The 135,319-nt window shown below is 38.0% G+C and overlaps 4 protein-coding genes and 1 long non-coding RNA gene across 42 annotated transcripts; 3 read left to right on the forward strand and 2 right to left on the reverse strand.

The window, feature by feature from the left end:
• Positions 1-596: 596 nt before the first annotated feature.
• Positions 597-56,128, reverse strand: LOC110482905 (uncharacterized). Of its 16 annotated transcripts, none has more exons than XR_014956567.1 (8): positions 55,974-56,123; positions 48,395-48,574; positions 43,178-47,303; positions 33,604-39,505; positions 27,277-27,732; positions 24,274-24,402; positions 23,656-23,727; positions 597-7,141 (listed from the first exon to the last, which is right to left on the reverse strand). It is a non-coding gene; the product is annotated as an uncharacterized LOC110482905 (long non-coding RNA). The 16 variants fall into 16 exon arrangements; XR_014956561.1 differs by lacking the exon at positions 597-7,141 and adding an exon at positions 12,885-19,198 and having other exon boundaries at positions 19,948-23,727; positions 55,974-56,128; XR_014956573.1 differs by lacking the exon at positions 597-7,141 and having other exon boundaries at positions 12,885-23,727; positions 43,178-43,341; positions 46,932-47,303; positions 55,974-56,127.
• On the forward strand, positions 5,825-49,315 carry ITGA6 (integrin subunit alpha 6). Of its 5 annotated transcripts, XM_077785049.2 has the most exons (26): positions 7,712-7,947; positions 25,316-25,443; positions 25,972-26,051; positions 27,782-28,037; positions 29,493-29,624; positions 30,858-30,974; positions 31,966-32,176; positions 32,602-32,795; positions 32,928-33,016; positions 33,824-33,951; positions 34,893-34,988; positions 35,448-35,509; positions 36,752-36,909; positions 37,808-37,957; positions 38,674-38,789; positions 39,670-39,859; positions 39,945-40,028; positions 40,231-40,310; positions 40,466-40,543; positions 40,644-40,746; positions 41,713-41,886; positions 42,878-42,976; positions 43,354-43,464; positions 43,546-43,644; positions 43,967-44,092; positions 47,252-49,315. In XM_077785049.2, exons 1-26 carry the CDS (start codon positions 7,787-7,789, stop codon positions 47,408-47,410), a joined length of 3,381 nt encoding a protein of 1,126 aa, XP_077641175.2. In that variant the 5' UTR covers positions 7,712-7,786; the 3' UTR covers positions 47,411-49,315. The 5 variants fall into 5 exon arrangements, with proteins under 5 accessions (XP_085440551.1, XP_077641175.2, XP_021408155.2 ...); XM_085584425.1 differs by lacking the exons at positions 7,712-7,947; positions 30,858-30,974 and adding an exon at positions 5,825-5,856; XM_021552480.4 differs by lacking the exon at positions 30,858-30,974.
• Positions 56,129-56,208: 80 nt separating the features above from the next.
• On the forward strand, positions 56,209-69,157 carry PDK1 (pyruvate dehydrogenase kinase 1). 6 transcript variants are annotated; one of them, XM_085584441.1, is made up of 13 exons: positions 56,209-56,389; positions 56,514-56,720; positions 59,298-59,435; positions 59,520-59,661; positions 61,104-61,175; positions 61,702-61,886; positions 62,173-62,262; positions 62,547-62,624; positions 63,224-63,300; positions 63,977-64,075; positions 64,995-65,105; positions 66,312-66,425; positions 66,553-69,157. In XM_085584441.1, the coding sequence occupies exons 2-13, from the start codon at positions 56,672-56,674 to the stop codon at positions 66,691-66,693; spliced, it is 1,296 nt and encodes a 431-aa protein (XP_085440567.1). In that variant the 5' UTR covers positions 56,209-56,389; positions 56,514-56,671; the 3' UTR covers positions 66,694-69,157. The 6 variants fall into 6 exon arrangements, with proteins under 6 accessions (XP_085440567.1, XP_085440570.1, XP_085440568.1 ...); XM_085584444.1 differs by having other exon boundaries at positions 59,318-59,435; XM_085584442.1 differs by lacking the exon at positions 59,298-59,435.
• Positions 69,158-69,803: 646 nt separating this feature from the next.
• LOC110482898 (neurabin-1) lies at positions 69,804-106,888 on the reverse strand. Of its 14 annotated transcripts, none has more exons than XM_085584415.1 (19): positions 106,748-106,888; positions 103,927-105,786; positions 95,536-95,668; positions 95,023-95,143; positions 94,418-94,522; positions 94,120-94,240; positions 93,553-93,699; positions 91,771-91,824; positions 89,741-89,970; positions 87,984-88,080; positions 87,717-87,903; positions 86,754-86,905; positions 85,619-85,952; positions 83,709-83,793; positions 83,056-83,127; positions 82,388-82,604; positions 77,950-78,066; positions 72,440-72,628; positions 69,804-71,201 (listed from the first exon to the last, which is right to left on the reverse strand). In XM_085584415.1, the coding sequence occupies exons 2-19, from the start codon at positions 105,535-105,537 to the stop codon at positions 71,034-71,036; spliced, it is 4,140 nt and encodes a 1,379-aa protein (XP_085440541.1). In that variant the 5' UTR covers positions 105,538-105,786; positions 106,748-106,888; the 3' UTR covers positions 69,804-71,033. The 14 variants fall into 14 exon arrangements, with proteins under 14 accessions (XP_085440541.1, XP_021408141.3, XP_085440542.1 ...); XM_021552466.4 differs by lacking the exon at positions 106,748-106,888 and adding an exon at positions 106,532-106,576 and having other exon boundaries at positions 82,388-82,583; XM_085584416.1 differs by lacking the exon at positions 106,748-106,888 and adding an exon at positions 106,532-106,576.
• LOC146766902 (uncharacterized) lies at positions 105,685-111,920 on the forward strand. Its single transcript, XM_085584011.1, has 3 exons — positions 105,685-105,770; positions 105,870-107,084; positions 108,927-111,920. The coding sequence occupies exons 1-2, from the start codon at positions 105,685-105,687 to the stop codon at positions 107,002-107,004; spliced, it is 1,221 nt and encodes a 406-aa protein (XP_085440137.1). The 3' UTR covers positions 107,005-107,084; positions 108,927-111,920.
• Positions 111,921-135,319: the final 23,399 nt, after the last annotated feature.

Genomic DNA, 135,319 nt, shown 5'->3' on the forward strand with positions numbered 1-135,319 from the left:
GAATAAGATGACTACAAAGTGTTAATTCACATCTGATCATATAACAGTAGTGGAGCAGGGGAGTTTGAAGTAGAAAGTCCCTTTTCACACAGTGTACAATTTATTTGCATATCTTGTTTCCACTTTGCTGTAGAGGCCAATAATATAATTACAAATACAAATTGGGTTATATAAATTAGAAACTGTTGATAAACACAGTGGTCTGGATGAACCCATGTCCAAACAAGGTCTGTAATCTGCAGAGCACCAGCAGTAAACAGCAAGAGAAGATGCACTGTATTACACATTGTGCAGAAGTGACCTTGCAAATTTTCAGGTTTAGATGGGCTATTTTTCTAATAAGGCACAGGAGGAAGGAGAATTCAGAAACCAGCTCTGGCTGTGGGTTCTGCTGCAGCTTCCCTCAATGATACTGGGGCACTCTGTTGCCCTTAAATAGACCACCAATCTTTTCCACTTGGAGATTGCAGTAATGCTATATGTCACAGGGGAAGAACGAAAGTGCTTTGGATAGTACTTCATGCTCGGTGTGGAACACACATCATTACTGTAGAATATCTGCATTTTATTTTATTAAGAACAGTTCCACAGTAAAATGGGCTAGTGTACCTTTATTTGCAATCAATGAGCAAATTACAATGCCTTTATCTACCTGCTAATTAGGTTGCTCAATTGCTTAAAAGTGGACTTTGATCCTTGGAGATGCTGATTGACTTTAGAAGAAGCTGGGTAACAGGAACTGATGCATGTACTTTACTCTGTGTGATCAGAAATTCACAGCAGTTTACTTGCTTGTATGCTAGAAAACATAGTATTTGTCTGGTGTGTCCTAAAAACACACACCCACAAGTAAAGAAAGCAATACATATGTGTCATGCAGAAAATGATAGGAAAGGTACAGCCCTGGTGAAAACTGAGAACATCTCTCCTGGACTGTATCATTTTAACTTCCTCACTTGTTTGTGTTCCCAGGTGTGTGGAATGAGCTTGGATAGGTTTGGGGTGTTGTCTTTGAGATTTCTGGTGTGAAAGACATGTAAACAAAAAAAGCAGAGCACTCGCAACATACCCACACAGGGACTGATGATTGCAGTTAAAAAAATATAGTTGTTATAATGCATATTTTAGAATAATTCCTCTTATCACATAAAATAAGACTGGGTTTATTTAAATATGATTACTATATGAAAGTTCAAAACCTTTTAGAACTCCCCCCCCAAAAAATTACCCCTGACAGAATTAATTTAGAGAGTATGACCAATGAAGTGATGCTCTGAAAAAAAACCATTAGAGCAGTTACAGTGTACAGAAATGTACAGTGTTTGTGCCATAAATATTTTACCAATTCATAATGTTACTGAAATAATTGTTTAAAACTCAATGCATTAAATTTTGATTGCCTACAAGGCACAATTTATTTTACCTTTTCATATGAAGGTGCTCGAAATTTAGATATATAGAAGGATGGGGAAAAATAGTGAAAAAACAGAATACACAAGGAATAGAGAATTCAAAACTTCTTTTGAAACCTTTCCAATACTGTATAAAAATTTGCACTTTCATAATTAATGAATGACCTTTCCTTCTTTGACCTAGATTTCAGTTGTTTGCAACAAATGAACAAAGGAAAAAAAAATCATTTGAAGTCAGCGAAGCCAGCACAGCAGCTTCCATAAAAACCTTTGCCAAACTGATTAGATTTGCAGTTCACTCACTAAGCCTGCCTGGTCATGGTAGCATCATGCAATGAATATTTTCATTGAATAAATCTGGAATTGAAGATGAACTAATTTTTTTTGTCTGAATACTTCCGTAGTGCTTGCTTAAACATGAAATTGTTTCTGATTAACTCACGTGTGAACAGTCTTATTCTGAAAAAAAAATTCTTCCTGTTGATCTTAATGTAGTTGTTTAATAATTAAACAGAAGCAGTTAATTGGAAAATACTGCATATGTGGACATCCTCAATCTTTTTCCTGTGATAGCTGTAAATGGTTCAAGGTTGGATAAAATATAGTATTAAAAAAAATTCTTCCTTGGATAACAGATTGTCTTATTTTGTTGATTTTAATTTCTTAATTTGTTTGACTAAATGAGAAAGTTAAAGCATCTGATAGTTTTTTAATATAAAATGGTACAGGTAGATGGGCATCAGGGTAGAAGAATATTTTGTTTCTATAGAAAACTTACGAAACTCCAGAAATTAAAGGTTGCATTGTTCAGCAGGGAGCTTATGAGAACTGCAGTGTGTCTCAGCCTCCACATAATTGCTGTTCATATACAGGCAAAGCAGGGAGAACAACTTGCTTTTCCTTCAGTTAGTAGCTCAGATCCTGAGTGGACTGGACCTTTAAAGACTTGCCTTTGTATAATTAACATTTTCATCATTGTTAGTATGTTAGCAAGTGAGACTTAATATAACAAAATATTGAATTTACTCATTATGGACTGATTTAAAAGACTATGATTAATTAAAACAATAAATTTTCCAGAAAATAAATAGTTTTAACTGGTGGTAATCCAGAAGAACTAGAAAGAGATTTCTGTAGTGCTCTAGTCTGTCTTGTCCAATTTGCTTTTCAGAAAGCAGGATGTTAATCTAAAGAGAAAAGTGAATATGTTTGTTAGATTTATTTTTGTTAAAAAAAAAAAAAAAGGAAGACACGTTTTCTATTAGCAAAGAAAAAGTAAAGGAAGTAGAGGAAGCATCTTTCTGAGACTGCTAGCTTTAGACCTTAACCAGAGAAGCAGCCCTAGCTGGCTTTGTCTGCAGCTGTCTGAAAACCATGTTTAAACATGTCTTGACCACAGGTCCTGTTGAATCAGTGGCAGACACAGTTTGGTTAGCACATGCAAATGAGCTGGCTGTAGTACCAAAATAGTAGAATTTCTAAAGACAGTGGATACAGAAAAATTTAAATCTGTTAGAAAAAAAAGAAGTTGGATTTCTTTGCATGAATCACTAGAAGCCTCTGTGCAATCGGAGGGAGCTTTACCTCCCCCATGGAAGCCAACAGCCAGCTGGCTGGCCTCACAGCTGGGTCTGCTCCAGGCCTGATGGGAGGACAGGTGTAACAAGTGTGGAAATGACCAAGCAGCTGTTTCCACTAGTTTGCTGCCAGAGGCACTCGGGCTCTCAGCTGTGCTGTTACAGTAAGCTAGATCATGACCTAGAGACCAGAGTCCTTGAGTGACTGGAGCTCCTGATCTTGTGCCTTGCAGGTTCTGTCCCAGGGCCATGTCCTGTCCAGCATCAGCACCCAGTGCAGTCCTTGGAGGTAAGTGCTATCAAAGTTGTGTGGAATTGTGTTCTGGGTGATGGCCAAAGGCTCTTTAGTCAGGTCTCTGTGAGCTAGGAGAGTGAAAGTGTCCTGAACAATAACCCTTTCTGTCTCTTGATGGGGTTAAAATATGTCCTGTGAAGGTTTGTCTTGCTTTCAAAATTCCTGGGGAAAATCTCCAGGGAGGGCCTGTGAATAACTTGCTTGTAAACCTTCTCTCTTCCCTCCCTGCCAACACCTACCCAAGAAATACCTTGTTTATCTTTCAGATCTCCTCTGCTTCCTTATACGCCATTGTTGGCTGCTTTGGTGCAAATTAACTAATTTAAGATGCACATTGAGGGAGAGTTGGCTAGAACTACACAAAAGTTTGCATCTGGTATCAGGTTATGTCTCTCTACACTGGTGAAAAGTTCTCCAAGAGAGGCAAGGTTTCATGTGCAGGACATATGGCAGATCAAGAAAAGCATGAATGGTACGAATGGGTCTGAGATGCAGTCAGTGATACAAATTTCAGCTGTGGTAATGTAAGAGCTTTGGGGATATAAATGTCTCTGAGAGAACCACAGAATGGGGCTGCAAAGGTGCCTGTGATGTGTATAATGATGTTTCAGCTTCATCTTGCCTTATGGTGGGGCAAATCTTACACAGTGGTGTATGTTACTAGTGAATTAAAACACAGGCATACATTCAAAATCGCTGCAACTTTATGCTTTAGTTTTAAGTAATTTTGAAGGTGTATCTTTAATTCCTTCCATAGAAATACAAACTATGGCTGCTTGATTCCCATTTGTCACCAATGTTCCTCTGATCTCTGCACAGCTACGCTCATTAAGTGCCTCCTTGTATGTTTACATAGATGTTTACTCTCCAAACAGTTCTCATCATTCTAAAACTACTTAAGGAATGTACCTGACAACTTGGGTGGAAAAACATTCTCTAGATGTAAAAGACTGAAAGAAGTGCTTCGGTGTTCTTTGGTGAACACTGGTCTCAGTGTTCACCAAAATTCCATGTCTGGACTGAAATATTTCTTTTGACTCATATTTTTATTTGTGTAATACTACATCTAACAACGTAAAATATTTTAACATTACAAGCAAGTAAAGGATGGCAGAATGTCATCTTGTTGTTTTAGACATCAAAGAGAAAAAACCAAAGTTATAGGAAAGTAGTAACATCTTCATTTGGAACTGTTGCTTAAATAGAGCAATTAGTAAAAAAACTGCATTTTGGTTACCTTTCTGAAAAAATAGTAAAGAGAGAGAGGCGGAGACATTCCTCATCCAGTTATAAATGACATAAATACAATCAGTGTTATGTCTGTGTAAGTGAGAATACCAAGTGTGTAAATATAACTATGTTCATGCTCTGGATTTAGATTGTTTAAAGCAAAACATTTTGCTTACATGGTATTGAGCAGTTTATTTCAATCACCATTTGAAGCCCCTTTATCTCCCATGCTGCTGTTTGCGATTTCTAATGATTGTTAGGGAACTAAGAACAGCTATGAGGATATACTGGCAAAGATAGTCTGATAACCTGGCTGCATAAAAATGCAGGTGTTTCTTGTAGCTGTTAAGAGGGGTCTGTTGAATAAATGTATATAATTTTTCTAGAATGTGCAGTTCTAGAAATGGTATGGATATTGTGTTCAAGAGAAAACATCCAACCATTCAGGCTACTAACACTTAAACCTAGTTTATATTTCTGAATTGAAACAATGCTGTATCTTTGGAACTTTTATAGTAAACCAAACCTTTTTGGTGATATAATTTTTTTTCATCCGGAATTACATAAATTAAGAAATCAAGCAGTTTTTAAAAGGAAATGGGATGGGGATGTTTACATATTTTGTCTTTCAGGACCATTTGATGTGCTGCATTAAAGCTGCACAGCTGAACATCCACAAACTGTGTATTTCTTTGTGCAGTATATTGTTGATACAAAGGATAGAATTTCAGAAATGTAAAACATTGTGCCTTGCCTTCCTTCTAGGGAAACCCTTCAAATGTCTTGCCAAGCTCTAGCTTCTGCATTCCACCTCTTTTATTTTCCAGAAATGATTTTTTTTTTTTTTACTTTGTAATTAGCTACGCAGTTGTACAGAGGAGGAAAGTATTGCTGGCAGTAATACATGTGTCTACACATTGAGGCTTGCTCATTGTGTAGACACAACATGCAAACATCTTGTAGCCCTTCGGCCGACTATCAACACACCATTAATAAGCAGACAGCTTGAAAACTCAGCAATAGCACAGTGTTTGTTACAAAAAAGAGAAACTGCTTTGATCTGGCCACTGCATTTGTTAGAATAGCTGTGTTATTATGCATAACAGAGTGCTCATGTTTAATTGGTCATCATACCTAATCTTCGTATGGTCCCCCTTTATACCAGGATTGTAGAGAAGAGGAATTCCTGAAGTATGTGTTAGCTACAGATAACTCACAGTATGTTTATTTTGGAGGAAGAGCAAAGGAAGGAAACTGACATATTTGTAAAACCTTTTTTCCCCCCCCCTCTCCTCATCTAGAGCAAATGAAAATAGTACGGAATTATGAGAGACCATCCAAGGTAATTCTAAGCTGTTCATGTGCAGTTTTGCTCCACCCTGTATACACTCTATTTTTGTTGTTCTTGCTGTGGTCCCTTGAGACAGGTGTTAATGTTACTGTGTCTTGGAATGCTTGTTACTGCATCTGGAGATGAGAAAATTCTGTCTCCCCTCAGCAATCTTTGTGGATATGAACAAACAAGTACAACATGCTCAGGCAGTGCTGGTTAGAGGGAGGGGGAGAAGTAAAATAAAACTAATGTGCCAGTATCATTCAGGAAGCTCTGGATGAAAGTACTTCTGTGACTTCTTGCAAGTTACTGAGTACAAGCATTACTTAAAAATTAACTATAGTTACTATAAGAGTATTAGAAGCACACAAGTTTTGATTGTCCCAAAACAGCTAAAATTTTGGTACAGATATCAACACTGTTTTAAAGGACTTGTTTTCAAATCTTTACTAATTACTGTGAAATACGTAGATTATAGTAAAACAGCCTGTAATTAGTCTGGGACCCTGCCCTCTTACAGGTCCTTAAGTGAAACTAAGGCAGTATTTATGCCAGTACAATTTTCTGCTGTGGCAGTGATTGAACACTGGATTAAGACTTTGAAGGAGTTGGGCATGGAGGAGCAAGCAGGGAAGGACTCTATTAGTAATAAATATCTGGGAGCTTAATTTAACAAAATGTTTTGTTTCCACATTAGAAACACAATTCTGGTGCATTTTCTTCCCCTCTTTTGATCAAGGGTGTTTTGGACTTGAGCCAGACTTGTCTATACATGGAGGTATCCTAGAATAATTACTCTGGAAAAAGTACTTTGGATTAACTCTGTGGGAGTATTGTTTCAGAAGGAGTTATTTGGAGTATCAACAGATTTGAGTGCTCTGTCTCTATTGCCCTTTTCTCAGTTTCTCTGGAATCTTAGCTTCTTCTCTCTTTGTACTCTAGATACCAGTAGAAAAGAACAATTGAGTATTGTCATGCTGCTAAGAATTTGTGAGGTTTTAAAAACTTGCATCTGCTTTCCTAAACCAGAGCACTAAACCAAGATTCTGTTCAAAAACTAAAACCTCTCTGTTTCTCTGGAGTGGGTTAAGTTGATAAGGTATGCTGGCAAATAAGCTTTTGGAGTTATGGGTGAAAGCATGAGAAAATGACCTGGGATCCAAACCAACATACTGTTTTTGAACAATTAAAAGGTAGGAATAAAAAATTTTCAGATATGTTCAGAGACAGGAAATGCTGGAGGAGGAGATTCAGGTAGTCTTCAGTTTCTGTTTTCATGTGGTCTGTGAATAGTCTGGTAAAAGAGAGATTTTATTTTTTTCCCAGTCCTTTTTTTTTTTTAGTTCTTCTCTTGCACGTATGAAGGAATTTGGGGAATACAGACTCAATACTGGGATCATACTGTCCATAGTTCTGTACCAACCTTAGCACACTAGGGCAATGTTATGCCCATGGTCGGTACCCGGACCGACCTGACGGCGCTGAGCAGCAGCCAGACCGGTATCAGCCCCCCAGGGGGGCATGGTTTGATGGCTCAAACACATCTCCCCCCGCCGTGGGAGCTCTCTGCCCTTTTCCCCAGCGGTGCACGGGGGCTACGGCCCGGTCCTCACCTGCGGCCGTGACTCGCCCCTCGGTAAGGCTTTATTTCGTGTCGCGAAGCGCAAAGCCATCCCAGCCCGCGGCCGCGGCAGACGGTGAGCCCCCTGGGGGCCCCGGGAGGTGATGGGCGAGTCACGGGCGGGGCGACGCCCTCGGCTGCCCCTCCCAGGGGAAGGGGCCCGGCCCCGGGGACATTTTGTGCTGTGCCGGGGGCCGGGCACCCGCGGAGGGCGGGGCGGGGCGGGCCCCGCGCGGAGCCGGCGGGGCACAACGGGCGCGCTCGGCGCGGGGAGCGGCGACGGCGCTGGCGGCAGGTTCCCGTGCCGGGCAAGAGCAGATGGCGGCCCTGCTTCTCCTCTACCTGCCCCTCCTGCCGGGGCTGGCCGGCGCCTTCAACCTGGACACGGACAACGTGATCAGCTGGAGCGGGGAGACGGGCAGCCTCTTCGGCTTCTCCCTGGCCATGCACCGGCAGCTGCAGCCGCAGGAGAAACGGCTGTAAGTGCACCTCGCCCCGCCCGGCCCCGTCCCGGGCCGCCTGCGGGGACCCTCCTACCTTCCACCGCCGGGAAACTTCCCCTGGCGGCGGGCCGGGGTCGCCAGCCCCCGCGAGGTGTCCGGCCGGCGGCGGGAGCGGGGCCGGGCCGGCGGCGGCCCTCCGAGGGATGGGCAGCACCTGCCGCGGGGCGCTGCGGAGCCGGGGCAGCGCCGAGCGGCGGGGACGTGCGGCGGGGCGAGGGGCCGGCCCCGCGCCCGGGGACCTGCGCGGAGCCGAGGCTGGAAAGGGGAAGCGAGCGCAGCCGCCGCTGGGAGCCCTTCCCGCCGCGGCGCTCTCCTGCGCGGGCCGCGCCGGTCCGCGCCGCCGGAGCCTCCCCAGCGCTCGGGTCTGTGCTCCGTGGCATACCCGGCCTCAGGTAACTCCGGGTCTGCTGTTCGACACAGACCCTGCCCGGGAATGCAGATGAGAGGTGATACAAAGAAGTTAGGAAAAATAAGTCGGGGCTAGTGATGTATGCATGAAACTTCTTTTGGGAAATTATGAAGGCAAAATAAGGCTCCTGTGTACATCGTCAGCATCCTTGCTGCTTTGTGTCCATAGCGGAGCAGTGGTGGACCCCACCCTATCCAGTAGTGCTGGATAGTGTGTGAGTGTAAAGCATTATTGTTAAATAAATGCCTCCTCCTCAAATATTTAGTTTTACTTCAAGGCCAGATACATTCATTATCCATATAGAGTTTACGGAATGAGGAAGCTGGAAAGATATAATATTCTTCATAAAGTTAGGTGGTAAATTGAAAAATCCTGTGGGCTCATTTTGCTCACACTTGCGCTCCTGTGTGATTTCATAAAAATTACAGTGTGTAGAGGAGTATAAGTCACATACACGCATGTTTCATCTTCCACCTAGCAGATAAAATGACCCATAGTATCTTGAGGAATGAAATGCAAATCTATGAGCTCCTTTCCAGAGGCCTTTATCTTAATTCTTGACAGGATTACGCTTGCATAAGTCTACTTTTAGAGTAGACTCTTTTAGTACGACCAAGAAAGCAATGCCTGAAGCTTGTTAGTCTCCTGTTGTATTGTCGGTCCTGGCAGAATGAGTGTGTAGGAATATGCAGACAGCCAATTACTGAGAAGAAAAAAGCAGCAGAAACACAAGGACAGTCACAGTATTCAAGTTGGTATGTACTATTTGGCTGAAATGCTTCAGAGATTATTGGCATGAAAGTTCTGTATTGTATGTCTAGTAAGTGCTTCCTCAGGCAGTCAAAGAGCAGAGCCAGATGCTATCTGCCTTGACATGGCTTTCTGAATCCAGGCTTTCATGAGAAGCAAGGGTCTCTATTAGAGACAAAACTAGGCTAGACAAACTGCGTTTTATGGTGACATGTGCTTCTGAGTATGAGGTGTCTTGGCCATTTTTCAAATCCATGAGTTTTAGCATAAATAATTGGAAAGCTACCCTGGGTAGCTGCTGGGTAGTATGCTTGGAATGAAACCTTTTATGTCAAACAGGCATGTTGTAGTCACTTTGAACATAATTTTTATGTCTGTAAGAGTTGTAGTATGTGGCTTTATGAGAACAAGACATTAAATATGCTGAACTGTAGCTGTCTTAGGGACTGAGCTGTGTTTAGCTCACTTTGAGTTCTGCCTTCTGAAGAAGGAGGTTTGGTGGGGAGTGTTAAAGAGAAGCCTTCCATGTTAGGCTGCATTTTTATATCAGATAAAAATGAACTAGGATGAGCTAATACCAAAGGATTTGTGTGGTCTTTTCCATGGATTGATGGATTCTTCATAGATGGAACAAATGGTATCTGCTGTCTGGATACTTGGGGAAGGTAGAAAGTTATGGGAACAGGAGGTCATACTGAGGTCTACTGCTGAGAAACAGTTATTTCTAATGCCTTCATGCTGCCTGTTACTTAACAGCAGGACTCAGGGGTGCAATACCTCTGCATTCCCAGGTGTGTTTGGGTCTGTCTTACCTATGCTGCAAAAGTGAATTTATATACAGCTATCTCTTAGTCGGATAGAAGTATCTGTTTTACCCTTTCTTCTTGAATAGATGCTAATTTCAAAATACAGTTACATTTAGAGTGTGAATACTGTTAAGTAGTTGCCAAAAATACAAAAACTCCCAATTCATACTGAAGCATAATTAAGAGTGATACTTGGAATCTCATCTGGCAGGGACCCTTATTTCAAAGAAACCTGTCAGTTTGAGCACCTTTCTGTCCCTCAAGTTTTACAAAATTAGGTTGTCATTAAGCATGTGCAGGATTAGTCCATCTTTGGAAAAACAAGAAAATGAGAGAAGGTAAAATACACTGATTGTATTCAGGGGCTAATGGCTTGGTAAAACAAATTAAATTATGTGTAATTTTCCTCTTACCTCACTTACGCATTTGTTAAGTGAAATGGTTCCCTCTTCCTCACACAGGAGTGTTCAGTGTGATTTAATCATTGCAATAATCCTCTGTAAAGATGCGGGTGGAGAATGTCTGGGAGGTGTGACAAAGGTACAGCTGAAATAGCCTTTGATTAAACATGGTATTTGCTTTTGACCATCTTTTTTGCTTAGTCACAGAATGTTATGGATTTCATATTAGCTTTGAATGGCAAATTAGTTTATTAGTGTTAGCTACAAATGCCATGTTTTCTAATTACTTAACTTTCACCATTATGAAGAGATGACTGTTCAATTGCTTTGACATTAGTTGTAAACGGTGCTGAGTATAAAGCTATGGACTAATAACAAGATTTTGATTTTAAGTATCTTCAAATTAGAAGAGTTAGAAAGTTTGTCAGATGGAGAGGAGAAAATCTTTTATGGTAACTGAAAGTGGATTGCTAATGGTATGTGGGTGTGAAAGACAGCTGAATGCAAACTTTATGTGCATTGCGGAACATTAATGTTGGGGGTACCAAGGCAGTCTCCCTGGATTTTTGTGTTTGGTTCTGGCTCATTGTCAAGCACAGTGAATCAAGCAGCAGAAAAGGCTGATGGAGCTCTAAAGGATCTGGGTTTGTTGCCCTGTGTAAGTTTTTTCTGTTTTTAATCTATAAATATGATGAAAGGTAGTTCTGGTTCTGCAGGGGAATGGTGGCACAACAGCAGCACATTTCATCTGCAGACTGGAAGAAGGTTTGTAGCTTAGAGGGGTCAGTGACTGGGGGCAGAGCTATAGGAGAAACATGTAAAATGTATGTGGTTCTGTGATGAAAATGTGAGTGTATCCAGCATCTCTAGATGGGGACTACACTGATCATGCATTTATTTGCTACTCTATGTTATATTACTGTTAGAATAAAAATACAATTACTAGCTACTCACTATATATATAATTTTATAGAATATATAGAGATACGGTCTGTATGTATGCATATTCTATATGTTGAGCAAGTCCATTCCAGTTTGGCTGTAATTCACAATGATTTAAGCATCTTGAATTAAAACACAAGCATCAAGAATATCTAAATTTGTATATTATTTTCATTGAGTCCTAGAATCACTTGGGTTGGAAAAGATCCTTAAGGTCAGTCCAAGTGTAAATCTTAACACCTGTTAGCCAGTTTTTTTTTTTTTTTTGTTTAGAATGATAGAATCACAAATTGTCCTGACTTGCAAGGGACCCACAAAGATCTACTAGCAAGTAATTTTTATATTATTTTCAGTAGAAGTAGGGAGCTGAATTCAGGTAAGTTTCTTGTTATTGTGTGAGGCAAAAAGGGTACTGTAGTTACTAACATTTGGGATTCTTCCATCAGCTGAAAAGCTGTAGTGAAAGCTGTGGATAGGCACTTTATGTCAAGACTGCACTGTCCATTACCAGCCATAAAATCCTAAAAATTGCAGTGTCTTACTGAAAATTTTACTTGGTACTGGTTTTGCTGATGCTGCACGTCTCTACTGTGAGCTTTTATATCAATACATAACAAAGTTGCCTTAGGTCAGCAGATCTGCTGGCATTGCTGTACTGCTGCAGTGCAGCCCCAGTGGCATTTAGCCAGTACTTTTGGGTTCTCTGGGGGCTTGGGCTCAGAGATGCTTTGCTTCAGCAACAAAGAGCTGGATTATGCTGGTCTGCAGTGGAAGATGGCAATTTCTACTTGCAGAGGTGGTGTAGTGTAATTCAGACTTTGGGTGAACTGAATTAATGCATGTTTACACCTTCAGGTTTAAAAGCTGTAATAGTGATGGTCCTTAGTTAGTGCTTCTGTCAATTAAAACATTGACAAATATTTTTTCTTAGGCTGTGATTTTACTGTGTCACTGATCCTTGTATTTTCTTCTCTTGAGTGTCTTTGCGATTTTGTCTATGCAAACTATTCTTAGATAACCTGCTTAGTATACTTACTTGCTTTCTTAGTGATAGGAGGCAGTTTGTAGAGGAGTTTGTGTTTAAGATAAATGGCCTGTGGCAAAGGTCAGGATCAAATGAAGTTGGAAAGGAGGAGTAGTTGAAGAGTTTTCTTGTAGTGGTAAGGGACAGATATTCAAGGAAGATCCATTGTGCTAATACCATGGGTGAAAAAAGTGAGGTGAATTTATGTTGTATAAGGGATGTGTAGTTGTTACAGGAGGAGCAAACTGCAGAAGTCTAGCTTTTTTCCCAGTACTGATTTTTAGTTATGTTCTTGGTTATCGGTGGCAGAAGCCAGACAGGTAGGTTGGCTTCTCATAAATGCTTTCATAAGGCCTAACAAGCAAAGAAGAATGATTACTGATCTAATTTACTGCTGTATGATTTCTCCACCAAATAAATGAAATTAGCATATTGGGTTGCCTGGCATCTTACAGCAGTAAATTGTTCATCAGTCAGCATGGGCCATTCTTTTTTCCTCTGTTAAATTCCACCTGCATGTGCCAGAGCAATTCTTAAGTTTTGTAAGGAATGCATTCTGGTAAATTCTCATTGGAGATAGCACATTCATTTTAAAAGAACTTCATTTAAAATCAGCTATTGTTTAAATGTTTCAGAACTAGCCTGGGTCTAGATGAGTCATTCTGGCCATAACTGTAAAAATGCCATGTTCTGAGGACATAATCTGTGGAAAGGACAAGACTGAGGTAAGGCTATTGGGCAAATGCCATTTTAAGAGCAAGTAAGTAAAAATCCATATTATTGTATGAGCAGATGGTGGTCTGTACTGTGAAACATTAGCTGGAAAATGAGCACCTTATCGTGGTATTTAGTAAGGGTAGGTAACAGCACATGAATATTTGAGGAACTATGCAGAATAGTCTGGAAAACATGGAATAATTGCTTTATTAGCACTAAATATTTTTGATTGCAATATACATAAGCAAGTTATTGCTTTGGAAGTAATGGGAGAAGAATGTAGCTTAGAAAACAGACATAGACGTGGAAAAAAGGTTTAACTTCAATTTTTAAAGGAATCATTCTGTATGTTAAAAATAAATGAATTATACCATAGGTTAATAAAGCTCCTTTTGCAGCTGTAGTGTCAAACATACTGTATTCTTCTTAAAATGTACTTCCGTTGGGTTTAATGTATTTTGAGTATCACATTTTCTAAGATTATTTTGAGAATTCCACAGCAGTTTCTTTAGAAAAGTGCAGTTGTTTTGGTTTAGCTTAAAGAACAGGCTGTGTGTATTCTGCTGTGAAGTACCTGAGACAGATTTTTGTACCAAAATACCAGTGAAAGGCAAAAGGTACCGCTTCTTGCATTGTGATTTTTGGAACATTTACTAGTATGCATTGATAATTTTTAGATCTGCTGGAGCAGTGGCTGTTTTTCTTTTTTTCTCTTACAGAACTGCATCTAAAAATATGTAATTTCCTAATGTAGATTTCCTTCAAGTAGTTGAACTAATGTGTGTGAGGATGATTAGACTGTGTTAGGAAGGGAGAAGGTCTGCTGAATCAAGGGAAAAAAGGAGGGATTTATGGGATGGGCCCTGTCAAGATGCCATCTGCAGCATAAAAATGTACTCTAGTCCCTCCAGGGTAACATGGAGAGATCATGCACTGGATTTCACTGCCAGCTAGTGAGTTTCTAGGCTACTCTTAAGCTGTATTCCTTGCATTTGTTTTCTATTTTCAAGATGTTTGGAGATCATCTAAGAAATAGAGAACAGCAGATAGGAATTATGAGTATTGTTGAGTTTGGTGATAGCTAGTGTCGATAGGAACGGCAGAATTTTCTTAGACTGAATGTTGCTTCCTTTTTAGTGAAGATGACAGTTTTTTGGAAATGGAGCTGTATGTTTAGTCTCTGCATGTTGCATCTGTCATTGTCACCTTCCTCAAAAGTAGGTCTATAAAATATATCTTTAAAAAAAAAGAATTTCAAATATGCTGGAGACAACTTCACTCCTGTATTGCCCGGGGTTGTTTGCTCAGCAGCACATGCATGGGTCAAAGGTCTGAAGGAAATGCATGTTTATCCTGGAAGTGGTCAAAAGTGGCAACCAGCTGTTGTAGATAGCAAGGACACCATCATGTAAGGCTGAATTTTTTGTGTCCTTAACTTAATGCTCTTTTCACAGTACTCTGCTAAGGGAATTATAAAGATTTGTTAGCCTTGCACTTTGTCGTCAGTGCAGCTGAAGCTGCATAATGGTTTAGCCTGCTGGCTCTTAGATGTTAGTGATGTCTAGCAGAGTGTATGAAAAGCTGTTTTAATTATCCATGTTTGCGTAGTGTGAAAAACCTTCAAGTGAAAACCATGTTTTCTTGGCCAAAGATGCAAAAATAAATTTAGCATATTTTTTTTCTTACACAGCCAACTCTTGTAACTGCTACTACAAATATGGTGTCATTTTGCAAGTCCCTGTAATCTTTTTATCCACTCACTTTATTTTTCTGCTAGATAAATGTGTGATAATTATGTGGTGTGGTCCCTGAATATTGCTGAAGATGTAAGTTTATTCTCTTGCCAGCCAAGCTGTGTTCCTGCGTATAGTGGAAGAAAACTGTTGTCAGATGAGATGTAGTCCTAGAAATAGCTACAATACTGTTTGCACAACTTGCAGCTTACAGGAACATAGGGTGTTAAAAATACATGAAAAAAATGAATTCTATATTCTGCTCAAGTGAGAATGTAGAGAGTGGCAAAAAAAAATGTATGTATGAGGGGATGTGTGTAAAATTAGGTATGTGTGCATGTGGAGGAGTAGCAATACATAGAGTAAGAGGATGCAGTGCGTTTCTTGGCATAGTCTCAAACATAAGTTTTTTTGCAAAAAATCTTGTTCTTAAGTTTTTAAAGCTGGTTGAAGTTCTCAGTTTGAACATTTCTATTCACAGTAGAATATAATGGTTTCTTCTTCCACAGATGTGTATAAAGAGCAGTTTCTTGTTAATGTATCATTTAGTTCTGTTGATCTGTTTGATCAGTGTTTGAATATTTGCATGGACTATAAAAAAGGGCTCTTTGAGCATCCCAGCTGCACAGGCATTTCTAGGACCTGTTTCTCGTTTCTCCTAGGAAAATACCTTATTGGAGTGATGTTCTTTCAAGTGACTTGAGTGCCTGTGTTTTCAGCTAATTTCAAGGCGTGGGGCTACAGTGCGTCATGTACCCAGATACATCTGCTTTTGTCATTAATTTCATGTCTTGAAGAAAAGTCTTACACAAACTGTGGATCCGATTATAAGCATTTAGCCCAGGGCTATGATGGCTTTAAGACTGAAGGAATACTTAGAACTGTGCTTTAAGCATGCACGTGCCTTTGGGCTGTTGAAGGCTGTTCATGTACTCATTCTCTGAAGCTCTTATTAGGGATTATGTATCAGGTAGGTCCACGCTTTTTCTGCACGTGCAGAGTTCTTTCTAGCCCATTCCCACAGGGTACTCTGCTGCAGTCCACAGGCTTAGGTTGGCAGCTGGGCAGGGCACAGTTCAGCTCAGAGGTTCCAGTGTTGGTCTGGTGTGGGTGAGCTTCCTTCCCCCTGGGATACTGCTTGGTTTATTTTAACTAAATGTGATGAACTTCTGTTCAGGCCTTGAATCAGGCAGAATTTATGTGGTTGTGTATCTAGTGTAGGAGGTTTCTACCTGTCTTGGTATTCCCCCTGCAATTCAGAGGGCGATGGTGGTAAGTCTGGAAAAGAAGGAGCAGGGGGAGGGTCTCAATATTGGATGTATGAGTGAAGGAGCAGTGGCTTGGGTTAGCATGGGGAGCAGTTGCTCTTCAAATTCTGCAGAACTGTATTAGTTGCTGTAGTGTGTTATATTGCCCATTGATTCTACAGTAAAATGTCCATCCCTCTTCCTGTACTTCTTTCATGCCTTTAAATAGTTTAATTATGGTGATAAATGAAACTGATGTACTTCATTCTGAGCAGGAAATAGAGGAATGACATTTCAACCCAAATATTTGTTTTGTTCTGAGTTAGATCTGCTATAATTTTTTAAATGGTTTTCAGCACATTGAATGAACAGTATATGCCTGTTAAGGTTGTTACCTCTCAAACAAGTAGTGCCTTCAAGTACTGACTGGGTGCACTGCTGTCAGATTTCTTCCCCCACCCTCCAAAAAAAGTAAGTAAGCAACTGTTTCAGTGTTTTTATTGCTTTCTTGTTCGTTTCCTAATGTACCTAATATAGTGGTACTACTTTAATTTTTCATAAACTTTTTATAGAGATGCCACGTGTCATGGGGATACAAGGGCAAGTCCTGCAAATGTGAAGAGCTTTAAGTGAATTCTGGGGTTTCCTATGGCATGAATGGCCAGCAGCCCAAGTGCGGGAGACAGGAATTCCTAATTTGTTATGCACTTGTTTACTGAAGCCTGTCGAGTGAGCCATGTCCACAAGACACTGATGACAGCACAGGCTTGGTACAGCAGCTGCTGCTGCAGAGCCGGGGTGGCACTGGGCAAGGCCATGGCCACAGAGGGCCCTGCCATAGGGGCTCTTGGCAGCAGAGCAGGACTGCAGCGGTGGGACAGCAGGGATGGGCACTTCACTCTCTCTGTGCTTGTAGGTACGTGGGGACTGCTGGGTCACCCTGGCTGCTTTGCTGCAGCTGGCCTTGCTTGCTTGTGCTGCAGTTGGCACATGCAGTTCAGTGCATCTGCAGTGGAGAGTAGCTGGGTTGTGCCCAGCTGGCTGTGGTGGGACTATTGTAGTTCAGTCCTTCCAGAGCAAAGTGACTGTGGGCAGGGGCTGAGCCAGAAACAGCTCCCAAGTTAGTTCTTTGATATGTTGCACTTGCCACTTTTGAGTTAAACTTCATGTTGTTTTAAGAGGATTTCATGCAATACCAGGCACTGCCATGTTAGAAAACCTGCGTGAAAATCCCTTTAACATTACTTCTCCTGTAGGTTTATCATAAATTAATTATAAAGCTGTCTGATATGTATTTTACAGTACCAGTTCATAGTCAGGTCTGTTCCTGGCACGGGTGTTCTTCCTTTTAGATCTGAAAAATGTATAGATTGTAAGCGAGAAATTAAACCTGTAAGTAGTATACAGGTTGCATTTGCTGTTTGACAGTATGAAAACTATGAGGTATCTGCTGATTAAAGCCAGAGAGTGGTGTCTGAAATGGAAAGCTGGACTTTGAAACACAAACTTGGAGCAGACTGTACCATTTCTTCTAAGAAAAATGCTTTGTACCAATGGAAATGAGATCTGCGAAACCCGTTTCAAATCCAGACAGGCTGGGCTCTGGACTGTGATGGGAAAGTGTTTATTTTTCCATGTGACTTTCAGAAAGTCAATAATAAGTGGCCTTTCCAGAACAGCAGGTATCTTTGTAGTAGCTTGCCCTAATCCTTGTGCAGCTTTTGGCTTCTTTTTCTAGCTTCCATCCTAATCTGTTTCCTAAAAAAGGCTGAAGAAATAAAATGAAAATTGCAATCTTTCAAGTGCCGAGCCTCCAGGCAAAAGAGATTAATGATGTGCTTGGCCACAGCTTTGCACTGTTAGTTCCAAAATGTAGCTGTGGAGTAGCAGATCAGGAGAATGTTCAGTCACTTAAAATAGCTGTTAATGACATACTGACCATGATGGGTGTCTCTGTGAAAAGCATCACAGACAAGCTCCCTGCTGACGCAGTTACTGATTGTATTTTGCTGGGGAAGGTTTTTTGGAGGCACGCATGGTTCAGCTCCAGTTCCCATTAGCAGCCCAAGTGTGTGAAGGGATAATTTCTCTGTGCTAATTAGTCCGTGTTGCTCTTGTCCTGTGACTTGTTTCTGTTGTGGAATGGCACATCCAAGCATGAAGCAGGAGTGGTGCCACCAGTATTCACACACACAGTGTCTGTCCCACTGACCAACTTCAGTTATGTTGAAATATTATGATGGTTAAATGCATCCATCTTCTGTGTTTGTTAGTTTAAATAACAGACACCAAATCAGTGCGGAGGAGTGAAAATACAGCTCAGGTCGAGGGCTGTAGATGGCCCACATTGTGATCTGGAGTCTGCCTGGAGAGACGTTTGAAAGATGACTTGTGACTGGTGATTTTGTAGTAAAATTTAAACTGTTAGAGCTGGTGGCTCTGTTTTCTTAATTTTGCTTAATCTAATTAAACTATTTCCCAAGAGGGCTCTGGAACTGGGAGAGATAAAGGATGTAGGAGTCTTAACTGTCCAGTCAAGGGTGAGCCATTTCATGGCATTTGGCTTTGTCACTTGCCGAATTTACCCCCCTTGTGGAGTCTTTCTGAAAGCATAATGAAGTGCTAAGTCTGCAGTGGCAGCATTGTTGCCTGAGAACAGCATTATTCAGTTTGAAACTTGTGCTCAATGGAGCCTGCAAAACTGGAAATTAGTTAGACCAGTGACTACTTTATTTCACCTATGTGTGGAAGTGGTTAATGGTTTCTTACCCAGGAAACACTTTTGTGTTTTCTGCTCCAGTCTATTAAGGCTCAGAGCAGGCACTAGAGATGTGTTTGCTTTCACTTTTAAAGAAAGACTGGCAAAAGTTGCGGTGCCTTGTTTGGGTAGAAGGATACCACGGAAAAGGAAAGAATTTAAGGAATTAAGAAAACTTTGGGAGATAGCAGAGTATCTGAGTTTGGTGCAAACTGTGGTATTTTTTGAATTTGTTTAAATCAAAATGTAATTTACTCACTGGAAGCCTCTTACTTTGATGAACAGGATAGTTGCTCTAAAAAACACTGAAGATCTTCTCCCTCCTTTTGCTTGATTTCTTTTGAGAGTTTTTTCCATATAGAACTGTAATGAACTGGTGATAATTTTTCTCCTCTGAAGCATGTTGCGAAAATCATCTGTTACCCTTGGACAGTTCCAGGCTGTAAGTGAAGAAAAGAATTTCGCTGTGGAGAGAGGGAATACTTCCAGGAGCTTGGAGGATTTCTGGATTTCTTTTGATATGGTTTTTGTGTCTTAACTTTGACTTTCCTTTTGGAAGCAATCAAGATTGTTTCATGAACAGTATTGGAGGGCCTTCAGATAGTTGTGAGTAGAGACCACTCCTAGTTCTCACTGTTGTTTTCATTAGCTGAGTAGGAGCCACAACTACCTACTAAACATTTCAAGAATTGCCAATTAAAGGAGGGAGGGTTTTAAAATCTGCACTCTACTGCTTAATATTCTGTAGTATGTGTTGAAATGGAAAGCTCGTGTATCTTACTTTGGATTTTAATTACTCTTTTGGGCCATATCTGATAAAATAAAGTTACACCCTTTCTTCTCAGTGTTCACCAAACTGCTCTTGCTGAATACTGGTTGTTACAAGCATAAAGTAGTGAAGAAAATGCAAAGCTCAGTATGCCGTGGCGCCTGTAGGGGCAAGTGTGGAAATCGGCTGGAGTCTTGTGGTTTGTGTTGCTGTGGCATTGGGGGTGGGAATGGCAGGTGAGGCGTAGGCCACCTGCTCTTGTTCTTCTGCCTGATAACCAGAAATGTTTTGTGTTAACCAAGTGCACTTCCTACTAAGGTATATTCTGCAAATATGCCCACAAAGAACGGAAGATTTGACTGCAGTCCCACCCACAGCACTTAGCACAGTGACAGTGAATAAGATATAAAAGTACCCCACTTCTGCATCCAGCAGGGGATGAGAATTTGAGTGAAATTGCAGAGACAGACAGGTTTGTCCTCCCCCGCCAGTAGGGACAGTCTTTGGTAAGCCTTGAGTCTTCAGTTGTGCCAAGTGTTGACCTGGAACATAAAGCTTGTGATTGCAATGGCACTGTTGGTGCTGTATGTAGCTACTCTGCATTCTCACCCTCAGTCCAGAGGAATGTTTTACTTTGCATTTAGTAAATCATGCTATTCCAGAATCTGACTGGCTCTTCTAAATGCAGCTAGACCTACAGTTCATAGGCTGTTTGTGCATGTGGAGTCAGACCTGTAGTTACATTTTGCAATGCTGGTCAACAGCAGTTGACAAACCACCACAGCCTGGTGCCTACCTAAATGTGGGCAGTGAGTTCTCACCTTCTTCTGCTTCTTGGAGATATGTGTGTTTATGAAGCATGTTTTCTACACATACTTATCCAAAAGTCTGCTCCAGATGTAGATAAAGTCGGTAAGATGTCTTGATACCTTCTCTGAGACTTGATAGTGCTTGTCATAAATGGTGAAATGGAGCTTTTCTTGCCTCAGCTGTTGTGTTCGGGTGTCACACCACAGTGAGGCAGGGCGGGTGTAGCTGTGCCATAGGGGGTTCCTGGGAGGGATGTGGTGCTCTGCTGGTCCCTGCCCTGAGAGCACGGGCTGGCTCTCGCTGTTGTGCTCCAGCTGCACCTCGCACACAGGGACAGCGGGGTCACTGCTGTCTGTGCGGGCAGGCAGCACCCCCTGAGCCTGTGTCTCAGGAAGGTCAGTTAAAACAACATTTCACACCAATCCTGGAGCTCTAATCTTAGGGGATTATTTTACATTTGGCTATGAATCTGGGACTGTCAGGGAGTAAATCTGTTCCTGTAAGTCATCAGATGCTCGTAATTGACAGTGGGACTTCAGTTATTATCACATCTCCTCAAGAAGTAATTAAGAGAAATCAATAATTAAAATAATTCTAATCAATAGAGCAACCAGGCTGATTAATTTGGTTAAAAATCAGAATTTCACTTGGAAATTGGAAACCACATGTTCTAATTGTACCTAGAGCTAAAAAATGTAGTTTTATGCCAAGGTATGAGAGAATTCAGATGTTTTTTCCCCAACACTGTCACTTGATAGATGCTTATTTTAAATTAAATTACATGAATGGTTTATTATGTTAAATTTCTGTAGTTTAACACCTGTACAGTGTGATTGGCTCAGGGAAAACCCAGTTAGGTTATAGTATGTATTGAAGCAAGATGTGTGGGGAAGATCAGGATTCAAATTAACAGAATAATCTGTTTCTGTAATTTACATGAGGAATAACAATTGTCTGCTTTTCTCTGATGTTGGACTAATGGTAAACATTAGATACTAATTCATCATAAGGCAAATAAATAATAAAGCTAAGTCTCTGATAGGAGCTGATGCACAGAGATGTTTATGATCAGTATACGGTATGGCTCAGCTTCTGTTTTCTGCAGAGTAACAAGGCAAACCTACCATGGGGATAGGAAAATCAGTAAAATTGTGTGTTGGAGTGTCTTGGGTTTTCATCTCCCACTTTGCATTCCTGACGTTGGGGTGTTGTTATCTGAATATGCATTTTGGAACATGATTTTGGACATTCAAACCTAATTGAAAGTAATTACAGTAGACCATGTCCACAGACCTTCAGGGAGAAGTCCCAGTGAATAAAATTAATAACACTGTGGGTGTGGGTGAAGAGAAATTAAGAATTTATTTTTGTCACTCTTCATTTACAGAGGAGTTCCTAGGTTTTAAGTGTCTGTGTTTTATCTACAATATAAGGAAATGGTGATGGCTGGAAGAGCATTCTCTCACTCTGCCCCTACCTCTGACCTGCAGAAATAGGTTTTGCTTGCCAATGAGAAAGCTACAATGGAACATGCCTAGCTGCAGAAAATGCTAACCTCATTTTGGCACAATGAGCTCAAACTTGATTAAATTTCTTTTATTAAATCACAGCTGAGTAAGTAGCCACAGAGTAATGACTGGAATATGTCCTCTGTCTGGAAGGACTCTGTTGAGTATGTAGCACAGCTCAGTATATGAGCTGATTCATTTGTATTACTGCAGTCATGCTGAAATTCACACTGATGCATGGTTCATGTCATACTTTGTAGTTCTGTACACACTTTTTATTTTTAAATTAAGTAATATGGCTTTTATAATAGAACTTTGATTTTTCAAATGTACCTTTTAAATGGTAGGCAAGCTGAACAGCAGGTCTGCTGATCAGAAGTGACAGTGTGTTTGCAAGGAATTTTTTGTTTTGCTTGATATATTCAGTCAAAGATTTAGATGCATGTGACTTTCCTACATAGATTCCTTTTCATGTTGATAATCTTCATAACTATTATAATCATCACCTTCAGTAACCTCTTGCAGAACCCAGAGGTGTAGGTTTAGTCGTCTCTGCTCTATTCTTTAGGCTAGAAAAGTAGTGAATAAGTATAAAGGAGTTGTGCCACTTTTTAATGGATCTTTGGTTGCTACTTGAAAATGCATTTCAGGATTTACTGTAGTGTTGTACTTGAACTGATCTAATCCTTTGTGAGCACTTACTCATGGTCTGTGCTTCTCTTGGTCTCTGGTGTTGGACTTACAGTGAAGTACCTAAGAAAATTCAAGTTTTTGTATTTGAAGAGCTTTGAAGATTAGTGACAGGATTCCTGATAACAGTTCTTTGAAATCTGGAAGGTTTTAAATAAGTCTGTTTTGAAATTCTTTGTTTACCCTGGAAAATAACGTAGGCAATATTTTGGGCGAGGGGGAGGGGTATGGGCATTGGGAAGAATCGAAGGTTGCCTGTTTCCTGTGAGATCGCATTGGATAGAAGCCTTCCATTTTTTAAGAAGGCTGAGCAATTTTATTTTTCATCTGTTGGCCTCAGTGGTGTCTAAGATGCTGTGGAATGTTTGCAGCATTTTATGGCAGGTGGCACATCTTCTCTGTATTCTCTTGGCTATGCTGTTTATTCCCCCAGTGCTTCAGGATGTCCTTTCCTGCCATCAGCATCATGGTGTGCTGTAAAACCTCATTCAGCTAGAGAGAGGGACATAGTCTCACTATCCTATAGAAGGAACAGAGTTCATTTTCTTGACCCAGCACTGCCACTGTCAGTACTATGAAGGTGGAAGAATTTAAACAAATTAGGTATTTAAATTTGAAAAGCTTTTAGTTTTGTTCACAATGTTGAAACAGAAAGTTTTTAATTTCTGTAAGGGAAGTTCAGTACATAATTTCTACCCCCACCAAGATTTGAGTGAGAAAGTAGAAGTAATAAAAATTTCTTTATGTTAGGAAATAAGAACCTCTGCTTTATTAAAGTTATGGTTGTTAATGTTAAAAAAAGTCATCTCTTTCCCTGGGCAATAACAGAACTGAGGATTCCTATTCTGCCATAAGGAATATCTCAGAAACAGACGCTTTGCAGAAGAATTACTCTTCAGAGATTACAGGTAAATGTACCATTGCCAAAATTAGAAAATTCAGTTACTGATGGTCTTTCTAAAATCATAGTAGTTTACAACTCTTGTGATGACTGCTATGTTTCTGAAAAGATGTTTGAAAAAGATGACAGATGTACATACATAGAAAAGCAGAAAACCTTCTAAACCAAACCTCACCCACATGGTATGTCCTGCACATGGTCCAAAGGCAAATACTTTACCTGAAGGTTTCAGCATTCAGGGGACTTGCCTTCATGAAGCGGATAAATTATGGATTGTGGGAGAATTTAGTCCTGTAGAAGTAGTGAAAATTTGGTTGTTTCACAATACAGATAAAATTTTGTGTTTTAAAAAAGCATGTTTTCTGATAACACATTGATTTAATTTTGTTTCATTTATTACTTTAGGGACACCGAATAAACATTTTCTTAATAAGAAAAGTTATACATTCTCTTAACTGATTCAATCTTTACTGTTAGACATGAAGAAAAGTGAGTCTTGTTTTTAGTAAAAATAGCATTCTGAGGGACAGCAGTGTGCTTTGACCCACTGTCACAACAAAGCAAAACTAGTGTTGGATATTAAGGAAGGTTTGAGTCCTCTTTGAGCCTTATGGATCCAGCTGTAGTCCCAGTTTTGGGATCTTGCTGTCCTCGGTGCCGTAATATCAGGGATATATTTTTGTGTTTTATGCCCCTAGGGTCAGGAAGCACAGTCTGGTTCAGCATTCACCCACCCACCCACCCATCCATCCATCCATCCATCCATCCATCCATCCATCCATCCATCCATCCATCCATCCATCCATCCATCCATCACACCTGCTGTGTTGCACTTACCCACACGCTGTTCTCTAGTTCTCAGTGTTCCAGCTGAGCGTGATGTTTCTGCCATGAACTGCTGCACACTGGTTGTTACTAATTTCAGTCAGCTGCCTGAGAGGCGGCTGTGCTTCTGTGTGTGAGACACTACAAAGAGACGGACAACGTAAGATTTTTTTTTTTCACCTTATTTTGCAAGTAAATATGTGGTTTTGAGATAATACTCATGATGTGCAGTCTATACAGAAGGAAGTTTGCTTTACTCAGTGCTTAAAATAAGAACCTTTGTATTTGGCTACCAGAACAGTGTTTAAGGAGAGCTTGTTAGGATAGCTGTTTGATAGGATAAATATATCCTTTGTGGGAATGGCCTGTTCTTGATGACTGCTTTGTTGGAGAAAACCATTTTCAGCTTAAAAATGAAGTACCTGCCGAAGGAGTGGAGAGGGGGAGTTCATGTTTGCTCAGAGCTTGGAGCAGTTCAGTGAACACTTCCTTGGTCCTGGATCTTCGAGCAAGATCTAGGACCTTGCTTTGGTCAGAGATACTAAAGTGCCTTTAAATTCAGGCAAACAGTGGCATAGGACTGATGTAAAACTAGAAGACAGCCTGAGAACAATTGTATTTACTGTTGTGGGGGTTTCTGGTCATCTTAGTGACTTTTTCCACCTTTATCAATGATTTCTAGTTAGGCAAAAAATACCCTACTTGATGCCCTGATAAAAGGATGATTTTCCCAATACTGCCAGACATCTACTTTTTATCAACCACTTTCAGTGAATATTTCAACAACAATAACAGGAATAACAATGCAGGTACTGGCTTGCAGGTCTAATAATTGTAAATCTGCATTACTGCTATGCAGCTTCTCTCATTCCCCTCCCCCCCATTTCTCTTTTAAATAAAAGAGCAGTGCTGTGGTGTAGCTTTTCATCCATCTTCAAATGTTGGCATATTAAAGCTCTATCAACATGGTGAAAATACTTCCTGATTCTGTTGCCTTTCTCTTTTCTAATATTCCTTCTCCATATTCCTTTAAATTATTTTGCTTTTCCTGCAGATTGCTGGTTGGAGCTCCTCGGGAAAAGGCCTTTCCAGCCCAACAAGCCAATAGAACAGGAGGGCTGTACAGCTGTGACATTGCATCTCCAAATACAAATTGCCTGCGTGTCAAATTTGATGAGGAGAGTAAGTTCTCCAGTGCTTTTGTTTTGAATTGAGACTGTTGCCTGATTCTTCTTGTTTGATGTCCTTTCCTGAGGCAGTGTGTCAGACAGTTTCTTCTAGGGGTTTATATATAACTACTTTTTGCATCATACTAAGTTGTAGCTTAATTTCTACGTTGCTACAAGATGATTAAATCTTGGTAGATTCTTACTGTTTTGTAAATTGATGTAACATGAAGTAATAGGCAGAAATTTAATAAAATGGATGCTGTTAGTGATAAAATGTACAGACACTGCCACCTGCAGACTGTCTGGTGTTCTGTATGAAGAGTCTTCCCTGACATGGGCTTCAAGAGAAAACAAACAAACAAAAAAAAAAAACGACAAAGGAAAAAAAAACCTAAACAAAAACCCAAACAAAACACAAAAAAACCCCACACCCAAAAAACCAACCAACCAACCAAAAAACCCACAAAACCCACAAAAATCCCAGAAAAAAGAAAATGTAGTAAACTGCTAATATTTGAAGCTGTTTTATGATACTTTGCAGCTGACCCAAAGATGGAGAGTAAAGAAGACCAATGGATGGGTGTAACTGTCCAGAGTCAGGGGCCAGGAGGAAATGTAGTGGTAAGTGCTGAAGGACTAACTTACAAAAACGTCTGAGGTCTGCAGTACATGTTCTGAATGGTGTGTGTTTCTGTGCAGCTTGCCAAAAGGTAACTTGCCTAAGTTTACTCCTTTGATTTCTTGTAGGTAAGGCCTTAAATGTCTCCTTAGCAAAATAAGGCATTTGAGGTTGTAAGAGCTTTAAATTATTTTTCTATGAGTTAGCCTCTCTTTATAACCTTTTTAACAATCTGGATGTTTGTTGGATGGACACTTTTTTTGGTCATATACACATTTTTTATTTTAAATACCACTAGCTGCAGAATTAGGGAAGAATAGTGTATAAGGCTGTAAACGTAGCAGGTATCACCAGCCTGTTTTCCAAGATGATAAGCCTCACTTTAGCTTTTATCAGGGACTTCCACTGAGTACGTCCTGTGAATTAATGTGATTAGTGCACTACAGTAAGACTACTTGTTATTCTTAATTTTATACGGTACATTAATACTCTTTATTTTATATTAAACAGAAAAAGTTTTTGGGAGTTATGAGAGAAAGAGTTTAAAAAGTAACAGTCTCAGTTAAATAAAAACCTCTCATGGTGCTGCAGGATACCAGATACATCATAAAACAGGTGTGCAGTGAAACTTCCTCATCTAATTGGAGCTTAATGTCACTGCTTCCAAACCTGGGGGAAGATGATTTCAGGATGTGAATCTGGTTATTTAAGCATTTAGAGGCAGTAATAACTAGCTTTGGTCTACCTCAGAACCCAGAGTGGGAAGGAGCACATGGAAACAGTCCTGTTCACTGAATAATCAGTCATCAACTAATGTTATCTTGTCTTTTTGTGGTAAGTGGGGAATGTACTTAATAGATGAAGTGTGAGTAGCCTGGAGGTCACTGCATCAGGACAGTACTGCAGTGCTCTAATGTGGAGCAGATGGGTGTTTGCATAACATTTAGGCCTTGATAGGAACCATAGAAAAGGTTTGTCAGCTGAGACAAACTTTGCTTGTGCTTTTCATGCAACCTGCTACATCTGAGTCTTCCAGAAACACTGCTGGCAAAGGCATTTGATAGTTGACATTTTTTTTACAATGGTTTGGTGGTTACACTGCTTAGCCAGTGGCTGTTCATCCCTTTGTGTTAAATATTTGATGAGAATTCTTTTCACAGGGGATAATCTAAAAGGATAAGGAACAGGATGTGTTTAGTGCTTCAGCTCTGCCCCAGTAACATTTACCCTGTAAGTGGAACATCCAAAAGAGGAAGTAGGAGCAACTTCTCCCCTCCACTGGAAAAGCTTTCAGCCTCTGCTTAGTGGCACTTTTCTGTAAGGGGTGGGTTCTGAATAGTCTTGGGTAGATGGTAGTTGAACCGTCTTCTTGTGTCCTGCGTGGGTGTGTCAGTCCTTTGAGAGCTGTTGGGAAACAGCCACTTCTTTCTTTGAGAGAGAGAGGGTGGTTTTCTCCTTCTTTCTTGAAAGAGATGGATTTAGTATCAGGAAAGGCCTTAGGGATTTAACCCTGTGGCCTTCCTTGACCATGACACGCTGCTCTGACTTACATCTGTAGGTGCCCAGTCTTTCCCCTGGGTTGCCTGTAGGAAACGTTGGATTCTGCACTTAGGCATGTCTGCAGTGACTTACAGCGTTGGTAGCAGGAGGGGCTGCTAGATGAGCCCTGCCTTCTGTGGTGACCTGCGTACGACACACACAAACATCACACATTATTTCTTCTATCTTGCAGACGTGTGCACATCGCTATGAGAAAAGGCAGTATGTAAACACAGTGCAGGAGACCCGGGATATCATTGGAAGGTGCTATGTGCTGAGCCAGGACCTCACTATTAAGGATGATATGGATAATGGAGTATGGAGTTTCTGTGATGGTCGTTTAAGAGGCCATGAGAAGTTTGGTTCCTGTCAGCAAGGTGTTGCTGCTACTTTTACTAGAGACTATCATTATATTGTGTTTGGTGCCCCAGGCACTTACAACTGGAAAGGTATGACTTGGCTTCCTTCCTGCCTACCCTTCCCATTTCCTCTGAGATTGCTCTCAAAGGTTGCATCCAGGGTGTAATTTTTTTTTTTTAAGGGGAGAGGAGATAATAGGGATGTAATGATTTTACTCAGTTTTTACAAAATGCTATGCTCCTGTATCAACATTTACTGAAGTTTCTTTACATATCTTTGTATGTATTTATGAATAGATAATGGAACTTTGCACATACGTACAGCAAATTTTCCCCTTATTAGTTTAATCTTACGGTGGGACTGAGGGCTTACTTGGACACTTCCATACAGGAACAAACTGCTAAATTTGTATGAGTTACTTGACCAGCCCTTTTTTTGCATTTGAGCAAATGTTAGATAGCTGCTGAACTCTTTGTTTATTCTGCAATATTCTCCCCTATATTCTTTGTGAAGTTTGTGGAATCCAGTAGTTTCCAAAATAAATACTGAAGGGTAGTAGGAAGATAACAGCAATACTACACATATTCATATCTAAATCCATACATGTCCATGTAAAATTTCATGGATAATCTAAGAGCCAAGCACTCTATGTCATTTAGGAGATTCTCTGAAACATAAGGGGAAAAAAACCTAAATGTTTTTTGTTAGTTTATATTCAGAAGCATCTAAATGGCTAGTTCAGTCTCTAGAAGTGATTTTTCCCATCACACTTCATTACATCAACAGCTGTAAATATTTTCCTCTTGAGAACATCTGATCCTCTAAGCATTGCATTTTTCCACCTCGTACACCTGTGCCTGGTGTATGAACCGTGCAAAATCAGTGTGTTAAGCTCTGGCACAAGGTGTACTTTAGTGAAAACTTAATCTTCCAACATATCTGTCAAGAAAATCTGACTGACCTGAAACAGCATATTGACTGCAGACACCATTTTACTTTAATTGCAGAGAAGTGCTAGTACAGTCCTAAGAGTACTCTTCTGTGTAATGGAAAAACATGTTTGTGCTTGCCAAAACCTTAATTATACCATTTGATAAAAGGGAAGCACACCTTTTTTTGAACAATAGTTTTTTTTCTTCTTAAATACTGTTTCTAAGTCTAATGCTGGTGTTTGTCATAATGAAATGTAGGGTTTTTTTTTTTAATTCCTGTGTACTTACCTCCTTTTTAAGAGAAGCTTTATAAGGCTAAGAAATACAGGATGAGGGTGGTTTATGACCAAACCAGTTCAATAGCTTTTTTTTTTTGAGAATTTCCTTAGTATCCCATGTTTTCCAGATCATTGTATGGCTTCTTTGTAGAGCAGCATGAACTTCTGGCACACAGAACAGAGGCAAAATGCTAACCCAGTGCACTATTCTGTATTTGTCCCATTTTAACAGAAGTCACTATGTCATTCATCATAATTAATATAAGTTGGGGACATTTATTTGTTATTTTTCTCACCATTCATTTGCTTTTATTTTATCATTTCACTTTTTCAGGGGTGGTTCGTGCAGAGCAAAAGAATCAGACATTTTATGATCTGGGTATCTTTGATGATGGGCCTTACGAAGTTGGTGATGAGAGCCGCCAGGATAAGAATCTAGTTCCTGTTCCAGCTAACAGTTACTTAGGTAGGATTAAGTACATGTGGTAAATCTCTTTAGGTCTCTTAAACGTTTGTGATCCCAGCCTGGTGTGATAATCTGAAATGGGAGCAGATGTTCCATTGTGGGCCTTGTAACATGTTAACTGTTTGGGATAATTGACAGCCTCCCTCCACATTTATGGGCCAGTTTTTAACTGTAAGGTGATCCTGCTGAGGTACCTAGAAGAGCTGCTGTTGTAATGTGAGGTTCAAGAGCTGTGCCAAGGGCCTAGGGACTCTCCAGCAACCATTATAATCACTGTGATGGGTCAGTGCAATGAATGGGTCTGTAGTCCTTAGTTGCTCAGTCTCTGCTATGTAGTATCAGAAAGTTTATCAAAATTTCTGGATGTAACTGTTAAGGCTATGGATTTTCTCTCCTGATAGGTAAGTGCAATTCTTCTATTCTTCATGTTTTTAAAACTCCAGTGGCTTTTAACAGACCTTCTAAATGCCATAATATAAGTACTGTTTATATTTTACTTGTGTGTGTGTTGTAGGAGGTGAATCTCTTGCTCTTTGTGCAGTCAGGAAAGCAGGACTATGTCCTTAGGCCAGTGACCTTTCTGTAAACCAGGGAGATACACTGAAAAGGCTGTGCTGCATTTCTGGAAAGGCATTAAGTGTAAAGAATCCTTCTGTTCCAGTGCAGATTTCTGTGGTGTGTTGATCCACTGCTTTTGGCATGTGCAACAAATAGAGTTTTGGTAACCTGAGACTGGAATTTCTGTGTTAGTGATGGAAAGCTGAATAGATGGGAAGGACATTGCTAATGTAAAAAGTAAAAAAAAAAACAAGTCAAGAAGAGAGCAAACTTAGAGCTACATGTGTGTTAGAAGAAAGAGAACATAAACTTCAGTTTAATATCAGCAGTAATTACTGGGTGTAAAGGTAACTAGAAAAATCATCCTAAGAGCTTAGGTTAGACAAGCTGGTAGCATCTTCTGGTGGAATAAGAATTGCTAAGGTGAGGAGTGCTGTGGAGCCAATGCCTTTTGCTGTGAACAGTCATATGATCTTTTTCCAGTTGCTTAAGCAATGCATTTATCTCCGAAATGTAAATGCTGCATTAATTTGTAATAATCAGAACCACTTCCAGGCAAGCCAGCTCATCCCAGGCATTACTGTTCAGTCTGTTTAGACCATAAGCAAATGTGGTTATAGGTGCTTTGCTTAACTACTGTTTTTTTTCTCTTCAATCTTTCACTCATATTTATAGGTCTTCTATTTTTGACAGCTGTATCTGATACTCATCCAGATCAGTTTGTGTACAAAACATTGCCTCCCAGCATACAGGTGGACAAGTCAGTGGATGTAATGATGAATAGCTACTTAGGTTTGTGACCACTTGAGGTGGCAGCATCTGGTCAGACATAATCTCCAGACCTTTGTCATGATCCTCTCCCCTCTATCCCTTCTCATATCAAATATAGTATAAGGAAAGCATGGAAAAAAAACAGGATTCAGATAAAGGGGAGACAGCAAAGTAACAAGACTTCAGAGAAATGCTGATTTGTCATGCATTTCTCCAAACCTTCTCATCCTTCCCCCAGCTGGGACTCCCTCAGTTTTTTCTGGAACTGTCTCATTGTGAATTGCTGTAATTGAGAATTTGCGTAGTAGTGGTGAAGTGTTTCAGAGGGAGACTCCCATCTGGCTTGTATCGTGCAAAGTGGGCATTTTTCTACTTTGGCCTTTACTGGCTATACTGGTATATGCAGTATAGTCTTTAACTTTTTTTGTATTTTAAAATGTATTGTAAGACTAAATTAATTTGAACATATCATTTTTAGGGCTGCATTAACTTAAAATTCCCCATTTCACCATTACTATGTAAGCTGATTCTCAAATACTGCATACATCATTCATATGAGAATGCTTGTGCAGAACAATTTGCATGTTTGTGATAGAATGATACTTAAGAGGTTTTCTGATAATTTTGCCAGAGGTGAAGTACTCAAGCTATATTCAAGTGGTAAAGCTGTAATTGTGCCTAAGCTGTATGTATCCTGTGTGTGGTGTCCATGAAAAGCAGATTCAAGTGAGCAATGAAGTACTGTGTTTTGTGGGAAAATACTAACTGTAACGTAGGGAGGAGTGTTTGTGGGAATGTAAAAAAGTGTTGACTTGCAAATATGTGTCCACCAGTGCAAACAGAAATGGAGAATTCCCAGACATAGCACACTGTGTTTTAGATAAAACTTGTATTCCACATACCACTTTAATATAGCTGGGGAAATGTTTATTATTTCATATTAATTTAGTTAATATGAAATTATTTATAGTTAATTTAGTTAATTTATGCTGTATTTTTTTCTTTGTTCAAGGTTTCTCTTTGGACTCTGGTAAAGGAATTGTCTCCCAAGATGAGATGACTTTTGTGTCTGGTGCCCCAAGAGCAAACCACAGCGGAGCAGTTGTTTTACTAAAAAAAGAAAAAAATCAGAGAGCACTTTCCCTGGAGCACATGTTTGAAGGAGAAGGGCTGGCCTCCTCTTTCGGCTATGATGTTGCTGTTGTGGACCTCAACAGTGATGGGTATGGCTGTGGTTAACTCCTGCTGCCTGTATAATAAAGGATAGCGATCTTGTTTATTTCTGCTTTTGTTTTTCACATTAGAAATATAAGGAATGACAAAGCCCACCTTCCATGTTTTCCTGGAGGAAATGGTGAGCGTCTTGAAAATCAATCAGGATAGAGTCTACCATTCTAATAAAGAGTTTTATTTAAACAATTATTGTAAACAGAGAAACAAAAAACAAGTCTCATACCCAGGAAGACCATAGAAGGTCCTTGTATGTTATCAAGGGAATAAACCAACTTGCAGTGTCAGTGCAACCAGTTTAATGCATATTTTTGTTCAGCAGCTCTCTGGGCAGCTGATCTTGAGCTTACAGTCTGAGCAGTTACTTTTTAGAGTTCTTCTCCAGAAGCATTGCCTTTTTTTTTCCTTTCATTCTAAGCTGGCAGGACATCGTTGTTGGGGCCCCGCAGTACTTTGACAGAAGTGGGGATATCGGGGGTGCCGTGTACATCTACATGAACCGCCAAGGCAAGTGGGCAGGGGTGAGACCTCTGCGCTTGAATGGAACCACTGACTCCATGTTTGGACTCGCAGTAGAAAACGTTGGGGACATTAACCAGGACGGATATCCAGGTAAATGGAAAACAGTGACCATAAAAATGTGAGATTGTTTGGCCAATGCCAAACATGCAGCATCTTACCCTTTGATTGCATGCTGCAGAAAGAGCAAGAATGATTTTAGATGTTGTAACTTATTTTCACCAGATATTGCAGTAGGGGCTCCATATGATGGTTTTGGCAAAGTATACATTTATCATGGATCCAAGAATGGAATAAATACAAAACCAGCACAGGTAATGAAATAACCTTTATTATATAATTATTCTTGAACAAAATTAAAGGAATGATAGGGCTACTATCCATCTTCCTTTCCATTGCTATTATTGGGGTGTTGGGTAAGCAGGAGTGCAGGGCCCTTTGAAGATTGCACTGCTGACAGGAAAGATTAAGAGATTAAGAATTCTTGATATTAATATATATTTTTATTTCTGGGACCATCCATTGGCACCAGTAGTATATGAAGAAGAAAAAAGATGTATAGAGAAATTCTGTTGTTTTTTTTTTTTAATCTGTTGATTTGAAAACAATTAATTTATTTGTTTCCTCTTTCATTACTATTGTTTCACTTCCTAAAAATGTTTGGTTGGTTTTTTTTTCATTTGTTTTTTGTTTGTTTGGTTTTTTGTTGTATTTTTTGTTTTGCTTTGAGGTCACTGTGTCCAATTTGCAGAGTGGGAATGGAACTTCATTATACTCTCTAGAATACTGCTTGAATACTTTATAGAATATGTCTTCCGTTTCAAGTGTTAATAGCCCATAAATACTGTAAATAAAGATGATGAACTAGGCTCTCGGCAGATCAGTAATTTCTGGTACTCACTGCTATTGCCAAGTAGCTTCTTGAAAGAAGAGCAAATCATCCTGGCACTTCATTATCCTTTAGCTGAACTGAACACAGAGGTCCTATTTCAGAGGTCCTTCTTCATTGCATCTCTTTCCCTCTTTTGTCTCTGCCTGTAAGACAGTTATGTTTACTTGTTACGTACTTTACCTTTATCACTTTTAAATGTCTGAATTCCCTCAATCTATTTGCTTTTTAGATTCTTGATGGTGAAAAAACAAACACCAATTTCTTTGGTTACTCTATTGCTGGAAATATGGACCTGGATAAAAATTCCTACCCTGATGTTGCTGTTGGTTCCCTGTCAGATTCTGTAAATGTGTACAGGTATTATATATGGAACCTTAATTAATTACACCAGGGCTTCGGGATAAACAGCTTTACTTTTCAGGCAGAACAGCCCTTCCTACAATTTATGCTCCCATCTCTAAGCTGTATAGAATCTGTGCACATAACTGTAATGTTTTTAAATACACTGGAACGGCGCCCAAGAACAGCAACTCACATGGCTTGTGGAAGAGAACAGAGTAGGTGGTAGAGAAGTTGGTCAGATTATTTAGCATTCTGCTTACTCAAAAGGAGCTTAAACTTTTGCTGATAAAGGCAGGACAAAATCTTCTACCAGGATGAGAACAAAAACCTCTTATTGTGACAAACAGTGAAAGGAGTGGCCCAGTTATATGGAGCAGGTGGCTTACCAGCTGTTTTAAACAACCTTTGGGTGCTTTAATGAGAACAGGATCACCTCATTCATTTGTTCATGTGAAATGTCTTCTCCCATCCAGAAAGAGAAAAGACAGGTTGTCAGGCAGAAGTATGGTTACAGGCTACATGCAGAAGAAGCAGGAAATAACATTTCCCACAGCCACCAGGCTCCATATTAAAGCTCTTACGAACATGAATCTTACGAACATGAACGAACTGTAATACCTATAGTTGTTCCCAGGGGCTGAATTACTACTGGTGGTAGAAACCACCACTGACTTTTCTGGTTTTTTAACTGTATAGAATGACAACAGCAACATCACATTACTGTAGCCCTCAGGATCTGTAATTGTCCTCAGTGACCTTTGCTTAGCTTTGAATAGTTTTCAGGTTTTTTTCTAACCAGTGTCAAAGCCAAACTCTCTGTTTTTTGGAGTGTCTTTGTTGCAAATCAGTGCTGGTGTGGAGGGAATCTGATATTCTCATTAATAATTTCATTAATATTAACAGAAATGGCTTATTTTTTTACATCTTTTTATTCCCCGTTTTTCCCCCAAATGAAGATCTCGGCCTGTGATAAGCATTAGAAGAAACATTACAGTACAGCCTGATAGAATTGATCTAAAGAAAAGAAACCCTGAGGACCATGGTGAAATCAGGTAAATGAAAAAAGAAATTAGAAATTATCAGCCTTGGTGTATTGAGCTTTCTACTGTCAAAATTCATTCAGTAATCATGTTTAAGTGAAGGGATATGAGAGCCATGCAGGTTAAGCAAATATATCTGCATACGTTCATTTTGACTTCCTGAATTTCTTCAGGCTACTGTGCTAAAGACAAGGTATGGAATATGTTCTTCTCATAACGTTCATTTTTAAAAATGAATGTCACCTTGCCTCGTCAGACTTTTAACACAAGTGTCTTGGCTTGAACAGCTTTGTTTTGAGTAAAGACATAAGAGCAAATGCTTAATTGCTTATTAGCCATTTTTTCTTGCTTTATAATTCAGTCTAGTAAGCAGTAAATACCACAGTCATAATACTGATAAGTTAAAACTTTTCATTCTGTTGGAACATACCTTAATAAAAATTAATACTAATTTCATGTCACTTTTTACAGGATGGATGTGAAAGCATGTTTTAAATATACTGCAAACCCCAGAAATTTAAATCCAAGAATAAGTAAGTTCTGGAGATAAGTATTTTTGATCTGTTTGTCACATGGTTTTTTTTTTTTTTTTCTTTAGAGTTCATCACGGAAACATATTACTCAAATTATAGTGACTCATCTCAGACAGTGACTGACAAATTTAAAATGTGACTCAGTGCTAAGCTCAGCTGTTGCACAGTCTGTATTTAGAGTCATGCTGGTGTGTTAAGCTGTTCTGTGGATGACAGACTAAAGCTTTCTAAGTAATAAACTGCCAGTGAACAAATGGCTTCTACATAGATCCAAACCATTTTCCCTCTCTAGGTTAGTGCTGCTTTAGAGAATTCTAAACTTTTTTTAAGGGCCATTTTAATACATCCTTAGTGAGCATTATTTCTATTTGGAGGTTTACCGTATTAACCTATCCTGTATTCATGAAAATGGTTTTGTGGAAATCATTGACTGAAATAAAAAAAATCTACATTAATAGAAGACTGTGCCATAAAGATGTAAGGCACTTGTTGCTACCTCTTGGAGAACTGTGTAGGATTTTGAGAGGAAATTAGAAGAACTTTAAGCCTAGTGACCTTTTTTCTCATGTATTGTCTTGAGTTTCTCAGTTACTTTTAAAATCCAAAGGCTGTGCCCGAATGAGTGCTGGTCCTTTAGCAGGTGAAGTGCTTGCAGCTCTCAGTGCCTTGGCACACTCGGTGCTGTTTCCATCTGTGCAGCACTGAATTAGCTCAGTGAAGCAATCATTAAACGATGCACCAAGTTCAGATCTAGGAAAGCATGCCTCAGCACACAGCTGGACAGCTCTAGTCGCACTTCTGTGTTGAAATTACCAGTGTATCTTGAGCTCAGAATCCTGCTGGCTCTCAGGTGCTGTTGGGGACCCTGCAGGAGTCCCCTGCAGCACAGTTGGGGTATTCACAGTGGGTAGCTCAGCCCTCTGCTGGCTCCGTACGGCAATCAGCTCCCCCAGCCAGCCCCACATGCCCAAGGGAACAGTTTATGAGGGGAATAACAGGATTTGGTCTAGAAATTTTCTTTAGATTTACATACAGGGTACCTGGCCCTCAACTTGTGGCAGGACAAAACTGACATGGAGAAAGTTGTTTTTTTAAATGACCGAATGCAGTTTGTGAAGCTCAGCACTGTCTGGAACAGTCTTCTAGAATAATGCTTAAGATCATATCTTGTGATATTAAATTTCTTTTTAAAATGGCAAGGATTCTTTTTTTTATAGTGACCTACTTTATTTTTTCACGTAGAGATCAATTACACGTTTGAGGTGGAAAACGAGAGGCGGCAGCTGGGCCTGCCCTCCAGGGTGCGCTTCAGTGATCACCCGTCTGATCAGTTCACTGCAAGTACAACCCTCAGGGGACAGAACTCGTGGGAGTGTGTGACTACAAAGCTTATACTGCAGGTAAGGGAGAGTATTTTATTTCTGTTTCATTTAGATCCACTTAAAACAAAAGAATGCTCTTTTTTGGCAGCCTCATGGAAGGAACCTTTGTATATAATTTTGTATATAATTTCAAAGTCATATGCAATATAAAACTTCAAAAATAGAAACCCACCATATTTTACTATTCTCTGCATACATCCTGCTTCCTCCTGTTGCCTTTCTTTCAAAGTATGGATAAAAACTAGCCACTGCAGCACACTCTGGTGGTCAATGGAGCTGAACTAATTTCGAACCACAGAGAGCAACTAAGTACCAAAAACAGAGAGTTGCTTCCAACAGAAATTATTGTTAGAGAATTTTATAGTGTTACTGTTCAGGAAGAGAATTTTAACCTATGGGTTTTGGCGTGGATGAATGGACAAGGCAAGAAAGGTTGATATGTGCTCTCTTGACTTGGCTGCTGTAGTGGCACCTAGAAGTGGTATTGCTCCAGAGGCTAAACACATTCCCTCTTCATGGCTCAGCAGGAATGAGTCAGCCTCCAAGGCTGATTTTGACCACAGCAGATTAAGAACTTAAATTTATGAATAGAATAGAATAATAGAATGATTTGGGTTGACACCTTTTACTAGACTATGTTACTCAAACCTGTCCCAGTGTGTTATTTTACTACAGCTGTGTGAATTTCACCTGCCTGAATTACTGTCTGTGGTTCTTAGCAATTCTTAATGGTGAGAGAAATTGTCAGATTGGGAAACCAGAGGGAAAAAAAGGACAATAGCGCTGGGCTCTTTGTGTTCCTGCATGTTTAGAAAATTCTGAATTTATATACAGTATCAAAAGCTCATCTTCATGTTGTTTTTTTCTTCTCTGCATATACTGTATACTAATGATGCAATTTAAAATATTTTAACAGGAAAAAATTAAAGATAAGCTACGTCCCATTCCAATATCAGTCAGTGTTAAAATTGCTGGCCTGGAATCACCATCCAAGAGAAAAGAGAGCGCACTTCCCGATCTTCTACCAATTCTAAATTCAAATGAATCTGAAACAGAGACCACAAAAGTAAGTCTTTGATACCATATATCCACAAAAATCTGTACTTCTACAAATAATTTAAAGACTGTAGAAAACTAAATTATGTCCAAAGGAGATAACTGGGGTGGCACTGGACATGTAACTATTGGATTATTATTTTATCTTTTCTTCTGAACTTGCTACAACATTTAGGAACTATGTACTGTGTTCTCCTGCAACAAAAGTGATGATATAGCTCCTTGGTTTCTTCCCTCTCCCCAACAAGTTAAGGAGGAAGTGTACTTTTGATTAAAAATAGAAATTCATTGGATCCTACTGGGAACATTTGTCCAACATAACCAGATAATGTACACTCTTAATTTGTCGACTGTTAGGATGCTGGAATGGCATTTGAGCAGTGACTGCAGCAGTGACATAGAAGGAAGGGAGTATCTCCATTAAAGATTGTCATTTCCTCAATGCTTATTGAAGAATCACACTTTAAGATGTATTTTCTCATAAGAAGTGGACCTCTCATTTAGAATTATCCAATTCTGTTTTTTAGTTCTAAACTACCAGCATCAAGGGCTGTATCTCACAAAGCAAAACTCAACAGGCAAGAATTAAGTCAGGTTAAAATCTGAGCTCTGTCCAGGAAAGTGCCTTGTGAGTTCCATGTAGATGCTTTAGTCAGTGTGCTTCAGAAATCTGATTTTAAGCTACTGTTGTGTGTCAGGCGGCAAAATTGGTTTGGTTTTATTTAGGTGGAGTTCTTAAAAGAAGGATGTGGAGAAGACAATGAATGTCACAGCAATCTCAAGCTTCAGTACCGTTTTTGTACGAGAGAGGGAAATGAAGACAGGTTTACTTACTTACCACTGTAAGTCTCGATTAATATACTTCTAAAGTTCAAATTATTAACAAGTCCTTAAAAGAACTTTTAGGAGAGGATTTTGGGAAAGAGCAGTTTTTTTCTGTGTATGGCAGACACAGACCTTGGTAATAGTATTGATTTGTCAGGGTGAGGAATGGGGGCAGAGGGGTCAGAGCTTGAGAAGAAAAGTGGTTCAGAATTGAATGGATACTAAGTGGCTGCAATAGTGTAGGGGTGGGTAATTTCACACCTGGAGAAATTATATTCTAAACCACCCTTGCAGTAATTTATTGTATGACATTGTTAATTATTTTGCAGATGAAACTTGACTGTATGACAACTTGATAGAGTATGGTCTCATAGCCCAAGAGAAGTCATTACAGAGAAGTGCAGTGATGATTTAATTTTAACACATGCCCCAGCACTCTGCTGCAGCCCTCCTTCCTGGAGGGCCAGTGAAATTGGAGTGGGGGGTAAAACAGACACACAAACAAATGTTTATTTACTCCCAGCATTCAGACATTTTTAGCAGTGAGTGCCACACTTGGAAACCAAACCCACGTATACCTTACAAGATTAAAGCAGGTCAGTAGATGCATTTGGAGAAAATTCATCACTACATGAGTCAGATGGAAGTGCTGGTTCAGAAGTACTTTAAACTCCTGATTACTTGAGGGATTTATCATCCTCTTCTGTCCTCTTCACTACTGTCAGATGAAATACTGGTGTGGGGGGAAAAAACCTATGACTATGCATGTTCACAGTTTTACTACAATTCTCTCCGAATAAGAGGAAATTGTATGTGGATAAACAATCATAAGAAGCAAACTTGCATACACATTTGTTTTCCTAATGCACAGAAACCCTGTACATTCTGTTTCTGTAGTGAAAATGGCATGCCAGTGCTTGTTCTGAAAGACCAGAAAGATATTGCCGTGGAAATAACAGTGACAAACAATCCATCTGATATAAAAAATCCACAAAAAGATGGTGAAGATGCATATGAAGCTAAACTAATTGCAACTTTTCCAGACAGTCTGACATACTCTGCATTCAGAGAGATGAGGGGTTATCCTGTAAGTATTTTTAATAGAAAAAAATACTGAAAATTTAAAGTATTTCCAGCATATTTTTACTTGTAAATGTGTTCTGTTTAATCAGGAAAAACAGCTAACATGTGGTGCTAACCAAAATGGTTCTCAAGCAGAGTGTGAACTTGGAAATCCTTTCAAAAGAAATTCTAATGTAAGTTGCACTTACATTACTCTAGTTGTAAAATCTCATTCTGACTAACTGCAGTCATCCAAAGTTCCTACGTGTCGCAACTGGAAGTTTGATTTGGATCTATCTTTTTAACTCTAGAACTTAATACTGAAATTTTCTATAAAATTTCATATATCAATATATCTTATAAAGAGCTCATGTATTTATCTTCTTTCTTGTTTAGGTAACCTTTTATCTGATCTTAAGTACCACTAAGGTTAATGTTGATACAACAGACTTAGACATTAACCTGAAGCTGGAAACGTAAGTTTTCTTCATGTGCATGCACCTACACTTTGCTTTGATATACAGTTGTAAACATTTTGAATGGATTTGTTTGATTCACAGAAGTAATTTAACAGTAGAGAGAAACCCACTAAATTTGTAAAATAAACACCATTGTTTTCTTTTCATTGTAGAACAAGCACTCAAGTTAATTTGACTCCAATTACAGCCAGTGCTAAAGTGGTTCTTGAATTGCTTTTATCCCTCACTGGGTAGGTGTTGATAGCATGAACGATTGGGGGATCTGGGGACAGTTGTGCTTCCGACTCTTCAAAATATGATTATTCTCCTTTCCCGCTCCCACCTGAACAGAGTTGCTAAGCCTTCTCAAGTATATTTTGGAGGTAACATCATTGGTGAGAGTGCAGTGAAGTCTGAAGATGATATTGGAAACCTCATAGAGTATGAATTCAGAGTGAGTAATTTAGGTTAATGCCAACAGCTGCTTTTAATCAAATGCACAGCTTCTTGCTTTATGCATATGAATACTTAGAAAAGTTGCTATAATGAAATTTGCTTTCTTTGTCCCAAAATCCTGACTTCCTGTCAAGAACATGCAGTCTGACTGTGGGTAAAGCTTCTTCAGTCCTTGATATTTTATGATTGTATTCTAAGGAAGTGGCCTGAGGCTGCCTGCGCAATTGTTTTTTTTGGAGCAGGTCATGCACATTCAGTTTTAGGGCATAAAAGTCCCTGCAGAGAGGGAACAAAGTTGAAGCAGAACCTGCCTGGAGCCTGTCCAGGCGTTGGCTGGTGCACACAGGCAGCAAGAGCAGGCTGAGCACAGAGCCAGTGCAGGGAGGTGCTGTGAGAGCCCCTCTGAATGTGTGAGCTTATTCCACTGTCTTGGTCTTCTGCATAATACAGCAAGGAGGAGACTAAGAGAAATTAAAGTTCATCTCTGTCAATCCTTCTTTCTTTACCTGGTCCATATATTATAGCAGCAGCAGTTACAGTATCTGATTTAAAATGTGCTAGCATGATCAGTAACACTAATAAATAAAAAAAGAGGTTGGGAAAAAACTTTAAAACTTACAAGAGCAAGAGCTTGTTCTTTGTGTCAGAGTTCCTCAGAAACCTTGCCATGTGCCTCAGTTATGCAACTGGCTTGTTAACTCTAAATTTGAAATGTCGTTTCACACGAAGATTAATTTCTAAAAATCAACAACTAAAAGTTCATGTTAGGGAATTCTAATCCTTCTATGTATTTACTTGCTCTCCCAGTATGCTAGTTTTAGTATATGCTTTGTAGTATTTTGACTGATCTGATCTAAATTTCCTGTTAGCTGCATGCTTAACGCTTGTCCAAGTCAATAATGTTTTCAGGAAGAAAATCCCTCTGAAAAGTATTTCACAGTTAAAATAAACATTCTTTAAACAGGTAACTAACTTGGGCAGACCACTGAAAACATTTGGCACTGCTTCCTTGGACATCCAGTGGCCCAAAGAAATTAGTAATGGCAAATGGCTGCTTTATTTGATGAAAATAGACTCCAAAGGCTTGGAAAAGGTCTACTGTCAACCTGAGAGTGAAATCAACAGTTTGCATGTTGCGGTATGTTACAGTCTTCTGCTGGTGAATTGGTACAACATGAAAGCACCCCACAGCAAATGAGAGTAAGGCGTGAGAGCTTGCCTCTAGGAGTTACTGTTTATCTTGAGCAGCTCACAAGCACAATCTGTGACCTGTGTATCAGTGAATAAGCCTATCAGGAGACCTCCTAACAGCCAATGAGGCTGATATGCTAAAGGGTAGATGCTATGTCACAATGACTGTTTTTGCAATGGGCACTGCTGTCATAGGCTCTTACACAGGATGAAACTGCTGACTGTTCTAACAAATTTTATCAGTATTATTGAAAACTGCTCAGTAATAAAAACATCTGAGTTCTTACTCAAAAAAACAAGAAATAACTAAATATTTTCCCAGCCTAGGGGCATTCCATGTTCTTTTTTGAAGACAAGGGGTTTGAACTTTAAATTTATTTATTTACAACAAATATAATAAAAAGCAATTTTCATAGCCCTGGATTGTTCCTATCTAGCAAAATCTTCTTCCTAAAACTTAAGCGTCATTTTTTAATTCTTCATATAACCTTGAGATTATACGGGAGGAGTTTTTATTTTCCAGCATTAAAACTGCATGCACATAAACCTGTTTTCTGTTTTTGTCAGATCATTGTATTAGTTAATATAACTTGCAGTGAGTGTAATTAATATACAGTTTAAAAAACCTGCACATTCTTACTATTTTAGCAGAGTATTGTTAATACCCTTTATCAAGAAATAAAAATGGAAATAGCATTGAAAGCTTTATAAAGCTAAAAACTCCCCTTGCCCTATTAAAAAAAATAGTCTGTTGGCCTTTCTTTCAGTAATCTGAAGTTTTATTCTTACCAGTAAATGTAGATAAGTAGACTGACAGAATGCTGTCAGTCATATTCTGATTTTGGAAGAAAACACTAAGCTCTAGTTTCTCTGCTTGATTGAATTAATAGATTCTTACAATAAACTGCTTTCTAGTTTTTTACTTTTTTTCCTTGTAGGAATCCCATAACTCAAGAAGGAAGCGTGAAGTTGCAGAGAAACAAATTACAGACAGCCAGGCATTTTCTTTATTCTCAGAAAGAAAATATAAAACCTTGGTAAGGATATTGCAACAGCTGTATTTTTGTCAGATACCTCCCTCAGCACTCGAAAGAGGGCTCTTCTGACTTTGGCAGAGTGAAAGAAATTCTCTTTCCCTTTTTATCTTGCATCCAAATATTGATGCTTTTAAAATTTGAGCATTTAGATTATCTGCTCTGAGGAAGAACTAGGAAAGAATTATCTGCATAGTTACTTACCTTAAAATAATCAAGTAATAACATCTTCATTGTATTTTCCCTTTGCTGTTAGTACAGACAGATGATGGTCTTGCATATAGGTATGATGCATATAATCCAATATTTAATCTTGGGATGAGGTTTAAACAATCTGTGAAGATGTGATCTTATTTACATGTAGAAACCTGTAATTGCAGAGCTGTAATGTGAATGCACGCTGTGTGGATATAAAGTGTCCCCTGAAGGGTTTCGACAGCAAAGCATCTATTGTGCTGCGTTCCAGGCTGTGGAACAGCACCTTCTTAGAGGTAAGTCCTCTTACCTGCCCTTCTTAAAAGCTCAGTTCTTCCCTGTTCTGTGTCTAATATTCATGTTTTATTTTGGAACAGGAATACTCCAAAATGAATTACCTTGACATTCTTGTTAGGGCTTCTATCAGTGTTCCTGCTGCAGCTAAGAATGTTAAACTCACAAATGAAGTTGCTCAGGTAGGTTCGTAATATGCTAACCACATATTATGGTTATGGTTGTTCTACCTGATCTCCAAAGACCAGGAATGAAACAGATTTAAAACAAAACTAGCTAAAAGTTTAACTTTTTAACTGAGTTTTGAATTATTGATAATTTTTACCTTTTAATGGAGTTTAAAAAATTCATTACCATATCCAAATGATACCAGTGGGACCTTCAAAAGCATTTGGTAGAAGACATCTTGTTAGAGGAGAGGTAAGACTATATAAATTGCAGCTTTCTAATTTAACATGTACCTTCTAAAATACTCCTTCCACCTGCACGTTTTCTGTCCCGTAGGTGCGTGTTACTGTATTTCCTGCAAAACCAGTAGCCCTTTATACGGGAGTTCCGTGGTGGATCATTGCAGTGGCTATCCTTGCTGGAATACTCATGCTTGCACTGTTGGTATTCTTACTATGGAAGGTGAGCTTTTATTATTCTGGTTATTTTTTATTTTCTCTTCTGTAAATGACAAGATAGCAAACTAATGAAGTATTTGGAACTCAAAATAGGGCAAAATTGCACAAATCATACATTATCAGTTTCTCAGTTTTGCAACACTTGGAATGAAAATGGTTGTACGGGCAGACTTGTCACATAATATTTCTATTTTCACATCCTCAAAAAGAAGTATTTTGAGCTCCAGATGAAACTTGAGACAAATGTTCAGAGGCCATAGTTTGATACAGATGGATAGAACCATTGGGAGCCTCTACAGTTAGGGGTAAAACTTTATGTGAGCCATTTACAAATTCTTTAGTAGGGCACTGTTCTCATAACATCAGAAAGACCATTAAATTGATAGTAGATGAAAATAACCAAAAGCACAGTATTACTACATAGCCAAGTGTGCTGGTGAATTTCTTATTATTGTTTTTTTAAACCTTGACTAAATAAAGAGGTAGAACAAATGGTTAGCTATTTGCAAAAGAAAAAAAATCAAGTATCTTTTTTCTAATGACAGTTGTAAAAGTGCCAATTATTTGTGGTCCCAAGTATAACAGAGCAATCCTTTTATTCTTAGTTTTTATAGGTGTAGGCAGTTAATATTTGTTGTTATGGGATAGCAGAAGGTTATTAAGGAAGAGGAGGTGAAGAATATCCTGACACTTTTTTTTTTTCAGTGAAATTGCAGCAGTTAGCTTTGAGGAGTTACTTGCTGCAAGTTACTTCCCTTTGGACAGTTCTGATTTCCTTATTTTCTAAAAAATGCCCAGCTGCTCCTTTAAATACTCCTGATGAATGAATACTGGGTGGGCTTTTAGGTACTAACTACTAGTGGTTTACTGTGCATGAAAATAATGAACATTTTTGACAAGTACACACAGTGAAAAATGCTGTTTTTGATGACACAGACTGTGCTGTTCTATGAAGGACAAACACCGTACTGGAAAGACAGATACATCATTGGTTTAAGACAAAAACTTGTATTGAATGGGTCAGACTGGTTTTGTTCTACACCCTGCAGTTTTGTCTGTCCTGTGCACTAGTCCACAAACAGGTTTCTGTATGGGTGGGCTTCTTTCTGCTCTTCACAGCCACCTTGACTTGCTCTGTACATACTTTATTGTAGCTTTTCTTAAAAAAACCCAGATTCTCTACAAATTTGTCAAAATGCCTCTGAAATTATATTCTCAGGTTACTCTGTTAATAACTCGGGTTATTTTATTCTGTTATTGTATAGACCAAGCTAGCCCAAGAAGTTCACATCTAGAAACAGCCGAGTTCTTGTGATGACTTTTTTCTTCTTGTTTCTTTGGCGTGTGAAGGGATAATGGGAAGACAGGTGACAGACTTAAGTCAGTTTTAATAGGTTTGACTTCTTCCAGTCCACAAAAAAATGACTAAATACCTTGCTTCCTTGTAGTGTGGTTTCTTCAGGAGAAATAAGAAAGATCATTACGATGCCACATATCACAAGGCTGAGATCCATGCTCAGCCATCTGATAAAGAGAGACTTACTTCTGATGCATAGTACTGATCTACTTCTGTAATTGGTAACTGATGATATTTTTTAATTGCTAGCTGTGGCACATGCTATGGTTGCAGTGGCTAACTGTGAAGCTTTTTCTGCATAAGTTCTATTAACTTTTGGATTTCAAGCTATCATACTTGCTTGCTCCTTTTGTTGATAGATTTCCAGCTTCTGGTGCATGTGAACACACAGAGGTTTATGCTGGTCTAAAATGCTTCTTATTTATTTTTTAAAAAACATGGTGAGCTGTTGCAGTAGGCTTCAGTATTTTTTTTAAATTTATGCTTTAACATTACAAATAAGTCTTTAAGCTTGCAAGATCGGAATCAACACTGTACAGTTAAGATGCAAAGATAAGACTACAGCAACAAAACGTAAATTTGCTTTACTAACCTTTAGTGCATGCTGTACATGTTGCTTACATTGGAGAAGGGTTTTCATAACAAGTATTTATTGCAGGTCTCACATCTGTTTTAATTGAGTTCTAAGATGTACTTCTCTAGGAACACACTTTGCTGAAGTTACAAGATGCATGATGATTTATGCTTCCAGCAACCTTTATTCCACTTAAGATATTACATGCATGTACATTGTATCCATAAGTGTACTTGGGATGAGGGAGTGGGGAGGAATTCTTCATGAATTATTTCAAAACAGTGTTTAATGAAACTAGGAGATGGCCAATGAATTGGTCTTCACTCACTGTAATTTTTAAAAATTCTATCTTAAGTTCTAATATTAAAAACCCCCCAAACCATGGACCAAACAGAACCAAAAAATCCAGCACCCTAAATACTATGAAAAAAGCTTGCTCGCTTTAACATGTTCTTACCCCCAGCAGTATCTAATGACAGCTGGATAGCACAAGGTCTCTGAACCTGAATATTGATCCATAAGGATGGTCAATGATCCGTAAGGATGTAAAGCTGAGTGTGTACAAGTCATTATCTTTGTATATTGTGGCCATAGCTCCCTTTTGTTTTGGAAATCAGTTTTAGTCCATGCCTTGATATTCAAAATCAGTTTTTACAGTGGCTTTGAATAAAAAAACTGCAAAGCACAAATAAGCTGTTACAGGTTTCATCCAGGGCAACTTCCCATGGCAAGCAAGACTCATGTTTCTAAGACAGTGTATGTGTAGTTAGTTCAGGTGACTGAAGTGGAAATGGTGCTTTGAAAACCAAGGCCCTTGGGGTAACTTTTTTTTGAATGCTCTGGAAATCTTTCTGTAGGTTCTTAAGGGTAAATCATGTCATCATACAGGAAGACACTGAAGTTCATACCTACCTTTGATTCAGGAGAAGCACTTTCCTGTGCGTAGCAATAAATGTCCTCATTAGATGAATGAACAGTATTGGAGGGAATCTTTTTAAGGTACTTCATTACCATGGATAGTCAGAGCATGCTCTTTAACTGCTGCTGAACAGCTAATTCAGGCCTCTTGGCTCACATTTTTACAGCTAAATATGCTACATTTTTGGCCTACGTATGTCTGTTTTCAGTTTTCCTACCCGTATATTTGTGTGAAGAAAGAATTTACTGCCTCTACAGTTGTAGTACTTTGGTAGCAACTTACACCTGAACTGTTCTTTTCTGTCTCTGCACAGTGCGGGTTCTTCCGGCGTTCCAGGTACGAAGACAGTGTTCCCCGCTATCACGCTGTAAGAATTCGAAAAGAGGAGCGACAGATCAAAGATGGGAAAAGCCAAGATCTTGAGACAAAACAGTGGTTCACCAAATGGAATGAAAATGAAAGTTATTCTTAGGCAAAAATGTTGTTTATCCACAAAGTTCAGATAGAGTTAGGTAAGGTTTTCATTCATGGAATCCTGATGAACTAAGACCTGTGAACACTATGGACATTCACTATTTGATTGTAGATATTACTACTTATATTGAGGCTTTTATTTGCACAGTTAAAGTGGCTTCAACAGACTTCATTTGCCTTATTTAATTTCCCCACTGCCTCTTCATCCCCTTTAAATCTAACCCACACTACAGATAATATGTTGATGTGGGTCTTTTCTGCAAAATTAGCAAAACCACTACAGCAGACCTTTTGATTCTCCTGTGATCCCGACTTTCTTCCTTGTTATTTAAGGCACGCTTGATTAAGGTCAAGATGAGTTCTCCACTGTTCCCTCAATGCACAGCGCATTATAAACACACAGTGGCCTTAGCATACTTTGTTCAAGTATAACTGAAGACCTGCAAGTCTGCTTTAGTCATAACCTTTGCCTGCTGCAGTAGTTAGGGCTTAACAAAAAGCATCATTTAAATTACATGTGCAATGGGTCATGTTGCTTGATTTTGGGTTCTTTTTTTTTAAGATCAGATTGTGTGATTCTTGCTCACAACAAATATACACAGGTTTTTTTTTTTAAGAGAGGCTTGAATATTAGATGTACTTTGTGTATATATATATATTAGTAATTTTTATATTTATTTTTATTATAAATCATTGTCTTTGACTAACTGGTAGGCTGAAGACTACTGAATTTTTAAATCCACTGTTCTGGTTTTTTTGTGTTTCTGTTTGAACTTCAAATAATGAGACCTGAGGCTTTCACTGCATTTTAATAAATCACTGAAGGTGCCAATGCTTTCTAAAATGTAAATATTTATGCAAATGATGTCTATGGGTGCTTTCTTTTCCTGATACTTGTAACATGATTTGTATATTACTGTGGACTGTTTAACAATTTGGACACCAAAGTGAAGTAGTGTTTTAGATATCATTTTATACTCACGGCAAGAAAGTGAAAAGTCCTTTGGAAACCTCATTCCAGCTTCATCAGGACTTCCTGGTTGGCAAAAGGCCTTGACTACTGTAGCTGTTGTATAGCACTTGGAGGCTATAGATGCCTTATTTACCTTAACTGTCAGGATGTGAGCTGATCACGTTGAGACTACTGAATCATATTCAATACCTGAATGTTGATAGAAGTAGAACCATGATATTAGCAGTCTGGTTATGGTAACTAACTGAGAGAATGGTTTAAAGAGTTTACTTTTTTACCCATATTCTAAAACCTTGGTACTATTTAAGAACAAAGATTTAGCTCACAGTTATGTATTCCATGTGAAACAAAATTCTGCTCAGAAAGTATGCATGTTTAATTGCTTCTGCTATGAACTATGCAAAAACCTCTTGGTATTTTTTCCCCTCATAGGGTAAAATCCTGCTAGGAGGGCAGTTGTCAAATATCTTATTTTTACTGCTAATTTTGAATGTACCTTCTTGGAAGGTGTGGTCACCTAAAAAGTTACCTTTTAGTGTTAACTAAGATGAGTTTATTAAACTAGATAATCTCAGTATGTTATGACCCTGACTTTATGAATGCTTACATATTAATTCAGACGTTACCCAAGTTTTTAGCTGTTAGAATCCTAGTTTATTTGCTTAAAGGCTCAGCAGTATCAAAAGCCAGGCTTGTCAGGGGCTAAGAAGCTTGAGAAATACCCCTGAGTATAAAATCAGGTTTTGGCCCTCATCTAAGAACATGAATGTCTTAGCAGTGTTAAAGTTCTTGAAAAATAAGTCATTGATATATATTTTTATCTCAAACTTTTGTTATACCAGCTAAGAATGCTACATCATTCCATGATTAGAAATTACCTGTGGATATTTGTATAGAAGTGTGAAATAAATTTTTTTAAATTAAAGATGGTCTTGGTAATAGTGATTTTATCATACTTAACTGAGGTGGCCACAGTTCCCTAGAAAAACAGGCTCGAAGTGGTAGGCTTTGACAAGTTCTCCCTCAGCATTGGTGTAGCTCTTGCTGCCCTGCTCCATGCAGAGGGCAGATAAGGAGCAGCAGGAGATAAGGCACAATCTCAGGCTCGCAGGCTCTCTGCTGCTTGCTGCCCGTGCCAGCACTGGTAGGAGTCAGAGCACCACGTGCCAGCTCCCACTGGGACACGGCCCCCCCTCTCCTCGCTCCATGCTTGGCACTCGTGCTGCCCTGGAGCCCTTTCATGGAAACAACCTCCTAAAAAGCTTCCTAAATAGTGCCAGATGAGTATTTGAGTAAGTAGTGGAGATGGATACATGCCCCAAAATCAGTCAAGAACTTTGCATACCTATTTGTATTTAGCAGTGGAGATTTGATATAACACAACTGCAGGGTAGTTTCAAGTCCACCAAAAAAGCCCAGTGGAAAAGCCAAAATTATGCAGGGAAAAAATCCCATGAAACCCAACAGACAAAATGTGGTTCCACCTCTTTAAGATGTCAGCCCTCACTGGATGCTGAAAGGCCTTTTGATGCAAACAAAGCCCAAAGAAAAAGGTCAGCTGGATATATGCTAGGCCACTCTTTGTAGTTGAGGCCAAGAAGCTTCCAGAACTAGACCCAGAAAATGCCACTAGACTCTTGAGAGCATCTCAAAGATAAGAACTCAACCTGCTCTTATTAAGAAATTACTTTCCTTTACATGATGGCCACAAAGATTTGTCTACAAGAAGACAAAATATCAACTGGCAGAACAGTTAAACAGCTGATTATATGAAGCTTTTGAACAACTCTAATGTATTTGGCTTTATGTGTGTGCTCATATACACCATACACATAGTAGTACTAGATGTAGTCTATACAATATACACAGTGGTACAGCACTCTAATAGTGTATGTGTATAAAATGCACATGTACATGTATGCACATGTGTGATATATAAAACTTGCTGTTCACTATATATAGTGTGTGTTTTATATCTGTACAAAAATATACACTCTTTATTGTCCAAGGTACAGAAACAGAATGTTGGTAAACTGCAATACTTTCCCATACATTTAACTGCTGCAGCACAGAAGACACCTTATGAGAGAATATACCTTTCAATTTAAGGGACCACCACAGCTCAATTCCAGTAGCCACCTGTACATAAAAGTTATATGTAGAAAAAGAGAGGCAACAGGGTGCTCAGTTGGACACAAATCAAGAATCAGCACGTGAGGTAAAGGGAAACTTCTGAAAGGGGCACTGAACCACCAGCACCCTTGTTGCAATGCTGATCATCATGGCTGCAGTGTGTCCAAACTCCACAGAGAGCTGCTCATGTTCAACAGCTGCAGTAACTTCTGCCAGCACAGAGAAAGTGTGGTGTCAGCAGCTGGTTTGCAGAGGCCAGGAGACCAAGCTGTGATGAAACAACCAGGCAGTGCTCTGAGCAAGCAGCAGCCTGTGGATGTGCTTGGACGTGCTTCAGCTGCCTCACCAGACAGCACGGCTGTGCGGCACAAGACGAGTGTGAGTTGCTTCCCTACAGGGATTGTGTAACCAGTTGCTTTAGTTTTTTATCCCAGTCCTCAGGTACCTTTCAATGTCTATCTTTCCAGGCCTCAGAGTCATTATTCATACTACAAACCTTTTACAGGCTTATAAACCTTGCTGAGTCCTAACCTTGTGAACTTTGTAAAAACACTGCAAAACTCCTATCCCAAAAGATGGCTGCTGCAACAGGCCTTAAACCCCAGCCAAAGTGTGACATGGTAACTATGAAGGGGTTGGGGACCTACAGTTTGCATTTTTCATACTGCAAGAAAGACCCCTTTTTTCCTTTTCTAGCACTACAAAATGTTTGTTGGCAAGCAGCACCTTTTCAGGGCCGTACCTGCTTCAAATATCCCAGAAAACACAGAGAAGAGATTTTTGCAAGAGGACGTGTCCTTGCTGCTGCAGACCAAGATAAATCCCCCTCATCACTGATACACAATGGTAACTATGCATTCTATCCCTCAATCCCAGTGTTTTAGGGGAATAGGGAAGGAAGGGACAGAGGAGTTAAATACTTTTGCTAGGAACCTAGGAAATAATGCAACTGATAAGTGGATTAAAAGAAATGTTTGCAGGATACTGATTGGTTTCTTGAAGTGGAGGGGTCCAACAGAGTACCCCAGTACAGAGCCAAGATGTGCATTACTGCCAACCTGCTTACAAGGTACTGACCAATTCCAGCTTAGCAAGGAGGAACAACATGAAAACAGCCATCGTGGACCTGACACATATCCACCTGGATCAGCAGTCCCCCTCTAACAGCTGCTAAGAGTTGTCCACAAAATACTTTGCTGTACCTGTTCCTCAAAAATGCTAATGCTTCATTTCAGTAACTGTATAGCATATTTTTCCTGCTTCTAAAAGCCATCCATAGAATCCTAAGAGTATCTCACACTGGAAGAACCCCATAAGGATCAAAGCTCCTCACAAAAAAGAGATCAAAGCCACACAAACCAATGTAATCCTAAGAATTTGTCTGACAGAAACCTAAGAATGAAGGCAAACCTAAGAACAAACAATTTTAAGTACACAAACTGGCTAGATGGGCCAGGTGACTGTGCAGCCATTGCAGCCAAGTGTATAAACCACTGAAAGAAAACAGGGAAGGGGAAAGGGAAGGGGAAAGGGAAGGGGAAAGGGAAGGGGAAAGGGAAGGGGAAAGGGAAGGGGAAAGGGAAGGGGAAAGGGAAGGGGAAAGGGAAGGGGAAAGGGAAGGGGAAAGGGAAGGGGAAAGGGAAGGGGAAAGGTATTCTAAGGATACTCATACCTGGCAACTTAAGCTTTTTTCTTAATCTGAGGACCTTAAAGAAAAGGAAAAAACCACTAGTACATGCTGCACCCAAGAATTGATGATTTCCAGTAACAACAAACAAGAAACTTTTTCTATGTAACACACTGCAATATTAGAACTTAAAAAATAAATTAAATTGAAATTCAACTATTTCCAGTTATTTTGAGGTCTGAATTGTTCTGTCTCATTTAAATTATTGATCTGGATGTATCAGAATTTCAACAACACCAAGAAGCATGAATAAGAGTAGTAAAAATGCAAAATAATGAACACATTTCTCCCTTATGGTTTACTCAAGAAATTGCAGAAATCACTACATTAGAGCTCTGGCCAGTGTCACACTGGATCACATCAGAGCAAGACCCTAGAAAATTGTCAATGAGAGAAACAGGTTTTAGGAGAGAAAGAGCATTCAAAATTTTCTCCAATATTCTAACAGAACATGTTTACATGGATCAGGATCTGATCAATTGTTTAAACAAGATAAGGAAAACACCACTAGGTAAACAGAGAGGTTCTTCTCAGAACACAGCATTTAAAGAATTCTCCACCATTCTTTTATCCACAGTTACTTCTGTGACTGCTCATCCTGCACAACTTTTTCCGAGAAAAGTGCTCTCTGTTTACATGACTATGTATGGTCTCTAGCTTACAATGAACAATGATTTATTTAACCTCTGGCAGCCTCTGCCACATCTTGTGGCTGGGGCTGCTGTCCAAAGATAACTTTAGGCAGAAGGCCAGTTTTTAAGGCATGTCTGTAAAGCTGAAACACAAAATAACAACACAGTAATATATGCATCTAGAAGATGAAGCCAATCCAGAGCCACCATAAGGAATTGCAACAGTTTACAAAGACCCCATGCACTGCTTGTAGCCACTGCTTTAAACTAGTGCTGGCTCACAGCAGAGAGGCCATCATAACATGTTTTTGAGCACAGCGATTTTCAAGTACAAGTTCCAAACTATTACAAACTTGAGCAGCATGAGGTACTCCTTGGTGTTCCTGGAGTGGCCTACAAGCAGCAATAAGCAAAACCTGCCAACAAGGTGCATTTGTAAAAGTCTTGAAGAGACAGACAAGGTGTCTGTTTGCCCAATTAGCCACCACTCCCTGGCCAGAGCAGAACAAGCCATTCAGTTTGCAGCATAAAGATTAAGGTATGTTGGATTACAAACCAGATGAAAAAAGCAGTCTGACCCTGCTTCTTTCTCACATACTATTGGTGCAGTTCAGGAAACTGCACCAGGACGCTGACTGAATCAAATGCTTTCTGTATTTCAATGCAACATTAACAAGAAATAGGGAGGAATCTAACAAAGCACTGAATGGATTAATGTGACTGCTGTACCAGAACTGCTCTAGTGGATGCCATAGGATATCCAACCTCATTATCAGGTCATACACAAGTCAAAGGTACAAGGTTTGTTTACAGGAAACCAATCAATATTGAAAAGCTGATTTAATAAATTTATGGGGTGAATAGCAATATCCACAATAGAAAAATCAAATGAATGCAGGGCATAATCCACTGTGGATATTGTTGTTTTCTCTTTTCAGGAATGGCACTGGGAATGATACCAGCACATCTCCACTGGAGATGAGGTTAGCCATCATAAGATTGCTTATCCTTCTCGCAGGAGCAACCATAACCAGCATGAACTGGCTGAAATCTGATTCACACATCAACAAGTTCCCACAGGCTGGAGACCTTCACTTCTTTATTTTAATCAATACGGTAACTATAGTACATTCCACACTATACATGTTTCTTCACTGTGGGTAAAATTTACTGCTAACAGTAATTATAAGGGAAGGTCATGCGGGCACCTTGCTCACTGAAATGCAAAAGGTAAATTGGGATAATGCTTCTTACTGAACAGTATTTCAGTATGGTGTAGTGTGGAGAATAATCGATGCTGTTGAAGAGGCATTCCTGATACGTATTATTAACATTTAACAAAACCGTAATAATTAGCTAACCAAAAGTTTCCCTCCAAATACAACTGGAACATAGCATTAACCTGTTTAAAGGCAGAGAAGCAAGAGGTGACCACCCTGTCACTCTGTGGAGCACCTGAACTGACTTCAGACATGGGGGAATTGAGATGGTTCATTCCCTCCCACACCTCCTCAGGCCTGCTCTATGATTTCAGGTATTGCCTCCCCCAGAGGCCCTTTGAATTCTCCCACACCCCAGCAGGCTGTGATCAGCACCTCTCCAGGTGGGACACCACCTGGAGCCCATGAAGTTTCATGCCTGCCATAGAGGAAAGACCATTCCCCTACAGGCCTTGAGGAGCCACTCTTGACTGCTGAGAAATATAAATGGATTTGATGTATTCTACTGAACTCCAGAGGAACTTTCCATAGTAATTTTGTACACAGGTATAGATGTACACACCTCTGTCCCTGTGTGTGAATAATGGCCTAGGTAGTAATTAACAGAGTGAACCTTGCCTTCAAACTCTGCTAGGGCACGGGGTTAAACTATTATCAAATACTAAATTATTAATATTAAATTATGAAATTATTAATCAAATTATTAAAGGTATGCTTACCAAAACAAAGGTAGAATGATTGAAAAAATCGTATTATTTGAAAGTAGCTGTGCTTGCTTGGCAGAAGTAGCTAGAATTGTTATAGCAAGCTGAGTTATATGGCTATATTGCAGAAGTCAAAGATGTATCACAGTGAAACCTGGAACTAACATTTTTAATAGTTAGAGTAGACACAAGTGTAATTTAAATATTACTCAAAAGTTAATAGCTGAGCAACCACATTATAACATGGACTCCAGAACTGACTGAAACTACCACAGAAACAGACCTAAGAGGATGTGAAGATGACCACGTGGCAAAAACTTGGTGACAAAAGAGCAAAACAATGAAGGTCAAGAAGGGCCCAGACTCTAATATAGCTATTCATCCACACTATTGTGTGCAGAGTTTAGATTATAATAATTACCCAGGAATTTCTTTGTCTGGGGTTCCCTCTTTTGAGGCACCTAGCTCAAGCTACCAGGTATCAAAATTTACCTGTAGCAATAGACCTATCTGATGGAGATGAGAGCCTAGTGTCAAAGATAGTTATATACTGCAGTAAGTTTATCAGAAATGCTTATAATCACTATTAATGGCCTTTTTTGGTTAGTATTCTAGATATTTCTACCACAGCACGACAATAAACTATTCAATACCCAGTCTGGTACCTCACATACTGAATTTTAACAGGCAGTAAAGTGATTCACTATGACACACAGTCCAAATGTTTTTCTACCAATACACACGCATATTGTGCCTATTGCTGACCGATCAGGAATGCATCTGTAAAGGCAGAAGCCCTATCCTTCCTCTGTGTTTTTTGTTTGATTGATTGTCTTTTTTCTAGCGACTGAAGGAAACCCGAGCCCCCCCGCCGCTGGGCAGACACAGGTGAGCAGTGAGAAGCCACGCGGCTGTTCAAGCGCGGCCGATGCCCTCGGGAGGGGCTCTGCCCTCCCGCCGGCCTATGGACAACGCCGGCGCTTCTGAGTTTCTACAGTTCCCGTTCCGCCTCCATCGCAGGGCGAGGGGGAGCCCCGGGTGCTCCGAGCCCGCATGGCCAGCCCCCGGGCAGCGCAATGCCGGGCCAGAGCCGCTGGCGCACGGACATCTCTCGGGTCCCGCCCCGCAGCCCTCACGGCTCCCCGCCGGGCCGGGCGCACCGCGGCCCTTGGCCGGGCTGGCGGCGGCACCGGCACCCGTACCGCCGCGTACCTGCGCCTAGCCGGGCTCCTCCACGAAGCGAGCGGCGCCTTCTCCCTTCGGGCCCCAAGGCGCGGGGGGCAGCCGAGCGCCGGCCGCGGGCCCCGCCGGGCGGCGCCGAGCTCCCCCTCGCCGCCCTCTCGCCCGCCCCGCGCCGCTGCGGGGCCGGGCCGGGCGGAGACGCCCGCCCCCCTCGGGCACCGCCCCCGGCGGCGCGGCGGAGGCGGCCGCGGCCTGGGCAGGGGCCGGGGCAGCGGCGCGGCGGGAAATGGCGGCCGGGCCGGGCTGAGCGAGGGGCCGGAGCTGCGCCATGAGGCTGCTGCGCGCCCTTCTGCGCGGCGCTGCCGCGGGCAACATCCCGCAGCAGGTGGACTTCTACTCGCGCTTCTCCCCCTCGCCGCTCTCCATGAAGCAATTTCTGGACTTCGGTGAGTCCCCGGCGAGCCGCCCTCGACCGCTGCCCCTCCTCCCACAGGTGCCTGTGAGGAGCGGGACGGCCGCGACCCCTCACCCCGTCAGCCGCTTATCTGTTAATGCTGTGCTTTCTGGCAGAAAGGGGCTCTGCTTCCTTCTGGGACAAGGGAGCCCGGTTGCCGCATTCCCGGAGACCGCAACTATGGCAAGGTTGAAATTTAGCTGAAAACTCCGGTTTTTGGCACCACCAGGCTAGTCGGGTGTTTTCCTGCAGAGTCCGCAGTGTTGGGGAGAGGATGGGAACAGCTGTGACAACTGGTATTGTTAGAGCAGTGACTCAGACAGGTGAGACTGGTTAAGCCTTTTGCGAAGCAGCGTGCAGCCTTTTAAAGGCACCTTCCAAACACACGAAGCGTTTAGCCTCGGCTGGCACCGAGGGGCCGCAACAGTCATCACTGCTCAGTTACTTGGCCTGTGCCCTACAGAAACATCCTATCCAAATGCTGCTGTTTAGGTGTGTGAGAGAAGGAGCAGCATGTAGCACCGGGAGCCGTCCTGGAGGGTTTGGAATCTAGTCTTCAAAATGAGTAAATCAGTAACAGGATACTCAATCTTACACCCGGTGCCAAAACCACTCCGAATGCTTCCAGACTTGACTGTCAGCTTGGAAACAAAAGGGATCACAGGAATTGTTCTATTCTGCTTCAAAGCAAAGACCACATAGAGACAGGTTGTGTAACTCACACTGAGGCACCTTTTCAAAGCCTGAGGTTGGAGCCATTCTATAGTACATTCTCTTTCTGTACCCAAGGCACTTTGGCATACATACATGTGTATGTGTTATATATTTAACTAGTTAATAGCTTCGTGGCTTTTTATAGTTTTGCAAATAAAACCTAAGTGAGAACTAATCCTAGAACCCCAAACTTTATATAAGCAGGGAGATTTACAAAGATTTTCTCGCAATTATCTGCTATCACTTCATCCATCTATTCAATGTTTCCCTTGTGGCAATGAAATGTATCTGACATTTAAAACTCCATATTCCTACAGGAACTCCACCATATGTTCTGTTGCTACTGTAATTTTAAACGAAGCTTGCAATTCAGAGTTTGTTTTGACCTGTATTATTTTACCACTACTGATAAAACACTTACCATAAAATCAATGCTTATTTTCAAGGCACACTTGTGTCAAAAGATAGACTACATTTTTGCTCTTAGTACCTGAACATAAGGTAAAAATCTTGAAAACTTCTACAGTATTTTTTTCCTCTCTTTTCCTTAAGGATATAATCTTTACAGAGAGAAAAAACTAATAACACAAATAAAAAAGACTGCAAGACAGAGACAATATTTCTCTATAAGAGATTGTGTAGCCATTATAATCTGATAGTGTTTTCATTAAGGATTTTTTTTTTTTTGCTCCTTTTGCAAGAGTGAGAACAGTCAAAGAGGAAATAATAAAATCTGGTAAAGCTAACTTAAAAAAATGAAATATTCTGTAAGAAAATTTAGGTCTGGTCTTGGGTTATAAGACCACAGTATTTTCTGTAGGAGTTTTACCCATTCTTTGCCAAGATACAGACTGTTTCTGCACATGGGAAGAGTCATTTGCCTGTTTAATTTGCCTGCTCTATACTGCCTTCCATATTTCACCAAGATTACAAAGATAAGGCCTTCAGATACAAAAACTATTTTGTAAAATGAAATTTCTTAAGTATATGAGGTATTTAAAGATTATATTTACACTTTCATACCTCCAATCTGATTTGTTCTTGTAATTTTACCCAAAAAAAGGGAAAGACTAGTAACAGTCATGCCTGTGCAGTCTGACTAGGGAAAAGAATGAAAGGTTTCTAGGCAGAGGTCATATATAGACAGTGCATAATGCTGGTAAATGCCATTGTGGAGGAATTTCTTGTAAATTATTCACTTTTTTATTAACTGACATTCTTTTATCAATGTAGTTTATTATGTGTCTGAGTCTGCATGCTTTAAAGTAAACTTCTCTATTTCAACGTGGTGAAGATTTTTCATGTTTAAGGCAGTCCAGACTTCCTTTTTTCTTTCCTCATCCCTTCCTTTAATCTTTTTTTCCAACTTCCCCTTGCCAAATGGAAGGAGTGAACTGAGCAGTAACACAGGAGTTAATTTGTAGGAGATACGTTTTGTGAAACATGAGACCTGAAGTATACACTTCACTGCAGCAGATGGGCAGGTTAGAAGTTCAGATGATGTTTATGTGACAGTCTTTAAGTCTAGAAAGAAGAAGTCTGGCTGAGAATGAAGTACTGCATTTCTTAGTCTCTTCCCCACTCTGCACCCTCTTTTCTCACCTAGGAAAACAAGCTTTGTGGGAGTAAAAGCAGGTCTTGATTTTAATAAAGACATTTAAACATTTAATTGCCACCCCCACAGATGACACTTGTTCTTCCAAAAGGACCGGTCAGTTATGAAAAGAGGCAGTATTTCCACTTCTAGCTTTTAAAAATGTAAAAATTTAACTCTATTAGTATCCTAATGGCTAAGCAGAGTAGCTGTCCTGCTTTCATTTCTTTCTTACTATTCATGTGAATTCATTCACCTGACTTCTGTTCTTTTAAGACTGAATTTAAACTACAACAGATGCAGTTGAAAATGAGATCTCTATTTCTGAATTCATTTTCTCAAAGTATTTGAGAATGAGTTATGATAATTAACTAAGATCAGTGATGAAAAGCAGGGTGTATGGGACTACAATACATTCTCAAGCATCCTTCTCATAAATAGTTTCCTGTGCTGGTTTCACTTCTCTGATGTGCTCAGAATGACAGTGTTTGATCAGTGTTGGTTAGAGTTTGCTGCAAATAAAATGAACAATATACATGGATAGAAGCCATATTTAAATCTGAACAGTAAAGGTCTGTAACCGTTGCATTAGTTTCTGTTTATATATTGAAGATTCTCGTTACTGCAAGAGGAAGGTTTCAGTATGCAATAAATTTTGAAACACAAGTGGGCTGCTGCCATGAAAGAAACACCGGCTTACCAGCCTGGGAGAGTCCGCTTGGAATTCAAGGTATAGGCCTCTAATGCAAGCAACTAAGTTTGTGTAGTTCTCTACCATAGTATTGACTTCATTCTGATGTCATATTGGTCTTAGGGTCTGAAAATGCTTGTGAAAAGACTTCATTTATGTTTCTGCGACAAGAGTTGCCTGTGAGATTGGCAAACATAATGAAGGAAATAAGCTTGCTTCCAGACAACCTTCTAAGAACACCTTCAGTTCAGCTGGTGCAGAGCTGGTAAGAACAGTGACATTCCATCCCTTGAAGGGTGACCTGCACATACACAGGTTGGAGGAAATCACTCTTCTACTGAAAGGACATTTTTAAGCTTGTTACATGAACATCACTTATTAATACCAGTGTGATCAGAAACTGAATTTACAGATATGGGAAAAAAGCATCTAGGAGCAATTAGAGAACCCACAAAGAAATTTAAAAAATCATTAAGTATTGCACACACTCAATGTATGAGGAATCAAACTTTTTTTTTAAAACAAAAATCCACCAGAAGAGTGTTTAATAAGGAATTTACCTAACAGTGAAGAAGCTAGTTGAAGAAAATAACAGAAGCAAACTAAGGCACAAAATATTTGCAAAAGATAGGAGAAACCATTTACAAGACAGGTTATTGCAGACTGAGAGTAAAGGTACAGAAAATATGAAGAAAAAGCAATAGAAAGTTCCCAAAGCCAAAACATAAAACAACAGAGAGAACATGAAGGTATTAAAGTAAAAAAGACATTATTTGAAAAGTAAAGTTTGCTTCCAAGTAAGAAACATAGATATAAACTTTTTTAAGATGAAAGCAAAACAAATAGATTATTTGGTAACTGCTAAAGGCACAAGGATTTCTGTAAAGGCTTTTAAAGTTAAGATATCTGCCAAAATCTGCCAGTAAGTGGGATTGACTAGATGACTGAATATGAAAAGAGCTATCAATGAGGATACCTTAATGAATTCTTACTGAAACACAAATGCTTACATTCTCATGATACTAGATGACACTGATCAAATAGGAAATTAATTCCATTTGGGCAAATGCAAAATAGAGCACAGGGAAGAACCTCCTCTCCTGTGTGCTTGCTTCCTTACAATGGAAAAAGAAATGTTGATGCTATTGGGAATATTTTTCTGCATATGTCAGTTGATGGCAAGAAGGAAAATAGTATTAGGAACTAAATAACCAATGGGTAGGAATATAATTGTACCACTGTGTTAGCCCATTATTCTCCTGAATTACATGCAGCTCCATCCTGAACAGAAAAGACCAAGAGGGATAATCAGGGGGTTGGAACAATTCTACGTGAGGAGAAACCAAATAGAATTCTTCAGCTTGGAAAATATGTATCTAAGGAAAGGGATGGCAGAAATACTTAAATCACAAATGGAAAGATTTTTCTACTAACGGGAGCACACAGGGGCTGCAAATAAGTGATCACCTACTGGGTTTAAAACACAAAGATGATATTTTATGCATTCTAATTAAATTGTGGAATTCATTGCTCTGGAAATTTTGGAAGAAAACTTTATAAATAGATTCAAAGGAATCTAACAAAATTCACAGAGAGACAGGTAGAATGATTTGGAAACACACAACATTGGAAGACCACAAAATGCTAACCAGAGAAATCTGGGGAGGCATATTAGATTGATCTTTATCCTGTTTTTTTCATTGAAAGGTATGTCCAAAGTCTTCAGGAGATTCTTGACTTTAAGGACAAAAGCTCAGAAGATTCAGGGGCTATTCACAGGTAAGGCTTTGCTGTCACGTATATCTTGTTAATATTGTATTGAAGAACTGACAAAAAAAAAAACCAATATCTGAAAAAACATTTCCTATCTCAGATCTTAACAGAAGAATTGCAGCAATGTCATCCTGTCCCTAAAACAGGAGGTTACATTAAAATAGGAAGTTAAGCACTTCAGCATAATGTCATTCTGTAGAATGCTTTGGTCAGTGCTGGCTGACCAGAAGTGCCATTTGACAGGTACAGGTTGTTCTGCATGAAAACAGTTGGCACAGTTTTCTCTTTCTCTTGGCAGGTATCAAGATTATTTAATAAATAAATAGTAATTTTATAAACAGTCAAAATAGTGGACTACTGATTGTTTCAATGCTAGTCACCTGAAATGCACTGTAAAGACTAACCTGCATTCTTACTGCAGTAGGCAGACACGCTATTTTTGTATGTAAGTCTTCATTTTTGTAGACAGGCACTGTTTGCTGGAGGATTAAATTCCCTTGAAAGTGAAATAGTAACAATGTATCCATTTTAGTTTTACAGATACTGTGATAAAAATCCGGAATCGCCACAATGATGTAATTCCCACCATGGCTCAAGGAGTAATCGAATACAAGGAAAGCTTTGGCATTGATCCAGTGACCTCACAGAACGTGCAGTATTTTTTAGACCGCTTCTACATGAGTCGCATTTCAATCAGAATGCTCCTTAATCAACACTGTACGTGTTGAAAGGAGGGAAATGATATCTGTACCATGTCAGTTGTATTTTTCTTTAAGTGCTTAATATGTCCTAAGGTGACACTTAGGAGAATACTATTTGTCTTGCCATTTATAACTCATTCTTAATACAATTCATAAAATGTTTATTAATTGTAGGCTTTTCAGTATGGTGAGGACTGAAATTATAGATTTCCTATAAATTTTTTATTTAGCAAAATGGAAGACACAAAGTAAAATTTTTATAAAGTTACGCTGGATATTAAATGATGTTTTCTTTTTGGCAGCTTTACTGTTTGGTGGGAAAATTAATCCAGCTCATCCAAAACATATTGGAAGCATCGATCCTAACTGCAATGTTGTTGAAGTTATTAGAGGTAAACTCAGATGATAAGAATCTTGAAAACTTGCATGAGAGTATATACTAAGAGCAAATACACATCCTGATAGGCATATATTGTTTTGTTCTTGCCTACCAGAAGTTTTATTGACGTGAAATACATTTTTGTTTCTTTTTCCTATAAACATAGTTTTTCTGAAATGTACAAATCTCCTGACGATGTGCAGTAGTTTCAAAATTTTTTTTTTGCTAGATTCTGAAGGAGGAAAAACAAAAAAAAGTGTGAGGGAGAAATGTAACTTCGTGTGTTTTTTATTATAGATGGCTATGAAAATGCCAAGAGACTTTGTGATTTATATTACATGAGCTCTCCAGAACTTATCCTTGAAGAGTTGAATTGTAAGTGAATATGGACAAGGCATGCTCTTGAACATCATGAAGGCTTCTTCTAAAGGAGCTGGTAGTGAAATGTTCTGCTTTTCACATAGTTCATATGTTCTCTGTATCTACTGAATTTTTCAAATCTGGTACAATGCTTTCCTCATTCCTACTTTTAACCAGAAAACTGACATGAGTAGAAGTATTTGATTCTACAGCTGTTGATATTATAAATTTTAGCAGGCTCCTTCCCTCACTAAGATTTCATGTTTCTTCACCTGACATTCTGCATCTCACCCTCTCTGCATTTTTTGCGACAATGTTAAAGATTTATACAAGACTTTCTATTTCATCTTTGTGATACCTATGAGGTTATTTGAAAGCATGATATGCTCTAGACAGTGATCCCATACTGGGTTTTAAGATTAATTTCTAAAGCAGCAAGCAACATTTGAAAATCTTGATTATGACTTTTGATTAACATACAATTTTTCAAAAGATTTCTGTTCAAATTTTCCTTCTTTAAACTTAACAATAGAAATTCACATTTTTAATTACTGTGGGAATGAATAAAATACATCTTATTTGCTATTTAGTTATTCAGACTCTCTTCTCCCCAGCTAAATCACCAGGACAGCCTATGCAAGTGGTGTACGTGCCATCACATCTCTATCACATGGTTTTTGAACTTTTCAAGGTCTGTGCACTTAACCATTAATTACTCAATTCTTTCATACATCTTTGTTTTATGAGATTGTATTACTTTGACTTTTCAAACTGATTCTAGATCACAGCGTGTTTTTGCAAGTACAAACTTCTTGTCATTTGACTGCAGCAACACAGCTATCCTGTACTATTAGAGAAACAATAAATGCATAGAAAATGAACAGCTTTGGAAGATGTATCTCTTTAACCTAGCCACTGCATACCTTCTGAACATCTTAAACCTTAAAATGTTTGATGAAAGTAATTAATAAAGCAAGTGAGAATAAGATATCCCATAAATTGTGTATTTTTAAATCTGGTAAAATACGTAACACATCCTACAGAGCTTTTCTCCAGTAGTTTAGTCATAGACTTTTCTTGGACTTCGTGTCAGATTGTGTGTACTATGTGCATTATGAAGAATTCTGGAACACAAATGCTGTACATTAAACAATTTACATTTCCTTTAAAAAATTAAATATTTAAAGTCTCAGTATTCTAATAAACTAAATGTACTGATACTGAATAAACTAGGAATATTAAAAAAAACATTCTGAACCAATATATATTTGTTCTGATTCTAAATATATTATAAAAATAACTACCAAATTATATTTTAAGTTAATATACAAAGTGAATAGGATTTAAGTTGTACTTGAAAATTACAGAATGCAATGAGAGCCACCATGGAACATCATGCTGATCAATGCATTTATCCTGCAATTCATGTACACATCACCTTGGGAAATGAGGATTTAACTGTGAAGGTACTAATTTTTTTTTCTATTCTGAAAGTTATTTTCATTAGGCTTTTCTTTTCCTGTCATGAGCAGCATATTAGCAACTTGAGCTGGTGATCTGGTTCCATCAATAGATTGTACGTGATGACGTATGTAAGTAAAAAGCCCTTATGGGATTTCACATACTGCCTCATGAAGAGGCTGCAGTCACATTAAGGGCTCTGCAATAGCATCCTATACTTGCTTGTGTCTTGCCTAGCTTAGAAGCAACCATGACTAAAAATGAAGTAGCATCTTTATACAATTGTAACATCAACATCTTCTAAGTGACAATGACAGAGCTATACAGGTGTGAAACAACTGAAGGGAAATACATATTGTGTATTCCACACAAAACAAAGCTCCTGAAGTAGTTTCCAGTTTCCTTTTTCTGTACAACATTCATGTTTGATTTCAACACAGCTGCAAGCACTGAATTTTTCATAGGTCTAACTAAACTGTAGTAAAACAACTCCTTTGACTTACTCCTTCAAGTAATAGGTTTTAGTAAATTATATTTAAATGACAGTATTCTTGAGAAATAAAGATAAAATACACAGAGAACCTAGAATTTGCTAAAAGGTATAGATAGTGACTTCAGACAAAAGTGTGTTATGAACAAGATAAAAGCAATGCAGAATTCAAGCAGAATTTCCTTTTCTCCAAGAGATTATAAATGCTTCTTATGGCAGTATTTTATTTAATGGTTTGGATAAAGGATGAAAGGGAAGGATTCATCTCTCTTTGGTCATTGCTGAAAGTGAGAATTAAAGAAAATCTGTAGCTTAGCAGGGACAACTTCAAATAATACTTTACCATATCTTTCTCTGGCTTATTATTTGAGAGAAGATATATTTTATAAAAATGTATTCAGGGATATAAAGCTAAATGCTCCTTCTTGTTCCAGATGAGTGACCGTGGTGGGGGTGTTCCTATGAGGAAAATTGACAGACTGTTCAACTATATGTATTCAACAGCACCACGTCCTCGTGTTGAGACATCACGAGCTACACCTTTGGTATGCAAGACTTTTATACCATGGCATTGTGGATAGGTCTAATTGTCACAAAAAACATTTTGCTAAAGCTATGAAACACTGAGCTTATAGATATTACATTGGGTAATATTTGAATTTTACTTAATTCACACTTAAAGTATTTTTCAAAAAATACATGAAAAATGGCACAAAATACCAAAAATTATTTAAATTTGTTCAAGATTCTCTTTTTAAATTTGTTCAAGATTCTCTTTTTATCTACTAAATCTAATGATCAGCCACCTCAAGCAGAATACTTAGCTATGCTGCATATACTGCAGTGAGAGCAGGATTCAGAATTATTTTTGTAGCCACTGAATGAAAGGAGGAATAATTATAGCAGTGACTTTAGATCAAAGCCATAGTTCATTTGTATTATGTAGTCAATTGTACCAACCCCCAGCAAGGATGAAGGTACATAGATGTGACAGGGCATATGAAGAATCCACTTTGGTCTCATGTGAATGTAATAAATGCACAAGAAATAAACCCTAAGTGCTCAGAAATTAGAATCTCTGAACAGCTTTCCTGTATTTATTCTCTCACATTGCATCATTAAAAATACATGTAGTTCTGCATGTAGATAACTCTGCAACTTACTAAACAAGAAATCTTTACAGAGGACTGCTGTGTACACTCACTGAGAGATTACCTCTAAAATTTAAACAAAAATTAGTATTTAAACAAAATATTTAGTAATTAAACAAAAAATCACGCTTAACACTTCAGGGCTCTGTCCTGCTACTGCAGCCAGGGCTTGGTAGAATTTCAGTATAAGCTGCAAAGTCATAGGTGTTGCGTATTGAACCTTTTTTGTATGTACTGATGATGACATGTATTTGACTTAAGAACTCTTGTGTACTTAAGAGTAGTAGCTCCATGAAGCATCATGCAAACACACAGCAGAGTTTTCTCTAATCTCTTCAAAAAGCTACTATAATCCAAGAAGTGTTATCTACCACCCCTGCCTAACAAAGGAATCAAAACAGTTTTCTCATAATCACAATCATTCATGCATTTTTCTGGTTTTGGGGTATGTAATAGCTTGGTGAAGGGCATAACAGTTACACCTGAGCTCCTGTTATTGTCAAACATCATGCTTAGTTTGTCTATTTTACCTATTAAGTTTAAACAGAAAATGCCACTGATTAATGCAATTAATGGAAGTATACTTTTTCTCCTGATCAGGCTGGATTTGGTTATGGCTTACCCATATCACGTCTGTATGCACAGTACTTCCAAGGAGACCTGAAACTGTATTCCTTAGAAGGCTATGGTACAGATGCAGTTATTTACATCAAGGTATGATGTAACACTCTGATTTTACATTTATCAGCAACTCTAATCTGAACTGCTAATGGAACTCCTTGTTCTGTTATGGTAACTTCAGTTAAAAAGAATCATCAGCTAGAGCCTTTTCTCCTTACAGGCCTTATCAACAGAATCAATTGAAAGACTCCCTGTATACAACAAAGCAGCCTGGAAACATTATAAAGCAAACCATGAAGCTGATGACTGGTGTGTGCCAAGCAGTGAGCCAAAGGACATGACCACTTTTCGGAGTATGTAGCTTTTTCCTCAGCAGCTCCTAAGAAGTAGGTTTGTCTGTAAAGGGAATTAGAAGATCTAATTTATGATGTTGAGCCACTTCTGATATGTGAAAGTAATTTTAAATGGTGTAATAGAAATTTGAGTGTAATGAGGCTTTTCTGAAATTAAAAAACCAACAGCCACCAAAACCCCCAAACATGCACTTATAAAAAAAAGGTCATATTTAATTTGTTCCACTTTCTATTTATGACTGCTTTCAGAGCTAAGTCAAAGGAACATATTTTGGTTTTTATAGGGATCAATTCAACAGCTAATCTGGTATTAATTAATCTGGTATTAATTTGTATTATTAAAAATAATTATATTAGAATAATTATTTAAAAAGTCATTGGAACATTCATTATACAATTCTACAGATTAGTGAAAAATTTGTGTAAGAAATATTGAGCTCACTGCTATACCTTTGCAAGTGTATGGCACAGTTCTTTTATCTTAAGCATGCTGAAGCTTAATTTTGTAAAGTTAGATATGTTGCCTACATACACTGCCTACATCAGCTGTAGAAATCAACTCTGTAAGGATAAAAATTTTTAAAAAGCGTTTTTTAACTGCTACTACTGATATGATGTATCTCAGGTACGTGGCATCAGTTCTATTTCTTTGGTTGTAATGTGAATATATAATAGATGTGAAAAATTTACCTTGCCCTGATCATTGTGAATTAAAAAACAGCATTGGCTTGTATACAGTAGAGAAATATTAGTCTTGCATTTGCCTGTATTTCTATAGGTCATATCAAAATGCAGTATCAACATTCTAGCCTTTGTAAGATCTCAGACTTACAATAAATATAAATGGGAACTATTTTAATAAACAGATTCTTAAAATTTGTCTGTCATAGGGCATCTCTATTACTTTGACAGTATAAACTGCCTTCTCAGGAGTAAGTAAGAGTAAGTGGAATTAGCAGTTTTGAAAATACCTTTGCATTTGTGAGATGCTTCTAGCCTCGTTTTTGTAGTAACTGGAAGTCACACTATAACATAAACATGATAACCAGAATATGTTAATCAGTAAAGACAAATCAGAACATACAGGGGAAGATAGAGAGGGGAATGAATCTTGCATTTCAGGTACAGAGTCCTAATAAAGAATTCAACTGTATGAGTTTTGTTCAAATCATACACATCTGTGTTGCACCTCGATCCCTGTCATTCCTGAGCATTTTTGGAGTGATGCAGTTAAAGCCATTGAGAACCAATCCTTTTCATAGTTAATTAAACTTCATGTAATTCTGTGGGTTTTGTTCTGCAGCAGAAATGCATAATCCATCTCAGAAACAAGAAGCTTAACTTTTGCTAGTTTATTATCTCTTTGCAGAGCAAAAGGTGAGATACCACAAGTGAAGGGGATAGTTGGATGTTGGAAATTGAAGTCATGCTACTCTAGTTGTAGCTGAGCCAGATTCAAGATTTATCACTTGCTACCTCGCTAGCCAAGTTCTGCAAAACAACAAAATGGTTTTATTACCCTGGTTAAGCTAATGTAGATAACTTTAACAGAAGTGCATTACAGACTGGGCTTACACAGTTAAACTGACAGTCTGAGGGAGGATTATTGTATCTTAATTGCCACCAGATCAGTAAGGTTACCTATTCCACTCAAGCTTGTGGGCACCTTCAGGCCCCTAATTCTTCCTTACAAGGATGTGAGTTGATAACTGGCACACCTTTCAATCTACATGGCTACAAGTGAGGAGAACTGACAGCTGTTCTCTTCTTTGGCCCTGCAAGAGGATGTGAGAAATGCCATATAGTGTAAAATGGGGCCTGTGCACATGTTGGAAGGGACACTTGCAGCTATTGCTTTTGCTAAACTAAAGCTGAAATTACAGCAAGGGCTTTTAAAAACTCAGGTCTGAAGCTGAGCATTCCAGCCTTTAAATATTTTAACTAACTCAATTGATTTTAGTAACACTGGACAACTACAAGCAGTATTTCTGAAGAAAAGCTAACAGTTTGTTTTCTACAAAGTCTATTAAGTATTTTAGATATTACTGTAATAAAGGGTCTTTCATGTTCTCAGCTAACTATCAACTGAATTCTGATTACCAGAGCAACTTGCTGTATACTTATATTTGTAGTTATCTCTTTGACTGTCGCCCCAAATGATTGTGGTGAAAACACAAATGCACAGTGTTTTGATTTACAATATTTAATCATAATTAAAAATTTGATATTTGATAACTTTTGCTTTATAGAAGTGCAGAAGACAACTTTTGTGTTTAGTATTTTCATTACTACACTGAAGTCATTGTGAGCACACTGGTTAAGCTGAAGTGAATCACTACAAAATCAAAATGCTGAGATTAATAGTTTTGTATGCAAATTAGGTCAGTCTTGCACTGTAAAATTAATCTTGGTTTGTGTTAATTTTTGAAAGAATTGCTGCATTTATTCATTAAAACTATTGTAAAAATGAAACTTTGTTGGGTGACTGTGTAGCTTTGGTACTGAGCTGGCTGCGTGCATCCAGCTCAGTTCAACATCCACCAGGTGTTAAACGCTGTATGCTGCGATAATCGGTGTTCTCATGCTCAGTGCCAGGGGAGTTTATCATCCCTGCTATGGCCCCTCCTTACCTGTTACAGCTCTGCACACAGGGAAACCTCTGAAACCATCATTTCCACTAGCCTCTTTCAGAAGAAAACTATTCCCAGGGTGCAACAGTACACTTAAAGAAAAAAGGTAAAATGGGGTTTTAGCAATATTCTCTGTTCTAGCTGTGAAAATACTCAACTTTCTTGACTGAATTAATTACATGGGAGAACCTGAGCATTTCATGATTCCGTATTTCTAATTCCTTTCTCTTTCATCAGTAGGGCAGCATTCCGCTTTGGTTCAAGGTCTGTAAGTTTGGCATACAACTCAAAGCTACTGTAAACAAAATAAATTAGTTAAATCTTGACCAAAGAATGCATAAAAATGAAATATAATATCTTTTAAAAAGTATTTATTACCAAGATTTTCAAACTTTATTTTGGAAATGCCTAGTGTGCAGAAGCATTTCCACACAGTCATTTTACTGAAATTCTTAAGACATACAAAAAAAAAAGTGAAACACCAACAGTGAAGTTCATTCATTTAATTAAAATGAAAAACAGTCCATAGATTTAAAGGAGAACTTGGTCCACATAAATGAACTATGTAAGTTTTGTTCTAGTCCATTCTATGGTGGAACTGGTATTTAATCTAGTCTATGTTTCTGGAATAATCTAAATAAAGGAAGTGCTCTTGTAGTATCTCTAGAAAATAGTATGTAAATATACAAAACACCAAGTCATGTTCTAAGCTATTTCAAGAATCAAATCCTCCTTTAAAGAGAAATAATCTGTAGTCTACAATTTAACATTTAAATACAAGGCAGAAACCCAGGGCGTCAGTGATGATTTTTCCTACAATTCTTCCCTCAGTATTTTAAGTCTGAAAAACAGTATTGTTTAGCAAATATATAAATTTGGTCCGCAGAAAATCTTGTTGCATGTAGAAAAGAGAAATACACATATTGCAAGTTGATCTTATTCATAGCATAAATCTATAAAACTATGTATTATTTAGGAAAAATAGGTTAAAAAGGATCTTATTTATACGCTTAAACCTTGTCCCAACACCATACGGGGAGTGTACAGAAAACTTAGCATTATGCTTAGGATATGTAGTTTGTGAAAAATGACTTAGTATTTCTTGTTATTTTCTCAGTAAATTGCAACACATAGAATTCAAAAACAATGTGCTACTAAAGTGAACTCTGAATGAAATTCCAGAAGTAAAAGAATTAAAATAATCCTAAATTCGAATACATGCTTTCTTTTTAAATTAATTTGACATTACCATTTCTTAAACTTAATTTTTACTATACATCTTTAGTGGCAACAGATAAACAGACTGTCACAGACTGAATTTGTTGGCAGGATTTTTCTATTGTCCCTCTATCACCTTCTGCTCTATCAAATGCTAGTTGACTAGTACTGGAATGATTTTTAAGACATTATTCTACTTTCCACAAACATCAATTTCGATGGAAAGGGCATATGACACCTTAGAAGCAGAAATGTTACTTAAGGCAGAAAGTTAAATTATTGTCCATTAGTACAGGCAGAGTCAACTAGAAATAAAAATAATGAAAATATTATTTCATTTTATTGGGCTGTAATGGGGAGGGACCAGAATTAAAAAGTAAAAAACCACCTACCACGTTGAACTGTTGCACTTTCCCTCTTCCCTCAATTGTACAATTATATACAAATCTGCTGAACTTCCTCAAGATTAGGTAAGTCTGCACTAAAATAAAATGGTAATTTTAGCAGCTTGATTCAAGAGTGGCCACAACTCTGCCAGTCTTGCGAACTTCTTTCTCCTTCTTTTGAACCTTTTCCTTCTGCTTTTCCAGTTTTTCCTGTGTTTTTCTAATATCCTTAATTTTTTTCTTTATTGTTGATCGGTCATTTTGACTGGAAACTCCTAAAGCCTTTGGAGGAGGAAAACAAAACAAAACCTCATCAGTAATTTTTTTCAACAGCACTGTTAACAGTGCTTGTGCATTAACAATAGAACAGTGTCACTCACTTTTTGACAAGATAATCTGTTTATTTGAAAGGTAAAAACTTAAGGCTGCAAAAACACTGCAAATAATCATCTAGGTAACAAGGTAGGTAAGAAAACCAAGGCCACCTCTTCAGTTTTGAAATAACGATTTCATGTTGCATTTTACAAACATATAAACCCATGAGAATTCTCAGAAAATAACATCATTGGTATTAGTCTCCAGATCTTTTTCTAGGTATTTTTATACACGAGGAATTTTTACTGAGTGAGAACTCTGAAGGATTTTGAAGTGCTCTGGAGCGGACGGTACACTTCCACTTGCGGACGGCAGGTGGCAGCACGGGACTCCGAGTGTGTGACCCGGGCACGCGGAGCTCTGGGCATCAGCGTCCCGGCTCCGCAGCTGGACACAGCAATCACAGGCCAGTCACTGCGATTCCCTCTGTGCCCACCAAGTTTTGTAAAATACAGGACATTTAGTGTTGCCTGTCTATTAAAATTGAGGCATATTTTTGAGACTGAAGTCAGAACAACTTTTTCCCCCCTAGGCTCCTCAAATTCTGCTACCGATCATTAATAATAATTTGCCTTATGCCAGAGTAGACCAATAAACCTCTTCTAGCTGCACATCTTGAGTGTCCCTAATGCAGTCTCGTAATCTAACAAGAAAGAAAAACTGCAGGAATTTACCAGAACTATAAGGGATACATATATACTGCAGCTTCCAGGTGTAAAATGGCAAGAAAAGGTTCAAAAGATTCAGAATATGTATTTTCAGCAGGCATAAAAAACTTGAAACATTTAAAATGTCACCAGATAGGGTTTTAGCCTTTCCATTTGAAGAGAAAATGTTGAAGAAACAGATTTCTAAAACTGGATCCTGCAATTCTATTTGAGCTGGCCAGAACTTGTTTTGATATGACTTTATGTTGAGATTGGTGACAGATGTATCAAGACTCTTTGGACAATTCAGTTTCCTTTTATTTCCTCAACATACAAACAGCAACTCAAAAGCAACTCAAAATAAAATAACACGAGCAAATAACTCTTATTCCTTAAAAAGCTACAGAACCAGCAAATTGGACTTTGTAGATTAAAAATATGTCTAAATAAGCAGTGAAACCTATACAGTTAAAAATCCATCCTGGGATGTGCACATACCTTCAACTTCTCACTGTCGAGCTGCATCAGCTGCTGTCCATCTACATTCATAGCTGTGAACTCCGTAATATACTGCTCCATGTTCATTCCCATTAGCCAGTGGCATACTTGCTGGGTGGTCCATTCAGAAATAGGTCTACTGTGCCACTGATTTTGCTTTCCTGTTGTTGTAAATTCATCATCCAATGCCTAACCAATTGAGAAAAGTCACCATAAGCAATATTTTACTCAACTGTATGTTGAATTCCAGTTGTCAGTTTAGTTTGGTTAACAAAGTGCATGTTCACACATGCTCTACTCCAAAAGTAAAGTTCTTGAGATCGCTTTGCCTAATTTACTATAAACAAGACACTTCAACATTCATCACAAACTAAGTCAGAAACAGAGAACATAAATGGTAAATTGGACCTTTCCAAACAATGTACACACTGCCTCAGTTAAGCTAGCTGGGTCTTAATGTTAAATGCTACCTTACACAACATGAAGAATTATTAAGAACTTCAACTCCATTATTATTGTTAAGTGATGGAAATCCAGAATAAAAGCAATTCTAGTAGTCAGTAAATCTGGTGAGTGTTCTAGGTACAGGTTTATTACATTTTGTACATTTGTCAAGAGAAGACTGTTCTTTGAACTAATGCTATTATGTTGACATTTTATAAAGTCTGCCCAAATAGAAGATGACCATTTCAGAAACAGAGCAGCTTGTAGACTTCCACTGAAAATACACTTTGCCAGCTCACAGAGCTTTGAGGCACTCTGCTTCAATTTCATTTTGCTTCAGAGGGGAAAAGGTACTGCTGTTTGTCCTGAAGCACTATTACTTCATCACAGAAGAAAAACTACACAACAAAGCTCAGTATCTGTAGAGAAGAAATTCCAGTGTAGTATTTGAATCACTAACATCAGTTAACTGAAGTCTTATTAACTATCCACGATCATCTCTCACCAGCTCATGACTGAGTACAGGCTGCATTAGACTGCTCATCCAAGGTATTTGCAAACAGAAGAAAATATGCTCCCCTTTTCCAGCAAGTCATTCCCTTTTACAGGCATTTGTAAACAGAAAACAGAGGAAAAAAAAGAGTTTTCTAGTTACAGATTTGAGAGATGACCCTGTTAAGTCGCAGGTGAACAACTACAGCTGCCAGCCAAAGGGATCTCACAAAATCCAGCTTATCTGATTGAATATTTATGAGAGTTGATTGATATAACAAAATGATTGTGGTGATTACAAGTCAAAGACAGTGAGACATAGGCCTGTCATGTGATCTGATCATGCAACACAATGGATCTAAGCAAGCAATATGGGAGACATGTATGAGGGGACACACAAAATTTTCAAATTTCCAGTGTATTGAAGGACTACATGTAATTTGAAATGGTTTTGCTTTCCCTGGTCTGTGAAACAAGGGACAGTGACTATGTTCAGAGGCAATAAAAATAGAAATGAGTTTGTAGAGCCGGACAGCTTGTGCTGAGGTCTGAAAATCCACACTACAAGCATTTCAAAGGATTTTAATTTCCAAACAGCACTAGTCTGATCACAAAGACTCAATGGCTACTAGCAGCTAGAACGTAGCAGGACCACTGTTGGAGCACATCTGATTTGATTTCTGAGATAAACTGAAGTAAGGCAAGTGGGAACAATCAGAATATTTATTTCAAAAATGAACTCCTTATCCAAATCAAAATGCTTATGTAGATAGAACAAGTGCATCTGCCTTGCTGATGTGTGAAAGGAGAATAGCAATTTGCATAAAATAACAGCAAAGGGCTCTAGAAGAGGATTTGCTTGAAGTGCTGTATACAGCACCTCTATCAAGACAACTGGAGCACTGAGTCTTCTATCCAAGCCATCAAGCTTGAGATGCTTCATACAGAGAAGATTAGTTGGATAAATTACCAGGGGAATTTAAAAATGCATGTCCATTTAAAATAATTTTACATAACAGTACTCCCCAACCTGATAGTGCAATAATAAAAGTATATTGGCAACTTTGTCTCATACTAACAAGTGTTCATGAATAGTACATAAAAAAGGGAAAACACTTTGCATTTTAAGTTGGACTTGTATCTCAGGTGTGGTCTGTCAGCCATAAGAAATACTAAAATATATTGCTGCCAAATATGTATTTTTTAATATATCTACGTATTTTTATCATTTTAAGTTGGGGTATGTATCTGTATATCTCCTTTACATGAAAAAATGTGTAAAGTGTTTAATTCCAGTTGGAACTCACTCTAGATTTGCTGAATCTGTGCAAGCCATGGCAGAACTTCCCTTCTGTAATTTCAGAATGTAACTAACTGAAGATATATTCTTGTCAAAAAAAGAATGAGACTCAGATTTTTTCATTTTGTCAGAGAATTGCTGTCCCCTGACAGAATCTTGAGGGCCCTCTAAACCAGTTTGTCCAAGCAGCACAGATTAGATATTTTAACATACTGCACTATGGAGGAGTCTCCAGGCTTAGCTATGAATTACAGCTTCAGCATCATTAATTGCTAACAAACTCCTTCTACTTCATATTGGTAAAACAGAACCCTAAAACCAGAAGTTGTAGCAACACCTGGAACCTGTGTTAAAACACAGACATCATCTCCTCACAGATATTTAATACTATGAAATTTGAATTTTTCACTACTACACTAGGGAAAGCACCTGTGACTATTTTTCAGAGTACAGGAAAGTGAAAACTGTAGAAGGGTAAGATGCAGAACACGAATTTTTGAGTAAGGATTATTGATCATTAAATAATACCTCTGCATCATTTTTGTTCTCAAATGTCCATTCGAGGCAGAAGGAACATGCCAAGCTGTGTTTGTACACCTAAGTTAAGAGTCCTCAGAACAGTCAACACACACACAAGAAAGAGATCAGCTGCAAATTTAGAAAACAGAACTAAAACTACTTCTAGGTATGGAAGCATGAGAAAGTCATGTGCTCCTGCATAAAAATGCATGTGACTCAGAAATCCATAGAGATAAAAATACAAAGCCCAAGAAAACACCACTGCCATCATACCATTTAACATATTAAGAACATTAAAAGGATTACCCAGCTAGCTTGCTAACCATCTGTGAGTGAAGTGCCTCTACTGTAATTAGCTGGCTACTAACAACTGAACTCTCACCAGACAGGCATGTGCCCAAACTGCCTGTGAGCACCTGTCCAGCAGAGAGGCAGACTCCTCAGTGTCTACGAGCTAGGTCTCCAAGAGGTGTTTCTATCCAGTTTCCCAACAACTCCAGGATTTATAAGGCAGTGTGCAATAGCCCACTTCTCTGAGAGCTGGAGTTACACGGGCCAGGCTGGATCGATGGGCCAGACCAGGGGCATGAGGTTCAACATGACCAACTGCTGGGTCCTACAAACTGGCCACAACAGCCCCATGCAGTGCTACAGGCTGGGGGCAGAGTGCTGGAAAGTGGCCAGTGGGAAAGGGCTTGGGGGTGATGGTAGACAGCAGCTGAACAAGAACCAGTGTGTGCCCAGGTGGCCAGGAAAGCCAGGGGCATCCCGGCCTGTATCAGAAACAGTGTGACCAGCAGGACCAGGACAGTGATTGTCATGTACTCAGCACTGGTGAGGCCATACTTCAAGTGCTGTGTCCAGTTCTGGGCCCCTCCATTCAGAAAGGACACTGAGGTGCTGGAACAGGTCCAAAGAAGGGCAGTGAAGCTGGTGAAGGTTATGGAGCTCAAATCTCATGAGAGCAGCTGAGGGAGCTGGGGGTGTTTAGCCTGGAGATACTCAAGGGGACCTTATCACTCTCTACAACTCACTGGAAGGAGGGTGTAGCCATGTGGGGGGGGGCAGCCTCTTTTCCCAGGTAACCAGTGACAAGAGGACACAGTCTTCACCAAGCCAGGTAAGATTCAGGTTGAAAATCAGGAAGACTATCTTCACAGAAAGGCTGATAAAACATTGGAATGGACTGCCCAGGGAGGTGGTGGAGTCCCTGGAGATGTTTAAGGAAAGACTGAACATGGCATTCAGTGCCATGGTCTAGTTGACAAGATGGTGTTCAAGTTCAGTCATAGGCTGGTCTTGATAATCTCAGAGTTTTCCAAACCCATCGATTCTGTGATTTGAAATACTCTACATTTCTGTAAGATTGATTACTTTTCCCAGACCTAGACTACAAACTTTGGAAAACTCCTAAGAATAGAACTACTTATTTTTCTTCACATATACTGCTTTCCAGATGAGGAAACAGTTCAGAGTTTGTTCCTTGTTTTCCTCAGAGTAGACCCTTGATACGCAATGTAATTACTGAAAAGATACAAACAGCTTTCACTGGTCATGCAAAACCAGGACAATAAGCAACATATGAACTAGACAGAACACTGGAGCGCATCCATAACAAAAAGAGGCTTAAATCATCACTTTGCAAATGGACAATTAGTAACAAACTGATTTCATTTTAGCTTTAAAATCTGAAGTTTACTGAAAGTTTGTAATACTGATCAAAGAACAATATTCAAGAAGACATCTTCAATAAAGCCTTACAATTTATACTCCTTGAAAGTTTTAGAAATGCATATTCCATTAATGAAGCATTCCATTCAAAAAACTGCAGGGAGTATTTGGAAAGATAGATAATTAACTGGAGTTCCTCTGGTTTTCATTAGAGCCAAGACTATTATCTCCAAAAACACCTGCAAAACCTTAATCCACTACTACAACCTGTAAACTAGTTATATTATTTTTGACACCTCAGATGCTTATGTCAGTGAATTTATAAATTTGTTTGTAAGACTGCGCTGACTCTCTACATATTAGTAGGCTATTACAAGATTTTCACCAATGACTGACTTAAGACAGCTAATAAATTCCCATCACATTCATGAACCACCAGTCTGGCAAGCTCTCTAATTAATTTTACATAAGATAACGATGTTCTGTTTTTAATGAGTTTTCCTAAACTAAAGAATTTATTAAGATGTCTATCAGTAAAACACCAAATGAGACAATATCTCAGAATGCTACCAAAGAGTAGACTTTGGGCTTCAGCTGTAGCCAAAGGAGTTAGCTCTCCAGGGGAATGAACACACTTTCAGGTGTCTAATTTCTACCTATATATCAGAACCACCATGTTCTGACTGCTTTCATTTTTTCTTTTGTTTTATTGATATGAAATTTTTTTATAAAACAAAACTGCACAAGATGTGAAGGCAAGGTCAAAAATGTTGCAGTTTTCATTCACCCAGGAAGCTGCTTTAAATTAGTGGAACAGAACAGCGTTATATTTAAAACTAAAAACTTTGATTTGATCAGTCAGTTCATTCAGATTTTTTATGATGTAACTAGGATCAGAGCACACAGGCTGATGTGTCATCCACTAGTGCATGTCCTTAGTTCATTTAGATTCTTTACAGTGCTCTTCAACATTCAAATATGGAACAGACATCTAGTTTCACATTACACACATCTGTTTCTATTAAACATGCTGTAGTGTGAACAACAACATCAACAACACACATATACACACTTTGAAACTCACCTCATTTGAAGAGAAGGTTAAAGTGTGTGAACGACCTGACAGATTTGGTTCTGTCACTAACCCTGAAAGTTCACAACTTGGCTTGCTATGGTATGTATCATCTATGACAATTCTACTCTGCAAACAAGTGGAAATAATGTTTTATTAACTCACTTCTTGGAAAAGCAGGTCATTAGGTGACATTCTAGTAATTCTGATTTTTGGTTTAAAAAAATAGTATGACTCAGTTACCTTTAGAACACATATGAAATGTACTAACTATATCAAGCATCTGACTTGTTTTTGATAAACTTCTGAATTCAGAAACGCAGTAACAGATTTAAAGCAATATCCCCAATAAGAGCAACTGGTGCAGAGAATTGGTCATAACCAGAAACGGTGTTAGAATACACAAGTGCATCAGTCACTTTTTTAGCAGGCATACCACACTGTGGGAGAAGCAGTTTAAAATGCATTTATTTGACTTATTCATTAATTCATTAAACTGAAACCTCCACAAACACTATGAATGTGTTTCAGAAGGTAGCACTCTGTTGATTCCCTTGATTTCCAACTCATATTGTGACCTTGAAAATGTTTTTCGGTAGTGAGTGAAAAATAATTTTGCCAAAACCATGCCTCGAAATTTTGCCTTTCTAAAAGTTTATGTCTCAGCACTACTCTTTGCTGCCTACAAACAGTACATAATTATTTACCAGTAATTTCTCTAATGTTCTCTAAGTCTCTACTCTAATTGCACTTTGTAAGGATGCCATACCACATCCCTATGTGTGTAAATAACCTGAAATCTTAAATTAAGTTGATCTCAAGGATATTTTTCTCCAGTTAGTTATGCTTGTATAAGAAAACTACATTTTTGCAGTTACTTTCATTTAGCACTTCTGTATGTGTGTTCTGATTTCAATTTCACCTGAACTCTCAGTTTTCTGGAATATTCTATTTTTGTTTTTTTAAGTGCACTCCCTTATATTCTAAATTATTGATACACATTTTCAGCCTGAAAAACACCTCACCAAAGCTCAAGAAAAAAGTCATCACCACCACAGCACAACAAACATAAAACCTCAAACCACAACTTGACTTTTCCGGCTACCTCTGTGCAGCACTTTTCTTGAATGAGAAATGGTGTTCTATTTATCATGTAGATTATTTTATCAATTACATTAAATGTTAGGGTCTTCTTCAGTCTTTCAGATGTAAAAATTATTACCAGAAACAGCTGAATATTTTTTCCATCAACCTATTCTCAAATTACCTTCAACCCAAGGTGAAAATCTAAGAGCTTTTCTTTTAGCCACCCTCAGTTCACTCTTTCTACCCTTACAGAGAAAATCAGGAATAACTCAGACAAACAAAACGAGAAGATACAGTAATAAAAACACAGCCAAAAGTAATGCATCTGAGCACCAGTTGTAATGCTTCCTCCTCCCCCTCCTCCTAATCAGTTATAGAAATAATTTCCTTTTAAGCACTTAGAGCCAGTTGCAAAGATTTTTGATCTTGAATAGCATAGAATTTGGACAGAAGAGGTTTCACAGGTACTAGGATATAGTTTATACCACACTGTTCTTCCTTACACTGAAAATGAGACTGCATACATACTTACAGAAGCTAAGTAATATTCTGGAAAAACAATGAGTATAAACACCCTGTATGTGTGTCTATTGTATCAGAAAATGGGACAGATTTACATCAAGGGACTAATTTAAGAACTGTCTGAAAGCACATAGGATTTTAGTTCCTGTGTTTCTTGTTTTCACAAGGATCAAGAAGTTGACTAACTACTTTGTTAAACAGTAGGTTTAAAACTAACTTCAGAACAATTTTAAGAAAATAAAAACATTTCAATTGTAGTAACTTTCAGAGGCAAATTTTGCAAAACCAGAAACCAGGGAAAAACGAACCTAATTCTATTCCTTATATCATCAGTGCTAAAACACAACTACAAAAATTATACATGATGCATAGGACTCAGTTCCACAGAGATTTTTACATGACAAAGTTCCTATTTTAGGCTTTCTACTTTTACCTCCTGTTTAAGGAATGCTGTCACATGATCAATGGGATACTACAAACATAAAAAGAATACATTCTATTGCTATATTTATGATATATTGCTTTATTTATAAACTTTGAGTTGATATCAACAAAAAGGAGAATTCTTCCCTTGAATTCTGGGAAGATGACTTTGTCCTTTGCTTTTATATTGTTTTAGTAACAAGACTCACTTCTGAGTGGTCAAGCATATTTCTTTGTCAGTTTTAATGTATTTTCACAGCAAAAAAAGCCAAAGCCTTGTTACTGTACAAATGTAATTATCAACCCTAAATTAAGATCTATAACAATTAATCATTCATTTGAAGCAGCAACCACTTCAGGTTACCATGTTTACAAAAGACTGCAAACATTGCAAAGTGAAAACAGTCTGACTTTGGAGAGGAAAAGTATGATTTTATGATTAATGAATATCTAAGAATCTGTTCTTCAATGGGATCAACTTTCTACCATTTCACAAAGCAGGAAAATAGCTGGAGACTTGCATAATCTTCCAGCTGCTGGTTTGCAACTGGAACTACGAAAGAGAGCACAAAACAACAATTACATACTGGAGCATGAGAAAGAAACAAAAAACCCCAAACCAGTAGGCAAGAAACCAGCTGGAAGGTTGAAGCAGTAATCATCTTGGGAAGTATAGTCCAGTAAGAAGAAAATATTATTACTTCAGAACAATGTGGAAAGGAAGAGAGCATTCCAATCTGGTAACATCTGTACCTTTTTGATTGCCAAAAGTAGGTGTATATGGTAGGTATATGAAAACTTCAAGAGCTGCTTAAGCACATTATGGGTGCTTAGAGTAGAAATGCAGCAGTGGGACTTTTACTATGCTTACAAAACTTATTTAAATCAGATAGGAGCAATGAAAAGGGGACCAATGGGTTCCTCTGAATCCATGATTTTGAAAGACAAACCCACTGGTTGCTTATCTATAGAGTAAACACCTCTTCATAGCTTTGCTACAGCCTATTAGAAGACCAGCTACAGCCTATCAAGAGACCAGCCTATTTAACCATGCATTCCTATTTAATCAAAAATTGTATCCAAGTATATGCATATATCTTCCAAATTCTTGGGTTATTTACAAAAATATCTTTTGGCCACTGCAGGCTCCAAGAAAAGCAACTAGCGCAGGAGCTGTAAATACACAAGACTGATGCACACTGGGCAGCATTTTGTGAGGTACTATTCTACTTCGGAGATTAAAAAATTCCTACTCTTATTAAGTTCCTGCATTATAATAAGGATTGTATGGTTCTAAAACCACTTTCCATACTTTTTAAAAACTATGTATGCAGACAATTTACTACTATCACAGGGACTGTAGGTTTACACTAGTGAAACAAAATATTTTAAAAAGGTACTATAACAGCGTTTTAGTGCAATTGCCATCTGGAAACATGGAAAGCAAACTTGCAATCCGCAATCTCTGCAAAATATCAGTGACTTCATGAATTACAACCTGGCAAGTTTCTCTTCCATATATACAACTCATTCCTTTCTAACGCACAGAAGAAAAGCAAAACATGAAGGTGTATTTTAGCCACCTAAAGTGAAGAAAAAGTGTGAAACACAAGAATAAATCCCCTTACTCAAATGATTGCAATTCCCAATTTGACAAAATCCAAAGGAAACGAAAATATAGTCAGTAAAATTGCTGGAAACAGTGTTAAATTGAAAAAGGTTTTACCAAATATTCAGACAACACACACATTACACCTTTTAGTTTCTAAAGCTGTTTCTTTCAAATAGTTTAAAATCTTAAGAGGGTAACTATGGTTATAGATTGAACTGTGTAGCCTCACTCTTAATATCTGATTAAAAGGCTCTAAATTATTAGATTATTAGCTACTCAGAAACCTGGAAGAAAGTGTTCTATAGATGTGCTTCCTGGCTTTTAAGACTACATTTGTTAATGAAAACTAGGATACTATCTTCCTGCACCTGTCTGGTACTCCAACCCCACATTCCAGTACAGTAAGAGCTGGCTGGCCAACTGTTTGGACAGCTGACCTCTATTTATGCACAATTCCTCCGTGAACTAGTCTGGAAAACAGATTAGACTTTTAACACTATGCTTTCCTGAAACTAGCATTACTTTTAGCATTACCAACTAGTGAAAAAGCATGCCCTATGATTCTTCCTTAAATGCTACTTCAGCTTGAATAGCCTCTACTGATGCTTCAGCTGAAGAAGGGAACAGGAGCACTCACACAATTCCTGCTTGTAAGAGCTGTAGTATCTCAAACTTCTCCAGCAATGTTTGTAAGAGGTGATGTGGTCAAGGACTAAGTCATTAGGCTTCCACACACTAATCACTGATATTTTTACTTTATCAAGATGCAACACTTAAATATTCAAAGCATAAATTAGTAATCTTTACCTTGCTTCTGTTCTTGTCTTGACCATGCTCACAACCATCCTGCCCACTCTGAGTAACCTGCAGACTGCTACTTGAAACCTGAGGCTCTTTGTGGCTGTCTCCAAACCAAGAGAAAGGCATGCAAGTAGGAACAGGGGAATCTGAATCTGATGCAGATAGATTGTTGCCAGAGTCATCCAAAAGTTCTCGGGAGCCTCTGAGATAAGCAGATGAAATTCTGTTTAAAGAATGGCAAAAAACTGCATACCATTCCTCATATACACAACCACCGCGTAAAAACAAGAACTAATTCAAAACACACCACTTACTTTTACCAGTTTCACAGCACAACTGCTACTTGAAATGAAAACTGATACTTGTCTTTAAATGTTCATGCAAAATAATGAGTTATATAATGTCGCATATTTTTGCAGTATTTCACACAATAATTTCAAAAAATTGCTAACTTAATTTACTCAACATTCATCTTCCTAAGCAAAATACAGTTTTAATGTTGTCTCCTATACCCTCTTCTGGGAGATTAGAAGCTCATCTCTGTATCATTAAATCTTCACAGAATTTTGCAACTGAATGTAACAGGATCAAACATTAATGACAATTTTAAAGAAATCCTTAAGTTACAAATTTTAGGAATGCAGCATGTATGTATAAACTAACAAAAGAACTACCTGCTATCCAGAGAACCTCTTAGATTTTCTTTTTCTTGCTTCTTACCCTTGCCCCCAGATTTCCGCAATCCACTGAAGTGAAAAAACACAAATTGAATAAAGCACTTACATTTACATTTCTTTAAATCGGCAAGTTAGTTTTCACATTGACATCAACAGTTACATAAAGCCACATTTATACTGATACACAAAGCATAGTTTTGCAGATTATGCACGCAATTAAAGAAGTTCTGGCACTCATATTCTATTTAAGAAGCATGGCACTACCTTTTAAGAGCCACAGATAACCAAAATAAATACAGAAAATGTCTAAAGAAGCTTAGCATATAGTGGATACAACCAGGAGGAAAACCACAGTTTTATTGCTACATTAATGCTCCTAAGCAAAGCACAGCAACTTGAACAAAGTCTCTAACTACATTAGCAGTGTGTGAAATCAGCTGATTTTTATCTTATACACTATGTTGCATTTATTGCACTACCAGCCTAAGTCTTTAATGTTAGCTGGCTTCAACAAGCTTTACCCCATCTTCAAAGGTGTTATGAAGTAGCATTACTGGACTCCTCTACACTGTTTTATTTAGAGAACATAATATTCTCAAAAATAACACAGAACAACACTTATTTCCAAAGGAACACATGTAAAATCTTACCCAAAATCTGGAAATCTCCTTTTGGACTTCCCTGATGGAATTCCTTCATTTGTTTCTGCTGTCTTGTCTTCATTTTTCCTTTCTTCTGTTTTTCATAGAGAGGTGAAAAATAAAAATGTTGTTGTAAAAATACCTGCAATTTTCAGCTACTAATGATGATGCTTGTGAGTCAGATACTAAGACCTGGGTGACAGTGTTAGAACTCCCATTCTCACACGCAGATAATAACTGAAAATACTACAGCCATATCAGCCAGCCTAAGTTATTTTCTGTGGCATCCTCCCCTCATTCTGTCTGTACCTGGCCATTGAAAAATGGCAACATAACAGTTGCTGACAACTACTCAAAAATATTCCTTTTGATAAAGAGTACTTCTATACTGTCTACAAAAAGGTAAAAATTACCACAGTATTTTGCTCTAATGAATGACAAAGAAAAGTTAGTTTATGACAGGTTTAGAAAAAATAACTCTTTCTTTTGCAAGATGTCAACTTCAAAACATACAACCACCATATATAACCATATATATGTATGAGATATAGCATTTAGTATTTCTCTATTACTATCGAAGTATTAGAGATGCTCCTCTAATATTATTTTTGGCTCAGTAGCTAATCCAGGCCAGTGGTTGCAAACATGGGCTACGAGCTGCCAGCTCCACAAGGTGTGCCTAACCAACATGATGGTCAGCACCTGGAGAGCAGACAGCTCCTGACAAGCTGAATGGCTTACTGAAAATGGCATACAAACTGTGACTATTCTGAAGAAACAACTGGGACTTTGAAGCTCCTCCAAGACTCTTATTTTCAAAACTGGAATACAACCTCTTAGGATGCAATTTTTTGCCAAAATCCTGTTTAGTACACAAAACTGAGATCAACTACCCATCACTCCATCAGCAAATAACCATTATATATTTCAGGAAGGATTAACTCAAAGCTTACATACCCGACAGTCAGGATAGTCAAGAGCTTACCCCCTTTTTTTTGCATATCTAATCAGTAGTTTCCGATGAACATTAGAACTTTAGCTCATTAGTTAAGCACTCTTTCTAAATATATAACATCCAATAAATTATAACTACAGTTAAACTGTAGTTAAACTAGAAGAATTACTTTTAATACTGACATTTGTTTCCACCTCTGTTTCCAGACGTAGTATTATAAGGAAGGAGGTAATTTCTTAAACACAGCACAGTAGGTTAAAATACAGACTGATACATGAATGGATGAAATATACAGAAAAAAATTTACAATGCTTCTGTCATCACAAAAAAAAAACTATAGAAAAGAAAGCAAAATCACAGATATATTAGGTATGTGTCTTAATAAGTGGGGCTTTTTTTAGACTATTTTTGTTTGAGACTTTATAGAAACACAGAAAATAAGGACAGTATAAAACAAATCCTGTTTCAGGGTATTAAAACAATGGTTTTGCCTGAGCTGTAGGGCAAAGACAGCAAGTCATCTGTCTTTATACATTTGTACTAGCTGATTACAGAAAATACCAAACATTTAAAAGATTATATTAGATCCCTTTTTCAATTATTCATAAGAAAAATGCCAACTATTCCTTTCAAATAATGACTAGTAGTGACTAGGCTGATTACAATATCTTTAACCATCTTCTAGTGACAAATATCCTAAGAGGGCAGGATGAGTAATGCAGTAATTTCCACAATACTCAGAATCTGTATCTTGTTTAAACACTCGCATAATGTCTGGAAGCACAAAGCCAACAATGAATTTTTCTAGGAATCAGGAAATCCATCAGACTTACTCTTGAATACAATCACACTTATGAGGCTTGATGTTTTGCAATAATGTATTAGAACCTTTCCTGATTACATCAAAAAGATGTACAACTTCAACCCCAAAGAATTAAAATAATAATAAACCCTTCAGCCTTACCCTTGGCTTCTTTCCCTTTCCCTTTTGCTTCTCTTTGCTTAACATTCTTGAGATACCCTTGAGGAGAATTTGGAGTCATCCCTTCAGGAGGAGGTGAATGAGTGGTGGTTGTGCTATTTTCGTTGTTTGGTTTGTGTACTGGAGAAGAGTGTGTGGAAGCAGAAGGACTTGACTCTAGAGGACTTTCTGTGCTTTCTCTTTTCTCAGGCTTTTCACTCTTTCGATCTGTGTCATCCAGGCATGGGAGAGGTAATTTTTCACTTGTTTCTAAGGTCTTAGTTAGGTACATAGTGGAAGATTCTCTGTTGAGAACACTGTCTTCTGAATCCTCATCCTTAAATAAATTTAAAAGTTATTTTATGATAAACATGACATATACTCATTTATTATCTGTTCTTTTACCAGGGTGGAAGGATGTGCTAAGCAAATTTCCTTAGTTCAGGAAAATTTCTGAACTTACATACTTGTGGATACCATCTGAATCACATGAATCTGATTTAAAGGCTGTTAGCCACCTCTATACACATCTTTCTGCACATCCCAAGTAATATTTTCCTAGCCAAATCAGAAATATTCTGGTACACTTTAGCCATTCCAATTCAATGTGGCGAGTTTGCAGTCTCACTGAATTAGTTCAGTGTCCTCCTTCCATGACAGGCTCTCTCATATATTGACTATACCTCAATTCTTCACTTGTTTTCCAAGAGAACATTCTACTGGTACACTTCTTGTGAATTCAATTGATGACTTATGGAATAATGAAGCATTTCAGAACTCTTTAGTTTGAAGAAATTTGGTAACTAACTTGTTCCAGATGAAGCCATAACAAGATAAATCAGTATATTTCACAACATATCACTGCATCAAAATCTTTCAGCAAGCAGAAGTAGCACAGAACAAGCTCACATAGTTATTTGCTAACTTTAAATTAACTGTGCCACAAAAACACACTGGAGTTCAGATGTATGTTATGAACCCTAAAAGGTTTTTTATTTGATGCAGCATAAAACGACGTTGCTTTGGCACAGCCTGAATGAAGCATGGAGAACACTTACAATTGCAAATAAAGACAAAACCCAACATATGCTCAGTATCCAGAGTGCATGATTATCAATGTCAGTACCAGTGTCAGTACCTGTAGATTTGCAATCTGTTGTCCATACCCAAGAGATTCTTTCAGCTTTGATCGAGACGGTGGCTGGCGTTTTACTTTCAAAGCAAGCTGAGCTTTTGCTTTGTGGGCACTGGTGTCTAATCTGGGAGTATCCCCAACAAAAGCATCAAAATCTGCAACAAACACATTAAAAAAGTAAACAAAAAACCCAGCAAAAACTGGTACACAAGTTTACCAACCCACTGTCTAGAAAAATATTCAGAATATAAGTCAGAATTATTCTACCTGTTAACCATTACAGTATGAAAATACTTTTTATATTATACTGCACTATTTTATATATTGCATTAGCAATTTCTATTTAATTTGAAATATACTTCTACTCAACTCCTTCAATTAAAAAATAATAAAATCCAACAGAATATAATTGTCTTATGGATTGAGAACTGAATTCTGTTCTAAAATTGATGAAAATTTGTGCCCCAGATGTGCTTTCCTAACATCATTCTGTAGGATAGAAAGCCTTTACAAAATAAGAATTTACCAAGTATTTTAAAAATGTCATTCTCATTTGAACCTCCATCTGATATTTTGTAACATTCTGTACATAAAATTATGAGACAAAAAAATCATAGCAAGTTTACAGCAAATTACAGCTTGAAACATATGGGATTTCAACTGACATATCTCAGTGTTTTAGTCCCACTATTAATTTCATTAACAGAGAATCTGAAGAACAGTTAAAATAGTTGTGGGAAAGAGGAGATGGATGGAGAGACAACACTTAAGAAATAAATTACAACTATACTGAAAATGCTGGGGGAACCTAAACTCAAGTATCCACATGGACTCAGCTAAAACATTCACTTAGTCAGTATGGAACAGCAAACACTTCACTTCTCTTAACAACAAAAAAACTCACTATATATACAACTCCTCCTAACTTTCCTTAAGTGCAAATAAAAAATACTACAATCTACTTACCAGAAATCAGCACGTCTAGAGAATTTATTCTTTCTTCTATTGACCTGGTTTCTTTTTCATTGTCTTCTTTTATCTTTGACTCATTAGATTGGCCTGGACTTTGACAGTCACCATCCAATAAACTGGCACCTTCAAACACATAAGGCATTTTCTCATATGCTTTTAATTTATTTTCAAGCTCTGAAATCTGCAATAATTAAAATTCAGAAATGAGATACAAATCTCCAAAAATGCAGACGTTTATTTCAAAATATAATAATGCTTTACTTTTTCCTGATAAATTTTCAGTTGTTCTGCATATTTCTGGTCTCTCTCTTCAAGTAGCTTTGAATGATCTTCTTCTTTCTTCATAAATTCTATTTCTCTGGTGAAAGAAACATATACATGTCTATGAAGTAGTAATATACAGAAATATAGAAAAATATGTTAAACAGAAATATGCACAATTGCATTTACTAAAAAGCATTCCATTAGTGAATGGTGACAAAAATCAATCTGCAAGGTGTAACTGATCCATTAATCTTATAGTGTCATAAAATGACATATTTATTGGTATGATTCTACTGTCTTCAAAAGAAAATACAGATGACTTATTTACTCTGCGCAGAAAAGGATGCATGGCAATACTTTTTCTGCAAAGTTACAACTATCTCTCATTTTAAAAGTGGCAAGTTGCATATGCATAAGTCTGAAATACATGCACGACTCCAATCATTACATCTTACTTTCTTCCACAGAGATACATGCACACACAGAGTATGTTTTCCTTCCAAAAGCTATGGCAAAATTCTGTTGCAAAATAAACTGCATTTCAAGTTTCTACTTGGTTCATCCTACAGCAATTGCAATGGCTGGGTTTTTACAAAAAAGAAACAATGACTACAAGAAGGAAACAAAAATTAAAGCTGTTTTTGCCTGTGTCATATCAAATGATGTACAAAACCAGAAAATAAGCATAAAACATCTACAACAGATGCAGAAGCTTCAGGGACAATCAAACAAGGAATGGAAATTTGCTAAACAGCGAGGGAATGGGAAGTAGCATGTTAGCAGTCATCTTCACGTACTTGTGAACTTCCGTGCGGATAAGCTTGGGAGGAGAGGGGAAAGGAGACCTTTAAAAAGCTGATCAAACAGCACAAAAACGTACTGTGAGAAGTAACACTTCTGGATGTGGACTACAGAGCAAAAGATCATAATAAATTGCCTTTAAAAGTAAGTAGCAAGTAGAGAAATTTGGAACAAGAATATTATATGCTTACAGCAACTACCAAAAGCAATAGTTGTGCTCTGTATTATCAGGACACATCTACAAATATTTTGCAATTACCTCTTCTTTTGCTAAGAGGGAAGATCATAGAAACAATTAGACACTACCACAAAACAACAATGCTGGAGTCCCTCACATTTGTACCTAATAAATTTTATTATTTCTACGAAAAATCCCAAAACCTGTAACAGATTGAAGATACTGTTTTCATACTGCCATTTTAGTGGGCTAGCTACATATCCACAAACTTTAAATTTCTCTCAAAATTCTTTTTACTCCTCCTACAAGATATAACTAACTCAGACTAAATCACATGGATCTGGCTATTATGAAATATCTTTTGATGCCTACTCTATCTGGAGCACTGAAGTCAGCCAAGCTGAGGGTTTTTCAAAAACAGCAAAAGGTATTGCCTAACACCTAGTATCAAATTTCAAGTAGTCCTTCCAAAATGTATAGATGCATTACAGCTTTTAAACTAAGTTGGTTTTTTTACGTTTTCATTGAAGTATTAAAGAATTTTTCATTAGCTATAAATCAAAAGTAGCAGCAAGATTTTCAGCTAACCTTTCCAGAAGGTGGTGATGTAAGGTATGGAATAATTCAGCATTTAGAGCTCACTTCTTCCCTGCCCTCTAACAAATGAAAAGAAATTCATTCAATACCTATTTCCCTAGGTATTGCTAACAGCTTTCCCCAGGTTGCACGAAACATACAAGCAATAAATAGAGACCTGGTATTTTGATGTACTTACTTTAGTTGGTAGTCTTTAAGCAATTTCTTGGCCTTGTTGTATTTCTTTTCAAGGGCATCACATTGTTCTTGAGTCTCTTTAAGACGCTCATTTACCGTTTTGCATAAATTTTGTGCCTCTAACCAGTAGGTCTCCAACTTCTTAATTTTCTCTTTGCTTTCATCCAAGTTTTGCTGTAGTTGGGCTCGATTAAATTTCCATTCACTTTTTTCTGCTTCAGCAACTTTTAACTGAAAAGATTAATATTAAACAAATTAATCTAATCTAAAAGATGAAATAAAAACCAGTGGCTGGTACTTGTTTAAGTAGAGAAGAACTAAAAATAATTAAATACTTATCAGTAATACAAAACCAGGACACAACTTTTAAAGTAATCACACCAACTCTTCCAACCCTTGCTAATCTAACCAAGATTAGAACTGAAACCCAAGAGTCTTTTACTGCTTTCTCATTGGTATTGCATCTTTCTAGACAGATCAAATGACCAAGATTTGTATTATTAGCTTGAATTATTTAAGATCTCACCAGATCTTAATATCTCTGGAGAGGCCTACTTTGAGTACCTTCAAAGGCAACTGCAGATAAAGAATCTTAACCTGTATAAGACAAGCTCCCTGTCCTACTACTTTGTTACCAACAGCTTTTTAAATAAAGATAGCATGACCAGTTGATCTTCCCTGGTAACTTTATATGAAAAAGAAAAGAAAAGGGTTTCCTTTTCTTGAGCTAATGTACAAAACCACCAAATACTCTCTCAGTAAAGGAAAGGGATGCTACTACCCCTTCAGCTTGATAGCAGCCACATTACACATGAGAATGTTAACATGTGAAGCTCTCCAGCCTTGGAGAAGTGAACAGGCAAGATACAGCTTAGTTTGTCCATGCCTCCTTCTTTGGGGACACCACTTCCACTGCGGAAATAAATCACTGCTTTTGAAGCCAGTTAAGATCACTGCCAATGGAACAAGGATGTTGAAAGGACCGAGAATTTCTTGAATTTAAAAATGGGGTTGTAAGTTGTACCAACACCAACATTTTTAACAGCTTTTGTGCAATCCAGCTGGGCCACATAACTAAGAGTACTAGAAAGAGGAGGAGCACTGTCAGAAATCAAAAAGGGAACTGTCATAAGTAGTTTTGTCTGTGTTGCCTCAACAATTGCAGAGTGCACAAAATGCCCCAACAGATACTGCTACTGAGAATTATTGCAAACTGCAGCACTATGCCCTCTTCACTTGCTACCTGTTCCCAGCAATGTGCTGCAACTTGTCCTAGGATATGCATTTCTGAGCAAGGCAACACAGAAGGTCAATGGAATAAAAGAAGCTGCTCGCTCACACTTATTTTCAGAAAAAGCCCATGTATAAATCAGCATCAGTGGAAAAAGCAGCAAAAAAGAACAAGAAACCCTTTCTCAGAATAAGCAGAGGCATTGAATCAATCTTCAGCAAAAAACAAAACTACTGAAAAACCTCTCTTCCCAGACCAGGTCAGAAATTTGAGGAGGGAAAGAGTATAACAGAAATAACTTTCTGGTAACAGAAAGACAGCCACAAACCGTTGTCTGGCCAAATCTATTCTCAAATAAGACAAGTTCGATCCACTGGTAATATTCTCATATTTGTTTATGAGCTGTTTCATACAGCTCTCCACAATATTCAGCTATTCTCAGCAGAAATACAGAAGCATTCATTTTAAAGTTTAGACTTGGGGGTTTTTTTAGTTGTTTTATGTGACTTTTGGGACTTTATTTGTTTGGTTGATTTCTTTTTTTTAATTTTATTTTTAATTTGAGCACAGATCTTCAACGCATTCAGAAATGGCTGTCTAGCATAGAGTAGAGAGCACCTGAGGCATAAACTGATTGCTGCCTTCTGCATTCAGCCTATTCCTGGTAAAATCAGTAGCCATAAAAAACAAACAAACAAACAAAAAAACCCCACAAAACCACAACCCCAAAAAAAAACCCCAAAACAAACCACCCAACACCAAAACCACCCCAATAATAATAATCATATTTGAAACCTTACTTTCTCCTTCAGTTGATTCACTTCAGCTGTTGTTACTGCATGCTTTAATTGTAGCTGGAACAGATGAGAAAAACTTTATGAGGACACACAAAATTACATTTGACAATGCAATTTCTCCATGATTCCTTTTCTACCCAAACCATTGTTAGTGTGCTATAAAGTCAACATAATTATTGGTCAATTACAGGAGAAGTAATCCTGAGCTTTTATTTGAAAAAAAATTTAAATTACTCAAACCTCAAGCAAATTCCACAGCACATAACCACCCTAAAATCCTCCCATTGTTATCTATACATTAAGATGAAAAGATTATGATAAAGTTTCAATGTGCCAGGGTAATGAAAAGGCAGAAATGCACTTATGATGACAAGTGGGACACAGAATAAAGGAAAGACTTAACAGTACTAAATATTTTTACAATCAGCACTTAAAAATAAATGTGCTGGCTTTGTTTAAAAATTAAGCCATGTATTAAGCCACAAATCTTCACAGGATTATTAGAAATCAAAAAGACTACACTTAAGCCAAATGTAAAGATTTTTTAAAACAAGTATTAATTGTTCCTTGTATCTCCCTTTCCATCTGTAACCCTGAGGAGATTTTCTTTTTTTTTTTTGTCAAGGCACATTGCACTAATCCCAAATTAAAACTGGTGAATCCATGACATTCTTCATTTAGATTTTGTTAGTAACAGCAGAGTAATGATTCTGCATGAGATTATAATTGTATCCCAAGTAAATACAGCGCTTAAGAAGCTTCAGCTTGCTCCAATGTTTCCAAACCTAGAAAAATTGTGAATGTTTTCTAGAGATCAGCAGCCTGCAATTTCTACTTCCTCAATGACACTGGCAACAATATCAAGAGAACAAACTTCGAGACCTGCAAAACACCAATCCTTCACAAAAATAAGCCGATGTAGCAGCAAATAGCATCTGACAAAACAGTTTCTTTGCAGTATATTTTTCTCCTCCCAGAGTGAAATTGACGGGCATTTAAACCTACCAGAGAAGCCTGGACTCCCCTAAATGCCAAAGTCTGTACCATTTAAATCCCTGACTAAATCCCACAGCCCTGAATAAAGCAAATATGCTCCTTTATAAAAACCTTGGGAAAAGAGAACCCTACTATTTCCAAGTATGTTAAGTTGTGATTCAGAGCCTGGAATGCTCTATTGTGTTTACAAATCCATTCCTTCCATAAAACACACCATAAAAATACTCTCCAAGCCAAAAATATGCCTATCTACAGAATCAAGTGCTTTTATGTACACAGATTTCTCAGAAGATTGCAGGGACTAAACCAAGAAATTAGATACATATTTCTTGTCTTCCTGAAAAATATTTCACAACAACACCAGAGTCCATTCAAAACAGGCATATTTGCCCAACTCCCATGCTCTCTGCAGCTAAAGCCATTCTACTGGGCAGCAAACACAAGCCAATGGGCCACAGGAGAACTAAGAGAAGCATCATATCTAACACAATACTCAGACAACAAGGACAGAGTTCTGGCTGGGTTCTACTGCCTGTTTCCAAGGGCTTTGAAAATTTAATTTAAATCAAAAGATTGTTTAACGAAAATATGCATAGGGAAACTGGATATAAAAAAATTACAGAATACCTACATTCCAATGGACATTTACCAGAATATTTATTGGTGACACTGGGAAAAAACAAACCCAAAGTAACGAGAGCAAACATGAAGGAGATTATATCCAAATCCTACAAGGTTCAGATGTTTCCCAGTGTATCGCAAAGAATATTTAAGAAACTGCTACAACACCTCTTTAAATTTAAGAAGAGACTGTGCTGAATCCATATCCAGTAGTAAACCAATATCTTCATTTTCAGGAAGATCAAAAACTTCTACAGATTTTCCATGTAAATGTGACTCATATGTATCCTCCTCATCATCATCATAGTCATCATCCTGACAAAATGAGAAAATCATGACATTTTGTAACACACACACAAACACACATTTTTGCATTAAGGTAGTAGCAATAACTAAAGCATAAAATCAAAGAATCCAACCAGCTGCATAATTTTTCTTGACTAGTTGCTATTCTTTTTTAATTTCTTATACCTACAGTAAGTGTTAAAGATGACTTGCAAACACTTTCAGCAAAAAGAGAGCTAAGAAAGACATGCATGAAACTATCACATCCAGCTGACAGTTAAAGAGTATTTTGAATTAGTGATAAAGCAATAATCATGTGCCTTGACAACAGCAGGGTATGAAGCGCTTATTTTCCTGCTCTTAACAAGTTGCCTGTGTTATACTTTTTTTGCTTCAGTTTGATTATATCCCACCATTTAACCCATTAGCAAAGCATGAACAATGTTTTACCTGCTCTGTATCATCATGAACATAGTGCTGCTCGTACAGACATCTCTCTTGCTCTAAGGTCTCACTAATGAGACGGGCTACTTCGCTCTCAGCCCCCGGCTTCTCTCTCCCAATCAGGAACCTACAGGAAAAAAACCAAATTATCCTGCAGCAAAAAACCTTAAGACATGCGTAAGAAATGAGTTTGCTACAATGCTGGCTTCCACAACATCTTTGTGAAATTTTCACACTGTGGTTTTGTATTCTCCAGGAATGAAAAATGAAAAAGAAACTATTATTTCAGAGAAAACATACGTACCTCACAGTGCCTTTGGTGTTCTTCAGTACAGTGGCTGCAAAGAACTGAGTAACTCCCACTAGACTTATGCCATCAACCTCAACAATCTGATCGTTTACTTGAATTCTGCAAAATAAATAAATGCTCAGCAATCAGTTAAGCAATAGTATTTTGGCTTGAAACATTTTTGACATGACAAATATCACTTAAAACTCACTATAATTTACAATAATAAATTCTGACTCATTGCTTAAAAATAGTCTCCTCATCCTCTGTTACTATGCAAATCATCAATTCAAATTTACACAGTATTTGACTTAATGTTTTTACGTTATTTACACAGTGACTGGTGTTCTGGAGTGTCAACAAGATTTTGTGGTACTTCTACACATAAGCTCATTTTGGACGTTTCTCATATATGCAGCAGATCTACAGTTACTTAGCAAAAATGTCCTATAATAAAAAACTCATTTTTTAAAATTTAACATAAAGCAGGAATGTAGTAATCACTCAGCTGCACTCAGTACTTTTGTACTTTTATTCACAGTATTCAGCAGATCTAATGAAATCAACAAGGTTCAGTTAGAAATTTGTAAAAAGCATAATCGATTCAACAAAAAACTCACCGTCCATCCCTCTGAGCGGCTCCCCCATCTGTTATTGTTTTTACAAAAATACCTAGTTTTTCCAGTCCCTGATCAGCACCAACTCCCATTCCAATGATACTGATGCCCAGACCCCTGTCACCTAAGGGATTCAAAAATCTAAAATTAGCTGCATGACACATGATGTAACAGTTAGCAGTACTGAGTTGTTTCAAAGCATTCCAAGTCTTTCTACACAAAAGATAACAGAAATTCAAATTTTAAAAAGAGAAAAAAACAGAACATATTTTATATGTAGATACTACTTAAAGCCTTTTTGCCCTGTAGCCTTCCTAACGTCAATTCAGAATGACAATCTGCACTTAGTAGAGATCTGCCCAGTTAATACTCACTAAAATTCAACAGAACTAGCCACGAATCTAACCCTAGACATACATTCAAAAATTCAAGACCTAAATTCGGGGAATATACAGTTATGGTTTTATCTTTTGTTCCCATAGTATCTCTTGTAAACATTCAAGATTTGTTTTGTACCTTTTTCAATTTCCACAGGAAACACTTCCATTTTTTCCACCCTTTTCTCAAGTTCATACTCAGCTGAGGCTGCCACAGGGTCAACTTCTTCATTACGTCTATCATAGTCTTCATTTGAGTAAGTACTGAAAACCTAAAAAATGTAACAGAAAACTTTTTAAAATGTCTTCTCACCTCCTTTCAAATATCATATAATTGAAAGACAATCTGTAAGGAAATTATTATGGTATTTTCAGGGATCTCATTTTCTAAACAACCATCAATTTAATAAATACTGCTGCTGTCACACAGTTTCCAGCTTGCACAGAAGGAACATTTTAAGTTTCAAACAATTACTTTAACAGATTTTATCTTGCAAATGCACCAACTAGTTAAAAGAAATCAGTCAGCTCCATTTTGATATCGTGTGACTTTTTTTATTAGGACTACATTCCATCAAATCCTTCCTCTCTTCTTCCCTCCCCCCACACCATCTGCCAATTGCAGTGTTTCAAACAGATGTAGTTTTCTGATTCTTCAAGGGAATCACGCAGTTTCCCAGGAAAAGGAAATGCCTTGCTACATACATTACTATTTTTAGTATTCACTCCAGCTGAGTTTCTGAATTGTTAAAAATAAAATATAAACAAACAACAAAAATTAAGACAGAGATCTAGAAACTAAGAATAAACTATATGTAACAGGGTTAATCTTACATACCAGCATGTTCATTAATTGTATTTAAATTAAGAAGTTCAGAAAAAACCAGGGAAAATATCGCTCCATTTGTCTTAAAAAAATAAGGTTTATCTGATAAATGTTTTGCAGGCACTGAGTGTTTTATCCAACAAAAAAACACCCATTGCAGCTGCAGCAGCCATCTCCCTAATCAAGAACATGCAACACTGACATGAAGTTCATTCACACTGTCTTACTATATTTTTGCAACTGTTGTATTTTCTGCTGAGACTACTTAAACAGGTAACTGCAATCATGGAAACACCACAGCATTAACTGTAATTAACATTTTCCTTGTGAATTTACATTCACTAGTATATAGCTTTAGCTCTGCAGAGCAGTAGATTCAGACACCGAAAAATGGTCATTGAAACAGAATATTGAAAGACAACCAATATAATTCAGTATTTCCCATGAGGAGCCTACTGCATCACCTTCAGACTACAACTAGAGATCAGTTTCACAAACTCTTCCCAAGCCCTCCAAAACACCTACTCCAGAAATACAGCACGGCCATATAGTCAGCCCAGTAAGCAAGCAAGATTAGATCCTTTGCTGAAAGGGAAGAAGAAATCCACTCTCAGAAATCTTATGTCTTCCACAATGAAAGAACCCTCCTTAGCAGCTGTTATTCCTACATCTTACATAAAGTTTAAAGTGACTGCCATACAGATAACCAGTAGACAACAACAGGACACAGAAGGACAACAAGGGTCACACTTACAGTATGTCTTCCATGAAATTTATAGAAAAAAATCTACAAAACAGACAAAGAAAACCATTTAAATGGTCTTATTCTACCACTATCAGAAAAAAGGTGGCCAAGTTCTTTAAATTAATCACCCTCCTCAGCCCCCAAATCACTAAATTGGATATGCAGCAGAAGCATTCAATGAAGCATTATTCACCCTTTGGAACAAGACCGGCCTAGTTTGTGTATTTTTCATCCCAACAGAAAAAGCAGCATCTCCAAAAACATAGTCAAATGATAAGATTAATTTTAAACTAATAATAAAAAGGAAGTTCACGAGTGAACAAATGATAACTTGTTAGTGAGAATATTTGAGCTCTTGAGGACAAATCAAATACTAAAGCATGAAAAAAAAGTATAAATGCATATCCATACAATCTAGTATTAACAATATGACTAAATGTTAAAAAGATACCTTAACTACCAAATGGTTGAATGAGCAAAATGTGGAGAATGGCAGTAGTTCATTTTGGAGATGGTGACAACTGTATTTTCTTAGTTCTTTACTACTCAGTGGTCTAACAGAGCAGAAGATTCTGCAAATAGTTACTTTCCACTGAAGAATGACATTACCACAGGGATGACCAGTTCCTTGCACAACGATTTAAAGTGCTAGAAAATTGGGGAAGCAAAGTTGCACTGTAACAATGGCATTGTGTACACTGCAAGCCCTGAGCCAGCATTAACATATCTATGGAACGTCTAAAAATTATTTATTATTTTTCCAGCTTAAAAGTAACAGAACTGTATTTGAGAGTCTCATGGAATTTGCTCATTTTTATACAAAATTGACCACAGAAATTGTTCATCTACCAGGTGTAGATAACAGAATTTAAAACTAGTGGTGGCTTAAGTTCCAGTGATGTTTATAATTGCTATTAATAAAACAATGGCATAAACATATCTATGCAAAGAATCCTAATATTTATGCATACTAGCTTTCTAAGAAAAGCCTATTTGAAACTAATTCTGCATAATTCACTAAGAGAAAGAATTCATACTTTTGTCTTGAAGTGACAGTTGACAACTGTATGAGAACATCTGGGTAATGTTCTAAAAACCATAACCTCACAATTAAAAGATAGTCCCATTTCAAAATAGTAAGAACAACACACCCCTCTCCAAACTTCAGAAAAATAATTATTAGGAAAAACATAAATTTACAAAGAAAGAAGGAAAGTAAAACTTATAACCAGAAGCCAAGCACTGCAAAAACAGAAAGAAAAGCAAAAGCACACTACAAAAACTATGACTGAAGAGTCAAGGGTAGAATACAGAATTTTTTATTGTGTACATGTGGAATCATAGTGTTTATCTTTTATGAGAGAGAAAAAAACGTTGATATTAATACAGAAAATACAGAAGTGGTCAGCAAGCTGTTCTTGCCAAGTAGCAAAAGTAACATTTAAACGTGGATAATAAATAATGTAAGTTCACAGTTTAGAAGACTGATGAGAAAGCTAAACATGTTCATCCCTGCACTATGTCTGGCAGGGTTTAGTCACTGAATCAAATGTATTACAGACAAAAGAATTCTAATCTTACTATTCAGAAACCACTGCTAGCTAGAGATTTTAAAATTATTAGTACCACAACTGGTATTTTTAAAAGATATTCTTTAGCAAACACAAGTTATTGGTTCAACACAGGGGAAACAGACAAATTTTATCGTGGAAACCATGTGAATTTCACAAGCCTTTTAGCATAGCTTGTTATATATCCAGGAGATTACCCAATCTACTATTGTAAAATTTACATATCAAACATTTACTAAAAATCAAACCAGAAGATGTATGATTAAAAAAAAGAAAAAAAGCCAAAGACAGCTTGAGTTAAAAGAGTTTTTTTTCCAGACAGCTGAACAATCATCATAGCATCAAAAAACAAGGACCACAAAGGCACCAGAAAGATTTGTCACAGGAACTTTTTAACACAGGTAAACCTATAAGCAGAATTAACTGCATTTAGGCTTAATGAACTTTTAACTTAAGAGAAAATTTACTTATATGAAAACTAAACTTTCAATAAATGCTTAAGGATTATATTTTCTCAAAAAAACCCCAAAACAACAAAAAATTTCAAATGTGTGTGAAAATATATGCATTCTTCCTCCAGTTATTATCCATGTTTTTAAATCTTTCATACTGGTTAAGTAAGTTGCAGGAATGCCATACTCTCAGATACACACAGAACAAAACAGAATTATTTTTTGTGAAAAGTCACTGAAAAGCACCGTGGAGAGACAAAGATGAAAATATGAAGTTATTTTGACATTACGTTACAAATATCATAATGTTCATAAACAGAGCTTCGAAACAATTAAAATCTATGACTTTAAACAAGCAAACTGTCATTGGAAAAGATCCCAAACTAAAATGGGAAAACACATTATTTCTGCCAAGAAAAAAAAATTAATTTCCACATATAAGTCAATTTTATTTAAATCTACTCTTAAATCAAATCTCTATTTTTCTTCATCAACCCTCACCCACATCACATACTTGCTTCTTAATGTCACAGAAGTACTTTACTGATGTGCTTGAGCAATGGCTGAAAATTGACCAGCCATCAATTCTCTAATTATTGAAGAAACTCCAGGGTTTGGGTATCTTCAACCAGCCAGTGTATTTTGTGCCCCTTTTTGTGTATGGCATCGTAAGTACACAAGTGAACGGTTCAAAAATCAGAGGCTGCATGAAGCTGAAGCACTACACTACAACAGTGTGTTAAAAGTGTGTTAAAACACTGGAGTCCACACACTGAACTAGAAAATTTGTGCATCTTCTAAAAGCATTTGCAGGTATGCTGTCAAAATCTAATTCAAGGGTTATCTTCATTTAGCTCTTCAATAACTTCCACACCAAGCAGTTTTGTACTAAAAACGTTGAAGAATAGGAAAGGCTGAACACCACCATTTGTGCCCAGCTATACATAAAACAACTTTACTGTGATGTGCAAGACAAATGGCAAAACTCGAAGGATTCCCATATTCTCTCAGAAGCAGCTTAAACTGGACTGCTTAGGACAACACACAAACTATGAAACTGCTTTCAGTTTCCTTATGAGACAAATTTATGCTCAGCTGTGACAAATATAAAAGTAATGCCTTTATGAAGGTTTGGGGTTTGCCTTGTTTACTTTTTTAAACTGTTTTCTTGACTAAACCAGCTCAAAATACATTACTATTCACAAAATGCTGGGAACAGACACTCCCATGCCACATAAACTAGATAACACTGATAAGTAAACTGAAGCAAATAGCAGCAGCAGCTGCATTATCTTTTCAGCTTACCTGAGCTACAGAATTATTAAGGATCATAAATCATTGCAGAAATTAGTCACTGTGCTATTAAAGGCTTGGAGGACAAAGTTTGACACAGTCAGAGGTGAAAACATCTTAAGAAATCAATTTGAAAACAAGCATTTGTTTTCCAAACAGAAAGTTTCAAAATTACGAACGTCAAACAGCACTCAGTCATTACATTTATTTAATTAAGCCTTTCAAGGTAATCTCATAACAGACAGCTAGTTAATGCCTTCATTACAAAGGCAAAATGAAATAGAAAGGGATGGCAGAAGAATTAGCTGATGTTATTTGCATTGTGTGTAATGCTGATTGTTTACACAGTTTACTCAGAAAACTTTAAGACAAAGGCAAATTCAGTTCCATTGCAAATACCTTGGACTGCTGAGTGTGCTTTACATTCCTTACTGGATTCATAGGTGGCAATAAGAGACTAAAAATTGCTCATGTACCATAACACTAACCCAGGCTCTGAAGTTCTGCTAGTAACTGTACTGTATCATTCTCTAAACTACTCCAGGAAAACAAGAACCGAGATAAAATCTTTCCAGACCCTGGGGAACATCAAAGAGCAGTAGGACTTAAGAGAGTCTGGTCACCACAGCAAGTAAAAAATCCCATATGTCGTTTATCAGTAGCTTCTATGGAATTTAAACATTTCTTTTAAAGTCTGTGCTTGCTTTCACAGGCACAGGGCAACACAAAAACAGAGTATTTGTGCAATTATGTTCCATCTTTCCTGAAATTACCAGATCAAATTATGTTCTCAAGCCCTGCTACAGATGTCAACAATTATGGACCTCCATCACAGGTCAGATGCAGTGCTAACAGTGTTAGCTACCTTATACACCCCCTGGGAGCTCCCCAGTCTCCTTTTACTCAAAGACCCTGCCAATATTACAACTGACTAGAAGCTTTGAAACAGAAATATTAATCCAGTTCTCTTTGTTGCATTAGATTAAATGCTATTTTTAAGGTGCCTTAAGTTCTATCCATTACTGACACACATATCCAACCCCCCTTTTGCATATTTCAAATACAACGGTCAAAGCTCCATCACTGCAGAATGCTGAAGATCTGAGAATGTCTTTTTTCTGAACATTTTGAGTTCTTCAACTCTACCAGATACATGCTAAACAGCAACTGCAAAAGACACAGATGGTTTCTTTGTCATCACTAGAGATGCAGAATGAAGGCAGCAAGAATGCAAGGGCAGCCTGGCCTCTCTCAGGAGCATCTGTGAGGAGAAGAATCACAGACCTTCTCTAGTGGCTATGAATGTCTGAAAAATGGCACTCCCATTTTAGTAAAACTTATTAATCTAAATAAAGCTGAAAAAAAGAAGCTACTAGGATACATTTCTCACTATAGCACTGCTCCAAGCTGTGGGTAGGGACCAGGAATAATCTTTTAGCTACCACTGAGATTTTTTTCTCTTCCAATTTAAGATGAACCAGAATCTATGAAGAAAAATGGAGAGATTTCCTTCTGTGACATAAAACTGGGATTTTCTAAAAGGTTATTGAGATATCTAAAATACACAACTAAAGAAAGTTCTGGGTAGGCATAAAAAAGCTGAAATTCTTTATTTTACAGAGTACAAACCCCCAAAACCATATAACCAGGACTTACTCCCACTAAGTAGCATAGAAAACATGAAGCAAAAAGGCAGACATGGGAACAGAAATCATTGCTAAGGGAAAAGGAACAAAGAGGGAAAACCTATTGAAAATGGCATGCAGAAAGTGGTCTCTATACCCAATGTAAGAAAGATGCAGTCAAGTTTCACTGAAAGGGGATAAAGGAAGGCAAGTATGACTAGCTTCAATTTAAGGGCCTTAAAACGTATCTCAATAACCCTATTGCTATTAAGTACAGTTTGTTCTACCAATCCAAGTGGGGAATTATGGCAAGAACTATGTTATTTTTCATAGGAAACCACTAACAGTTGTTTCTAATGAAACAGTTGTTTCATTCATCTCTCAGATAGTGTAAATGATAATCTGAGACAGATTGCTTCCTGTGGCTTTCAGAGAAGCAGCTAAAATTGAACAGTGCTTGTTACCAAAACCTGAGTTTCTGTCTACATGAGAGCTTCCATCATAGTTGGTACTGAGATTTCTACTAGGGTTCAACTATGTCTGGCATAGACACAGCAAAGAAGGCAAAAGTCTGTTAATGGCCACTGATTCAGTAGGGTATCAGCAATGATCAGTAAAACCCTGCCTACAGCAGGAAGTCACTTAACACATTTATAGTAGACTCTACATGGCACTTTGTTCAGATACTGACTGCACAAATGCATGTAGAAATGGACTGATGCCCCTCTGGCTCTCTCCCAGCCCTAACCAGACTCATTATGCAGTTTTCAATAGCAGCACTCTCCCCTTCAATGCTCCAGGTCACCACTAAAGCAACATCAACTAGAAGAAAGCCATATAAAGTCAGCTTGTCTATGGAGAGACTATAAAAAACCCACATGCAACAAAAATCACATTTTGCCAAATTTTTTTGCCACAATCAAAACATCTTCTGGGGTACAGTGCTGGTCTGTGCTAGCAAACTGGGAAATAACAGCTCTCTGCTGTGGGAAGTTCAAGAGTCAACAGAATTTTTCCATCCCTGTGATCAGTAAAATGAGTCCTGACTCTCTACAAACAAAGTGTAAAAGCTGTTTATTAAAAATTATTTCTTTCAGTCATGTGAGAGTAGAAGAGAAGCATGCTGAGGAAAGTCTGTACCATCTCCCATTCCATCCTTGTCCATATCTCCCAATTTTCCTTCCAAAGTTTAACAAAGACTAGAATAATTCAAGTCTGCAAGAGACTATGGGTAAACATAGTTTGAATTGTGGAGCAACTTATTTTGTGGGTATTTTTGGTGGGGGAAGATCAGACACATAAATCTTTTTAATTTGTTAAAGTTAGAAGTTACACTCCTCCTCATTAGCCAGTCTGTCCTCTAACTTTCACTTCTGCAACTTTGTAACTCCAAAATAATCATGTTAACACTCCTAAGGCTTGTTCAGCTATCAATATTAGAACCAAATGACATATATATGGGTATTATTGGAGAGAATTCTAGAATCTTAAAACACAAGAACCAGTCATTTGGTATTTTCTTATAGTTAATTCCGTAAACAAGCCTGAAGTTGAAAGTTTCAAAGTATGAAAGTTTTCTATGGGGGCTTGTTGATTTATCCGGATTTTTTAAAAAACTTTTGTGCCAAAAGGAAAACTGAAAATAATCATTCCTAATGCAATGCCTCAGTTAAAAAAAAAATTAAAAGTATTAAAGGTCAATGTGCTTGTATCTGCTCCGAAAATATATCTGCTGCTGAAAAAGTACAGTAAGTAAAATTTCATGTGCTTCACTACATTATCTTATGAAGCAGCTGCAATTAAGAAATCACTTGTGGCTAATAATTAATTTTCTGAAGTGGCAACTTCTCTCATATTAGTGTTGAATAAAAGTCATAAACACACACTTATTAAATGCTTTTTAGAACTTAGAAAAACAAAAAAACCCTCAAAATTTATTTCCTGAGTATTTTTGAATGCAAAACATGAATGCAAAACAATTAAAAAAAAAAAAAAAAAGAAAACTCAAATGTACTTACTTTGATAGGAGCTGTTGAGAACTTGACTTTTCGGTCTGGCGCTGGATCTTCCTCTTCAGAAAGTCCAGGAAACTCCTCGTATTCGCTGTCATACATATAATCCTCCTCTCCCTCCAAAATTTCTTTGCCTTCAGGCTCTTGGTTTTCTGCCTCTGGGTCCCTGTCATCATCAAAAGCTGCATTCTCTATTCCAAAATCACTTAAGTCCTCACTTTGCTTTTCTAACGCTTGCTCCTCTTCTTCAGTATCCTCTTCCTGCTCTAGAACATCCTGCACCTGTGTAACTCCACTATCTCTTACAGACATCCCATCTCTTTCTTCTTCCCAACTGGTCTTGCTGCCATCCATAAACTCTTCTACCACTTCCAAACCATAGTCGCTTCTCTTCCCTTCCTGTACATCACATATGAGCTCCTGATTCTCTTGATAAACGTGATCTTTCTCCAAGCCTTTTTTTTCATGCCCTGAGGTTTCATCTTGTGCAACCAGCTCTGTGCAAGTCACCTCTGTGGGAGAAAACGAGGAGCAAACACTATCTGGTATCTGCTGAGCCTCCTGAGCAGGCACACTGTCCATATTCCATTGGCTTCTCTCAAGTACCAGTTGCTCTCTTTTGTCTTTTCCAAGTGCCTTGCTTGGCTCATCTCTGCAGATCTCAGGCACTTTGGGGAATGCACCTTTCTCCAGACACCTTTCAGCAATAGCAGATGAATTCAAAGTGTGCTGGCCTCTCAAAGGGTCCTGATTTGGAGAACTATAATTTTTGGAAGTTTCTTTGGATTCTTCAGTATCACTGTCACCCAGAAAGCTTTCCAGTCTCCTAGAAATGGGCCCTGCATTCAGGAAGGAACATTTGGAACCACTATTAGCATGTTGCTGCTTCAACTCCTCATTACTTTGATTTTCAACTTTCCCTGGTGCTACTGGAGGACTTGCTTCTGTATTAAAACTGAAGTGGTCCACCACATTGCTGCAATCAGAAGCTGAACCATGTCTCCTCTTATCTTCACTTCTTTCACATTTGCTAGGGGAATATCTGTCCACCGAGCTCCGCTGTTTTATATTTCTCTCGAAGAGCTTCCTGGTCTCTGAAAATTTTTCTGCCAGGGCTACTTTGTCCAAGTCTGCCTCATCGCTGCTACGGATGACTTTATCAGCAGCAGGAGACACAGACAATGAATCCACAGGACTGCCACTGGAGCTGGTAGTTGTATTAAGAAGATTATTTTTTTGGAGAATGAGAAAAGATGGACTACCCGGAGACGATCCATACTCAGCTGCTGTGGCCCGGCTGATCAGTTTAGTCTCAGCAGGTGGACTGCTTTCACAAGAGGTTGCGGAAGAAGAGCTTCCCATTTGCAGAAACATATTTTTGATCTTGTGTACTCTGTTGCCATAAGTAGCAGCTCTGCCTCGACTGTGTGGGTCACTTCCCCCTCCATTGGAAGAGGTGCTCAGCTTCTGATGCAAGCCTGTTTTGTTGGAAGCGTTATCAGGATTGTTTACACCATCAAAAGAACATTTGATAGCATGGAAATCAGATTTGTAAGCATTTCGGTGTGGAGAAGCACTTCTTAAAGTCCTTTCTCCCTTGCCTTCGGTTTTCATCATTGTTGAAGAGAAAGCTCCCTCCACTCCTTACGAAGAATGGGAAGAACGATTCCCTAGCACAAAGCTTCCAGCCACTAGGCAGTGTAGATCCCACAGAAGATCCCAAAAGCAGCCTTTCACTTAGTCAGCCTCCCTGCTCGTACTGAAATGGAACGCAGGGGACTCTACGTGGAGAGAAAGAAATCAAAGCTCGTGAATGGCCACATCGGGAGTTATCCCCAGCGCGGATCTCGGTATCCGGAAAGCCATCTGCAGAGACACAGAGAGTTTCCATTAACGCGGGGCCTCGCCGGCGTGTGACACGAATCCGAAACTCGGGGTGGGAATCGCAGCCCAAGATCTCTCTGCGGGATAAAGCCCATTGTGTCGGCCGGGACGCGCGGACCCAGCTGCTCCTTGAGCACCGACCTGACGGCTCTGGCGGGGGATGCGGCGGCGGGCGGCCGGCCCGCCACCTCCGGCTGCCGCCCCTCCGCCAAGGGCCGTCCCGGGCCGGGCCAGGCCAGGCCGGGTCGGGCGGGGGGGAGGGCAGCGCCAGCCCTTCCTGCCGCCCGGGGGAGGCCGGGCCCGGCCGGACCGCGCGCCCGCAGCGCGGCGGGGCAGGACGGAGCGGCCCTGGCTCCCCGCGCCGCCCGGAACGGGGGAAGCCGCAAGGTTCGGCCCCAAGTTGGGGCTTCCCCGCGGGGGCGCTTCTGCGCCGCGGGGCCTGCGGGGCGCGCAGCGGAGCCGCCCCGGTACCTCGCCCCAAACTTTCCGAGCCAGCCTACCTGGGGGCGGGGGTCCTTCCCCTCAGCGTTCCCAGCCGCCCAGCGGCCGCACACACCACGCCATCATTATCCGCCGCCACAGCCGCCCGCCTTTCCCCTCTCTCTCTCCCTCCCTCCCACCCCCCCGCCCTGCCGCCGCCGCCCCGCGCTCCTCACTCCACCTTCTCCCGCCCCCGCGGCGCGCTCGGAACCGCCGCCTGCCCACCCGCGCCGCTCCCCGGCCTCACGCTGCTCCGCGCCCTCCGCGCTGTGTCTCGGGCCCGCCCGCGCGCGCTCCCTGCCTCGCTCGCACACAAAGAGAGGGAGCGGCGGGCGCGCCCCTGCTCCTCTCTCAGCGCCACGGAAGAGACGGGCTGGGGGCGGCGGGCGCGACCGGCCCGAGGGAAGCGCCTCCTGCGCCGGGATATACCACGCCATAGCGGGATACGGGTTTCGGGTGATACCATGTCGGCGAGGCGAGCCGGCGCGGGGCAACGTCGGTGGGCGCGGAGCGCTCGCCGAGGCCTCCGCCGGGGGAGCTGCACACGGCGTAGCGAGGGACGCTGGAGAAACGCGAGCTGCTGTGGTGCTGCGCGCTACTTTCAAAGCCCGGGCGGCCAGCGCGGCGCAGGGAGCGCCAGCCCCGGTTCACCGCAAAGCAGCGCGGTTCCCGGGAGGGAAAAGTGGCGACAGCTGCCGCGACCGAGGCTCGGACAGATGAAGTAACAACAGTATCAAACATTCCTTTTTCCCCCCACTTCCTTTCAAAAATCAAGTTTGGTTCTAGCCTCTCCCGAGCAGGTAGGTGTCAGAGCACAGGAGGATCCACAGCCGAGGCGGCGCGGGGAGCCGCGGTGCCGTGCGCGGTCCTGGACACCGTGACATGTCCGCGCAGGAACGGGGCTGAGCCCGCTGGGATCCTCGCACGCTCCCCGGGCGGGAAGTCACTGCCGCTCCCCAGGACTGGGAAAATCCTGCTCGTCAGCGGTAGCCCTTGGCAGTAATAACAGCAGTTTAGAAAGCAGTATTCCATACATTCAGTTGTCTCGTTTGTTAGTCCAAATAAAAGCGCTGGCTTTAACCTACTGATCAGTCAAAGGCAGAATTTGGGCGACTGTTTAATTTCGATTGCAGTTCCTTTCATATGCATAAAGCTCCCACAAAATTATTAGAAGAGCACAGAAGAGTACTAGTAGTTACCAATTACCTGGCAACTCTTGTTGGCACCTGGCAGCAAATTGTGTAACAGTTATTTAGAAGTCTAAATACTTAGCTCCTTGGGAAAAATAAAAGCTTCACTGGTTTATTACTCAAGTCTATGATGAAATTTATGCATTCTCCCAGACATTCCAATTGACTCTGGCTTAACGTGGAGTCACAAGCTCATCTATGTTACGATATTTCACAGCTTGATCTAAAATCTGTGAATCAGTTTCAAATTAGCCTTAATCATGATTTTACAATAAAATAAAATCTTATTATTGATATAACAGTCTTTCTACAACACAGGCAACATTGTTCAGACGTTTTGTGTTTTCAAACATTGCAGAGGCAATGGAATTTCACCAAGGTATGCCATTAGAGTCTTACATACACTTGGTAATATAATTCAAACATTTTGAATAAAATTTTAATACAGATAGTTTCACCGCAAGAGCAACAAATGTTTCATATTTTGAATATGTAGGCCTTATCAAGAACATGTAGAGGTGATCTCCCGCACACTATGGAGGTGGTCCTTCATATTGCATTTGTAGTTTGGGTTGAAATTGCAGGGCTTAGCCACCATCTTCCAATAAATAGTCTCCAAGAAGCTACTAAGCAAATGTTTTTTTAACAAACCAAAGGTATGTACCAGGTTGCTCAGCAGTTTTAAGCACTGTGGGCAGAGAACATGCTGCATTCTGAGCAGGAAACCTGGCAGTATACAGGAGACTGTTCAAAGAAAAAACTGCAAGAGTTCAGGAACAACATAAAAACAAAGCCCAAAGCAGCTCTAAACCATACTCAGGAAAGCCTGTGGCCTTTGTACTGGGTGCTGGCTTAAAGAGGTTGGAGCAGGAAGATACTCTTGTGTTTTGAATTCTCCCATAAATCAGAAAGCAGGAATTGTAATTAGAGACCCTGAAAACAGATTTAATTGCATCAAAGAACTCCTATTTCTTTACAATTTCCATCCTAAATAGGAAAGCATACAGGTTATTTTGCCTAGCTCTTCTGTTTAAGGACAATATTTACCTAAGTCAGTTTTCTGGGTTTTCAAGATGAGTGCAATGTGAATGTGAAAGAAATAATAGATTTGTTTACTGAAATAATTATTAAATGATGGGAAGGATTCAAGATGAAGACCTTTGGATTTTAAGCAATAAGTCTGGGGAGGTGACGTAGTATATGATTTCATCACAGTGAATAACTGCAGTGAATAACTGCACAGTGAGTAAAACCTGGGAAGAGTATCTTACACATTCAGTCTGTGGTGCTTTCCTTGAAAGATGATGAAACAATGGTGAGTAAGCAAATGGTTTGCACTGAGCTGGATTAAATTTAATAAATCAGATTTTCTTTGCTGCTTGTTCACACTCTCATAGATCCTCTCTGCAGAAAGGTGAATTTAATAATTAGTTCTATTACATCCTCCTACAGCCCACCCAAGATGCTGTTCCCCAGAAATGCTCTGAATTAATACCATGACCACATCTTCTGGCCACAGAACCACGAATGTTGAATGAAGGTTGGTGGAACATGAGTGAAACCTGCATTGAGCGCAGCCGGCCTGCCAGCACATGTTACTAATGGTCTTTGCAAAATGAGTAAAACTCCCTATGTTACAGCTCCAAGAAATGTTGAAGATAAACATAGAAGAATTTCTTAAGTCTCAAGAATCTCCTGAGCCTCAAAATAAAATATTGGCAGTTGAATTTCAAAGTTGCGTTTAAAAAAAGAAAGACAGTTATTTATTGCCAGGAAGACTGAATAGAAGGAGAGTTTCCTCCCCTTTCAAGTCCCATTTCTGAAGTGTCCAAACCATCAGACTCACTTGCTACATTGTCAAATTCGTGAGTGAAATAGAACAAGGGAGGAAAGAAATGAGCGCTGTAGAATTGTCTGAAATGGTGGTTCAAGACCATGCTGGGTTTTTCAAGCACAAAAAACAGATGTCAGCTTGACAAGGAGGCAAGAGTCTCGATAACAGCACCCTACTGAAAACTGTTGGAAAACAAAACTCTGTGAGTGCACTTTTGAGCTTCATAACCGCAGTACTGTTGGCATAGCTTTTACAGGATTTACAGGACTTTAAGACATAAAGTTTGTGGTTATTGTTGATTTAACTGATTTCCAGTGCAAGAAACATACTATTGTACAGTCTCTGTTTGCATCTGAGTGTTTCCTACTCTGCAAGGACTTGTGAAAATGGGCCAACTGGTTCAACCAGATTTGACACAGGCTGAGAGTTTTCAACAATAGTTATGTTCCTACCAGTTTCTTAAACATAGGGAGCCGGGGGAGAGAGGAGAAAGAAAGACCTTGCAAGATCAATCAAAGGAAAGGCTACAGCAAGAGATGACCCCTTATAAGCCTCCAGATAATCCTGTATAAGCCACACAAGACTGAAACCTGATGAATATATTAGTCGCAAGAAAAGCCTGATTTTGAAGTTGCAACTTTCTTGAAGTCAAAGTCAGAGACACACATTGGGAGGTTCACTGGATACTTTAATACTAGAGTTCACAGCACAATTTTTAGTCTGAGACTCTAGTTTCTGTCTGACCAAGCAGTTCTATACAAAACCCTGAGTGTTTGTTATACCTCTCTATGTATGCATAACATACCTAAAGTATTTTTCAGATAAGAGATGACATTACTTTGAAACTGAGCCCAAATAAGAATGAGAGAGTATTCTTAATATTCAGATTCCCTAGTATTTCTTAAATCATAGCTATATCTGTGCAAAGAAAGAAGTATACAGAGCCTAGAGTTTAGACTGCCATCTAAAGATAAACCAATGCAGTTTAAAAGCAAAATAGAAGCATTCTGTGTATCTTTCATACTGAAGTATTAGTTATATTAGAAAAAGCAAAAAGGAGAATCATGATCTTACACATAGATTAGCTCTTTCCTTCAATTATTAATACTTTCAAATAAATAAGGCGGTATTTTGAGATTCTGTCAGTCCAAATATTGCTCGACACCATCTAGATTTAGAATATACACAGGAAAAAAAGTAATAAAACATTAAGAGAAAAAAAAATTATGAAACAAATTGAGCTTCAAAAATTCAGTTATTTTTATATAGGTGTGAATTATAATCATATCAAATAAAGTGAAAACAAAATAATGAGATAAAATAGAACATAGAATTTAGATATAGGGTATAAATTACACCACAAAGAGAAAATAATTTGTAGCCAAATTTAGAGCTTATTTTGATATTTCCAAATCAAAACATTCAGTTTTTATTTTGAAAATAAATTCCTCATTTAAAAAAAATTACAGGACAAAATACATATAAAGTGAAACATTTATACTAAAGAAAATATTTTGCATTAACAGAAACTGATTTTATTTTTCATTTAAATGGAAAATATTGCATTTCATTTAAACTGAATGTCACCCCCCTTGTTTTTAATTTAGGTTTTTAATTCAATAATACATTGTTCAGATGTACCAAGAAATAGCAAGCTTATGACTGAAGTATTTCCTATCTGTAAGGCCTAGGGCAAGTGGGAAAAAGAAATTTGAATTACTCCAATCCAAGCAAACAAGTAATCTATCAGAAGCAATCACCAAACTTCATGCTATTCTAAGATGATTAAAAGAACAGTACGTGATTAATAAAAAGCTTTAACTGCATCTGCACTGGAGAAAGACCTGACCACCACCAGCTCAAAAATCTGATCTAATCTGAAAATTGCTATCAGACATTTGCCTGGTCATTTCTAAAACGGTTTTAAAAACCTTATTAGCAACTGGTAGTTTGTCACTGTTTCGGCAGCTATTACTAAGGTATTCACTTTGACAGAATATTGATGCAATTAGACATATTCAAGATGCATATCAGTACTCTCTGGGAAGATAAACAAAGTGTTTATTCTTTTCATTAGTAGGCTGAAGTGTCTTTTTTCACAGGGGTTGGAACCAGACTGGCTGATTTCCTAGGTGTCACAGCCAGAGCTATTTCAGAATTTGGTTCCTAGGTTTTCTGACTGCAAAGCTTGTTTTGTATTTCTGATTTTTGGAACAGAAGGATGAAAAGCCATTCACAGTGGCTTTTAATGCAGCAAATACCATTGAGAGATAAATAGTAAAATAAGGGACTTTTAAACATCTTCTAGAAACAAAGTGTTAAAAAGATAATTCCTATATAATTCTTAATGTTATTCTTACAGCAAAAGTTACTGAGGATGTACTCATTTAAGGGACAAACCACTTATTTCTGTGTCTTCATTTAAGTAGTAATGTAGTACAACTAGTGGTCAGAAGTCAACTTACTGATATCAAAAGATTCTTTGTCTGCATTTAGTACCTCCTTACACTGTTAGTGTTAATATTTTCAATAAGATTTTAAACAAGAAGAATGCCTTTGTCAATTAATCTGAAGTGCACTGATATAATTAAACAATCATGTTCCCTCTGAAATGAACGTGCTTTTGATGAGGTTCATGAACAGAGTTCTTAAAAGCCACTCCACATATTCACTTGATATATACTTGCCTCCAAGCCAGCACTAAGGCACAGGTTTACCGTGACTGATACCATCTAAAATGTTGAGCTGGCAAGTCCATAGCCTTCCACCAATGCTTGGAGGGCCGGTCTCAAATGTCACAGCATGGGAAGCAAAACTGGGTAATTCTCAAGTACAGCTATGCTGAATCATAGGAAACGAAAGAGAACTTCACTTTCATTATAGACTTTCTCTACATTGATGTTTAAACCTCTAATAGCAGAGTTACAGGCTGAGCCTGGAAAGCTGTACTTTAGTATGGTCACAACAACTGCAGTTTAGGTTACAAAAAAGCTGATTACAGCAACTGGATTTAAACATGAAAATAAAACCACAGAGCTGCTCACATGGATGTCTTATGGGACGAGTAGATGAATACAGAAAAACATCACAAGACATAACAGGAAGGACAGTAGAATCAACAGAGTATTTGCCTTAAGGCACAGTTTAGCTCAGATACATTTATTGTCCCTATAGCTCTAGGTGGAGATCATAGCCCTGTGGTAATGCGTTCTGGTAGTGTAAATTATGCTATATTTGTAATCCTTCCAAAGACTGGTGTCCTAATGAGACTTTGCAAGACTTAGGTGTATGGAGATTTAGACTGTCAGCAGGAACCCAAGTCCTTGCATGTGCTAACATGTCCTATTTGCAGGTCACACAATGACCTAATGTGCCTTTGAAAGACCTATTTTGAAAGCATGGATGTGCACTGGATGATTTTGGCTGTGAACCTGTCCACAGAGTCATTCCCCAGTGCTTGGGCTGACATTCCAAGCCACTGAGCATTTTTAAGTAGCTGGCTATTTTTTAACATCAGTAATAGCCAGAAAATATTTCTTGCTCCCTAGCTCCTATGCTCAGAATTACTTCTGAGATGGAGACTAGGCAACATTCCACTCTGTAGTAACAAATGATCAATAACTTTTCTATTTGTGCTTTAATTGTTTGACTCATACTGTTATTTTTCAGCATCTGTTTTCCAACCCAAACGACTCCCTAGTACAGGCTGAAGTAGGAATTTTAAACCTGAGCCGTTAATCTCTGTGTCATTTCACTCTTGTTGATTTGATAGTTTTGTCTCTGCTGTGAAAGTTTTGCACACATGGTGTAACTACCCAGATTTTCTGGGAAAATACTAGAACCAGTTCCATAAACATAGCAAAACCCTTGGAAATTATTCCAGAAATAGTATCTTTCAGGCATGTATGAAAAGGCATGTGATGTGGAAAAGAAGTTGAGTTGAAAAAATGGCAATATGCCATGCTCTACTAATAAGTTGATTTACCTAACATTCAATTCACATTAGACTTCACAGAGGTTCAAAATATGACCAAGTTAACTCAGTTAACTCTACTGGAATCAGACTCTGCATATTTGGCCTCACTATGCAGTACTGCTTCTCTGTGTGCCACAAAGCCTTAGTTCACTTTCACAAACCGAGGCAGAAGTGTTGAGCTGGTTATGCTTCGTGTAGGTTCCTTCACACTTATTTCAGGCGGTGGAAATGAGCACAGCTCTGCCGACACTGGAACCATACTCACAGACACTATTACTGTGAAATTTGACCCTTTCTGGGTATAGGGGAATTTAGAAAAAGTACAGGATAGGAGCGCAATAGTAAAATGTTATCTTTAAACTTGTTTGAGTGCCAGTGTGGTTATATTTGAAGATTTTGTTAGATGTCACAAGGTGAGAGCTACATAGCTTGTTCATCACTCTCCTTAGCTTATTCCTAGCTAACAAAAGCTTGTAGTCATAACAAGTTGTTATTGTGCTTGTTCATAAAGTTCTTTTTGTACTTAAATACATGCACATAAAAAAGAAAGGAATTCTTTGAGCCATCTTCTCTTTATAAATAAGATACTGTGACTTGAAGCTCCTTTAAATCAGTGCAAAAATACATATTCATCCATTTGTCATTATGAAGCTCATGTGGAAAAACCTGTAATCAGTCACAGCCATGGCCTTTTCTAAATTTTCTGCACCCTGTAATCTGTCCACTAACCGCACCTCTCTGTGGGTTGTTTCTCAAGCCCTGAGCTAGGCACCAGGAAACAATCAAAAATATTTTTGTCCTTACTTCAAAATTAATTGAATTAAAGGTACAAAATGAGAAACTTTCATGGTCAACACTTTCAATTTAGAATTAGATGAAAATTTTGAAATTTTGATGATTAACTGTTAAAATAAAAGTTTTAAAGGAAAAAAATTATCCTTGAATAAAAAAAACCACCGTATTTCATGCCAGTCATTTCTATCCATTATTTTTCTGCCTAGGGAAAAACCAGTTTTAGAAAATAATCTTGCAAAGGAAAGCACTTAGAATAGATTTAAAGTCAGTAGGTATATCTGGCTTGTCTTTGTTGGACTTATGGACTGTAGAGGAGATCCAGAGTTTTTGTAGGTAGTAAATCTGAAAATCTGTTCAAACCTCTGTTTTATCTAACAGGTGCAGCCATCAATGCCTCATCACATCTCAATAAAAACCATTATTCTATAAAACATACTTAAATTGAATGTATAAATTTCTGATATACCCCAAAGTTCCACTGTTCATCTTCACCAAAGACTGTATTTTATCTTGCTCTAGAGGCTTCTTTCTGTTTTGCCGTCATTTTTTTAGCCTATCTAGACAACAGTGTGAGGTCACCATTGTATCATCTGTTAAACCTGTTTGGGTTAGTGAGTCTGCAACTCACTTCAGCTCAAATATTATTAGAACATGGTCAAAAATGAGGGTAAGTCAGGCCAAGTCATAGGACAGGTTCTGTGATCTATTAGTATCAGATTTACTGTTACAGATAATACAACTATTATTCTCTCCTAGTTTTTTTATAGAAGTCCTTAGAAGCCATTCCAAGCTAATCTTAAAATATTTGCATATGAATATCTGAATTTACACTAAAGTCAGCATATCTACGTGGCATGAAATCATTTCCCTTATAGTACTGGAACAAATGTGGGGAAAATGCCTGTAATCTGAAGACAAAAGTTAAAAGAAAATATTAGATTTTAATATTCTGTTTGACATTGTCTAAGGCCTTGCATATAAGGCCACAATCTCAATGAGACCATGAGGAAGGAAAGGCACGACTTAGTTGTGTTTTGTGAAGAAGGCTCCAGTGTTTCAGGGCATACAGATTCAGAGAATGCTTGTTTGGTTTGATGTTAACTGAAACAAACCAAATGTTGATAGTGAACTTCTGTTTTACTTACCCACCAGTGAACTTCCATACCAGAAGCAATTGTTTACATGCGTATGTTGCAGAAGAAGAAATACCCCGAGTGAAGGTTTCTTTATCCCAATTTGAGTGCAATAAGGTGATTAACACCTTGTTCTACAGAGAAATAAAAAAAGCTTTTGAAGTAAAACCCTTATATTTTTGGACAATTTTAAAAGAAAAAAGAGCTGTAGCTTTTGTTTCTTGTTTGTTTAGGTTTTTTGATTGTTTTGCGTTTCTTTGCATTGTTCTTTGTATGGCATATTTTTAAATCAGTAAAACATGGAGAAATAATGAGTAGCACTGGATACAGCATGTGTTCAATTTCTTAGGAAGTTTTTTGAAGTGAACACTTTTACAGTCTTTGTTGATAAATATGTGATCTGCTTATTTCCAAGAAATCCTGAGCTTTATTTACTTCCGTATTTTTGCTATACAATTGCATTTAGTTCGGCATCTCTCATACAAACCATATTCTCTTAACTAAAAAAAAACCAACAAAACATAGTAAGTTTTTATCTGACTGTTGGAAAAGGTACTTCCAAGCTTGTCTTCAGAAAGGAAAGGAAATCTAAATATTGCTAGATGTTTGCATAGATATGAGTTAGATCCTCAGAATTTTTTTAGCCTGTATTTTCTTAAATATTATAATTTTGTCCCAATATCAAACCCTAAAGAATGCCAGTACTCACTGACTCCAATTGGACATCAAGCCACTGACCACAACTGTTTGAGTGTGGTCCAATTCCTTATCCACTGAGTACTCCACCCATCAAATTCACACCTCTGCAGTTTAGAGACATAGATGTAGTGCAGGGCAGTGTCAAGTGCTTTTTGGTAGGTAGATGATGTCAGTCTTTCTTTCCTCATCTACCACTGCTGTAAATCCATCATAGAAGGTCATCACATTAGTCAGTTATGACTTGCCTTTAGTGAAGCTTCCTTATTTTCCATGTGCTTTTCACGTATTTTCTCAGGGGTGGAAATTGACCTCTCCACCCTGTCCCTGAACATTTTTTTCCTTTAAGCAGGTTTTGCATTTGAATTGAGTAGGTTGCACATCAGCAGATATAGCCTCATTTAAAGACCTGAAAATTTCCAGACTCTAGTAAGTAATCTGTTCATTCCTTTTCAAACAAATCCTATTAGTTCACTTCAAAATACATTCATCCTCTTAAACTACAGTAATGTTGTTCTGCTGTGAAGGCCACTATGAACTGATACCATTTCTGGGAGGCTGGGATGTTCAACCAGCAGGAAATTAATGAAATCAAGGGGGAAAAGAAGCTGATTTTGTGCCAGTGCTTGGAATATCAGTTCTGCCAATTGACTGTCATCCACTACTAACAGATGTGCTATAAAAGCAGATGAAATTTATTGTTAGCATATTGCTTGGCAGCCAGAGCCAATTACAGAATGGAGAATTGAACCTTTATAACACAAGAATTTGCATATGGACATTACGTGTACTTACATATAGTGATAAGTATTTTCAAATTGGTTAAAGGAAGGCCTGAATAAACTCAGATAATGTTAGTATGCATTAGCATAGCTCCTTATTTCGCATATAATACAGAATATTTTCACCATTATATTTTAGTCTGATGCTTTATTTTTGCTGACCATATTTCTTACTCTTCATAAATGTTTTTCAAGATAGAATACACTTGGATTCCTCACAATAAAAATGTATAATGATTTCCAGGAAGAGAAAAACCTTTTTTTTAACAGAACATGAGTTAAAAAAGCAGAGCTTGGTTTAGTTATATCACATTGAAACATTTACATTTAAAATAAGTTCTAATTCATACAGTGGCATCTTAAAATATTTTACTGTAAGTCTTGAAATAAATGTTTCAAAACTAATTTATATACTACATATATTCATACCTGTACACAAACACATTTCATTTTAAGTTAATCACATTACTGGCAATATTTAAAAGCATTAAATGCGGGTTTACTAAAGGCAGGAGCTATTAGAACATTTTCTCTTAAGTCAGATATTGAAAACTTTCACATAGATGCAGTATGTAGAAATACCCTCACTTTCTATCAAGCAAATAAATAAATATTTCTATACAAATTTAATTTGCTTTGTTTACGAATATGTAGAGATAACTCCTTCCTTTCCTTTGGGAAATCCTTCCTTCTCAAATTACATTACATTAAACATACTTCATTGCTATGTCAGAAAATTACAGTTATACAATGTAACATGGGCTAAATCTTGAAATATTTTTACACCAAAAGTCTCACTAACATACACTGGACATTTACCTGGGGTAAATAAAACCCCAAAAAAACTCCAAAACCCACCCTTTAGATTTTTTACTTATTTGGTTTTGGAACAACCCAAACAACTGTATGTACTCTAAAGTTTTGCTCTGTTCTTTCCTCAAATGTTGAATATTTCTTTTCTGTAAAATATATACCCAAGCTGAAGAACATAAGGTCTGCTTTGGCTGTTTTATTGCATTCCTGTCATGCAAGACATTCATGTGTCTTATTTACCTAAGCTGTGAAGCAAAGCCAGTGCTGCTGCAGTACACTCTTTTTACAAACAAGTCTAAGATAATCTAAACTCATTGCTGAAACTCACTGATCAGGTCTGCTCATCTTACATTCCAAGCACTGCCAAATCCTCATCCACAGCTTCAACAAATTCAGTTTTCCCCATTCTGTATGTTCAGACAGCTGCAGCAATGGTCAGTCTCCCAATCTGTGGCTTTTAGATATCTTTTATCCTAGACCCCCTAAAATTATAGTCTTCCACTGAAGACTGTGATTGGCTGGATTCTTGTCTCCATAACATAATTTATTAATTTTCAAGGAAGCACATTTATACACTCATATGCTAAAGAGGTAAAGCTTATTATCTGCTTTCAATTAATAAAACATATTTGTTCAATATTTGCTCAATATTTCCACAGTTTGCTCAATAAATGAGAGCTTCACTGCAAATTTTTTAAATAATAGAAAAAGTAGAAGGAAAATATTTATTAGATAGTCTCTGCCTATAGACAGACAAATTTTCAACAAGAAGGAATTTTTAAACAAAGATTTATATTATTTATTAACTCTAAAACTGGGCATAGAGTGGTAAAAGAGGCGAGGATTGGACATGAACAAAAAAGGCCTTTATTTTCACAGCAAAAATTAAGGACAGCTTTCAGTTTTCACTTCAAACCTCCTATGTTCATAAGTTTGTTTGGGTTTTTTTTTTGGTAAATGATGAAAATTCAGTTTTCCAAAGGTTAAGATAGAAATTTAAGAAAAAAACTCCAAAACAACCAACCAATTTATGAGAGTAATCTGTCATTGAAGAACCACTTTGATAGCAAATATTTGACCAGCCTGAACAAGGACCCTGCTTTTCTAGTGAAACTATTTCAATTTTCAACACATTTTACTGCTCCTTTCCACTTTCCCCAGTGGTGGACACAAGAATCATGGATTCCCACTCAAGTCTGGGTGCCTTGCTGTACCATTCCCCAAGGTGTAGAGTCTCTGGGGCTCTTTGAGTAGCTAGATTGAACATTTTGAACATTGAATAATTTCATTGAAATGGTTGCTATTTGGTTTTTCATTTTTAAGAAAGAAGAATTGTGATTTTGCTCCCTAACCAGTATTGTAGCAGTAAAATAATACATTTCACAAAATACTCCAGAAAGAGCTAGTTCACTAAACAGAGCACTGTAAGATTATTTAATCTAGGATAACATCATTCTTTTATTGTCTATGATTATCTCTTGAAAAATATTACTCATCTTTCTTCTCTGCTGTCTTTGCAAAGTACTCCCTCCCATGAGAAAATATAATTTCACAAGTGCTCACTGACTTAGCAAGACATATCTTGGGTTATAAGGGAATTGCAGGTGCAACTAATGGTCTATTCTCGATGTTTTGTGCTGTTTGGCATGACAAGTACTGGGAAGATCAGTCATGCTGTGAAGCCTGGATGTAGTAGGCAGACTTGTATGTGTTCATGCCATAAATTGGATACAAAATGGAAGCAAATAAAAAACAAGGAAAATGGGTGGATAGAGCAAACTAAGGCAAACATATTACTCACTTAGAATTATTACCGTTGGTGGCTTATTTTCTGCTTCCTGCTTCATTCATGTTGGCTTTTAGGGTGTAAATGGGAATAATTTTGGTCCAATTTAGGAAGGTTTTATTTAGCTTCTTTTCTGGCTTCTCTGTGTGTGGAAATGAACTAGAGTGTGAATTGCTGCACTTCTTTTTTATTTTGGAAAACAAAATCCACACAATTCTTGGAAACTGAAGAGTGAATGGGAGGTATTCCATATGTTCCATTAATCAGATTGCCAGTAGTAGATTCTGCTTTGAAAAGGCTGCTTAAAAAACCACACGAAATCTTACAACCAAGCTAATTCTAATTCCTACTTTTGTTACTAAGTGACAAAGGAGAATGAACACTGTTCAGAAATATTATTTGAAAGCCTATTTCCTTATTAAATGGCAAACAAGCTTTCAAAGTGAAAGGTGAATGGACTTTGTTGGTAGGAAGGCCTAGTGAGTACTTGAGGAAGGAAGGGTTTTCAAGAGCATCATAATGCCTGAAGTCATAATTCCTGAATCCAGGAAGCTGGATTTGTTGACCAAAATGTTCAAAATGGTTCTCACAAAGACTTACACCCTTAGAGATTACTTAAGTTATCCCAGTTCTTGTGAGAAAGTAAAATTGATGTTAATAATCAAGCAGTAATTTGCACAATAAGTGTGCTTATATATATATATGAAAAAATATATTTTCTAAGTGTTGTTGGACCAGCAATAATTTGTGTGGGTTTTTTCCACTGGTAAGTCATGCATAACATGCCAAAAACAAGGTGGGTTGTATAAAATCCACACACCCCAAACCAAAGTGATTTTTATAGCATGCTGCTTATGGCATAGAGGAAATCACTTATTTGTATTAGTAACTAAAATAAAATTTAAGTTGTCTACAATTTAATATATATTTAGTCAGGCTTTTATGGGTAACAATGTGGGTATTCAAAGCACATAGACTAAAAGTATGCATGCCCAATTATTTAAGAACTAACTTTGCTCTGAATCGAATTTTCCAAACATATTAGCTAGACATCAAATTGTATAATTTACTTCTATGTCACAAAGGTTTGTAATGAAAAGGAAAGGAGGAATAAAAGAAGCACAAAACATAAAAGAATGAGTCAAAATCGGATCTTGTCCTGAAAAATATCCAGAGTGTAATAATTGGTTCTAGCATAAACTGAGATTAGAATCTCTCCCAGATTGTGCAAGAAATTGGCCCAGGAGATGAGAAATATGATTCTAACTGATTCCATGGCCATATGATAACTCTGTTGAGCTGCACAAGAAGCTTACTATGTATTATGTAATTCACAGCTATACAAAACTTTTTAGTACAGCTGATACTTCATAAGGGAGATTGAATTAAATTAAATATCTTTATTTCTTTTTTAATTCAATTAAATACCTGGGTAGAAGGGAACCAGCACAATCTCTTTTCCAAACAGCTCTGAGATGCTGAATAATGCTGATGGGATGCAAGGAAACTGAGCTGGAAGGATAGATATATGCATTCTTTTTTTAGAATGTGAAGAGTAAACAAGTTAGTACTTTAATTTCATATCATCTTAGGTCAATGGGTTAATTATTTTGAGACACACATTGACACTGAAAAATACACAGTGCCTGTCTGAGCTGGGTAGCAGAAGGAATGAGACTTATTAACATGTAAATAGATTTATCTGAGCACTAAAATGAATATGCTAAATAAATAGCTGTGTCAAAGAAACTTATTGTAACAAGTGGACTCAGAAGACAAAGGATCACCTAATTAAGATGTTGAGAGTCAGCTTTCAAACACAATTAGAGATTATGGGAAGTAAATGGTGGGACATCAGTAATTTATGTAAGAGAAAAGAACAGCAATAATTGCAGATGTCAAAAAAAGGCTCTAGTTAGGCAAGAAAGACACATGCAGGAAGAGCTCAAACTAAAAATGTGTTCAAGATTGGCAACAAAATGGGAATGTGGAAATTTAGAATATATTTTCAGTTATTTCATCACAGAAGTCTGCACACTGGCTGCACCAGCTAAATTTTCTGGCATCTGCACAAATACTGCTGTTATCATGTCCTTGAGGAAGGAAGTGGAAAGAAGAGCTTGTAAAGAGACAGATATCTGAAAAACCCATGCTTGCTGGTATTTTGAGGAAAGGAGAGCATGTACACCCTGTAACCATGGGTCAGTTACCCTCAGTGGTTTCCTTTCTACAAAGAAGTAGCAGATAGAGCTGCAGGAAGCTTGACAGGGCAGTAGAGTCCTCTGAGACCAATGGAAGCACCCAGATTTCTGCCATGCCAAGAGCCAGGTGTGACAGCCCAGCCTGCCTCTGCCAGCAGGTGATTCACCATGGTGAGGGTGAAGGCACTGGTAAATTTGCAGTTGAACACTTTTCCATCATAGAAAAGCCATCTAGAGGTCTAATATCAGGCAGATTAAAGTAAAGGCATGCTAAAATAATAGTCTTTATTTCCTATGGCATATTTTTCCCCTTTAAGAAATATACATCAGAGACCTAAGAACATAAGTGGCATGGACCTATAAATATAAATAGTATAAGCAACAAGGTAAAGAAAGTAAATCTGAGGAGCTTCAAAGCTAGGCTTACAGTAGAAAAAAAAAAGAAGGAAGCATGTCCGATGAAGAAAGATGAGGCAGTTATTCCAGAAATGGAAAAATGCCAAGCTGAGAGTTGCCACAATAGGCATTGGAAGTCTTCAAATGAAAAGCTCTGGGAAGCATGGCAATTACTGTGCTTTGGTTCATCTCCCATGCTGCACATTTTAGAAAGCTAAATGCCTATCACGTGTTTCTTGAATAGCACTCCTCGTCACAGAGTTCCAGAACTGTTTCTAACAAGAAAACTCAGAAATAGGCTCATAGGCTTATTAAATCATCAATTTTGCTTGATAAAAAAAAAAATCAAAAACAAAGCAAACAAAAAACTCATCAGAAAACTATGTTCATGACATCAAGTCATTTTATTTTAGTTCAAAAAATACTGCATAAGCTCTTAGAAATCAAAATATAAAGTCCTTGGAAACAAACCTAATTTCAGTTTTGTGAAGGTCAATATTTTATGAAGTAGAATTTTAAATACATTTGGGGCATTTAAGTTTTCTCCTTCATGTCTTTTGTATTTAATTTTAAATAACATACTGATAGTAAAGTTAATAGTTAAGGACTTATCCATTAATGTTAGAAGTATAATGGTACTGGGTCAAAACAGTTCCACAGATGGCAATCTATATGGTAGACTTTAATACTCAATTAGAACATATTATCAAGAGAGCTCCCAGGAAATTTCTCAGAAAATAGAACAGTGATTTTCTTCAGTTTTTGACTTATCATATAGTACTCAATTATATTTTATAGTTAGACAATTAGAATAGGAAAGCTTTAGTCTTCCAAAATTATCTTTGTTCTTTGAAAGATGTTGTTTTGCCAATAGAAGATGATCAGAATGCTTCTGTAAAGAATGAGAAGATGAATTAACACATTTTGATAATTTGTTATATAACATAATGATTTAAATGTTTTCTTTCTTGAACAATGAAGAAAATAAACTCTTATTTACTCTAGTGATGATTAATAGAAGACTTCAAAAATATTTCTCATAGATGAGTGATGAAGATGAAACAGTTTACAAAACAGTTTAAGAGGTGAGTGTGATAGGGTAGCAGGACTGCCATATGAGGTCTAGCTCTTTCCCTAGAAATCACATCCAAATGGAGGACTAGCCCAGACTACATTTTTAAACTGCTCATAGACATTCTTCAGATTTCCACCATTTCAGACTAGTCCCTTACTAAGTAAACACACAAACCTAAGAACTGATTCTTTGTGCTGCATCATTTACCTACTGATCCATAGGAGAAATTGAAGGCCCTAGATATTTCAGAATCAGTCATCTTCCATTATTAAATCTTTCTGATATTCTTTGATGTCTTCCTGGATTTGCCTATCCTAAATAATGGTGACTTTCCTCATATTCCTCTTTACCAGATCATGAATCCACACAAAATACCAGTTGTAATGTAGTTGTCTGGAACATACATTTGATCTGCTCATTATGTCACTAAAAGATTCATAAATAGAGAAGAAATCAGTTCCTGACATGTATTGGGTCAACAGACTACTATTTTTATGCAATGAGCTAACTTCTACATAACTTTTGCTTTTATAGCCAGATGGAAAAAGAAGAACTGATGGAATTTGTGGCAGGAAGAATGCTAACCAGGCATTCATTTTGTTACAGATGTCAAAGAGGTGCTTCTAGGTTATTTTCAGATTAATATTTTTAGTGTTTACAGATGTCAAACACAGAGATGTTTCTAGGTTATGTTCAGTTTAAAAACTGCAGTGATTGATTAAAGTACTGCCATACTTACAACTAGAAGCTATTTGACTATGATCTGTGTCAAAGAAAAATGCCATTGTTTGGCTTTCCATTTAAAGAAAGATTTAATTATGCTTCAAGGTTCAGAATATTTTAGATGCAGCAAACATTTCCTATGTTCCTACATTCCTGGATTTCTGATTGTACTGCAGCTGTTAAGCAGCTTGCATATCTAGTATAGCTGAACATGGAGGGATTGTCTATATCATCAGTACTGGGGAGAGGCAAACTTTCTAAATGGGTCAGCCTTGCTTTCAGTCCATAGTCCTACAATGACTGGGACATATGGAGCATATTGGTCTGCTCTAGGGATCCTAAAGAATCCTGTAATATCTTGCATAGCTGCTTTGAGATGGCTTTGTGGACACTGCTAGGAAAACTCTCAGGATGCCTGCTGGGTAACATTGTCATTCAGAGGCTTTCCTGGACATAACCACTGAATTTGAGACCCCTCAGGTGACTGCTGAGATACTGGCTCCTTATCTCAGCAGCATTCCAAACCAGTGGGATTGATGTATGCTTGGCTATATCTGCTGCATGCCACTGGGTAAGAAGCATAGGCATAAGGTAATAGTACACCTTTTTAAGCAAAGAAAACATTATCTTCAGATCAGTAGTCATCAGTCCTGCTATACATAGTCACTTGAAAACTGACAAGAACAGAGAAAGTCTTTTCCCCCAATTTGTATTACTCACTGTCTATTTTGTGAAGCAGTTGATACAGGAAAATAAAACTTGATTATTTAAATGCACTGATAACCATCTTTTTCCTTTGTAGCATGACATAAAATATGGCAAGGAGATATGTTGATTCTTGCAGGAATCAGAAGTAATTTTAGAAAATAGTCAGAATTAAATTATCACAGTTCCTGAGGCATACACACAGTACCAGTAGTTGCGTGGCTCGCTTCATGTCACACCCTAGAACTGCACTGAGACATTTACTTTAAATGTCAATGAGGTTCTGAAAACAATCTAAGTTGATTGCTGAAAATTAGCTAAACTTTCTTTATTCTTGTGGTTTGCAGTTCTAGAAATGAAATCAGAAATGTTTTATGTTGTAACTGGTTGAGCAAACTAGAGGTTGATGTGGTTTTGTGGTTTCCTTAGTTGTACCAGGAACTAACCAAAATACCCACTGGTCTTCTTGCCATGCCATTCTCTGTATTTCTGCACATTACAATATGGAAAGGGAACCTCTAAAACACTCAGAGTTGCTTTTTGTTTGCTAGTTTCTAATTTCATTGCATTTTGCTTCACTTTTACAGTGGACTTTAAGTTTGCACTGTATGGATAATTTAAATGTCATTATTGAGTCATAATCAAACATGCATCATGGAACTATAAGATATTAAATATTAATCTCAGAGCACAGTTTAACAAGACAAAAGCATTAGTTCTCAAACCCTTACCTCTTAACCTTATGGTATCTTGTTTTGAATTTGATGGCACCTTCCTCATGCAAGTAGAACATTTGAAATAGAAGAAAGAAAAAAAAAATTAAATTTTGCTCCTGCAAATAATTTTGGTAGAAAATATATTTCCAGTCACAAGTATTAAAATAACCAAGTAAATTGTAGGTGAATTGAAAATTGTTTCATGTTCAAAATACTCTTGGTTAATGAGAGGTTAGTCTTAGAAAGCATTGCTGAAGTCTTGCCCTGTCTAATTCCTCCCCAGGCCTTTGCTGTTAGTGATGGGATAATAGGCTAATGTGAACTGTTGGTCTGAACTAATGTGGTTCCTTGAGAGAGGAAAGAGAACTTCAATGTTAAGCTGAAAGAAATAAAAGAATCAAGGAGAGTGTGAAGAAAATGCAACTCATACCTCCTGACTTTGGAAACAAAATCTGGGATACTTCAGAAAGACACAAAATTATGTGAATCAGTCCATTACTAAGAGGACTTCAGAAAAGGATTTTAGTTAGAAGATAAAAAAAGAAGCAAAGATAACATATCTATGAAGAGCCTGGATTAGACATAATAAAATCTTCTAGGATTATGAATTTAGTTTAGGATGACACTGGTACTTTCCTTAAGGGTCAGATTTTCATATTAGATACATATAAAATTTCTTACAATGTCAAGTTATGCTAAAATAAAGAACCAATCAAAATGCTTGCTATGCCACCCATGGACATTTGTCAGGGCTAGAAGAGCATCTCCTATTCATGTGAAAGATCTTGTTTTTAAAGTTCTTGTTTAATACTTTTTAAATACTGTAGCAGGTATTCCTTTCCAGATACAGTGGGACGATTTGATCTTAGTTCACTTTAAATTTTGTAGCAGAAATGTTTTCTCTTATCCCAGTACTGTTTCCTAAGCGATCAGCATTCACACCTGCCCCTTCCCATTGCCCACACAGTCCTGCCTGATGATTCGACTTTTTCATTGTCTCTTGGTCCTCTCCGCCACCAAAAGAAGTGGTGGAAAGGTATTGTTGCTTTCTGATATGACATTGGCCAGAGATACACCTGGATTGAAGTGCCTTTATCAGGACATTAAGAAGATTGTAGCTCATCAGCATTGCTCCTGCACTGAGGTCCTGTGGCTCAGGAGGGGTCTCTTCCTGGACAAAGATGAAACCTGCCATCCCTTCCCTAAAATGGTAACTTTTTGAATTAGGAAGGTTTGGTGAGTTGACACCACTCCCACGATTAACATGCCACTTACATGAAAAAGAAAACACCTGCACCCCAAATATTCTAGTCAGTGCATAATAGCTGAGGCAGAGCACTGGTGCACACTTCTGAAGAACAGATAATTTGCACCTCATCGGTCTGGACGAGAAGCTGCACAAAACAGCACTGACTCTTCTGCACAGACCCCAGCGTGGTGGGCTGTCCTGGCTTTTTTGACTGTATACAATACAAACTATGGTTTCAAGGATTAGGATTTTTTTTTTCCTCCTCAGGAGGTTTCTGTGTCCTTTTCAAAGAAGGTAACAAACAACAGCATTTATGCAGCTAAAATTCTCTTCATTGCTGTATAAAATTTATTCTTCTTCCTTATGTGGAATTTCTGATGCTGTAATATCTCCCTCTAACCTGAGTTAATTTATATTTAAAGTTTTGGGTTGGCTTTTCAACCTTCTAAAATATTCATTAATGGCTTTATTTAGTTTTTCAAATTATATTAATAAACCAGGACAGTTTATTTGTATTTGTTTGCATAAAATCTTTAGCAAACAAACAACAAATTAAATTTGATTAATAAATAAATAGCATCTTTTATGAAGTTAATCTGACTTCATACGTTTCTTTGTCACTGAGCAAAATTTGATTAACTCAAACAGTTAACATTTTCCACTAATCTTTTTTTACATATATACAACTTTAAAACTAGCTCCTTTACAACTTAATAAAGTTAATAAACTTTTCTTTGTAAAATTAACAATTTTATTTTCTATTTTTAAGCCTTTCATTTGCTTTCCTCCACCCTGAAAATCTACAGAGTCTTGATTTTTAATGTTTGCCCTTTCATCCACTTAAACAATTTTTAAAAAACTTGTTTCAGCTCCACCTCTGTTTTCACCTCCTTTCAGTAATGCCTGAGTTCTTGTAATTGTGTGTTTCCATCCCAGGTGCACCTCCATGTGCCAAGCCTGGCTCAGACGTGTGGTTAATTGGCTGTGCAGGTGTATCGATGTGGAGTCACCCACTGTTCCAAATCAACAAGCTTTGTAGAATGGTCAAATGAATCAGTCCAAAGGGAAAATATATTTTAGAAGGGAAAATATAGTTGAGAAGTGACCATTATAGAAGTATATCAGGATTGTAAAGCTGAATTATTGCCGCTTTTGAGTTACTGTGTGAACAGAGAGTTTTGTGATCTGACTCCTGGTCCTCAAGTGATAAAGCACCCTGTAGCATTTTTTGGAATAAATTTAATTTCATTCCAGGCATGAATGTTTCAGCCAACTGTATGGCAGATGTTTCAGACTGGCCACTATGAAACTGAACAACTGTAACTAAAATTTCTTTTTCCACATGAGCAAGAATTTAAAAAAGAAAGGTACTTTCAACTCTGGAAAGTAAGGCCAGGGGAAAACCGGGTACTGTTTTTTCTATCTTATTTGTGTATTCCTTGCTCATGTCTTAATTCGTAAAGATAAAAAAAACCACCAACTTCTTTGTTTCAAGGTAAACAAAACTGGGAAGCTCTGTCTCTGTTTGGTATGGGGTTGTTTTTGGTGGGTTTTTCTTGGGTTTTTGTTTGTTTGTTTGTTTTGGTTTTGTTTTGATTTTTTTTCCTGTTGTAAAACAAGTAGAAAAGGAGCAGAAGCAGAATTGGGTCAGGATGATATAACCAAATCAGAATTCTCAATTATTGCTTTGCTTTGCATGGGTCTATTGTATGCTACACATGGATTGAAGCAAAGAATCTTCTTTGTCTTTCTCAGACATGCCAATACATGTTAGGACAGTTGTAGAGTACATACTGCATAAGGGTAAACAGCAAACAAAAAGTGGGTAGACTTGCTTGTTTGGTATGTGTGAGTACAGCATAAACACCCCAGCACTCACATTAGACACGTTTTCTCTCTGCTCATTTGCATTTGTTTTCAGCTAGAGCACTCTGTGCAAATGTGTCTAAAAACACTAGAATTAAAAAAACCCAAACAGTTTTATTCAAATACCATGTCTATATACAAGCACCTAAGAAGGCATCTAGCATATAATGAATTGCTGTTTCCTATAATTATTCCTGTAGGCCAATTTATTTGCTGGAATTCAAAGACTAGTAAAATATTAAAATACTTACAGAATTATGGAACCATTCCTCCACTCCTGACACCCTTTTATGACTCTTAAACACCTGTCTTTTGTTTGAACATATATGGAAAAGATTGCTTATAATGAGAACATATGAAGGGGTTTGGACTTGCTCCACACTGAACGAAACAGAATGCAAGAATTTCAGAAATGGTTCTGAGGTGGAGAGGCACCTCTTCAACCAATACTGCACTGAGCCAGGCCTGTTTGTGCACTCCAGCTGCCACTCAACAGGAGCACTGTGGCTTGCTTGGAAGCCCTTGAGTGTGCAGCAGCATAGCCATGACCCAGAGTGGTTTGTATTTATTTACATATATTTTGTGATTATGATGATGATTGTAAAATGAAGGTGCTCTAGCCTATGGACTTCTATAGCACACTTTATACAACTAAAAATCTTTATTCAGTCTGGTCATTGTCCATTTATATTTTCTGTCTTGAGGGACTTTATTTTAAATATTATTACAACTACACTCACTTTGGACAATAATTGCCATGGGAATATATTTTATACAGAACAGAAAATACACCTTTGCCTAAGCTTTCCTCTCTAGTACAAGGCCTACCCCTCATTTAGCCTTGGTTTGAATAAATGTGATGTCATTGTTTAAGAGACAACACTTTTCACAAGACAGAACTGGTCATGATGCTTATTGACAGAAAAAGAAGTAGTAGCTAATGTTATCCTAATTATTTAAAATTCTTTTGAGTTGTCTTAAAATAAACTTAAGTAAGTAGTTTCATCTGGCTTTGGATCATGTTATAAACATTTAACTTACACACACATTCAACATATAGACATTTAAATTACACACACAGGCAGGAGTTCCCCATGTATGCTGAAGTCTGTTGGCGCTTTTTCCTTGTTGCTCAAGAAAGTAGTATAATTGTGAGGATTTTTTCCCCCTCATAGTTAGAAGGAACACATTAACTGCTGGATTGTAAATTATCTCCTTTTGGCCTTTGTCTGCAACAATACCTCTAATTTTAATGGATGTTCTACCATTACATTGCAATAATTGGAGAATGACATATATTAATGGGTGAATGATGTCCAGCCACCAATTCCATTACTGTACTGCTGTCATGTCCTCTGCAGGAGTTAAAAGATTAACCCAACACCTGCGTCACTAGGGAAAAAAAAAAAAAAAAGAAGAAGATAAGTATTCACATTAAATAAACAAGGGAGGAAATTGCTCCGCCCATTGTCCTGTAATCTACATACTATAGTAATCACTGTCAATGCAGTTTTCAATTTCAGTGTTTTATATATAAAAACTTAATATAGAAAATCTGTTTTTATGGCTGATATATTCTGATTTTGCAGGTTTGTTTCTTCTGAAATCTTTAACTAGTTTTTTTTCTTACTTCCATGTGTTATACAGTTCTACATAAGTAAGTTTTGACAGAATTAAAAACTTGGTTTTTAACATGTTAGGTTAAACAGAGTTCCTTAAGCAGACTTTCTCAAAATTAAAGGTTCTAGCCAATCTATATCTTCAGAGTGAAAAAATAAATATTATCATAATATTTAGGTCTAACTCAAATGCTAACACCTGATGCTACAGGAAGGCCACACAACTACAAAGGCACTTTCTGTTTGGCAATTGATATATACTGTGGGTTTCCTTCACCCTGAAGCTCTGCTATCCATAGAAACACTCAGCCAGGATTGCTCTATACCTAGTAAGAAAAGACCTTAACCTAGAGGGCTTGGCTGGAACAGTGTAGGCATTGATCTAGAGATTCATCTCAGCTCCCTTGTACTGTGGTCCTGTGTGATAATGTGGATGTTGGCAGAATTGTTCTGGGAGTTTGGACCATTCCCCCCCCTCCCCCCCCCCCCTTTTTTTTTTTTTCCTGATGTTCTAGGATGCTAAACATGATGTTGAGACAATGTTTATTGACAGAAAAAGCAAGTAATAATATGAAGGATTAGTCGGCAAGAATCTTGTGATGGGGGAAATTACAGCTTCTAGAATTTAAGCTCATACATGGAGACCTGGTATTGCAGAATGAAGATTGATAACATTGACACCTTATTTACATCCATGCATACACTTTAAATTGGTGAGTTTCGATGGAAAGGCAGAACAGATTTGGTAGAAGAGTAGAAGAGACCTGGGCAGAGAAAGGCAATAAACAGAACGAATCAGTGTGTGCTTCATAATGAAAAGAGTTGTCTATTTGTAAAAAACAACATCCCTTCAACACTTCCTCTTCAGGTTTTGTCAAATAACATAATGTTTTCAGAAAAGGTTACAAACGTCTTTCATAATATCAATATAACAAGCATAGATTTTCATTGGTGTTTTTGATTTAAAGCAACTTGAATAACAAAGTAGAACAACAAAAGGACAAACATTATATGGTCTACAACAGCTCAAATGATAATTTTAGCATGTAAAGAGAACATAAAGGTACTGGAAAGGGAAAAAAAGATGAAGGGACAGAATGGCTTTCCCCTCTTCCCTCTCCTCTGTCCTGCTCTGGGCCCTAGCATCAGCAATACACCTGCTGTTGGTCATTATCAGGCTTTTCCAGATGCTCAGGATTTCCCCAATACTCTTCCTTCATTCGCTTTGCAATCAAAAGACTAGAAACTGGCTATACTGGAGGTTGTACAGATAAGTACTTTTCAAGTAAAAAATTACAAGAGTGACTTAAGGGCTGAAAAACAATAGCAAAGCTTTAATGGAGTTCTCTTTATTTAGCTCTTAAAAGATGAGGCAAATAGCTCATTTGATCACAGTCTATTGGAAAAATTACAGAATACACATAAATTTTAGAAAATGGATATTCAGCCAACTGCTGCAATACGAAATAAGAAATTGTAGCTAGGGCAGAAATTAAAGGTAAACTTTTAATGGGTACAGTGATTAACGAGCTGGTAACCAAAGGCTGTGGCTACCAGTATTTCCAGTGATCATTTACTATTAGAAATTATCAAATCAGGAATGGATATTTCAGGAAAGGCACACTCTGATGCAAGCACAACTGTTGAAACTGTTTAATTCCTGTTGAAACAGGAATTAAACCACTCTAGTCTTCTGTTCCCTGACATTGAGACTAGATGAGGACATTTGTCCCTACATCTTTAATGATGCCCAACATTTCAGGTAAAATAAGCCACAGAGCTTCCTAAAAAGGCATGTGAGAATCATGAGACATACCTTCTCATCATGAGATGAGATGAGATGATGAGATGAGATGAGATGAGATGAGATGAGATGAGATGAGATGAGATGATGAGATGAGATGAGATGAGATGAGATATACCTGGAATTTGATGAAATTTCAGACATTCTCTGTCATGTGGTGGGTCCAAGCACAGGATAGGACATGTTAACAGTCTTGTTGAGTGACCCAGAATACTTTCAAATTCCTGTAACATAACCAAGATGCCCTTGCTATAGGGCTGAGGGACTGGTTTTTATAATGTGATTGATGCATATCATGCTTTGGAAGGCTGTGGCTTCCTCAGGAACTTGGGGTACAGCAGGGCATAAGCAACATGCTCTGAGTTACCATCTGCTTGCCTTTGAGGTGGGTAGAAGGTGCAACTTGCATTGATTTCACTGATGAAGTGTGCATGGGGAACTCCTGCCTGTAGTTATGAGTGTAAGGATTCAGGATTCCTTTCTTAATTCCATCCTTGATTTATTGCAGCAGACAGATAATTATATGTGCTTTGAAGAGGCATTCTGAGATTAGTCCTATAAATAGTTACTGTGTGAAAAGTTTTCTATTATTGTCTATCAGTAGTATTTATGTGTCTGTAAGTGATTCTGTTCTAGTCTAGAATTTAAGTGAAGCTGCTTCAATGGCTGATGCACGTTTTGGAAGCTGAAGAGCAACAGTATCTCAAAACTGCATAAAGAGTTGGACTGAGAGTTTTTGTAAGTGAAGCATATTTTGCCTGGAAAGATGTTGAAGCAGTCTTGTTCCAGTAAAGACTTGATGTTGGGAGACTCAAAGCACTCAAAAAGAAGCAAGCATTTTATGAAATTATTAAAAGCAAACTCCACTGTCAATATACAGTTTATAATTTCCCTGTTATTGATTAATTTTTCTTATACATCTTCTTTACCCAAATCACCTACTAGCTTTTCTGACTCAGTTGTGGTTTTTTTCCCCCAGTTTTGCTGTTTCCAGCGTAATTCCCAAGTTTTTTTGTAGTAGACTCCAGAGAGACAAAAGTAACACATGAAAGTAGGAGCATAAAATCCAAACTGTTCCACTACCCACCATATGAAAGGTAAGAAATAAGGAGCAAGGACCGATGTAGCAGCTTTTAACAGTAAGGTCGAGCTCTTTGTTAGTGACCAACCTGTTGTAGGACAGTAATAGAAGATTAGATAATGTGATATCTCTCTTGTATGTTATCTTTGTCTTGTGTGTTACTCAGAGGAGATAATGATAGTAGATGTAGCAGGACATATTTCCTGGCATAAGCTTAGAGCCAGTGAGCCCAGAGAGTCCCAAATGGAAAAGAAAGGGATGATTTGTACTGAATGTCCTTTCAAGGCTTTCAATGTCCTTTCAATGTCCTTTCAATTTTATTGGCTTTTTATGTATGAGCTCCAAAGTTATGTTTTTATGGTATCTAACTTAAATTATATGTAACTAATATAAAGAAGCATGCTATTCTTAGAGAACAGAACAGACCTGGAGTTACAGATTTAAATAACAGGAAGAGAAGTGGGGTGTATATATTTTGATTTAGCTGCATTTGACAAGGGTTTGAAAAACTCTTGTTCTTGGAAACAATGAGATACAAACCTGTTTGCATAGTTGATCTCTGGCCAGAAAGGATTCCTGACAGGTAAAATATTAACCCATAAGGAATGCAGTTTCTTAGGGCAATGAGCTATTGGCTTCAAACCAACTTTAATGCAGAGCTAAGGTGACCATTTAAAAAACATATATGCATTCAGAGGTCTGCATGGCTGCCAGACCAGAATAGGATTACCCTTTCTCTTAGCTATAGCTTACCTGTTTGTAATTGGCCTGGTTCTCTAGTGCTGAAAAGTAATTTCTGGCTATATAGTGGACAAAAATCTATTACTTTGGTTGTGTCATTGCTGCAGGCAGGTGTTTATATTATGAGAACTATAATAGCAGCTGGGAGCTATATTAGTAATTCTAATGTTTCAGGATAGAGAGAGAGCTCAAGGAATGTTTCTTCCCCAGAGACTCCTAAGCAAGGTCAAATTTACACAGGATCCATGTCATAGAAGACATGAAAAAGAAACATGAAAAGCTCTGAGCCTGTTGAAGGGGACAGGTAAAAAGTCCGAAGCCCCATTCCTTTGCAGCATGATGTGCTAGTTCTGCTAGTAAACGCCATGTTCAAGATACACCACTGAACCCACCAGGTAGCTGCTGCTCCAGGAAATGCTTTTTAGGCCCCAGGAGGCATCTATGCTAAAATGGCAGAATACCAGTGGAACAACTCATTCTTTCTGTCCACTCAGAAAAGGCTAAGCCTCTAAAGCACAATCTAGAGCACAGTGTTCATTCTAAATTATTCCCTTTTTTTTTTTCTTTTTTGTTTGTTTGTTTGTTTGTTTGTTTTTTTGTTCACAAAGTGCAAAGTATGACTTTCTGTCCATGGGCTCTGATTGGACTCTGATGTGCTCTGCAGGTGTTCAATGTACAGCTGGAGGAGGCCTGAACATGTTGGAACTCACACCTGTGGGATAATTAAAAAAAAACCCAACTGTGTTCTGTGCAGAGTGAGTTTCTTTCTCTAAGTACTATTCACTTCCCAATGATTTGGTGGCACTCTGGAGATACCAATTGTAGGACTGATGTGCTCCTTTTTTTGGTGGGTTTCAATCTACTCATAGGTTCTTGTAGATTCCTTACAATTAGAACCTTTTTGACTAGGAAGTTTAGGAGAAGGAAGATGGGAAGAGGTAAGCATTACATCCCAAATACCACTCACTTGTGACAGTGAAATGGAAATTTACTCATGGTGGGTATATGACCTTAAAATAAATAAGAAGGGTCTTATTAATAGCAATGTTAAAACTATCATAACTAGGAAGCTGGGTTAATCTACTTAGAAGAAAAAAGTGTCTCCATTTGCTTTGCTTTTATTTTCCATTTTTCACAGGGTCATTCCAATATTAATTCACATTGGGTGAGTTCCTAGTCACAGCAGAAAGAGCAAGAAAGCACTTCCTCTAGAATTTCTTCTCACATTAAATGTTTGACTACAGCTTCAGAGAGGGACTGTTATGGACAGTGTCCAGGAAGTGTCTCAGCTCTCATTAAACACAGATCATTAAACATACTGCACAATGAGTCATTGTGGCTGTCACATATAGTTAGGCCATGCTGCTGCTGTTGCCACTATGCAAAAGGCAGGATGTTAAGCTTTAGTATAATTACAGTTTTGTACACAAAAAGGTGCAGAAATTTAACCAAAGCAACAATTTTGCTTTCCCTAACTCTTCCTTTCATATCATACCTATTAATATTGACCCATGGAGGGATTTCACTCCTCAGTAAATCTCACTGGCTTATAGACAGAGTTGACTGTAAAACTGAATTTGTGGGCCCATAGTTCACGTTGCTTTCAATGACAGGAAACAAAAACATATAAGGGACTAATTATTTGAAACACTAAGCATTTCTGACAAGGCTCTTTGAGTAGAAAATAGAAACCTGATACTCTTGCAGAACCAAACTGAGCAAACAATCCTTTAAGAAGAGGAAAAAGGAGAGAAAATACAGCCCTAGAGGGGATTTGTAAATGCCTTCATAACAGGAGGCACTACTGAACTCCTATAATGGCATCTATAGTGTACCACCGTAAGGTCACCTTTC

This window comes from Lonchura striata, chromosome 7 (genome assembly GCF_050655825.1).
Source record: "Lonchura striata isolate lonStrDom1 chromosome 7, ASM5065582v1, whole genome shotgun sequence".
Lineage (NCBI taxonomy): Eukaryota > Metazoa > Chordata > Aves > Passeriformes > Estrildidae > Lonchura > Lonchura striata.

Bases quoted from the DNA above. Each gene is read 5' to 3' on its own strand.
- ITGA6 (XM_077785049.2), top strand. From the start codon at position 7,787: ATGGCGGCCCTGCTTCTCCTCTACCTGCCCCTCCTGCCGGGGCTGGCC. The intron at 36,910-37,807 runs GTAAGGGAGAGT...ATATTTTAACAG, and splicing joins CTACAAAGCTTATACTGCAG to GAAAAAATTAAAGATAAGCT. The intron at 38,790-39,669 runs GTAAGTCTCGAT...CTGTTTCTGTAG, and splicing joins AGGTTTACTTACTTACCACT to TGAAAATGGCATGCCAGTGC.
- PDK1 (XM_085584440.1), top strand. From the start codon at position 56,272: ATGAGGCTGCTGCGCGCCCTTCTGCGCGGCGCTGCCGCGGGCAACATC. The intron at 59,436-59,519 runs GTATAGGCCTCT...TATTGGTCTTAG, and splicing joins GAGTCCGCTTGGAATTCAAG to GGTCTGAAAATGCTTGTGAA. The intron at 61,887-62,172 runs GTACGTGTTGAA...TCTTTTTGGCAG, and splicing joins AATGCTCCTTAATCAACACT to CTTTACTGTTTGGTGGGAAA.
- LOC146766902 (XM_085584011.1), top strand. From the start codon at position 105,685: ATGGAACGCAGGGGACTCTACGTGGAGAGAAAGAAATCAAAGCTCGTG. The intron at 105,771-105,869 runs GTATCCGGAAAG...TGGGAATCGCAG, and splicing joins TATCCCCAGCGCGGATCTCG to CCCAAGATCTCTCTGCGGGA.
- LOC110482898 (XM_085584415.1), bottom strand. From the start codon at position 105,537: ATGATGAAAACCGAAGGCAAGGGAGAAAGGACTTTAAGAAGTGCTTCT. The intron at 94,241-94,417 runs GTACGTATGTTT...TTTTTCCTGTAG, and splicing joins AACACCAAAGGCACTGTGAG to GTTCCTGATTGGGAGAGAGA. The intron at 86,906-87,716 runs GTAAGTAGATTG...TGTTTGTTGCAG, and splicing joins TCTAGACGTGCTGATTTCTG to ATTTTGATGCTTTTGTTGGG.